The sequence below is a fragment of the Rhipicephalus microplus genome, unplaced genomic scaffold (assembly GCF_043290135.1).
Source record: "Rhipicephalus microplus isolate Deutch F79 unplaced genomic scaffold, USDA_Rmic scaffold_17, whole genome shotgun sequence".
NCBI lineage: Eukaryota > Metazoa > Arthropoda > Arachnida > Ixodida > Ixodidae > Rhipicephalus > Rhipicephalus microplus.
In genome coordinates this window covers 12,732,654-12,876,832 of record NW_027464590.1, presented here as the reverse complement: position 1 = coordinate 12,876,832, position 144,179 = coordinate 12,732,654, and the positions used below count along the sequence as shown (strand labels likewise).

The window sequence follows — 144,179 nt, the reverse complement described above, 5'->3', positions numbered from 1 at the left end:
CTCTGATTTCCCATTAGCAACCATTGGATTGTACATTTAGCGCTATTTTTTTTATTGCTCAACAACGCACAGAAGAAATCTCTCACTGGCACCACCTTGGAGGTCAAAATGTTATACTTGTTACAAACTACAGCGGCTACGAGGGACAAACGGGTATTGTTATAAAGAGCCCCTAAAACGTCCGCAATTTCATTGCAAGCATCCGCCATCCAGAAACATAGGTGGTGACCAGCGTATATCCCAGTGTTATGGCCATCATCGGCACGCTGGGGTGGATGTTGCCCTCACCTTCTTCCAGTGAGAGGAGAAGCTCGCATACTAAGAACTTGCCAAATTTGTGGAGAGTGGTATATTAACCTGTTACAGATTGCGCCATATATGGCGTTTCACCAGGCAACCAACCATCGGTAATTAAATGTTTCTAACAGACTAACAATATGCACGGTGAACGTCATTGCAAATCACTGGTATCATAATAGGCAAAGCTATACCTTTTGATATAAAATTGAGTTAAAAACTCTTAGAAGCAGTCGAAAATCTTAACTACGAAGGAATAACTCATCTGTATATGGTATGTGATGTTTAGGGTACGACAAGTTATTTTCTTTTAAATAAAATTTCATTTATTATTCTGTTCAGTGGCCGCTTTTGTACGGTTATTTCATGTGTTTTATTTTTTTCTTTTATGAACTATTTATTGAACGTTATTTATGTTTTTATTGTTGAGCTTTTTGGAAGTGTATAAAATGCCCTTTTTTCTTTGTTCTCCAACTAGCCCACAGGGCTATAGGTCCTCACAATGTCTTCATACATTGCAAAAGTCAGATGAGTAACATCTAATTCAGTTTGAAGACTAAAATAAGTATTCAGGACAAATATTTTCCCAAACATGCGACCAAGGAATCAAATTGGCGACACCTCGGTGCGCAGTGCGCGGAGTTAAACGACTGGGCCACGGCGCATATACCTACTTTAGTATGATCGAACTTCACAGAATTTAGAGGTATCTATCTATCTATCTATCTATCTATCTATCTATCTATCTATCTATCTATCTATCTATCTATCTATCTATCTATCTATCTATCCGCCTACGGCTTCTAGCTACCCTGGCCATTTCGTTATTGTTATCAATACCAAACTTGGTTTGGTATAACATGACTGTATGAAGAATTTATTTGACTAGTCGCAACATGAAAAACTTGACATTTATGTCATGAATGTCATGATTTATATTTTATTGTCCTTCAGCTCTTGCAGTAGTCTCAATCACATGGCCTGCTGTAAAACTGGTATCGTATTGCGTGATTGCATGGCAAACATAAGCGACAGACCCTAAGATGAGAATTATATCCGTGTATATGTTACAACATGACCGCATGCCGCGCTCATGATGCGCTTGCGGTCGTTTTGCTAGCGTCACAAATACCAAATTTGGTATTACAGTACGTGAATGGATGACGAAGGCATTTGACTGAAGCAAACATGGTAATCATCAGATACGTGTCATGTAACAACATGACTACATACCACTCTCATGATGCGCTAGCGGCCAATTCGCTAGCTTCACATATGCCTAATTTGGTATTACGTGGTGCCAATGGACGACGAAGGTATGTGACTGGTGCAAAAAGATAATCATAAGATGCATGTCATGTGAGAACATGGCTTCATGCCACTGTCAAGGCGCCAATACATTTCGACGGGACGCGGTGCACGTGCTCGCCGGCGTTCATTTCGTCGCGTCCCGCCAGCATTGCCAAGCCAGGTGCCGGTCCTGCCATATACTCACTGGCGCGCGCCGCGCTGCGTCGCTTTGACGCATGCGCGTTTCAGCGCGTCGGGCGTCCCTCCGTCATGAAATAAGGGAGACGCAGTGTTGTTTGATTAACGCATCGGTGCGAAACGCAGAATGTCGCATTTGCGCCGGTGGCCGTTGGGCTGTGCCAATAGACGCAAGTCGCGCCTGGCGTCAGGCTATAGAGTGCTCACGTTTTGATAACGTTGCGTCGCTGTGCCCAGCGTGCGTGCGCGTCAACGCTCCATTGGAGTACAGTGGGCCCATCATTATGCGCTCGCGGCCGTTTTTAAGTGTGAATACACTTTATAAGCGACCCCAAACCATCCACCGCCGTCGGCGGTGTCCGCAGTCTTCTCTCTATCTTTAAAAGAAAGAGGACTTGGCGGGCCGCAGCGGGATGCTCTACCGAATAAGGTGGTAGAAACATTTATTGCCACTGTGTAGCGTGGGGGCCGAGCCCCCTCATGGCACGTGGGTGCACCCTCGCAGTGAGGAGGCACCCTTACAAAGCAAAGGAAAGCCCTTGAAGTGCGATCCTCTTCATGGCGCACGAGATGATCCGGCGCTGATCGAACGCAGAAGTGCTGGTCATGATGGTCTCCCAGTATGACACTGCCACAGCCGGAGGTGGGGGATGTGGGAAGGTGGGACATGTGAGGAGGATGTGGAGGAAGTCTCCTGGTTTGTCGCAAAGTTTGCATGAAGAGGGGAAATGGTCTGGGTAACGGGCGTTTAGTAATACGGGGTATGGAGCAGTTCGAGTTTGTAGGCGTCGCCAATGTGTGGCCTGCGCTATGTTTAGGGATGGGGCTGGGGGTGCGTATATTCTTCGTTGTTCCCGGTAATACGATAGAATATCACGAAAAGAGAGCAAGCGCTCCTCGACCTGTGGAGGGGGCTCCATTTCTCCTGCCCGGAATGTGAGACCTCGGGCTAGAGAATGAGCCTCCTCGTTGCCAAGGAGGCCGGCATGTGCTGGCGTCCAGATCAGGGTTGTGGAGCACTGAGGCTGCCAGAAGCGTAGCAAGCGAGCAGCGCTACATGATATCAGGCCATTGGCGTAGTTAAGAATAGCTGATTTCGAGTCGCTAATGATAGTGGTGGCAGGTGTGGAGATGAGAGCAAGCGCGATGGCTGCCTCTTCTGCCTCTGTGGAGGAATTTGTGACAATTGAGCAAGAAGTTAGGAGATTTGCCTGATTGTCAGCCACCGCAAGGGCCATGCGGGATCTTGACGCATATTCCGCTGCGTCAACGTAGACTACATTCTGGTCCTCGCCATATTGTCTCTGGAGGGCCCGGGCCCTTGCCTTTCTGCGTTTCTCGTCGCGCACAGGATGCATGTTCTTGGGAATGGGCGGTACGTTTAGGTGAGAGCGGAGGTTAGAAGAAAGAGGGACCCTTCCAGGTGATTCTGTTATTGGGGATAAGTCTAATTGGGTCAAAAGAGCGCGGCCACTCACCGAATTAGACAGACGACATATTTGTGCCGTAAAGGTGGCTTCAGCGAGTTCCTCAAATGTATTATGTACACCAAGTTTGAAGAGTCTGTCATTGGATGTGCTTGGGGGAAGGCGTAGAGCTGTTTTTGTGCAACTTCGTAGAAGCGCGTTAATGCGGTCTCTCTCTTTTTGTCGGAGAGGTAGGTATGGGAGGGCATACGTGGTGCGGCTGACGATGTAAGCCTGGGTGAGGCGAAGCGTGTTTCGCTCGCGTAGGCCAGCCCGACGGTTCGCTATGCGACGAATCAGCCGAATGGTCTGCTGAGCATGTGTTTGGAGAGTCCTGATGACTTCTCCATGTGCGCCATGTGAGTAGAGTACTAGCCCTAGCACCCGAATTTTTGAGACAAGTGGGATGGGGTGGGCACCTAGCGTGAGAGAGATAGGGGGAATGGCTGAAGCATGCTGCTTCGGTCGGTAAAGAAAGAGCTCTGATTTGGAAGGGGAGCAGGTAAGGCCACGTTCTCGAACATATGTGTCGATGGTGGTTAGTGCCAACTGTAAGTGTTCTTCTATTTCGGCGTCACTACCACGGTTTGCCCAGACGGTGATGTCGTCGGCATAGAAGCTGAAGTGGATGTCGGGGATCTGACCCAGTTTTTGGGGCAGATGTAGAAGTGCTATGTTAAAAAGAATAGGTGAGAGGACTGCTCCCTGGGGCGTACCACGGGCTCCAAGCGTGATGCCTGGCAGGCTGTGATCGCCAAAGGTAAGTGTTGCTGTGCGGTGGCTGAGGAAGTCGCGGACGTAGTTGTACATCTTTACGCCGACTCCCAGGGTTATAAGGTTCTCTAGAATAGCTGAGTGCGCAACGTTGTCAAATGCCTTTGTTAGATCTACTCCTAAGATAGCTCTGGTATCGCAGGTTTGAGAGTCAAGAATGTGATGTTTTAGTTGTAGGAAAACGTCCTGTGTGGAAAGTCCAGGGCGAAATCCAAACATGCAAGCAGGCAAGAGATTCTTGCCTTCTAGGTACTGGCAGAGCCTGGTTTGGAGTACGTGCTCCATGAGTTTGCCGACACAAGAAGTGAGGGATATGGGCCTGAGGTTGGACGTAAGGAGAGGTTTCCCAGGTTTGGGTATAAAGACAACCTTGGCCTCTTTCCATTGTGGTGGGAGGATGCCCCTTAGCCAGCACTCATTAAAGTATTCAGTAAGCTCGGCAATTGATTGGTCGTCGAGATTACGGAGTGCTTTGTTGTGAATATTGTCCGGACCGGGGGCTGAGGAAGTGTTTAGTTTCTGTAGTTCGGCTTGAACTTCGGCTACTGTAATGGGTTGGTCGAGGAGCTCATTAGGAGGACCTGTATAATCGGGATACAATACGGCAGGGTATGTTGGGAAGTACTGATTTCGAAGTTCCTGTAGTAGTTCTGGTGGAGGTTTATCGCAAGTATGTAGGAGTTTGGTGAGGTTGTGTCTTTGGGTAGTCTTTGACTGAGTTGGGTCAATTAAGTGTCGGAACAAATTCCAAGTCTGAGGCATACTCATATTGCCATCTAATTTGTTGCAAAGCGATTCCCAGTTCTGTCGCGAAAGAGTGGCTGCATGGGTCTCTATCTCTTTGCTCAGGCGGGCCAGGCGACGTCTAAGAGTTCGGTTCCAACGCTGGCTTTGCCAGCGTCGTTCTAGGCTTGTTTTAGCGTCCCATAAATGTAGGAGACGAGAGTCAACTGTGTCGCTTGGGCAGTCCTCTCGTACTAGACGAGTTGCGGATCGGACATCACTCCGGAGTTGTTCTGACCATTCAGTGATGTCCGTGATAGAGGCGTGGGTGCGTGTTGCCCTATAAGTGCGGAAAAAATCCCAGTTGGTAAAAGTGGAACCTCTGAGAACCCTGCGGGGTAGTTGCATATTTAAGAGAATTTCGATAATGTAATGGTCACTACCCAAATTCTCTTGTGTGTTGCACCATGTGGCATGAGGGAGGCGATGTGCGAACGAGAGATCTGGTGTAGTGTCCTTGCAGACACTATTCCCTATGCGTGTCGGAAAGGCAGAATCGGTGAGCAGTGAGAGGCCGGCTTGCTGCGCTGCTAACCACACCCGACGTCCTTTTGGTGTGTCGCGCGGATAACCCCAGGCTGTATGTGGGGCATTGAAATCTCCCACGACGAGTAGGGGGCACTTATTGGCTATGCGTTTCGCGAGCGTAAAGAGGCGCTGGAAGTTGCCCTGTAAGCACTTAGGGCTGCTGTATACATTCAGGATGAAGAGGCTTTTAGCTCTGGCATGTTGCGGCACAAGCTCAATTAAGAGGTGATCAATGTCTTGGACTGCTAAACAGTGGGAGATGGTGGTGATTGAGCGATTAATTAGAAACGCCACCCGAGAGGGTGTAGGGGATGTGGGTGTAATAGAAGTATAGCCGGGTAAGGTTAGGGGGTTGGAGGGTTCTTGTAGGGCAAGGATATCGGGTCCCGCAGCGCAAGATAGCAGTTGGTGGACAACATGACGCTTCTGGCCAAAACCTCGGCAGTTCCACTGCCAGAGTGTCAGATTACGGTTTAGAGCTGCCATCATGAGAATTGAGAAGGGGCGTAGCCGCCGCGCAAGGTTGGGAGTCGTTAGTGACGTCAGGGAGTGGATTGTCTTGCCCTTCAGTTGCTTTGGGCTTCTTGCGTTTACTTGGGGTGAGATCCCGTTTTGCAAGGCATGTTGCGAACAAATTGAGCTGTGATTCAAGATTGTTGTAGCGGTCAGTTAATGTTTGAGCTAAAGCATCAAGACGATGATTAAGTGCTGCATTGTCTGTTGTTACACGGATTACCGCATCTTGGAGCGTTGTGCATTCCTGATTGATGCTGGTGATACCTTCCTGCAATTTTGCCTCAAAACGAGCAGTAAAAGACTCAAGCATGGTTGGAATATCGGCTAGTGAGCTGTGTGTTGAGGGACGCGGGGTAATGTCCTGATTTGTGTGCCGAGGAAATGCCGTGTCGATATCTAACTCAAGCGAATCAGAGCAGGATGTCGCGTTGACATGGCTGGGTGGGAAAGACATGCTAGAGGTGTTGGGTGGGTTGTGCGCAGGAGTTTGGGATGTAGTAGGAGTTGGGGTAGGTGGAGTGGCATGGCTTGTGGCGAGAGTACTTATCTGGGTCTCCAGCTTCGCGATGTGTTCTCGAAGGGCAGCGGCTTCAGCTCGGGCTGCTTGAGCTTCTGCTTTGGCTGCCGCTGCCTCCTCCCGAGACTTGGCCAGAGCGTCTTGCAGACTGGAAGTCACTGTTGATGATAGTGCGTTCTTGCAGGGCGAACGGGGAGGGCCCCAATCTTGTTTAAGCGGCTCGGTCCAGGCTTGCTTGGGTTGGCTGAGTTGGCTGGGCTGAGTGGGTCCCGCTGACAACTGGGGGAAGTTGTCCCCGTGTGGAACCGGTTCTTGTCGCTGCGTTTGAGGTTGCTTTGTCGTTTTGCGTGGCTGGTGAAGGTTGCGTCCTTTGCATGAACCAGTGCCGGTAAGATGAGGGCCCTCGCACAGAATGCACTTAGGCGTGCAAGGAGGTTCCTGGGGTGAGTGTTGGCTGCCACAGCGTGGGCAAAGATTAGTCTTGGGGCTTGGGCATACGTCGTGACGATGGCCCGGTAGTCTGCAGTTCGTACAAGCATCCGGACTTCCGCGGTATGGAGTACAGCGGTGAATGGCTCCCATGTATTTAATGGAATGTGGCACCTCATTGGCGTCGAAGGTGATGAGAATGGAGTGCGTCTTCCCCATTCGTCGGGCTGCGAGTATAGAGTATTCAGGATTCCGTTTGACCAGGTCTTCGTACAGCTGGGTTGGCGTCTCGTCGTCAAAGGCGTTTGAGATGACCCCTCTTGTAGCTCCTGGTGGGGGTGCCACGTAAGCCATGCAGGGGTAAGCATGGCCACCAATGGTGAGTGAAGTCAGCGTCTTTAGGAGCTCGGCTGCGGCGGAGTGTGTTGTAGCTGCCGTGAATGTATTATTAGTGGGGTGTATGCGCAGGCAGAAATCATCGGGCAGAGTGGTTTGAAGTGCGGCCTGCACTGCCTTCATGAGTCGAGGCGTTGGGACATCTAGGAGTCGCAGTTGACCTCGCGGACGAACAACGACGCGAATAGCGTTCGGTGGGAGTGGCGGCAGTTGCTTGCTGCGTTTTACAATGATGCGCGTCTCCTTGGTAGCAGGTGGTAGGTGGGTTGGCGTCTTGCCTCTTCCAGTTGCAGCTGCTTCGACGCGCATGGCGTTCGGGTTGGTCTCCTTGACGGTAGCGTTGGGTTGCGAAAGTGGTTTCTGTGAACAGGCTGGTCGAGACGCATAGGCTTTGTAGAGAACTGGTGTCCAATTGCCTGCCTGGAGCTCTTCAGCGGAGATGGTGTGGCCCTCAACCGTTACTTCCATAATAACGGGAGGCGTTGCTGCCAGTGTCGACGAAGGAGCGGAGTCTCAGAGAGGCTTAGCTCGGATGCTCAGCGTCTCGGTTCACTAATTGTTGCACACAGAACGTCGGAGCTTGCCCGGAATGGGCGTCGTCTCTGTCTTCCTCAGACCCTTATGTCGCTGTTCGAACAGGCTAGTGACCGCAGGAAAGGTTGGTAAAGAGTCTCTACCGAATAAGCCACGGACGCGACGCTGATATCGGTGTCAGTAACGCGCCTTATACCCCCTTCCCCTTCGCTCGCTCCTCCGCTCTCCTCGCTAGCTGCAGCTGCGCACGCACCCCTCTCTCTCGCGCGCCCGCCTTCTCTCTCAGTCTCCCGTCGAGAACGAGTCGTGAGGGGGAGTAAAGTTAAAATCCGTCGGCATTCGCCAGTGAGTTAACGTAAACTCCGCCGTGTGATCAAATTGCGATTCCCAGGAACCATTACACCATAAAGGCACCATAGTGGGATTAATAAATATATTAGTGCGAATTAATAAATACCCCTCATAGCATCACCCCGTGTATTCGCACTTAACCATGTTCACTCTCGGGGAAATGCTTGGGAGTTTTTTTCTTTCGTCATATCCAGCAACAGAGTACAAAGGGCACACTCGAAATAGGCATCCAATCTATTTGCACCAAAGTGCTAACTGTATACTTTTCCTTACAGGTTATGGTCACCCGTGCAAGGGTGCTTCTTTCGTTGGGGGGGGGGGGGGGGGCTGTTGGTCGTCTTCTGTTTTCACGACATAGTTTTGTGTTTAAATTACAGAGTGTGCTGGCTGCCACAACCGAATGTGCAAAAATAAAGAGCTGCTACGTTGAAAAACTACAAAAGGAGCAGCTGCTTCTTCATCGACGATACTTGCAGTGTGCTGCTCAAACAGAAAGTAACAACTGTGACAGTTTTATATATGATATTTTTTACGGGTACTTTGATGCGAAATTTTCTGTCTGTCTGTCTAGCTGTATATACATTTGCCTGTTTGCCCGCCGTAACGATACTTCAAACGGCTCAGAACGATACCACCTAAATGGCCAACGCGATCCACAACACCCATCAGTATGGCTCGAGTGTAAATCTTTATACTTGTATGATTGTCAAAAAAATATCAAATATTGCGCTTATTTTAGGCACGATATCTACACGTCAATATTCTGCACGTGTCTTTAGAGTGGGGAAGGCATATATAGGTAATTCTTAAGATCGTAGCGTTTATCACGTGGCGCTGACAATGCAACGCTATGTTAAAAAAGGCAGGTGTTTGCAACGCTTTGCTAAGACGACACGGTGGTGGCACCTGCCCGGCACTTTACGTTCTGCACCTTATCGCCTCTGAAACCGGTGTGCATGGCTTCCTTCGTTTTCGAAGATAACTACCAGATGGCGCTTGCGTCTTACATCCCTCGATGCGCTCGCTCGCCTTCGCTGCAGAGGCACTCTAATACAGCGCCTCCAGAATACCATTCACCAGTTTTTTTTTTCGCATGGATCATCAAACATACGTTTTGTTCACTCTCTACAGACGCAACACTATCTCCTTTCGACGGTATTTGCAGTGAAACACGCAAATACAGGGCCATTTCTTTTGAATTCACACTCGTAAAGCATATGCCTGTTCGTCCGTTTGTGCATGATGTTTAGGCTGCTATTAGTTCGCGTTCATCCTGTACGTGTTTTTTAACGTATTCTTTAAGCTTAGCCAGCAAGCTACAAGTTATGAATTGCTTGCTTTTCTTCGTTTGACATTTCATGTTCGTTCCTATATATATAGCTTCTATTGCTTCCTTCTCACGCCAAAACTGTGTTTTAAGAGCTGTATATTAAGGTTCTGCACGAGGTTTTTGTGCCTGATTTTAATTGCAACTTGCAATGTCACTTTCTTATGCTTCTTTATTTATCGCAGTTTTATATACAGCTAATTAACTTGCAGAATGGTTGAAAGTTTGTTATGTATTTATATAAATACTGCTTACATTTCTTCGCTTTAATTAACCCATGAATGAACATGCTTGGCACGAAAAGGGTAGATAAATAAACACTTCCCCATTGAAAATCCTGGGTTGGTGGATGATGAAATTGTTGGTAGATACGGTAAAAAGAATAGTGGATATGCTGGAAATCGTAGTGGACAAAATGGCTGATGACGCCTAGAGTTAAAAAAAGTGATGGCCGATGGTGGTGGTGGTGATGGTGAAAAATTCGGCTGATGATGACTAGAGTGGAAAAAATGTTGGCAGGCCATGGTTGTGGTGGCCAGCCAATGATTGTGATGGTGAAAAATGCCGGCTGATGGTAGTTAGGTAAAACGTGTTTTGTTGAAGGCTTGGTGAGCAAGGTGGATGACATTGGCGTGATGGAAGCTGGGTGGATAATGGTGGCATGAAGAAAAAGCATATGACAGTATGGGAAATCACTTATTTGTAGTGTTTCATTCTTGTATGCACAGAGATATATGTTCACAGTCGAAAGAAACCAACACTGCTCATTACGCTTTCTAGCACGTTCATTTTCTTATTTCTGCAGTGTTAACAACGCTTCATTTTTGTCGAGCGTAGAATATGCGGCCGTGAATATGTTTACGTTTCGCGCACGTATATACATCAGTTTGACATCCGCAATGTGTTTCTTCGTTGTGATGTTTAGAAGAGTAGAGATGCCACTGTAAACAGTGATAATAAATGTTTGAAGTCGGCGCGCAGTTGTCGGGAAATAAATGAGCTCCAGTTCGCAATTGCCCTTTTCAACGTTAGAGCAGATTACAGTGGTCACTTGATGTCCCCACGCTGGAAACGCAACTCTGGCAATTCTTGCACACTCTATTGATTAAGCTGTACATTTAAGTTAACAAAGTGCGTGCGAATATGCATAAACTTTCACTTTTGTCATGCGTCGTGACGAGTCCTAGCGAATTTGAATTTCACCCCTCTGTTCTACCACCATAATTTCGACCTAAGGTTCATCCTACCGACCAAGCCCGTACAAGTGTTATCGACGCTTCTGGGTTTCAGAATGCACAATTTTGACGAGTAAAAATGACAATACAGCACAGATGTGGTACCATTTAACCTAGATGAAGCTTTTTTTATTGTGTACGGTGTCCGCGCAAGAATGACAAACATGGATGCCACGCACTTGCAGCACTTCCACCAAATGTAGGCCTCCCCTCACTGAAAGCCGCCGATCGCACTCGCCGGCTCTTCACTGGCTCTTATGCGAGAACATAGACACTTCAATTCGTATGCTTACTGAACCAATATGATAGCATAATGTTTCTGGCGCACTGCGTTCGTTTTGGCCAAGCCGTTATGTAGTTGTTCCAAACGACCGAGCAACAGTGGTGCGCTGGCACGGCTGCGCTATGCGTTGCGCGAAAAAAATCACAATCAATTTTGTGAGCTTAGCTACCGGATGAGCATAGAAGCGTCATAAAGCCTGAACAGATATCGCCCTTTTGAAGGAGCGAGAAGCGTAAAATTAACTTGGCAGTAACTGCCGATAAACTCTACCTGCTCCTCAATCGCCTGAGTTGTTTTTTTTTCTTGTGGTTGTGAACTGTACCAAAAACTTTGCGCTGTTATCATTATCGCAGTGACAATCATTACAGGCAGCAGTTGTTCGTGTTTATAAAATTTGCAGATGTTAGTAGCAGATGCAGATCCCGTCCATCTCCAGAAAGCGACAAACAAAACTGAAGTTGACTGTGAGTTTGTGAGCTGACTATTTCTCTAACACCAAAGTTGCTATATGTCGGCATGGCGCAGTGGTTTGTGTGCTCAGTTTTGAATCCGAAGGTGGCAGGTTTCAATCCGTGCAATCGAACTTTTTTCTACGTGTGCTTTCCACATCGTTTTTGTACAGTTATTTTTATTATTTCTTTAGTGACAGCTTGTCGCGGTGGTTCTGACGCTACTTCGCGCTCCAGCATTGCTGGCTGGAGCGCGCCAACCACCGTCCGCTCCACCATGTGCCACCAAAATTTCCAGCACCATAATTCACCAAAATGGTGAATGTTTGAATTCACTACTCTTATGGTGGTCGTTTTTTCCATGGGGTTACTCTAAAGTAAATTACAATCTCTAAAGTTGACCTTGCCAGCTTCTAGTGAATTTCTTTCTCGCGCACGTTTTTGGCTAAAGACAGTAAACGAAAATGGCCGCAGCAATTATGCGCTCAAAATTAATGACCTACTTTATCATATGGTGAATATTTTGATTCATAACGCATCAATCACGAGTTTCGCAACCGGTTGAGAACTTCGAGTAAGTGACCCCGCTTTTTTTTTGATTTCTGCGTTATTGAGAGGCCCCGATAGGCATGAAAACTTTCACCTCGTCAACATTTGCAAGCGAATATTTATTTCCTCCAACATCAAAGTAGCCTTAGAGGGAAAGACGATACATGTCTTTAGCATGGCGATACGAAAATTCGACAATTTTCAAACCAATAGAACGCCAGCCCGATGATCGCTTCTTTTTGCGTTGTGCTTGTTTCAACGAAATGCACGAAGGTTGGAAAATATAACTGTGATATAGTGCAGTAATAAAGGAAGTGACACTTGAGACTACACTATACCTCAAAGCGTGTCACGTTCTGGAATCCAATTGTCCTGGGAGCTAATAACTTGGACGCGCTCAACTTGATCCCCAGGGGAAAACCCTGATCCCGTGGTTATGTGATAAATCTCGTACCATCGGACATAATGAATAGAGCAAACAATACATTAACGTAGCTATAGGTAAGTGAATTTATTACAATGCATTATAGAAGAATGGTACCAAAACAAAATCTGTAGTTTTCCGGCCAAAACACAGCAGTGTCGTCATGAATGCTGTTCTAGTGTATAATAATGTACATATAGCTAGAGTTGAAATATTTAAAATAATCGGTGTAATATTTTCGAAAACAATGTCTTGGGACGACCATGTTATTTACGTTGCACAAAAGTTATCTGGCATCGTAGCAATAATGTATCTAAACAGAGGAACTTTCTTGGCGTATGTTAATCTTCTTATTTATATTCGCTATTTTATTTAAACAAAATTTATTGTCATCTTGATGGGGATCAAAGACATCCATGAATTTACCAATATTATACGTACTACAAAAAATACACTTAAGCATATCAATCGTTCGTATATCTTATCTATTGCCTGAAGTTGGCAAAGACGACATCAATGCACGTTTCCTGATGGTTGCTGGTTTTTCGAGTCATGCAAAATGCTTCCTAGAGCGTATGGAGATGTCTTATACTGCACAAGCCAGTCGGCGTTGTCGTTGAGCCGCAACTTCTCGCGCCTTACGTTCGATTTCATCCATGTCAGGAGAAGAATGTTCCATCGTTGCCATCATCACCGGGTAGCTTACTTGTGCTACCACCCTTTTTCTTTTTCGTACGATGCGAACTGACAGAGATATGAAGTGAAAAGCTAGGAGTGTTTTTTCCAAGATGAGCTGATAACTGCTCCGGCTTTCCTGCGTATAGCCTGTGGCCTTTAGGTATTCCTGTGTCAATGGTAGATAAGCACTACAGCAAGCTGCCCTGAGGGTAAAAGGAAGTGATCTTTTCTAGCTTTCACCTCGGCACGGTGTACCCTCAGTAACCATATTTGATTGCTTCATAATACCTATACCGTTGTGCAATATAGTTCAACTGTCTGTGGCATAATTTCTTCTAACAGACTTTGGTGGCACACAAACGATGTGTAAACCTTTGTGTCTACAGAGACTAAATTAGAGAAAACTTACAAAAAAGAGTTGCTTTTATTTCACGCATTTGCACTATGACCATTCGAAAACAAGTGTCTCTAGAGAATACATTGCGATGCGGCCGTACAAGGAGGCGTGCTAAGACACTTGAGTTAGTTTCATACAAGGCGGTATGTGTAGTTTACACTTGAAGGTCCCCTAAACAACTCTGAGGTCGAAATGCATTCGGGGCGTTGCAGTTGTGCACGAGTCAACAGCAAACACCCGCGGAGTTACACGTCTTTGCTCGTGTCACTCTTTCCTTCACTGAGCTGCATTTGTCCGCTCGTTTGTCTACCTCTCCGAGTGCACTTCCTCAGAGTCCGAGCTTGAAGTTGTCTAAAGAGGTACTTTTTAATCATCACAGTATAGACGTTGATGATTGCGCACACAGCCGCTTTACGAGCCATCGCCTCCGCCACGCTCATGCCCAAGCGTTCATTCATACTGTAATGGGGAATTCGCAAGGCACTGACTAGTGGGACCATCTCTTTCGTAGTGCGAAGCGCGAGTGTGTGCACGAGCTGCAGACGCTGGACTGCTCGAGCATTTTTGTCTATACCGGCTGCCTGCCTACTACCTGGCGTCGCTATTAAACTCCCTTGCAAAGTGGTTGAAGTGTGCTGGGCACGCAAACCTGGAACATCGAAGCCGGAAGCTGCCCACTGCATCAGCAATGCTTGATCAGATGACCGAGCAAAGCACCGCCCTGCAGACAACGGCCCAATCTCAACTGGTCATCGTACCTACCACCCTGCGCCAACGGGATCCCTCCTTCTTCGGCGGCACCGAGGACTAAGAAGTGGAAGACTGATTACAGCTGTTTGAAAAGGTGAGCGCCGCCAACAAGTGAGACGACCCCTCGAAATTGGAGTACGTCCCATTTTATCTCAAAGACGTCGCCAGCCTGTGGTTCACAAACCACCGTACTGAATTTACCACTTGGGCCGCTTTCAAGACCAGCCTTGCAGCTGTGTTCGATCGCCCCGCAGTGCGCAAGCTGCATGCTGAATAGCGCCTACGCGGACGAGCGCAAAGGCAGGGCGAAAACTTCACTAGCTGCATTGAAGATATTATCGATTTATGCCGGCGCTTCAACCCTGAGATAACCGAACAAGACAAGATCAGGCATATTTTAAAAGGAATAGACGATGATGCCTTTCAAATGTTGCTGGCAAAGGGCCCAAGTACCGTATACGAACTTGTGACCTTGTGCCAGAACTTGGAAGAGATTCGCAAGCAACGTGCATTAGTTTGGAGGTCAACGACAGCAGACGACTCTCTCGCTTCCCTGGCCGTCGGTGGTGACAGCAGCCTGCTGGAGCAGATAAAAGTATATGTTCGTGAAGAGGTAGCACGACAGCTTTCGTGTCTCTCGTATCTGCCGACCACCGAAGCACCAACGAACCGTCTAACGCCGACAATCAGGCAGGCTATTCAGGAGCAGGTCTCCGAGGCGTTGCAATTACCTACGCCTGCCTCTCCATCAACACCTGTTGCCGCGCCACTGACTTATGCAGCCGTCGCGGCAATGCCTCCGCTTCGTCTGCCATTGCATACGCCACAACCTGTGCGACCTTCCACCGCGCCGTTTCCAGCTACACTGCAGCACGCTGGAAATCCTTGGCGCACTGCTGACAATCGGCCGATATGTTACTTTTGCAGGATTCCAGGTCACGTTGCGCGTCTATGTCGTCAGCGCTTCGCAGCTAATACACCAAGATACCCTGACTACTCGTTTCGGCCTCTATGCCAGGCGCCTCACGTGCCACCTGAAGTTCACGAACGCGATGCGCAAGCTGCTCCGGCACCCGAATCTCCGCTTTTCGACGTTCTACTTCCCGCTCGCCTTCCCCTTCACCAAGTCGTCGTTCCGTGTCGCCTATGCGTTGACGACCTACCTTCATTGAGACGGAAAACTAACGGCCGCAGCTCCGGAGACACGAGCTGCGTCATCGTCTAATCATTTAAGTCCTCGCCTGTCTCCCGCCAGTCTTATCGACGTAATCGTCGAAGGTGTACGAACACTTGCACTCATCGATACCGGTGTCGTGATATCTGTGATTAGTCAAAGACTCTGCCGCTCTCTTTGTAAAATGACGATGCTTTCTCCCGTAGTTTCTCTTAGCACTGCGAGCGCCCCACAAATTGAGACCATCGCGGCATGTACGGCAAAATTGGTTATTCGAGGCGTGTTGTACATCATTGAATTTCACGTGTTAGCTTCATGTTCCCACGATGTCATCCTAGGATGGGATTTCCTATCACGTCATCAGGCCGTCGTGGACTGCGCTCGGGCCGAAGTGGAGCTGTTACCGTTTCGTGATGCGCCTTCTGTTGATGCGGCCGTATCTAGTGTGGCTAACCTTGTCGTCGCGACGGACATAGACCTTCCTCCTTTCAGCGCCCAGTTTGTCCCTGCCTGCTGCACTTCACTTTCTGACGCTACCGTCCTATTCACGCCATCTCGCATCTTTAGTAGCCGCAATTACACACCGCTGCCATTCGCCGTTCTTGCGCTTTGGTTAAGACGCAAGCGGAATATTTATTTCCAATCCGAACTCGTGCCCCATCAGTTTGCGCCGCAACGAAACGCTCGGCCACATTCAGCTTATCGATGAAGGTACTATCGTGCCTGCCGATTTCTTTGACACCAAGCCGAATATGGAGCTGAACGCGTTGGTTCCTCACTTTGCCTCGAACAGTGCGTCGTCCGATGCTTTTCATCGTTCTATTGACTGCCATCTAGGCCAGGCTCAACGAGAGCCGCTTGTTACCCTGTTGCACGAATTCAGGCGCTCGTTCGACTTTCCCCAAGCGGTACTAGGAAGAACGAACGCCGTTGTACACGCAATTGACACAGGAAAGAGTACTCCTTTGCGCCAGCGCCCCTATCGTGTGTCTCCGGCGGAGCGTCGCGTAATTGCAGAACAAGTAGACGACATGCTACAGCGTGGAGTCATCAAGCCTTCTTGTAGTCCTTGGTCTTCACCAGTTGTACTCGTCAAAAAAAAGGATGGTTCGATCCGGTTCTGCATAGACTACAGGCGCCTAAACAACATTACGAGGAAAGATGTTTACCTCTTCCCCGCATAGACGACGCTCTCGATTGTCTTTAAGGTGCAGAATTCTTTTCCTCGCTTGACCTTCGCTCAGGTTATTGACAGGTCCCAATGGCTGAGTCTGATCGTCCAAAAACTGCGTTCGTCATACCAGATGGTCTCTATGCATTTACCGTAGTGCCATTCGGACTCTGCAATGCGCCGGCCACATTCGAGTGAATGATGGACAGCATTTTACGCGGTCTCAAATGGAACATCTGCTTGTGCTATCTTGATGACGTTGTGGTCTTTTCACCCGATTTCACTTCTCATCTCACTCGTCTGCGTAGAATTCTACGGTGCCTTACAAACGCCAGGCTTCAGCTCAACCTGAAGAAATGCCACTTCGGGGCTAAACAACTCACCATACTTGGTCATGTCGTCTCAAAACCCGGCATCCTTTCCGACCCTGACAAGCTTCGTGCTCTCGCCGAATTTCCTAAGCCTACTACAGTTAAAAAACTACGGAGCTTTGTGGGCCTGTGCTGCTATTTTCTTGGGTTTGTCCGGAACTTTGCTTCCATCATCGCTCCGCTCACCAAACTCCTTGCTGGCCCTGCAGATCTTTCGAGTTGGACAGAAGCCTGTGACGAATCCTTCACAACACTGCACCAACTCCTTACCTCACCACCCGTACTGCGTCATTACGACCCTACTGCGCCGACCGAAGTACACACGGATGCAAGTGGCGTCGGCCTTGGTGCAGTACTCGCGCAACGCAAACCAAATTTTACGGAGTATGTGGTCGCCTATGCCAACCGCGCCCTCACTAAGGCAGAAGCCAACTATTCTGTTACTGAAAAAGAGTGTCTGGCGATTGTGTGGGCGTTAAAGAAGTTTCGCCCCTATTTGTACGGTCAAACTTTTGAGGTGGTAACAGACCATCACGCACTCTGTTGGTTGGCTTCACTGAAAGATCGTTCTGGTCACCTCGGACGTTGGGCACTACGCCTCCAGGAATTCGACATACGCGTCGTCTACCGATCGGGGCGAAAGCACTCTGACGCAGATGCGCTTTCACGATCACCCGTCAAATCTGATTGATGTATCCGTGACGTCACGCCAGCCGAAGCCGCCGTTATCACCACTGCTTCTTCTCCTTCCCTTCCCCTTAACCCCTCTCGCACAACGCTACATTAACCCGCGCTATCGCAATAAAGCTTTTGTCTTGGCCCAGCCATTGCCCTGGCGTGTTCGTTTCAGTGGCGACGAGGATGGGATAAAAGCGGTGCGGCAACTCCGTCCGTCATGACCGCCGCACCCACGGGAGGATACGCCAGCCCGCCGCAGTTCGACGAGGCGAGCGACAAGTGGCCCGCGTACCAGGTTCGGCTGGAAGCCTTCTTTGAGGGAAATGGCATCACGGAAGACAACAAGAAGCGGGCCCTGCTGGTGACTGCACTGTCCACCCACACCGTCGACGTACTGAGCGGACGTTGTGCTCCGGATAAGGTGAATGAACTTTCGTACCCACAAGTGATAGCCTTGCTTAAGCAGCACTTTTCGCCGCAACCGAACGAGATAGCACAGTCTTATAAGTTCTTCACCCGCAATCAGCTGCCCGGCGAACCGGTCAAGGATTTTGTCGTGGCGATTCGACAGATAGCGGACACCTGCAATTTTGGTGCTTCGTTGGACAGAATGCTACGAGATCGCATCGTGTGTGGTGTGCACAACGTCGGAGTGCGTCGGCAGCTACTCGCGAAACCACAGCTGACGAGGAGCGAAGCGGAAGAAATTGCGATATCTACCAAAATGGCCGAGGCCAACGCGCAAGAGATAGTAAGCCCCACCACTGAGGCAAGTGTGCATGCGCTGGGAGGCCAGTCCTATCGCCCACGAAGCCGGCCACAGATTGTTGGGTGCTACCGCTGCGGAGCAAAAGGGCACGGACCCGAGGATTGCCGCTTCCGCTCGGCGTCATGCTTCAAGTGTAAACAACGAGGTCATATCGCTCGAGCCTGTTGGCGCTCGCCTCGGGCGCTCGCCTGTTGCCGCCGTGAGAGTGGGTTCGGGGTGGTACCACCAGAACGCCAAGTACACGCCTTGTCGCGGGAGGAAGACACTGGCACGGACGGTATGTTCGCGCTGGAGGCAGCGGACAGTCACATCGGCCACGTCGGCATTACGCAACCCATCGTGCGCACCTTGGATTGTGGTGGGGTTCCAGTGAACATGCAGGTCGACACAGGCTCGCCGGTTTCGGTCATCACGTGGCCCACATATGAGCGGAACAAAACAGTGTGGCCGAAGCTGCGTGGTTCGCCATTGAAACTCACCTGCTTCCTGGGACGGCTTCCAGTGCGGGGACAACTTCAGCTCAAGGTTTCGTGCGGAAACAAGTCGACGGCTGGATCTTTGCAAGTCCTTGGTTGCTCCGGCCCAAACCTCTGCGGACGCGACCTGATTCAAGCGTTCCACATGCTCGAGGCACCGGTAATGAACGTGAACACGTCAGGTGAGCAACTGCCGTTACTCGGTGCTGACGACGTTAACGTGGACCGGTTGCTAGCAGAATTCGCTGATGTGTTCGCGCCAGGTTTAGGGCTCATAAAAGGGCCACCGGTACACTTCGAGACGCGATAAAACGTGGTGCCGAAGTTTTGGAAAGCACGCGAAGTTCCGTATGCTTTTCGGCCAAAGGTCGACGCGGAACTGGACCGCCTTTCGGGCGCGGGTATTATTGTACCGGTGCCTCATGCGGAGTGGGCGGCGCCAGTGGTACCGGTAGTGAAACGGAATGGCTGCATCCGCCTTTGCGGCGATTTTAAGCTAACGGTCAACAAAGCCTGTCGCACTGAGCAATATCCGTTGCCACGGGTGGAGGATATCCTGGCTACATTAAATGGCGGTGAAGTTTTTACCACGATAGACTTGCGGGAGGCATACAACCAGCTTCCGTTGGATGAGGAAGCCATGCAACTCACGACCATAAACACGCATAAGGGACTGTTCAGCTTTACTCGCCGGCCTTTTGGAGTGGCGTCCGCGCCGGCCGTGTTCCAACGGCGTATGGAGACCATTTTGCAGGGACTTCCGGGTGTTCAGGTCTACCTAGACGACGTCATTGTGGCCGAGAAACGCAATGACTGCACCACCCTGCACGAAGTATTCAAGCGTTTCCGGGAATACGGCGTGCGCCTGAACGCAGACAAGTGCAAGTTCCGCCAACCAGAGGTGGATTTTTTGGGGCATCGAATCAGCGCTCGAGGTCTTCAACCAAAGACGGAAAACATAGACGCCATCCTTAAGGTTCAGGCACCACGGAATTCCGCAGAATTAAGGTCCTACCTCGGCATGGTAACGTACTACCACAAGTTTCTTCCCAATGCATCGACCGCCATGGCACCCCTATATCAACTACTCCGGAAGGAAGCTAAGTGGAAGTGGGATACCGCTCAACAGCAGTCATTCAGCAGTGTGAAAGACCTTCTGAAATCCGCAGACTTTCTGGCACATTTTGACCCACACAAGCCGCTAGTCCTGGAATGCGATGCCTCCCCGGACGGAATAGGCGCAGTGCTTTCACACGATGTCGGGGGCGGAGTACTTCGGCCCATAGGGTTCCGCTCTCGGTTATTGACTGGAGCTGAGAAAAATTACTCGCAGCTGGAGCGTGAAGCCTTGGCACTTGTGTTTGGTGCGTCGAAATTCCGACAATACTTGCTCGGCAATACTTTCACATTGATGACGGACCATAAGCCGCTTGTTGCACTTTTTCACCCAGACAGGCCAGTGCCCGTGATGGCCGCTGCGCGAATCCAGCGGTGGGCCCTGCTGCTGAGCGCCTACGATTACGTCATCAAACACCAGCCCGGGAAAGACAACATTCCAGCCGATGCCCTCAGCCGACTCCCCACGTCAGCAACTTCCCAGCCAGAGACGCAGGAAGAAACTGTGGACGGTGAGTATGTCCTGCTCACGGAGACCCTCAATGATGGTGTCATGTCTGCGAAGCAACTGGGCACTCTCACGGAGCTTGATGACGATTTAGCAAAGGTGCAAAAATGGGTGCAGGAGGGATGGCCAAGAAATTTGGGGCCTAAGGACCAGCACTTGATGCCATACTTCAACCGGAAAGCTGAGATAACGGGGAGTTATGGGCTTCTATACTGGGGTCATCGAGTGATCGTCCCTAAGAGTGCCCGAGCAGTGATGTTACGTCTGCTGCATGATACTCATCAAGGGATTTGCTCAATGAAGCGGCTAGGGCGCTCCTTGATGTGGTACCCCCGGATCGATAATGACATTGAGCACATGGTTAAGTCCTGCACCAGTTGCATCCAAGCTGCCCCTATGCCCCCAAAGAAACCCCCTGTTGCGTGGCCAGAAACGGATGAGCGTTGGTCGAGGCTGCATATCGATTTTGCGGGGCCGATCGATGGTCACATGCTACTGATTGTGGTGGATTCACATAGTAAGTGGATAGAAGCGATACCCATGAAGAGTTCCACCACACACGCCACCATAGAGGCTCTGCGCACCTTGTTCAGTACATTCGGGTTGCCCCGGACGCTGGTATCCGATAATGGCCCACAGTTTACGAGTTGGGAATTTAACACCTTCACGAAGCTGAATAACATAGTACACCTCCGAACAGCACCGTATCACCCCCAGTCCAATGGGCTCGCGGAGCGGGCGGTTCGTACGGTGAAGTATTCATTGAAGAAGAATGTACAAGGGTCACTGAAAACCCGCCTGGCTAGGATTTTGCACAGGTACCGCAGGACGCCGCAGGCCGGGGGCCGGACACCAGCGCAACTCCTAATGGGCTACGATCTTCGCTCCAGGCTGGACAACGCAGTGTCCATTCCGCCCTCACCAGTTGACCGTCCCCCCCTCGATGGGTGGCAGCCCGGGGAGCCAGTCTGGGTGAGGAACTTCGGGCGAGGCGAGCCGTGGACTCCAGCCAGCATTACATCGACAGACGGAGCCCGCCTGGTGAATGCCGATGGTCCGGAGGGGGAAACCATTAGGCGCCACAGTGACCAGGTGAAGCCACGGGAGTTGGAGCATGACCAGGGAGAAGTCGGTGACTCTCGGTGCCTCGAAACTGCCGGCGGGGCCCTAGCAGGAGGAACACCGAGGCGAGCGCCAACAAGGAGCGAGATCGCCGGGAGCCCCTCAACTCCGGTGTTGCGTCGCTCGGGCCGGCAACGCAAACCCCCAGACCGTTACTCACCGTAGGGGGAGCGGAATGATGTATCCGTGACGTCACGCCAGCCGAAGCCGCCGTTATCACCACTGCTTCTTCTCCTTCCCTTCCCCTTAACCCCTCTCGCACAACGCTACATTAACCCGCGCTATCGCAATAAAGCTTTTGTCTTGGCCCAGCCATTGCCCTGGCGTGTTCGTTTCACTGATGATACGGAAATATCGGCCCTTGACCTTCCCCTCTCTGCCGTCGGCGTCACAGACATGTCATCCGAACAGCGGAAAGACCCTTGGATTGTCTCGCTCTTGAATATGCTTTCTGACGCATCAACTTCCGGTAACCCGCGTGCTCTTCGCCGCCAAGCAACGCATTTCGCCACACGAGATGACTTGTTACACCGTCGCAACTATCAAGTGGTGGGCCGTAAATGGCTGGTAGTCATACCCAGCCATATGCGCTCTGATATCTGCGATTATTTTCATGCAGAGCCGCAACACGCACACGCCGGTACGCTAAAGACGAATGAACGGATCCGCCAACGTTACTACTGGCGGGGTATGTACACGTTTGTACGCAAACACATTCGCTCATGTTCCCTGTGTCAGCAGCGCAAGACATTCCCTCATTCACCCGGTCAACTGCAGCCTTTACCATGTCCTGCACGCCCATTTGACCGTGTTGAGATTGACCTATACGGCCCGCTACCGTGCTCTGTTGGTGGTAATTGATGGGTTATTGTGGCTGCCGGCCATCTAATAAGGTACGCCAAAGCGGCAGCGCTACCTTCGGCTGCTGCACGTGACGTTGCAACCTTCATCTTGCATCGGTTTGTTCATCATGGTGCACCACGGGAGCTCCTGAGTGACAGGGGCCGTGTGTTCTTGTCCGAAGTTCTGCAGCAGCTCTTACATTCATGCCGTACGGTACACCGCACATCAACAGCCTACTACCCTCAGACGAACGGCCTAACGGAACGTTTCAATAGAACCCTCGGAGACATGCCCGCTATGTATATTGATTCCGACCACTTCAATTGGGACGTTGTCCTTCTTTTCGTGACGTATGCCTACAATATGGCGACTGAATCAACAACAGGCTTTTCTCCATTTTTTTCTTTTATATGGTCGTGACCCATGCAGCACACTCGATACAATTCTGTCATACAATCCTTATGCCTCTAAGCTCAGCCCAGTTTATGAAATGGCAGAACATGCCGAAGAGTGTCGTCAGCTTGCACGATCCTTCACAGCCGATAATCAAGCCCTCCAAAAAGATCGCCACGACCGTGATCTTGTTCAGGACACTTTACCCGTCGGTTCTCTCGTGTGGCTCCGACTGCCTTTCCACTCTCCTGGACTGGCTCCCAAGTTTGCACCGAAGTATACGGGTCCTTACCGCGTCATACAGCACCCTTCTTCTGTCACCTATCTGATTGAACCGCTCAAGCCATCCACGGACAAGCGCCGCCTTGGTCATGAGAGGGTCCACGTCAGTCGCCTCAAGCCCTGCTACGACCCTCCTGTTCTCTCGTCACCTTGAGTCGCCAGGATGGCTCGTCTTCGTCGCCGGGGTATTGTAGTGGGGAATTCGCAAGGCACTGACTAGTGGGACCATCTCTCTCGTAGTGCGAAGCGCGAGTGTGTGCACGAGCTGTAGACGCTGGAGTGCTCGAGCATTTCTGTCCGTACCGGCTGCCTGCCTACTACCTGGCGTCGCTATTAAACTCCCTTGCAATACTACTACTCTATATGAGAGAGAGAAATGAATAAGCGCTTTCTATATGCAGAGCAGTGAAGCGTCAAAAGCAGTCTTCCATGCACACCAGAGCACATGCCGGAGTGGAACGAGTCCTCTACTGAAGAGCCATCTATTGAGCGGGCGTTCCGAGTACTAGCATTGCTTGGACAACAGACAAGAAAAAAGCCCCGATTATAAGCTGCTTTGCATAATAACGAGGTTTTGCTCATCCACTCATGGCGCCTTTTGCGCGTGACGTCATATACTTAGACAGGGGACGTCATGGCAGCCATTTCGTATGACGGCAACGTATTTAAACGAGGAAGCGAACGTATGTTGGTAATGAAAGGGCCCTTCAAAATGTGGTATGCATGCGAGATGAATCAAACAAACATTGAAGTGATCGATGAAACATGAAGGTGATCCTTATCAGTGAAATGGGTGCCCGGTAATGGTACTCATGTTTTGGTGTCCTCGTGACCAGGTCAATTAGTCCAGCTAACATTTTGTTTTGTTGGACGGCTGAAGGAGATCTCAAACGACAATGAAAAAAGTGCGCAGCTGAGATCTGCTTCGCAGGTACCGCGACGATCACAGCGGCTAACAATTTCTGAGTTAACTCAATCATTGCTTTTAGTACGCTGAGTGCAGAGAACTTTGAGCAATGCATTTCCCAGGGCTGAACTTTTTGAATGTTTTTTTTTGTTTCTAAAAGAATCTGCATTTTTTTGTTCCACTCCACCTAAGCAAATGTGTGAGTGAAGTGACCATAGCTTGGCAGAGCTAATTTGGATTTAGTTCCAACAACCAATAAAATTTTTTGAGAAAAATAAATTATTGGATGACAGGGGTTCATTCATTATGTGTTCGATTGTTCAAACAAAAACGAAATATCTCTAACGTTAATGCACAAATAAAAGTAGAAGGTATGCAAATGCGGCGAAATTGCTTCCGAGAAAGAAGAGCCTGCACTTATTTTGATGCACTGATCTCTTTTAGACGAGAAATGCGGTGTTCGGCGCGCGGCCAAGAAGGATACCTTCTTAAGACACCGCTCATTGTTCAATCACAGCACACTCGAACGCTGCGCTCGGGCAAAGATTCTACGATTGAATGCATTGATAAAGTCTTAAGCCGAGTGGTATCTGGAAAGGCAGTCGTTATCCGCTGAATTACGGTGTATACGTCTCCAACTAATTTCTCAATGAGACCTACTATAGAACTTAGGGTACGATCAATGCTGTGGCCAGACCGCCAGGCTTCCTATGTTGTTTTTAAGGGCCAAGCTCTTTATAGCGGCACCCGTTTGTCTCTCGTAGCCGTTGTAGTGTGTAACTAGTATAACATTTTGACCTCCAAGGTGGTGCCGGCGAGAGATTTCTTCTGTGCGTTATTGAAAAATAAAAGATTGTCCTCAAAGTACATGCCAATGGCTGCTAAGGCAGAATGAGAGACAGGAGCATTCGGCATTTAGTTAACGCGCACGCTGGAATCCCCATTAGCAGCCATTGGCCTGTACATTGAGCACTATCTGACAAGAAAGGTTTGCTACGTTATACTCGCTGGGTGTAACCTCCTTAGCTTTAGAAAGGTTAAGCGAGCGTTGAGCCGCAGTGCCATGAATACAATGAACTAGTATATACCATGAACTCGAGGTGGTTAAAGATGGGAAGTAGATATGAAGCGCCAGCCCTAAGAAAGTAAAATACATATTGTCTTTTCTCATTTCCGATTAGCAGCCATTGGCATGTACATTGAGCACTATCCTACAGGAAAATGTTGCTACGCTTTACTTGCTGGGCGTAACTTCCTCGGTCTTAGAAAGGTTTAGCGAGCGTTGGGCTGCCGTGCCATTAATACAGTGAACTAGTAAATACCATGAACTCGAGGTGGTTAGAGATGGGAAGTAGACCCAAAGCGCAAACCGTAAGAAAGTGTGCGTGTGCCATCTCTCGTTTAGTCCTTGAAACGTCCGCTGGATGACGGTGTATCTATATGGGGAATATATGAAGAAATGAAGCGAGATGGTGGTACTTGGAGCGTTGAATCGATGGACGAACGGACACACAGGGAGATGCATGGATGGACGCATGAACGGACGCAGAGGCGGATGCATGGATGAACGTAGGGACAGACGCACGAACAGACGCACGCATGAAAGGTGGGTGGACGCATGGACGGTCTGACAGACAGACGCATGGACGGACGGAAGCAAGAACGAATGAACGAACGAATGCTTCACCCCACTCTTAATCATTTACACCGTGGATATGCTACAACTTTTCCTTTTAAATTTGGAGCATTTTCTAGTGGATCGAACGCTTTTTCAGTGTTTTTATCAACGTATCGCCGCCTCGAACTGGGTGCGGCCGTAATGGCCTCTTTAACGCGGTGTAAACGAAAATTCCATGGGAGGGTTAGAGGGTTTCTTGAATAAGACAGCCTCATCATAACATGGGCAATGTGAGACTCCTGTCGCGTACGTCATCAAGCCCTCTCCTCCAGACAAGTGGCACATACCCTTGTACACGGGCCTTGGTATTAGAGTAGGTACCACAGGTGGCTGACAACTCCTATCTACCCAGCAGTGCGAAAACAAATATTGACCATGTTCATACAAAAGATTTAGGATAAACGTAATTTTGCAGCAATGATCTGACAAACTAAAAAACAAACAAAAAATACGGATAGAAATAGGAATTGGGCTAAAGCACTTTGCTACAAAGTAAAAGTATTCTACCAATTGATTGATTTGTGGGGTTTAGCGTCCCAAAACCACCATATGAATATGAGAGACGCCGTAGTGGAGGGCTCCGGAAATTTCGACCACCTGGGGTTCTTTAACGTGCACCCAAATCTGAGCACACGGGCCTACAACATTTTCGCCTCCATCGGAAATGCATTCGCCATAGCCGGGATATGATCCCGCGACCTGCGGGTCAGCAGCCGAGTACCTTAGCCACTAGACCACCGTGGTGGGGCAAGGTATTCTACCAAAGGGCAAGTTAGTTCTTGAAACGGTTTTGCAAAAGGTCACTGTGCATTTCTCATATCGTTGCCGCATAAATTATAGTTTCAGCGCTGGCTCCATAATTTTACCACAAAGCAACAAACATTTCATATGTACTCCCATATACACACGTCATGTCAAGTTGACGTCGATTGTGGCTCCAGCATTTGCTCCGCTTTTACAGCAGCCTAACATTTATTGCATTCTTAATTCTATGAATAAAGAAACAATAATCAAGCATGGCCAGCCTCGCAGAAACACGCTAACAAAAGTTTCGTATAATATTTTCATCATTGTCCCATAATGTGCACTTCGTTTCGGTAATACTGACACATGTCCTCTAATGTTAGTGCTGGCGTTACACCTGACTATTAGTTACCATTGGAAGGCTATAGTGCTATTGACGTTCCCAGTAAACCCACAATGTCCACTGAAAAACAGACCAATATAAAACGAAACATGTCGCTAGAAGCTAAAAATGGAACTCTGTGCTATTGGTGCCAAACCTGATGAAAGTGAGGAGGTGGAAAGCTGTACTTGTTTCTCTTCGGTTTTCTCATTGTGTTACCCTTTCTCTCTTTTTTTTTCTCTGTTACCCTGTTGTTTTACTTTTTTTTCTTTATTTAGACATATGTAGATATTACGTCCTTTTGAATGCGAAGCATTTCTTAGCGAACTTCGGTGACTGTGAGCGTATCTATCTAACTAGCCGCCTACGACTTTTCACTCTCCTGGGCGTTTTGATAATGGTATAACTACCAAACTTGGTGTGGCAAAACATGACTGTATGAAGAACATATTTGACTAGTCATAACACAAAAATCAAGACATGTATGTCATAAATGCCATCATATACATTTCAAGGTCCTGCAGCTCTTGCAGTGGTATTGTTCATATGGCATGTTGCAAAACTGCTATGGTATAGCATGGTTACATGGCGATACAAGTGACACCCCCTAACATCAAAACGATGACATGTGTGTCATGTAACAACATGGCTACATGCCGCGCTCATGTCGCTCGCGGCCGTTTCGCTAGCTTCACATATACTAAATTTGGCATCACGTGATGTGAATAGATGACGAAGGTAAACGACACATGCAAGCAAGAACATCAAGACATGGAAGTCACGTACGGCATCATTTACTTCGACATAGTAACGTTAATTGTTCTCATGTTAAAGTGACATATAAACATTCTTTATTCGTGCTTCGCATATTATCGATTCTCACTGATAGTGGGATGTGCCAATTTTTTTTTCAATTTTATTCCTAGCTTCATGTCATATGCTCCCCACTTGAAATCACTCCCATCATCAAGACGGTCTAGAACAAGGAGGAAGAAGGCTTCGATTTGGCGAAAAACGCGTGCTCAGTACGCTATAGCTCGCTTTGTTTTATAAAGTGCTGGTGGCGTTAAAATCAAGTTTCTCTCTGTGGCCCTATCACTGAAGTTCGTCAACGTATGTCACTGTCCAGGTCTTCTGCCCAGCTGCGCATACTTCACCAACGCACAAATTCACTACAGGTTCTAGCCTGTGGCTGGCTCTATCTACAGAAAATTGACACGCAGACATTCAGTGATAATGAAAGTTTCCAAAAAAAAAAAAACAACTGGAAAAGTTCTTGTTTGGCATGAATGCGCTCTTAGCAACGTACGCCGTCTGGATGAGCGTAGCAGACGGTGCTTGCAGTTCAGTGTGCTTTGTGAGCTTGTGCACTATCGGCATATCTGGTTACCTTTAGACGATGTTAAACACTACCAAATTCCACGCTCAGCATTCCAGGGATACTGATGAGAAATTTCAAGTGCCTACAAACACGACACCTGAAGAAGGCGCCACGTTGTTTCCTCAATCATGCGGAGAACGTAATTCTAGACTTCATTGGGAATATAGAATTTAGACCACACTGTCACGGACCACAAGAAGTGCGTGCTCGAACGTGGGTTCAACGTTGGTTCGCTTCCTCAGTCTGAATTGTTAATGTGTGTCAGGTGGCAGCTTTCCCTTCGTCTTGACTATGAGCCTCTGATATGACTACAAGCCTCGCGCATGTCATCTATCTATCTAATGTAGCGGTCCTAGGCTGAAGAAATAGCACCATCGAATAACTTATAACAGACGGCTAACATCCGCCATTTAATATTGTCCTCCAACTTCTTCCTCTTCTGCGTTTCATTTTTCTTCTTCACTTTTCGTGTTTAGACTGCTTTAACCAACCCGGCTTTTTTAGCTTAGACATCCGGGTGTGGTACTTAAACGCATTACCAATGAAAGCGCACTTAGTTTGGCCTGATGATCCTAGCTACCAAATTGTCTTGAGAACACTGTTCTGAGATGTCGTTTCAACTATGAAAAATTGTCCGTAAAAGTGATCATCGACCGTACAAATCCCTTATCGGATTAGAACAAAGTTTTCTACTTGTATATCCGGAATGTAAGTGTTGCGTTTATTATCAAGGTTCCTCTTCATGTGCTGTCCAGAGCAGTCGCCTTAGCTCTTACCTTTGTTGGCATCTTTGAGTAAAAGCCTTTCAAGGAGGCTGAGCTCGTAGTCAGCGGGGAAGCTAGGGGCCACTCCAGATCAGCAAACAGGACTACAAACTATTCCACTGGTGTACGAGCAGTTATGATGTCTGGTGGTAGCCTCGAGGCATCTCTTTCAGTCACCTTGAAATCTAGGGTATAGCTCTATATCTCGAATGGCACGGTCAAGCAAACGCCTCATTGATTAAGGTGCCAGAAGAATGGCTCGTGTTGCCAGCGGAGTCGTGCTGCCTTCAGTATTGAGCAAGTGCTGCGCAGTGACGCTGGAGACCGACACTATTTTCACGGCGTTTTTTACCTGTTGCCCCTAGGGGCGCGTCACTCGAGAGTTATTCGAGATTTACAACCATAGATAAATATTTCGAAGGCTATGAAAAATGTTGAGTTGTTGCACTCTTCGCCATAGGTAATGCTAAAGACCAAGAGTGATTGAAAATGAAGGAGGAAAAGGGTGCGCCAGCTCTTTTTGTTCTTACGCGGCAGGCATCTAAACAGAGGAGGCGCTGATTAGGCAAGCTATTGGCCGCAAGATGGTACGGCGAACACAATTTCGAAATCACGGCACGATCTTTTGTCCACCATTAGCCAGCTTTGCACTTCGAAAAACTGGGCCGTTGTTACAAACTATGGCCTTGTTGCACCTGAAGCATTCTGATCGAAAGAAAGAAGTAACGCTGTTGGCTTCTTCTCTTGTTGCATTAGTCATTACAATTTGTCTGCATTCGTCTATGCCAAGCAAAAATGCTTGTGTTTTCTTGGTACCCTAGCCCTTTTTTCTTCAAGGGCGAAGTTCCTTATAGCAGCACCCATTCGTCCCTCGTAGCCGTTGTAGTAGTGTGTAACATGTATAACAATTTTACCTCCAAGGTGGTGGCGGCGAGAGATTTCTTCTGTGCGTCGTTGAACAATAAAAGATGGTGCTCAATGTACATGCCAATCGCTGCTAAGGGGAATGAGAGACAGGATAATTTGGCATTTAGTCAACGCGCACGCTGCGAATTTTTATTGTTCAACAACGCACAGAAGACAAGAAAGGGTTGCTACGTTACACTAGTTGGGCGTAAGCTCCTGGGTTTTAAAAAGGTTTAGCGAGCGTTGGGCCGCAGTGCCATGAATACTGTGAACTAGTATATACCATGAACTCGAGGTGGTAAAAGGTGGGAAGTAGACACAAAGCGCAAGCCGTAACAAAGTGTGCGTGTGCCTCCTCTCGTTCATTCCTTGGAATGTCCGCTGGATGGCGGTGCTTATATATGAGGAATATATGATGAAAAGATGCGAGATGGTGGTACTTGGAGTGTTGAATAGGTGGATGAACGGACACACAGACAGATGCATGGACAGACGCATAGATGGCTGCACGGACGAATGGACGCATGGACGGACGCAGGAGCGGATGCGTAGATGAAAGCAGGGACGGATGAACGTGCGGACACATGAACAGACGCACGCACGGGCGGCCACACAGACGCACGCATGGATGGACGGAAGCAAGAACGAATGGATGGATGGATGCTTCGCCCCGCTATCCATCATTCACTCCGTGAATATGCTGCCATTTCTTCAATTCAGCGAAATCTCAGTGAATCACTTCAAAAGGAACGCTGGAAAATTTGGCGTTATCATAACATCTGTTGCCTGCTTAAGCTTCACTTAGTTTCATTTGGCATAGATAAAATGTTCGAATGTATTTTCTACGTCCTCCTTTATACTTGGGCAACAAAATTTTTTCAGGAGCTTGTAGGTAAGAGCGAAGTCGTCATCTCCCACCGAATCAGGGATATGATAGAAACAAAGTATTTTGAATCATTGTCGGTGGCACGTGATAATTCCCGTCAACAAATTTGATTTCCTCGGTTCCTTAGTGAAATTGATTTTTTCAGGTTGCTCGCTTGTCTTGTGAACAAGTAACCTGAACAATTCATCGGCAACTTTTAGCAGCGGGCCAGAGCGATGTGATATCTCAAAGTCGAATTGTTTTAGATAGTTCACCTATCGAGCTATTCAGCCCTTTGGCTGCGCCATGTTTAAGAGATGTGTTAAAGCTTGGTAATTAGTAAACAGGGTGATTTTGGCTTCTTCCAGGTAGGTAGAAAAATACTGGACAGCTTTTAAAAAACCCAACGCTTCTTTTTCAGTGGTGGTATAATAAACTTCAACAGACATTCAATTATAGCTGTAGAAACCGACTACGTGGTGCTTTTCATGATCAGGTAATTGTGACGGCTTCTGAAAAATAACTGCACCCGTTGCATAATGTGACGCGTCAGTATTGAGCACAAAAGGCATGGAGTAGTCAGGTTTACCAAGAATCGATTCTGTTGATATTAGTTTGACTAGTTCACTGTGAGCTTTTTTTCACTCTACGGCCTCCATGGAAAAGGGACGTCCTGTTGCTTCGAACGTGAGGCACCTGGTCTTCACAGTGTAATCTTTCATGGAAGACCTCGAAGTGTTGTGGAAGACCTTGAACCTTGAGTACTTGATGTGTTGAATAGCTGGACAAACGGACACGCAGACAGATGCACGGACGAACGCATGGATGGCTGCACAGATGGATGGACGCATGGACAGACTCATGGACGGACGCAGGGGCGTATGCATGGATGAACGCAGGGACGGACGCACAGATGGATGTGTGGATGCACGAACAGACGCACGCCCGGACGGGCGGCTGGACGCACGGACGGTAACACAGATGGACGCATGAACGGACGGATGCTTCGCCCCAATGTCCATCATTCACTCCGTGGATACGCTGCCATTTTTTATTTACCGCGCGCCAGAGAGTTCCTCGTCTTTCTCGTTGTTGCGTTCTGCATAAAAGCGTGTAGATTCACGTATGCACTGTCGCCTTCGTGTTTCTCGCAGGACGCACGTGACATTTGCCTCCCTTCAAAAATGGCATCGTCTGGTGCGCAGCCAAGGCGCCCCACTTATAAAAAATGGCAGCATATCCACGAGGTGAATGATGGAGAGTGTGCCGAAGCATTCATCCGTCTATTCGTTCTTGCTTTCGGCCGTCCATGGGTCTGTCTGTATGACCATCTATGCGTCTATCCACGCATCCGTGCGTGCGTCTGTTTGTGCGTCCATACGTCCATCCGTGCATCCGTCTCTGCGTTCGCCCATGCATGCGCCCCTGCGTGACAACATGACTACATTCATGACTACATTCCACACTCATGATGTGCTTGTGGCCGTTTTTCTAGCGTCACATATACCAAATTTGGTATTACAATACGTCAATGAATCACGATGTCATGTGACTGGTGCGAACATGATAATCAATAGAAGCGTGTCATGTAACAACATAACATGTATACATGCCACACTCATGATTCGCTGGCAGCCATTTCACTAGCTCTATTTTACCACATTTGGTATTACGGGACGTGAATGGATAAAGAATGTATGATACTGGTGCAAACATCATAAACATCAGAAGCGCGCGGACGGGCGCTGGTCGTTCCGGGCGTCAAACTATAGAGTGCTCACGTTTTGCTGACGTAACGTCGCCTTGCCCAGCGTGCACGCGCCTCAACGCTACATGGGAGTATATTTAGCTATTCATGATGCGCTCGCGGCCGTTTTGCTTGCTCCACATATACCAAATTCAGTTTTACGTGACGTCAATGGATGACGAATTATATAACTGGTGCAAACATGATAACCTTAAGACGCGTGTCATGTAAGAACATGGCAACATACCACGCTCATTGCGTGCTCGCGGCCATTTCGCTAGCTTCACATATAGCTAATTTGGTATCCCGTGACGTGAATAGATGACGAAGATAAACAACACATCCAAACAAGATATTCATGACACCGAAGTATTGTGCGGCATAACTTACCTCCACCTCGTAACGTTGTGCTGATTTTAAAGTGCTATATCAGCATTTCTCATTCGTGCTTCGAATGTCATCGATTCGCAGGGTACGTGAGATCTGCCAATGTCTTTATTTTGATGTTTCTGTTTCTTTGCCTATTACTTCTTACTGTTTCGCTGCTGTATTTTACTAATTTGATGTATATTCTTTCATGCAATGAGCCACAATGGTTTCGAGGGTCCCGTTGCAGTCTTGTACTTTGGGACCCTCTTCTGTATATTTTACTCCCTGTAACATCCTTTTATGACATGATAATAAACTGATTGATTGATTGATTGATTGATTGAACCCTGCCGCGGATCTTCGCCTGCGTCCTTTGTTATCAACACTGTAACCAAGAGTGGATCTTCACGTGGCAATGCGTAATATTAGATAAAAGAGGCTTTATTCCGCACAGTTGGCCAGCATTTTGTTTTCGGTAGCTGTAGTTGGTGGCTTGGAGAGTCTCTCGACTCAGCCACCATCGTCGGCCTGCCGGATGGCCAGGCTCTGCTTGTGCCGCAAAGAATTTGTGACTTGAATTTGCAGATACCATTTGCCGACCTTGAGGCATGTGTTTTAGGCGTGGTGCTTGAAATTCTGTGGAGAAAACACGAGAGGTCTAAGTAAACGTTGGTGGAAACTTTTCGGGTGACGCCTTACGTTGAACACTTCATCAAGCAGCGCACCGGTTCTTCAAATAAGATTGGGATGAGAGTCACACTAGAGCTCATAGGACATGATGGTCACTGGTTTAGGAAGACATTCATACATTAAATAATGGCATCCAGTACACAATAGGTTTTCATCGCATAAATCAGCTTTCTGCAAATATGGAGCACTAATTGGGCCTTTAAAGTAGATTAGCTGAGAGCCCCCGAACTTCAATGATCCTCATAACGCTCAAGTGTGACGTATAACCATTGAAAAAGACATTTTAAGTAGCGTAAATGCTGTGCAGTAAAATCTCGCTATGGTATAAGTTCATCTGAAAACAAATATAATAATGGTAAAACATAGAACGGTCAGTGATTGAAGCTTAGCAATCTATATGTAAACTAATCGTGTTGGCACGAGCAAGGACTGTTTAAAGCTGCGAAACGGGAAGTAATGACGGCTGGAAACGAAGGGTACTACAGAAGAGAGACCGCTGAATCGGTTGGCGATTCCATGAAAAATGAGCTTTGTCATAATATGACAAAAGCCAGAGGAAGAAAGACCCTTAAATTGCATGCGTTCGCAGTCACGAGACTAAGCATCAGTTTCATAAACGTGATGTGCAGCCGTGTTACATCTACATGAGACTAACAACGCCCACATCGATCCAGTACTGTGCTTGCTGCGACTGCGTTATCCCTGAAATTTCTAATTCTCATATTTCCACCTAAGTTCCTTCTTTCTCAACGCTCGACATACTCACCGCAAGCTGCGAATTTCTTTGTGCGCGCAAATTTCCCCCCATCTATGACATCGGTGGGTGCGCAGCTATCAGAAGCATATCACAAATTCTCCATTGAATTGCTATCTGGCAGTCTTGTCGTTCATCATATTTGCTAAATGTGTTATTTCATTCCCGAAAAGCTCCCTCCGTGTAAAAATACACACTTTGTATCCGCGTTTCAACGAAAACTTGAGCCTATTATGAGTATGCTTCCTACAGCCAAACGGCGATCAATAGACCAGGTAGATAAATAGTGAGTGTGGTGGTATGCATTGTTCCCAGCAATCGCGTGAGCGATGCGGTAAATCCGCGAGCTCGTTATGAAATGACACAAAGAGACGTTCGGAGGGGGATTAGGAAGAAAGGTACGTGGGATAAAAGGATAAACACTGCACAGATCCACCGTGCAAAGACGCCTGTGGCTGGTGGTCAGCGCTCATTAGTGCGCGCAGCTTTACACAGACATGAGCTCCTGAACAAACGCGTGGGCCTTTGAGCGGTCGGCTTTATTAAGAGTAGCTCAAGCAGACAAAAATGAGGCAGGGCTTTGGCATTGCGGGGCATGGCGGTGTACGAGACCCTCCTCACATTAGGAGTACATTGGGGGGAGGGGGTTCAAGTGCTATAGTCACAGCTCTTTCACTGCGGTCAGCGTGTTGTGTCAATGTAGCAACTAAATTCATAAAGTAATCGATTCGTAATACCAATTGGAGGGAACTGTACACGTTTACCAGAGGATGTTTGTTAGGTGTCTGCCATATAGGAACTTAATCGTACAAAATCTGGCCGTTTGGTGCAGCTTTTCTTCAGAAAGCGGTTGCCAGCCGCCATGCTACAGAGCAGACACACACGTTCTGGTGAACGGGCTCGAATGCCGCCGAATGCCCTGCTTCCAACTTTCCCATCCGCTCGAGTCTCACTCTCAAGTCTCGACCGTTTGTTGGCTGAGCGCCTCAAGAACATCCGAAAATGTGCGACCGAGACGGTGCTGTAAAACGCCAAAGCCGAGCCGAGAACGTTTGTTTTGTTCACTTCATAGTGCTTTTCAAATCATGCTCGCTAGATAATAAACCTGGAAAAGCATACCCCCTTTCTTGTTATAGAAAAAATGTCACTTGCCGTTAACGGTGTGATTGGTTGCACGATCTAAGAAAAAAAAATGAAACCATTATTCTTCTAACGCTGCGTTCTCACGGGCTGAACGCCATTATGGACGCTACACAATGTATTTGCATTTTATCACGATTCTCATTGGGGAGGTGGATGCATTTGATTTTCGATTTAGCTGAAGTTGCATTTCAGATGAACGTGGTAAACCATGCACACGCAGTATTCAACACATTTAGTCGCATTTGCCTTCTGGAACATGGTAGCATCGTCCATAAGGCCTCAGTCCCGGTGACTCTGATAAAAGAACAGAACGATGCATTTAGTACATCAAGTGATATGTTGGTGGATGAAAAGCTCGTCTGCTTCTGCATTAAGCACTTAAAGCCGTCCTTATCCTGTGGCTCAGACGGCATCCCTACTGCCATACTAAACCCTTATACTAGTATGAGTATATTTTTTCTCATACTGATTACAATATTTTATACCGATCTCAGTGCTTCCACATTCCCCAGCATGTAGAAAACTGCGCTTGTTTTTTTTTCAGTATTTGTGTTGGGCTGCAAAACTGATGTTTGTAATTATCACCCGATTTTTCTACGGTGACCATTTCATGGACATGCCAATTTGTTTCAACACTCTACCACTCAGGGAGTTCAAAGTCTATATATTGTTAACTTTCATGAACTTCGTTTTTTTCAAAGTCCATTAATAGTTTTTACCTCAAATCAGCCCTGTTCTCAGGTTTTCACAATGTACAGACCCTTCCTTTTACCTTTTATTACAACGAAAGCTGTTATGAGATCACAACTTATGTCACGCGCCACCGTAGTTGTCCGTCACCACCAGTGTACGTAACACATCGCACGAAATTAGAAAAAAAAAACTATTGCCAATGACACAGTGGGGCTCAAAACTGAGTCCACTGGGTGTCCGCCCAGCATTCTACCGCTGAGCTACGCCAGTGCGTGGGAGTTGTTCGTAAATTGCTTTAGGCGTGCATCTTGATGTCGGGACCGGAATCACGTTATTATCAGTAATAATGCTTTTCATAACAACAAAGGAACAACCAGACAGGACACAGTAAGAATAGCGTAACGAGTGGGTGGGTCGTCCACTGCTCCAACCCATTACAAAAGCTTTTAAATGCGAAGAATTCTTAGCAAACTTCGGCGACTTTGAGCATATCTATCTATCTATCTATCTATCTATCTATCTATCTATCTATCTATCTATCTATCTATCTATCTATCTATCTATCTATCTATCTATCTATCTATCTATCTATCTATCTATCTATCTATCTATCTATCTATCTATCTATCTATCTATCTATCTATCTATCTATCTATCTATCTATCTATCTATCTATCTATCTATCTATCTATCTATCTATCTATCTATCTATCTATCTATCTATCTATCTATCTATCTATCTATCTATCTATCTATCTATCTATCTATCTATCTATCTATCTATTTATCTATCTATCTATCTATCTATCTATCTATCTATCTATCTATCTATCTATCTATCTATCTATCTATCTAGCCACCTACGACTTTTAGCTCTCATGGTAGTTTGCATATTGAGATCTATACCTAAATTAGTATCACACAAGACTGTACGACAAGCAAAAGTGACTAGTCATAGCATTCAAATCAAGACATGTATGAAATGAATGTCATGTCTTACATGTCAGGGTCTTGCTGCTCGTTTGATGGTTGCATTGACATATCGCAAAGCTAACATGGTATGACAAAACTGAATGGTGAACATAAGTGGCAGACTGTCACGCGGAAATCATGATATGCGTGCCATCAAAAACATGATTACATGCCACGCTCATGATGCGCTCGCGGTCGTTTGTCTAGCTTCATATATATCAAATACGTGATTACGTGACGTGAATAGATGACGAAGGTATAGGACTGGTGCCAACAATTATATGCATGCCATGAAGAACATTACTATATGCAACGCTCATGCTGCGCTCGCAATCGTTTCGCTAGCTTCACATATTAAAAAATTTTGGATATTGCGTGATGTGAATGGATTTTGAAAGTATATTACTGATGGAAACATGGCAATCATGACATCCTTGTGATCGCAGAACGTGACTACATGCCACGCTAATAATGCGCTCGTGGTCATTTCGCTAGCTTCATCAATACCAAATTTGGTATTAATTGACGTGAATGAATGACGAAGCTATGACTTCTGCAAACATGAAAATCATGAAATGCGTGCCATGTAAGAACATGACTACATTCCGCGCACAAGATATGCTCGCAGTCGTTTCGCTAGCTTGATATATACCAAATTTGATATTACGTGACATGAATGAATAACGAAAGTATGTGACTGGTGCAAATGTGATAATCATGACATTCATGCAATGTAAAAGCATGACTACATGCCAAACTCATGATATACTTGTGGTCGTTTCACTGGCTTCATATAAAGCAAATCAGACAAAAGGTGACGTGAATAAATGACAAATATATGTGACTAAAGCAAACCTAATAATCATCTCTTGCGTGTAATGTGAGATAGATAGATATGTGGGGTTCAACGGCCCAAAACCACAATATGATTATGAAGGACGCCGTAGTGGAGGTTGCCGGAAATATTTACCACCTGAGGTTATATAATGTGCAACCAAATCTCAGCACACGGGACTACAGCATTTTCGCCTCCATCAAAAATGCAGCCGCCGCAGCCAGGCTTTGATCTCGCGACCTGCGGGTCACCATCCGAGTACCTTAGCCACTAGATCTTTGCGGCGGGGTCGTTTCATGTAAGAACAAAATTATGTGCCATGCTCATGATACGCTCGCGACCGTTTCTCTGACTTCACACACAGCAAATTGTTATTACGTTACGTGAATAGATGACGAAGGTACATGGTGGAAACATGATAATAATGAAATGCGTACTATTATGAAACTTGACTAGATGCCATGCTCATGTTGCGTTCGTGGCCACTTTGCTGGCTTCATATGCGCCTTATTTAGTATAACGTGACGCGAATAGATGACGCAGATCTGCGACTGGTGCAACTATGAAAATTGTGACATGCGTGACATGTAAAAACATGACTATGTACCATGTTTATGATGCGCCAACCACTATTTCGCTAGCTTCATTTTAGCAAGTTTTTTTATTAAATCACGTGAATGGACGAGGAAGGTAAAATGCCTTGTCGAATCCTATGAATCATGAGATACGTGTCAAGTAAATCATGTATACATGTTACGTTCATGGTGCGCTCACGGCTATTTTGCTAACTTCACATATATCAAATTTGACGTTAGGTGAAGTAAGTGGTCGGCTGCTGACCCGCAGGTCGTGGGTTCAAATCCCGGCTGCGGCGGCTGCATTTTCGATGGAGGCGGAAATGTTGTAGGCCCGTGGGCTCAGATTTGGTGCACGTTAAACAACCCCAGGTGGTCTAAATTTCCGTAGCCCTCCACTACGGCGTCTCTCATAATCATATGGTGGTTTTGGGACGTTAAACCCCACATATCAATCAGGTGAAGTAAGTGGATGACGAAAGTATAAGACAGGTGTAAACACGATAATCATGATATCCGTATCATATTAGATTATGACTACATATCACGCTCATGATGCGCTCGCGGCCGCTTTGCTAGCTTCCAATATACCGAATTTTGCCGTACATGACGTGAATAGACGACTAATAATATAGACACATCCAAACATGAGAATCATGACATGCGTGTCACGTTAAACATGACCTAATGGTATACAATTATAGCAAACTCGCGGCCATTTCGCTAGCTTCACATATACAAAATTTAGCATTACGTGACGTGAATGGACGGCTGAACACAAATACCAGACGAAATAATGACAATCACGATATGGAAGCCATGTACGACCGAATTTACGTCCGCCTCCTAACGTTGTAGTGATTTTAGTGTGAAAATTCAACCTTCCTCATTCGTTCTTCGCATGTCGTCGGTTCCCATTGTAGGTGGGATGTATCAATTTTTCTTTAGGGCATTTTCAGTCTTGTTATTAGATTACTTCTTTGTAGGACTGCATGTGCGTTTCTATTTATTGCTTTATACTTGCGCATGCCAGCTCTAAAACCTATGGTTGTTCCGCGCCACATTGAATAATTGATTGACAGATTATATATTTGTATGAATGCTCCTAAATATTTGCGCTTTCAATTTAAGAAAATATTGTTTTTATCTTTATTTAAGGTGTGCGGAAATTTGTTACATATACTGTAACAGTAAGTCCATGCCCCTCTAGCGCCTTGTAGTTAAGAGTTATTTCTACGTACATTACACGACGCACAGCAGTTCTTTTCTGAGAGACAGGCTTGCATGAGTAATATGCGTTGTAGCGTAAATTATAGAAAGAGGAACTGTACTTTGCTGCATATCATTTACAGATGTCAGCATTTAAAACGGTCCTACAGAAGCACGATTGAAACTACAATGTGGCGATTATTCTTTCTGACGTCTGTGCAAATAAGCTCTTTAAGAGAGTGACGATCATGTGAGCCAGGTTGGTGAATCAGTATGGCGAGGGCTGAATGCTTACGTTTCGGAATGGTTTTGAGTCTAACCTTTTTATTCATATTTGATCACGACATCCCGTCTTCAGCATATGCTAACCCTATGCAACGGCCTATGGTGCCGACCTCAATTGCATTCACACAGCAGCAACGTCGCACAGCAAGATTCATAGCAACACAACGCCGGGAAGAAGTAGTGCGACGAATGCTACAGGAGGCGCAACGAAAAGAGCAGCAACAACAACTAAACCGACGAAGACAGCTATACAAACAACATCAGCAGAGCAGGCAGATATGACGCACAAAAGAATTTGATAAGACGTTGAGATCTCACAAAGGTAAGTAAATGGCTTAATATATGTCCACATCGGCAATATGCAGATTTCTCGCACGCGCTAGAGCCGCTATGTATGTGCTGGCTGATGAAACTCTAAATGCGAAGCATTTTTTTGCGAACTTCATGAATTTTGAGCATCTATCTATCTATCTATCTATCTATCTATCTATCTATCTATCTATCTATCTATCTATCTATCTATCTATCTATCTATCTATCTATCTATCTATCTATCTATCTATCTATCTATCTATCTATCTATCTATCTATCTATCTATCTCTCTATCTATCTATTTATCTAACTATCTAGGTGTAGGTGCACTCGTGATCAACCACCTAACTTCGGGTAAATCAAAACTATTATACAGGGTAAGATGGTATCACGAATACGACTCACTAGTCATGTGATATGAATAATGTCACAGTCCAGTCGCGTACGCCATCGAAGAATTTCCGTGGTACAGTGGCATATACCGGCGGGTAAGGGGGGGGGGGATGTGTTCTACTGTTATGCGGTACGCATGTGTCACAGGTGTTGATAGTTTATATCTACACATGGAGAGCAAAAAAAGATTGATTTCAACGCTGGAGGGCTAAAAAAAAGCTGACATTAGCTGCATTAACCCGACAAATGCAAAATGTAAATGTCAGAGTCCCAGCAAGAATAGAAGCGCAGCAATCCACGTTGCAATCATGCATTCTACCACATAGTCAAGCGACATCTCTGAACAACTTAAAAAAACGCTATTGTTCGTGAAACATCATTTGTAGTTGTACTCTGGTTGTCCGTTTTTTAAAACATTACAAATATACTTATATGACACAGCCGTCATGTCAGGTTGATATCAATTCTTGTTACGCGCCATAAGCTGAAGATGATTCGTGTTGCGGTGCCAGAGCTGCTATTCTGGCGAGCACCATTGCTTCATACAAGCATACCTCTTCTGGTGTTGACAATGTTCATGTTGTTGTGGGCATCGTTACGTAAGTGTAAACAACTGGTTATAATAAACATATGTTGATAGTAAACATATGTCCGTGCGTGCATTTGTGTATATCTTTAGTGCCAATTGGTAACGTCTCATGGAATAAATAGATTACAACACAGTCTTCTATGCGTATGCTTCGCATAATGAACTTACTTACAGCGCAACACCAGAAAAAATACAGGACAGGGAAGGAGCAAAATAGAAATAAAAGATGGTGTTACGCTCGTGTTGCGCTCCTGTTGCGCTGTAAGTAAGTTCACGATGGATCCTAACCAACTGGCCCAACTTACCGTCTTACTACAATATGCTTCGCATAACATTGATTCTCAAAGTACGTGGGATCTGCTGTAGTTTGGTTCACGCTATCAGAAGTTCTGGCCCCCTTATTTGCCTCTGAATCTTGATTCGGATGTTTCGGACCTTCCTCGTCTCCTGTGGGCACCACACCTCGTTGATACGTATTAAAATTCCTCTTGTATTGCTGATGACGTTAGTGATTTCAACGTATTTCAATGCACAGTTGGCTGCATATAAACAATGGGGAGTGATAGCAAAAAACCCGGTGAGCAATGAATGCTTAACGCCCGTGTCATCACTCGAAAGGTGTTTACACGAAGTAACAAGTCTGAAATTGTCATATCTACTGAGCGTCGCAAACTCATTCTGGATCCCAGTGTGATCCCAATGAAGCTCATGTAATTAGCTTGCTGATTGCAGGTGACAGTGATATTTTTATTGTTGCTTCTCGTCTTGTCAAAATGGAAAACGAGTTGCGGAAACCATCCATCAACGTTGTTACGGTTACGCTCGGCATAAACTATCAAGGCTCTGCAACGCTCCGACTTTTTTTTTTCTTTAAGGGAGTTGTAATAATGACTGGGAAAATGTCATCATTTAGGCTTAACAGTCGCTTTGGCAGGGTCAAAGATTGCAGCGAGTGTAAAGATGCTTCAAGCACCTCGTCTTCAATTTTCGCGTCTCCTCGCCTGTTAAGCACTGCAGGCACAGATTTGTCTACGTCGTGAATCCCCTCGAGGTAGGTTTCAGTACACGTGAAGTTGTGAAAGAGTACGTTCACTTAGAACAGATAAGAACCACGTAGCCGAACATTAAGATGCAAGTAACCAGAAAAATAACAATGGGGTAGAGTACATTTGGCAAGCATTTTCAAGAAATTGATGAATCGTAAATTGCCAATGGGCGGAAATGTCGAGGCCCGTGTGCTCAGATTTGGGTGCACGTTAAAGAACCCCTGGTGGTCAAAATTTCCGGAGCCCTCCCCTACCGCGTCTCTCATAATCATGTGGTGGTTTTGGGACGTTAAACCCCACAAATCAATCAATTAAATTGCCAATATTCCTCAAGAGGAAGGTATATATAGTCGCATCCTACCAGTACTTAGCTGCATATGGTGCAGAAACCTTGAAAATTACAACTAGTGTTGATTGAAGTTGAGGAAGACGCAGGCAGCAATGGAAAAGAAAATAGGTGCAACACTAAAGCCAAGTTCACACTGAAACATCTGCTTTCTACAGCGACCGAAGTTCCCCTGCCGCCGAAACACAGCGTCGTTCGCACTGGACGCGCCCCGCGCCGCCGAATATGCCATCTACTACGGGGCGAACGCGGGATGGATGCGCTGTCACCCGAATGTTGTCGCGGCTTGCAAACGCCACCACGCTATCCGGTGGTGTATAATTTGACGATTCTCGTACGCAAGAAGCAAGAAAAGACAGTACTGCTTACTTTGCTGGCAAGTGGCTGTCTTTTAATGCACGAAGAGCAGAAAAACCACCGACGCCAGCGACGTTGGTGGGTTTGTTTTGCTCTGCAAGACCGCAGCAAGCTCGGTCACACCAACAGCAAGCTCGGTCACCTCTTTTACGAAATACGGAAGCGAAGTAGACACAGAGTAGGTTAAACTCCCGTTGGTTTCAACATTCAGTTACGTGCACTGCGGCATAACAAGTGAGTAGGGCTTGGCCTCCATTTTTCAAAATTCCTTGACTAGCGCTCCTATTGGTCCGCGGTGACCGATTTGGCGGCAGACGCCACAAAAATCGGTCCGAGAGCGATCGGCGCGGAGGGCCCTTTCGGCGCGGAGGGCCCTTTCGGCGGATCTCGCCGCCGCCGAACCGGATTCGGAGCACTTTCGTCGGCCGGAATGCTCAGTGTGAACGCGGCCTTACAGACGCAGAGGGGTAATAACGCTCGACTAAAAGTAAAGACAACAGAGGAAAAAAGATGCAATAAGCAATAAAAGAACTAAAACAAAACCCATATAAAACACGGGAGTGAAATGTGAACTTAGAATGAGTTTAGAAAAAGCCGCAGTATACCATATTAGCAGTGGAATTACGGTATACTGTTCACGATGATTAACGTTCAGAACATCCACGGGAGGGCCATGCAAATCACTAGAATTTCGAGGTAGACATAAATGATATAAGAGCGTAATATGGCATGAATTGAGTCTGACCTTATGACGATCGTCTGTGCGATGGCATACATAGGATGGCTCTGGGATGATGCGATATCGTAGTGCAACATGATGATACCTTTTATGAAACACGGCAATGCGTGACACTTTTCAGCGCAACGATAGTGATGGGAGGGAAGGGTCTAATTTTAATGATGTTATATTGGCGGTCTGGCTGTTACTAAAGTGAACGGGCAGACTTGTTCGGAACCGTTTCTAGAGCAGAAATTAGGTTATTTTGAATGGGATGCCAGACGGGTGTAGCATGCTCTAATTTTGCTAAAATGAGTGTTTTATAAAGTAGGAGTTTCAAGAAAGCAGAAACATGATATAAATTTGGCGAAGCTAAGCTAACATGCGATTTGCATTGTTAATGAAGAGCTTGATATCAGTAGACGAGCCCAGGCTTGCTGTAAAGTTTACGCAAAGATAATTATATGAAGTCACTGATTCTGAATTATTGTTATTGATGTAGCATGGTGGGTATCCAGGGACATTTTCTTAAAACGCGCATGACTTTACATTTATTATTTTTTGGCTGGAATATCCATTTGTTAACAATTAGCAACAGCGCTAAGATCCGATTTGAGAGAGGAATAGTCGTTAACATTCGTTACCACTCTGAAAATGTTACAATCCTTTGCACATAGAAGAATGTTAGCGTTTACAACAGAGGCAAGGTCATTATATTATAGAAAAAAATAACAAAACCAAGAGACTTGCGCCTGTACAGTGCCTGAATACAGATCTGTAAAGGCAGAGTTACTGCTAATGTAAATAAGCAAGTTGTGGGCAGCTCAGCAGAAAACACTACTATTATTTCAGTATATTGTCATGAATAACAGAATTGTTTGGTTTAGGCAGCATTTTTAATGACACACCTTGTCAAAAGTTTAAAAAAAATGGCAGCATATCAACGGAGTGAACGATAGAAATTGGGGTGAAGCATTCGTTCGTACATTCGTTCTTGCTTCCGTCCGTTTACGTGTCCATCCGCCCACCATGCGTGTGTCTGTTCATGCGTCCGCACGTCCATCTGTGCGTCGGTCCATGCGTTCATCCATCCATCTGCCTCGCGTCCGTCCATGCGTCCATCCGTCCGTGCAGCCATCCATGCATACGTTCGTACATCTGTTTGTGTGTCCGTTTGTCCATCTATTCTACACTCGAAGCACCAGCATCTCGAATCTTTTCATCATTTATTGCCCATACAGAAGCACCACCATCCAGAGGACATTCCAAGAAATAAACAAGGTGTGGCACTCGCACACTTTCTTACGGCTTGCACTTCGTGTCTACTTCTCACCTTTAACCACCTCGAGTTCATTGTATATACTAGTTCACTGTATTCATGGCACTGCGGCCCAACGCTCGCTAAACATTTATAAAACCAAGGAGGTTACGCCCAGCGAGTATAACGTAGCAACCCTTTCTTGTCAGATAATGCTCAATGTACATACCAATGGCTGAAAATGGGGAATGAGATACAGGAAAATTCGAATTTTACTTTTTTACGGCTTGTTCATCGTGTCTACTTCCCACCTTTAACCACCTCGAGTTCATGGTATATACTAGTTCACTGTATTCATGGCACTGTGGTCCAACATTCGCTTAAACTTTCTAATACCAAGGAGGTTACGCCCAGCGAGTATAACATAGCAACCCTTTCTTGTCAGATAGTGCTCAAAGTACCGGCCAATGGCTGCTAAAGGGAATGAGAGACAGAAGAATTCGGCTTTTACGTTGTTACGGTTTGCGCTTCGTATCTACTTCCCACCTTTAGGCACCTCGTGGTCGTGGTATATACTAGTTCACTGTACTCATGGCACTCGGCTCAAAGCTCACTAAACTTTTAAAAACCAAATAGGCTACGTCTAGTGAGTATAACGTAACAACCCTTTCTTGTCAGACAGTGCTCAATCTACATGCCGATAGTTGCTAATGGGAAATTAGAGACATGAGTATTGGGCCTTTAGTTAACGCACACGCTGCGAATTTTTTATTGTTCGACAACGCAAGGAAGAAACAATCCCAATGGCACCACCTTGCCGGTCAAACTTAAGATTGGTTACACACTAGGACTACGACTGCGACTACTACGAGGGACAAACGGGTGCCACTTCAAGGAGCTTCGTCCTTAATAAAAAAATCTGCCAACAATGATTGATGATCGGTTTGAAAGTTGATAAGGAGCATGAGTAAAGGACATGAGCTGAGTTTGATATGAGTACTGTTTCCTAAAGCCATGTTGTGCTTAAGAAAAGAAGGATAGATTCAAGGAAACTGACAAGGTCGGGGATTTTAACGTGCTCAAATATTTTACAACTTTTGCTGGTTTAAAAAATGAGTTGATAATTTAGACGAATGTTTTCCTGTCACACTTGTGCATTAAAATAGCCTTCCAGATCTTCCACACTTTTGGAAAAACAGAACGATCAAGCGGTTGTTAAAAATGTTTATACAAAATTAACGCAACATAGGCTGAATAACTTTCAGAAACTTCACACCAATATTCTCACATCCAGCTGCTGAATGAAGGCCACATGTATCGATGAGCTTAGGAACACCGAATATACAGATTAGTATAGGTGGCATGGCTTTAAAAAATGGCTGACAGGTGTCGGCGTTTGAACAGCCGAGATCGCTGAGTAGTTCTCAGCAAATGTCCGGTTAAAAATTGGGACGTAACACCTGACGAAAATGGGTAACCAAAGAAATTAGTCAGGGTGATAACACCATTGGTCTAGGTAATACTACTTCACCAGTAGTTTTTAACTTTAGTGGTGAACATAGATCAGGATGTTTGCGGGTATAAAGTGGCAGCAGCGAGCACAGGACTTAGCTGACTGGCTAAACAGACGAGAGGCCTTTGTCCTGCAGTAGACGTAGTCGTGCTATAGTGTACTATGGTATACTAGGTGGTGAGTTCAGGAGATTGATTGATTGAGTGATTGATTGATTGATGATTGATTGATTGACTGATATGAGGGGTTTAACATTCAAAAACCAACATATGAATATGAGAGACGCCGTAGTGGAGTGCTCCGGAAATTTTGACCGCCTAGGGTTCATTAAAGTGCACCCAAATCTGAGCACACAGGCCTACGACATTTTCGCCTCCATCGGAAATGCAGCCTCCACAGCCGGCATTCTATTCCGCGGCCGGCAGGTCAGCAGGTGAGCACCTTAGCCACTAGACCAACGCGGTGGGGCGTGGGTTCAGGAGAGGGAGCGCTCCATGCAGTCGCTTGAAGCGTAGAGTGTTTACAGGATCCGCAGGTGTGTGGTGGCGCTGCAGTAGCAAAGGCTGTAAGCAAGCTCGGTGTGCTCGTCACAAGGCATACATAAAATAATGGCAGCATATCCACGAGTTGAATGATGGAGAGTGGGGCGAACCATCCGTCCATCCATTCATTCTAGCTTCTATTCGTGTATACGTCCGTCTGTGTGACCGTCCATGCGTCCATCCGCCTGTCCGTGCATGCGCCTGTTCGTGCGTCCATACCAGCGTTCGTCCTTGCATCCACACCTGCGTTTGTCCATGCGTCCAACCATCCATGCAGCCGTCCGTGTGTCGTTCATGCATCTGTCTGTGTGTCTCTCCGTCCATCTATTCAACACTCCAAGTACCATCATCTCGCATCTTTTCATCATATATTCCGCATACAGAAGCACCGCCATCCAGCGGACATTCCAAGGAATAAACGAGAGGTGGTACGCGCACACTTTCTTACTGCTTACGCTTCGTGTCTACGTCCCACCTTTAACCACCTCGAGTTCATGGTGTATACTAGTTCACTATATTCATGGCACTGTGGCCCAACGCTCGCTAAACCTCTCTAAAACCAGGGAGGTTATGCTCAGCGAGTTTAACGTAGCAACCCTTTCTTGTCTCAATAATAGTGCTCAATGTACATGCCAATGGCTGCTAATGAGTAATGAGAGACAGAAAAATTCGGCTTTTAGTTAACGTGCCTGCGACTAAGTTTTTATTGTTCAACAACGCACAGGAGACATCTTCCAGCGGCACCACCTTGCAGGTCAAAGCATAAGACATGTTATGCACTAGTGCGAGGGACGAACGGGTGCCGCTTTAAGAAGCTTCGCGCTAAAATGAATAGGTGACCGGTAATATGGGCAATCGCAGGGAACAGTGGGATACGATGGCTTTCGGTTCGACGCACCGCGCGGGTTAGCAGTGGCGCGAATGGATTTTTGTACCGCTCAATTGAAAAAAGTGCCTCTCCGTGCAATGTCAGTGCTTTTGATGTTGGTTTTTTTTGCTAACCATGACTATCACGGTGACAAGCTTCGAAAGTCATGAACGGTAAGGAAACCTATTTATCGCTCTAAACTGATCACTGCTTTTATGCTGCTCGGGGGTACTGTCCATTTCGCTAGCAGATCAGTCAATACAGAAAACTGTTTTCATCTTATGATACGTAACTGCAGATAAAAGAAATCGCCTTTTAAATATCTCAGGGGATGGGGATGGTGATGGCAGTGTTCCAAGAGTTCGTTTCTGGATCGCTGCCTCGACCGATATCGTCGGTCGATTGGCATGAAGCGCTGATTGATTGATATGTGGGGTTTAACGTCCCAAAACCACTTCATGATTATGAGAGACGCCGTAGTGGAGGGCTCCGGAAATTTCGACCACCTGGGGTTCTTTAACGTGCACCATAATCTGAGCACACGGGCCTACAACATTTCCGCCTCCATCGGAAATGCAGCCGCCGCAGCCGGCATTCGAACCCGCGCCATGCGGGTCAGCAGCCGAGTACCTTAGCCACTAGACCACCGCGGCGGGGCGTGGAGCGCAACACTTATTGAGCGCGTTGAAATATCTTTTAGGGCCGAAGCTCCTTAAAGCGGTACCCATTCGTTCTTCGTTGTAGCGCGTGACATGTAGTAAGCTTTGAACTGCAAGGTGGTGCCTGTGGGAGATTTCTCCTGCGCATTGTTTAACAATAAAAAATTCGCAGTTATCTTCGATTGCTTGCGCGTGAAATCACGTTTTCACAATGGTGCCCACCAAGCAACGAGACGAATCGTCAACACCACCTCTCCTCTTTGATGGCTCTCCGCATGTCCACTGGACTCGACCGAAGAGAAGCCACCCTTATTCATCGCTTATGGCTAGGAGTGTCATTTACAAAATCTTATTCCTTTGTCATATAAATGGCTGGCAACGCTCTCTGCGATGCCTGTCATTGCGAAGAGACGCTACACCACATTCTGCGCGATTGTCCATTATATGACATCCAGAGACAGTCACTAGCATCCGTTCTTGCGCGCATCCGACAACAGCCAAATCTATGTGGACACTATTGTGTCAAGTGTCCGAGAGAAGACATCTCAACAGAATGCGACAAAAGCTCTGTTGAAATTCGCGCGCGACATGGACTTGAACAAGCGGCTGTAACAGCAATGTCAACACTGGGCTACAACTGAGTGTGCGAGCGTGTGCTGTGATTGTTCTGTGTTTATCTCTCTTCCCTCTCTGCTCTCTATCTTTTATCTGTCCCATCCTTCTGCCATGCGCAGGGTAGCAAACCGGCTGCTATAGGCTGGTTAACCTTCCTGCCGTTCTTTTTCTCCCATTTTCCTTCCTTGCTAGTTTATGAAAAAACAAATAAAGTACCAGCTTGCATGTGTGAAAGAGAGAGAACAGGAGAAGAGAGAGAAGATTAAAAGTCACAGCTTTGTCGCAAAGGCGAAGCAATGAACGTGATAGCAAGAAATTGAAAGGTCACGTGCAGAATGGCAGGCAGTTCGAAACGTGCCCCGCGTTTTTCACGCACAAATGACGTACGAAACGTACTCAGAGGTACACACGAACGCAAACAAGCGTCTCAGTTTTTATTGCTCGCTACGTCTGAAAAGCGCTGCCTTTTCGCAAACGGAGGCTGTGCAACGATTGCAGTAGCCTTTGTGCGTTCCGTAAGTACAACATAATCATTCCAGTGCAATTGCAGCTCGAGCCCAGACGTATGCTCCTCCCCACGGAAGATAAGAACGTGAAGAGATCATCCACTCCCCTTCTATCCGCGGGCAAAAGTACGCATGAGAGACGAAAGCTGCCGCGCACTTATTGTGCCATCTTGCTGATAATGCTGGAAAAACAACGATAGTCCCCCTCTCCTCCTCCCCGAAATGCTCGCCAACATCGGTAAGTGGTAGACGTAAACAGCTTGCCGATTGAACGTTGAAGGAGGTGCCCCTCGGTGGCTCAGTGGTTAACGCCACGCATTCACGACGCTGAGGTCGCACATTCGATTCCGCGTGCCGGAGTCTTTTTTCTAGAATTTTAGGGGCGATGTACCTTAAGGCGTGGGTCTGTCCATCCTCCGTCGGTGTCGTACATAGCTACCGGGATGTGAGATGGGAGATGGCGGTACTTGGAGTGTTTACCAGATAAATGCATAAATGGACGCATGGACGGACGGACACACCAGCAGACGGAATGACGCATGGAGTGGGTATGTGCCACAGGGGATGCGAGATGTGAGAAGGCGGTCTTTAGAACGTTCACTAGATGAACGCACGGACGGACACACAGACTACAAGATAAACAGACAGATGGACGGACGCGCGGAAGTACAGACGGATGGTCGCGCGGACAGACGGAAGTATGAATGAATGGGCGGACGGAAGCGCCGACGGGCTGACGAACGCTTCGCCCCACTCGTCATCATTCACTCCGTGGATATGCTGTGATTATTTTCTGTCTTGCGATTTATTCTACATGTACGTATATGCATATACGGCGCATGACGCTCACGCCGGTTTGAAATTCAGCCGAGAATGTGTATAAAATTATTGTCGCAATAAAACAGTTACTAGGTTATGCTTCTGATGTATTCAGAGAGACGTGTGGAAAGCAACGCAGCCATTAACTCAAGTCGTGGCAATGAAATTTACTTCGTTGGCGATATTCTTTTTGCAATAAGTATTGCAGTGTCTTTTGTCTTCTCGTATAAATTGATCAAATAAGCTGCCATTAAGTATCCATATGAAGTTGGGTCTGAAAACAAATGAACTTTCGTGTAAATAGGTTTTCTCTTTCGTCTTGCGTTAAATCATCATAGTAAACTGAACTTTCAAACAGATTCCAGCTTTTTGTTCCACTTTGCTCCACGTCTGTGTTTCATCATCTCGCAGCGAGTCGTTACAAGACGTTTTCTTGCTCCACATGTTTCGCATTTCTCGCTTGGCCGTTACCGTGACTTGAGTGAAGAGTCCCAGAAGATCGTATTGCGGGCGAGGACATGGAGTGGCATCATCTTCCGGAGTCCTTTTGTGACGTATAAAAGGACATCTCGGGGTACCAAATGTGCGAAGTGTTTGACAAATCTCGTGACTCTGGCTCTCTGCTGTGGCTCTTTTCGCTTTGCAAGTAAAAGTTGTAGCACTTAGCTGTGAAACAAGCTATAGTGTTAGTCTACAAAGATAATTACTGAATCATAAGCAAGAATTCCAGCCTGAAAAATCACAAAAATTCTTGGTATTCTAGCCAATTTCCTGTCTCCTTTATTAACTGTGTTTGTTATTTTATTGACAGGATTTTTTTATGTAATGCACCAACAACCCTACTTGGGGTGTTATTAGAATATTTAGCAAGCCAGTGTAGAATAATCACCACGTCATTCACTTTTGGTGAAGCGCGTGTGCATGGCGCTATCAATGCACAACGTGAAAACGCGTGGTGAAAGTTGAGCTGCTATGTAACTCATCAAAGTAATCTGTAAATCAAAGCATTTTCGCATTGTGCGAACGTTTATGATTATACTGAGGCAAGTGAGATGGCACGTACCAGTCTCTTACTTTTGCGCAGAAAGTGTGCGACCGAGAAGTAATGGGTTTAATAAGTGTGGACTGTCGCGCAGGGTTTTCGGCAACACCTCGAGCCACATTTCAGAGTGGTATCAAATGGCGGAGGGGAGGGATGCTTTTGTATCGAATAATAACTACGCTTGATCTTTCATAAGGGTATCAGACTTTTTCGCCACAACAGCATTACTCTTCTCAACAACCATGGTTTGTGCAGCCCACTACTTTCACCTGAATTATTGCTGGAGGATGATTTATAAGACGTATAAGTAAATAGGTGGAACTTCACCTGCATATAGTTTGTCTCCCTAGTGCTCGCTTTGCCTACACGCGTTCCTTTGCGGTGGGTTCATCGACTGACGTGATGTGATGCGTGAATGTTGCAAAAATACCTGCTCACGCGGTTAGCTTGACTATAATTTACATATACCTTATCTCATTTTCAGCGACTCGGCTGGCTCTGGATTCACCCCACTTGATTAACAGCAACTCAGCACACTATCGCTGCTAACAGAACAGACGTCCGACTATGCAACACAAAATGACAGCATCAGGACAAAACCATTCTCGCCAGCCTCAGCAGCAGACAGTTGGGAAAAGACCGTTTGGCATAGCCTGAATAATCATGAACAATTTCTATGTGTACATTTCCGGCAAGCCCCACGTCGTATTCACCAGATGTCAACCCCAACGCAATACAGAAAATATTTTGTGAACGTTTTTGCCACACACGTGATCATCAACGATCACACACGTGATCATCATCGAACATGCATCCCGCTGCTTCCTATTTTAGAGCATACTCGAAAACTCACACAGTTAGTATGAGGCAACCCTTAGCGGCGGTGTGTGGGCAGCGCAATTAAGACGGGTAATTTGAATCATGGAGCCAGTTCCCAACCCGTAACCTAACGAAGTTGTTCGGTTCCGCGAAGGGAAACGTGGAAGACCCGCGCACAAGAAAGAAAAGAGGCTCCTTCGTTCACGCGGTTCACGAGCGGAGCCATCAAGGTCACCCCTGTTTGAGACTAGAAGAGGAAAGCCTACTCGGACGTGCATCTTGCAAGAATCACGTCAAGTGCTGTCGTCTGAGATTAGGTCATTGTTGGCGTGCACGTGTGCCATTGTCAATGCCGCAGGAACGTGACCACTGGGCTGACCAAGACATGGTACAGCACTGAGACTAGCATATCCTGCCCCGCTATACGTCATTACCGAGTGTTGTTAGGATGGCGGGGCGCCTCGCTGTCGCGTGCACGCCTGGTCAATGCGTAGGGCCTGACAGTGTACTCTCCCCGCTTAAGGAGGCTTCTACAAAGCGACGTTTATTGAGAAGCTCATGGAGCTTGAGCGAATAGCTACCGACGGAGGTCAGCCGATACACGGCCTGGCTTGGGAGAGGTTGTGACATGCAGAGAACCTATCACTTTGCGTGTTGTATTCGCTAACGTCGTTTCTACTTATGCAGTGCCTATTATAAAAGAGTTTATGTGATTGGTTGTGATCATGGGAGCCCCAACATTTGATTATCTTGTGTGTTGACCCTTTCTTCATCCGAGGGTTGAAAAGAGGGTGTTTGAATGTGAAATAGAGAGCGGAGGTTCGGGCTTGGACTCGGGCAGGCACCTGAGGCTGCAATGAAGCGTCTCTTCACCAGGCTACGGCTCCTCCTTCACGCCGCCACCGAGCCCTCGAGCCATCGAGAGGCAGCCATTCCGAACCTCAAACACCTTCTATCCTTAGCTAGTGTAGAAGCTAGCCCACGAGCTGGAAATTGACCATTTGTGGGAAAACCACTGCGCATGAGCAGTAACCGCACAGGTAGCGTTCCTGTACAGGCGTTTTGGTTTTGGTTGGAAAACATCAGCCTGGCGTTCCATCAATATGACCCGTAGTAACGGCGAACACTGCCGTTTTCACGCAAACACCGTACCTCACAGACGGTGCACAAGCCGTCCTCACTGAACCTATAGTTAATCGACAGACATTTCAAGGTTCAACTTCAAGTGTATAACATAATGTTCTTCTTAAAAGAGCAGGCGTAATGAGCCTGGCGAACCGTCGAGGTAGCGGAGTGCAGGTATCACCTCACTTGGTTATTTCTCAGGCTGAAACGCGTAAAATTCTTGTTTTACACCGTGTATACAAACGTCAACAGAATGTTTTTCTCCTTTACCTTCTTGTTTCAGTAACGAGCATGCGTTTTTGGTCCTAAAGCAACAAAACAAGCGCATTTAAACCGCTAAACACTGCATTGAGCGTGTTAGTTGACGAAGATGTTTTCCAACCAAAAGCGAAGCTTTCCTGTTTACACGACAGGGGGCGCTCACTTTTCCGGGGGCTAAGGCAGGGGTGCCCCCTGTCACCCTTATTATTCATGATGTACCTACAAGGATTAGAGGCAAAATTAGAGGGAAGTGGACTGGGCTTCAACCTCTCTTTAGTCAAACAAGGAAAACTTATTGATCAGGCATTACCAGCATTAATGTACGCAGATGATATAGTGCTAATGGCCAACAACAAGGAAGATTTGCAGAGATTGATGGACATCTGCGGTAATGAGGGAGATAGGTTAGATTTTAGATTCAGTAAGGAAAAATCACCAGTCATGATTTTCAATGACAACGAAGGTAGTGAGCTTAAAATACAGGAGGTCACGCTAGAGATAACAGATAAATACAAATATCTGGGCGTATGGATAAGCAATGGGACCGAGTATCTGAGGGAACACGAAATATACGTGACGACTAAAGGTAACAGGAATGCAGCAGTCATGAAAAATAGGGCACTGTGGAATTACAATATGTATGATGTTGTGAGAGGAATATGGAAAGGGGTCATGGTTCCTGGGCTGACGTTCGGCAATGCGGTCTTGTGCATGAGATCAGAAGTTCAAGCAAGATTAGAAATTAAGCAACGTGGAATAGGTAGGCTTGCTTTAGGAGCTCACGGGAATACACCAAATCAGGGAGTACAAGGTGATATGGGATGGACATCATTTGAGGGCAGGGAAGCTAGCAGCAAGATAAAATTTGAGAAACGATTGAGAGAAATGGGGGAAGAGCGTTGGGCTAGGAAGGTTTTCAGCTACTTGTACATGAAAAATGTCGATACAAAATGGAGGAAGCGAACCAGGAAGTTGACTGGTAAATACTTAGAAAACAGCAGGTGGCCAAACCAAAAAGAACTATCGGTTAAGAAGAAAGTGAAGGAAACGGAGACTGACATGTGGAGAATGGGCATGATTAAGAAGTCCGCACTAGAGATCTATCGAACTTTTAAGCAGGAAATTGCCAAGGAAAGGATCTATGATAATACTCGGGGTAGTTCTCTACTGTTTGAGGCCAGGACGGGAGTACTGCGAACCAAGACATATTGGGCCAAATACGAAGGGGTAGACACAGTATGCAGTGCGTGTGGAGAGGAAGAAGAAACTGCCGAACACTTGATAATGTTCTGTAAAGGGCTTCACCCTATAGTTCAGGATGATGGCGCAGAGTTTTTCAAAGCACTGGGGTTTAGGGACCGGGAGGGCAAAATAAACTTTAAGCGGGTAGACTTAATCAGAAGGAGGTTATCTGATTGGTGGCTAAAGTCAAGACACGAGTGAAAATTAAACTCTTCACTGCAAAGTACGAATCCTCAAACTCACTTTTTAAGAAAAAAAAATATAGTTTTTGGTTCATTAGGTGTTACGGCTTGGTGGCGCTAGCCACCGCCCGATCTAAAGGGTACAGCCATATCCATCCATCCATCCATCCATCCATCCATCCATCCAGGGTCAATTTAGTCACACCGAGACAGAAGTAGATACTACATCACCGCGTTCCTTTAACCACAGAAGGGACAAACGAATGGTTTCTCAAATTTCACGCTTCGGCAATCCTTCTTTTCCGTTTGGTGCAAAGAAAGGCATTAAATTCTTATGCCTACAGATCACAAAGTACACCGTCATACACACCGTACATTTTATCTCCCATACCGGACGCAAACTCTTTGTTGAACCACAGACGCTTTAAAATAATGGCCGCTGAGTGAGCTGCATACTTGAGATTGTATACTGAGTTTTTTTGCCAATTTCAGTTTCATTAGCCAAGTGCATCGGTGCCGCGACGTTTTAGAAGGGCTCATTCACAATTAGGCTCACTCTACTGCGTCTGCTACTGAGACAACGAGCGTATCAACAATCCTGTAAGTGATAAAAAAGAACTGACTTGTGGTCAAAAATAAGTGCGCTGCACTGAAGATTGCATGAGCGAGTCACGTGATGTCGTTATATATGTCACAGCGACAGCAGCGCTGGCCTCTCCAATACTCGCCCTTGCCACCAATACTCATGCTGTGAGGTGCAAAATTTGTATCTTCGTTATATACTGCTAGTATAATGTCTTTTATCCCATCTGATGGTAAGCCAGCAGATCTTTAAGGCAAAATCAGAATCTGCCTCAACCTCAAAAAGGTAGTCTTAGATTTTCATGAAATACTTGGAAAAATCAAGTGTAACGCAAAGACAAAGTAATGACAGCAGAACTGAGATGATGAAGATGATGATGATGATGATGAACAAACTTTGTGTATTTAGCAGAAAGGTCCTCTTCCCCATTCAGGTGCGAGAGGAAAAGGGAAGACCAAACCTAGACGACGGCCATGATCCCATGGGCTCTGGCGGCGTCTTCGACCTGCCGTATTAAGCGCGCTTGTAATTGAGAGTCAGAACTGAGGAGCGCGGCATCCCATCCACTCCCGTCTGGAAATTCGCCTCTCATGGAGGCCTGCGGGCATGCCCATAAAATGTGGCTCAAGTCCGCCCTGTTGAGGCAAAATTTACACTTGTCCGAATGAAGTTCCGGCACGCAGCGGTTCATTGTTACCGGACTAGAAAACGTGTGGGTCTGGAGTAGGCGCCACGCCACCGCCTGTCCTTTGTTCAACGACGAGTGTGAGGGAGGGTAAATTTTCCTGCTTAGCCTGTAATACTGCGTAATATCTCTGTAAGTGGTCATCCGCTAAAATCTCTCATCGTCTTCCCCGTTCAACCAGGGCAATCCCGAGGCTCGGTCTGTAAGTCGTCGAGCTGCCTGGTGTGCAGCCTCATTGCCGGGCAAGGAGTAGTGAGCGGGTGCCCAGACTGTTTCTATTGTTCGTTGGTCTTTGCATCCAGCCAATATTCTTAAAGCTATTTGGGATATTCGCCCTCGTGCAAAAATTCTCACAGGCGTCTGCGAGTCACTAACAATTGGTGAAGTCGAGGTGGATGCTATGGCCGTTGCAATAGCTGCTTCCTCCGCCTCTTCTGCAAAGCTCGTTCTCACCGAGCCGCCGACCTTATGATTTCCTTTGTAGTCCACTACTGCTATAGTAATGTTGTCATTTCCTTTGTATTTGGCCGCGTCAACCTATGTTGTTTCCGGTAAATCTTTTACGTTGTTATGTATATTTTTCGCTCTTTCAGCAGAACTGAGAGTCACACATAAAAAAAATATGGTTTGTTTGTTAGGTGCACTTGCACAAATTCGCGTATTTTGTGAGACAACCGCTTATTACATTGATGACTGTAGGAAAGCTATGCCCTATTAAGAGAAAAAAACTAGGCCCAAAGAATCAGATCATTGTGTTCGCTGCACAAGGCCTCGCCACTTTGCTAAAATATGTAGAGCAAGCTTGAGATCCACGATATGTTGGAAAGGGCATGCGCCATCCTTGTGTCGGCAAAAAAAAAACTTTCAGAAATTTTTATAGTGACTGTTCTAGGTGAAAGTGAAGAGAAGAAAGAGCAAAATGGTACCTGCCAAACTGCGAAAATTTCATCAAGCGATTTTCTAAAGGCATTGCCCAAAGACCGAAAGAAGTCATGTTAATGTCGTGTTCTATTGGATACTGGCAGCCAAAGATATTTTAAACGAAAAGGGTTGCCTGAGCAACTTGTTCACTAGTGAGAAGAAAAGGAAGGCTCACGATAAACTCGTTTGGAGGAAATGATATTGAAAGTGTCATAAGGTGTATTAATGTTAAACTAATTTACTTGTAGGGGTGAAAAAGTGTTTTTATAATTTATGGAGTATAACATCCTTTGAAAAGCAAGAGTACCGTTCCTACCTATCAAAGAGCAAAAAGAAGTATGAAGCGAATGAATTGAAGCTGGCTGACGACTTAAGTAGAAACGCAGAGTGCACTGAAATCGGCATGACTGTTGGCTCAGACCAGTATTGGCAAGTGATAAAAGGTGTCATCCGAAAGCTAGAAGAGAAGTTCACCGCAACAAAAATTTCAATCGGGTGTACTGTACAAGGACAAGCTAAGGTGTACAACAATGAAGCAGAAATTGAAAGTAATGGTGCTTCACTATGATGTAGAGAAAAATCACATAACGACCGAACCAGAAGAGGTCACAAAGAGCAGGATAATTCGCGTGAAGGAAACGAGGATGTTTGCTCACGACGCAAGTTTCTGAAGGAGACCCATCTTTGATAAAACACAAAGACAGGTACCTTGGTTGTGGACACAGTAAAGTTATTTCACCTAGTCGCATCAGCAGGGAAAAGGGTGACGTGACGACCGAACAGCGACACACTCCAGAAGATGTCGTACATAATTGCACAATTACAGTGAAGACACGAGGTTTCTCTGCAATTATGCAAACGCTTCTGAGGAAGACAGAGCTTGGATAAAACACGAAGGCAACATGACGCAAAGTGGACAAACATACAGCGATAGCCAGCCTGATGTGCAACCAAGTGCGACGATGAAAGTTATAGCGAACGAAGTCTCATCAGAGCAAGGAACTCAGACAACCACAGTGCAAGTTAAAGCATGACACGTCAGCAAGTCGTCGGTCACTGATGCGCAGAGAGGACCAAATAACCTTGTATCGATTGCGATGGCAACATAATACTGAAGAAAGTTCGCTGAAAGGGCTAACTGAAATTCGGAGAAGTCAGTGTAAAAGAAAATTGGCAGATCACACGTACAGTGGGAATCGATGATATGCGAAGCAAGAATGAGGAAGGGAGATATGGCACTTTCGGATCACCACAACGGTACGTGGTGGAGGTTATTTATGCCGCACACGACCTCCATGTCATGATTGTAATGTTTGAATGTGTCGTTCACCTTCGTAATCTATTCACCTCACGTGATGCCACATTTAGTATGTGTGGAGCTAGCGAAACGGATGCCCCGCCACGGTGGTCTAGTGGCTAAGGTGCTCGGCTGCTGATCCGCAGGTCGCGGGTTCGATTCGCGGCTGCGGCGGCTGCATTTCCGATGGAGGCGGAAATGTTGTAGGCCCGGGTGCTCAGATTTGGGTGCACGTTAAAGAACCCCCAGGTGGTCAAAATCTCCGGAGCCCTCCACTACAGCGTCTTTAATAATCAAATGGTGGTTTTGGGACGTTAAACCCCACATATCATCATAATCATCATTAGCGAAACGGATGCGAGCACGCTAGGAGCTTGGCATGTTGTCGTGTTCTTAGATGACACGCGTCAAATGATTATCATGTTTGCGCCTTCGTCATCCATTGACGTCGCGTGACACCGAATTTGGTATATGTGGCGCTGGCAAACCGGCCCTGAGTGCATCATGATGGGCCAACTATACTCCAACGTAAAGTTGACGCATGCGCATGCTGGGCACAGCGACGCTACGTTAGAAAAACGCGAGCACTGTATAGTTTGACACAAAGCGCGACCGGCGTGACCAGCGTCCGTCGGCGCGGCCCGATGGCAACCAGTGAGAATGGCGACATGCTGCATTTGGCGCCGATGCATTACCCAGACAGCACTGCGTCTGCCTCTTTTGGAGATGTAGAGACGCCGGACGAATTGAAACGCGCATGCGTCAAAGCAACGCAGCACGGCGCCGCCTGCTAGAATATGATAGGACCGGAGGCTGGCGTGGAAACGCTGGAGTGACGCGACGAAACGGACGCTGGCGCGCATGCTCACTGGGTTTCGTCGAAGTGAATTGGCGCCATGACTGTGGCATGTAGCGATGTACCAAACATGACACGCATCTCATGATTATCAAGTTTGTACCAATCACACAACTTCGTCTTCTATTGACGTCACGTAATACAAAATTTGGCTTATGTGAAGCTGGCGCAACGGCCGTGAGCACATCATCAGTGTGGCATGTGGTCATGTTGTTACATGACACGCATGTCGTGAATACCATGTGTAGATGTGTCATTTACCTATGTTGTACGGTCGCGTCACATTGATTGATTGATTGATATGTGGGATTTAACGTCCCAAAACCACTATATGATTATGAGAGACGCCGTAGTGGAGGGCTCCGGAAATTTAGACCACCAGGGGTTCTTTAACATGCACCCAAATCTGAGCACACGGGCCTACAACAATTTCCCCTCCACCGGAAATGCAGCCGCCGTAGCCGGGATCTGAACCCGCGACCTGCGGGTCAGCAGCCGAGTACCTAGTCACTAGACTACCGCGGCGGGGCAAGGTCGCGTCATGTATTACCGAATGTGGTATATGGGAAGCTAGCGAAACGGCCACGAGCGCATCTAGAGCATAGCAAGTAGTCATGTTGTTACATAACACGCATCTCATGTTTATCATGTTTACAACACTGAAATAATTTCGTCATCAATTCACGTCCCGTTATACCAAATTTCGTATAAGTGAAGCTAGCGAAACGGCCGCCAGAGCATCATGAGTGTGGCATGTAGTCATATCATTACATGATACGCATGTCATAATTTTCATGTTAGCGTCTGTCGCTTGTGTTCTTCATGCAATCATGTCATAATATACCAGTTTTGCAACATGTCATATGAACGAAACCACCGCAAGAGGAGCAAGACCAAGATGTGTAAATCATGGCATTCATGACATACATATCAGGATGTTTTATGTTAATCATAGTCGAATGTGCTTGTCATACAGTCATGTTGTGCCATACCAAGTTTGATATTGATACCATTGTTCAAATGGCCAGGAGAAGTAAATGTCATAGGCGGCTAGATAGATAGATACGCTCAAAGTCACTGAAGTTCGCAAAGAAATGCTTCGCATTTAAAACTTGAGAATTAAACAAAGAAAACTGAAGGACTCTTCTAAACGATGTAACTTGAAATATTGGAAAGAATCAACACAGCAATGTTACGCCAACAGACAAGCTGCATCAGTGTAAAGATGTTAAAGAAGTAATCAAAAACTTTTTCATTGCGTGTATGGAGCAGGAGCATGGTCCCATCGGCTCCCGACTACGCTTTCATAATCTTACCAAGGTTTATGAATAATCCAACAGGGTGTGACAAACCAAGGTGAGATGTGCTCAGTGCACTGGTGTAGCTTGTATATTCGTGCGATATTGGTTTCTTGATTATTCATAATATTCATTGTTACATAATTTGCAAGATTGCGTCATTCTTTGTTTATTTCTGCAGTATGTATCAACGATGGCTTTTTTCTCCCATACGGTATGGCCTTTCGGTCAACGCTCTTCACCCGTTCTTCGCCCGAGAGCGCTGAATTTAAACTTGACCGCCCTCGTGCAGGCCCTCGGGACAGCCAGAATTGGAGAGGTGAAGTAATGGGCCTTAAGAAGCTTGTTAATTTTCTTTTCTAGGAAATGGGGACCGGCAAAGGCACAGCCCCATAGGATGTTATGAAGCACAGAAAATGACTTTTTACATCTGCTTTGTTGCACACATGTTGCCTTGACCATCCATCCGAATATAGTTTTTCTTGCTGTCAACTTCTCACCTAGCTTTAGGATACCACCCTTCGCTACTTTCCAATACTCGTCTGAGCCAATAATTAAGTCAATTTCACTGCAATTTGCGTTTCTTGCGCTGACGTCGGCCAGCTTCAATTCATCCTCTTCATACTTCTTTTGCAGTTCGATAGGTAGGCACAATACTATTTCTTTTGAAATGATGTTCACCTCCAGTGCTTTCAAAAGCACTTCTTCACCACTATAGGCACTTTTCAGTTTTACTTCCACAAACTTCATGAGTCCTGCAGTTTCACCTTCTCCCGACGAGCCCATCGTGAGTCGCTCTTCTTTTTTACCTTAACGGGCAAATATCTTATTCAATCTTCTCAGAACTAAAGATCTTTAGCTCCCCGTATTCATTAAAACATTACAATAACACGACTGACTTCTACCTTCTGCCAATACAACTGCAGTCTGTAGAAAAACTCTTGAACTCTACATACATTGGCAAGTGGACGCTTGATTTTTCTTATCTTGGAACCTTAACATACACTTCAGACTGGGCTGCTATGCTTTTTTTGCTCCGGCACACAAACATTGCATGATCTTTGCAAGTCATGTTGCACATTATGCTTGCCTTACTTATTTTGGCACTATGGTGAAGCCTCGCATTTAAATAAATGTTAATTGTTCCCACGCTATTTAAGGGTGCCCTTCTCGACGAAGGTACGCATTGATGTTATGTATATTGCTAATCATCTTAAGTTCGGATTGAGTGGTCCTCGCAAAGTCGCATTCAATGGTTTCCAGCGTCATAAACTGCTCCGTCTGTTCGTCAACTTTCTTCAACATCTCTGCGATGTCTGATCTGGATGTCTAGCAAGAAGCATATTGCTGTAGGATATTTATTCTACTGAAACTTGTTTCTGCTTCGCTCACTAGATTGGTTATCTGCGCCCTGAGCGTCATTTATAAAAATGACTTTCCTCTTCATTTTCAATAATCAGTAAAACTATTGGTCGCTTACAGATTGCAGCAGCGCGTCGTCATCCGTGGCTGTGTCATCCTTTGTGTCTGTTGGCCTTCTCTTCATCTGTGTTTTGTGGCCAGTCTGTCGTCTCGTTATTCTGTGACCAGCCTAATAAGCATATACCGTTGGCTATCCAGTATAGAAAAAGTAAATGTAGAATAAAATGAAAGAAAGTGGAGACTGAGGACGAGCAGTGCATGAGGCATAACTTTTGCAGCATAGTGACACATTTAAAGTTTTAGCCACAAAGAACACAGGACCCCGAAGAAAGTACGGAACAAGGCGCAACATACACATATCATTTATATCGTTGAAAAAGTCATGAAATATGTAAAATTTCGCAATAACAAAAGAAAGAACAACAACAGAACAAATAAAATAAAATGAGCATATATTTGTCAAATATAATATTGATCTTCATGGCCTTTTTTGTTGCCTTTTGTTTGCTCGCTTTTTGTTGTGGTATTTTGCTTGTTTGTGTATACTTTTGCACGTAATGAGTTCCAGTGGTACAGTGCGCCTTGTCTTGCTCGTTCGTCTGCGACCATTGTTATTAGCGCTGTAACCAAGAGTGGAGCTACCCATGGAACTATATATTCATAGAGAGAAAAAGAGTGTTCCACACAGTGGGCCGGCAGTTTTGTCTTGGTTCCTTCGGGTAGTGGCTTGGAGTCACTGGACTCAGAGGAGGAGGAGAAGGAAGGCAAGAAATGAAAGGCAGGGAGGCCAACCAGACGCACGTCTGGTTGGCTACCCTGCACTGGGGGAAGGTATGAGGGGAAAAAAGGATTAGAGAGAGTTGTGAAGGGTAACGTGTGTGTAGATGTGACCTTGTCCGTTTCACGCTTATAAGCTGTCGCGTAGTCCGGTCGTCTTTAGAAAACTTAGCAATACCCGCGTCGCTTTGCTGGCCTGTGACGCGTAGAGCTATGAACCAAGCATCTTCTCTTCGGAAAAAGGTCTACTGTGTAGTGTCTTTAACGTTTCGCATAGCAAGTTGCGTTCACTCACAAAACGTTCACATGAACACAGTAAGTGTTCTATTGTTTCGTCATTGTCGCACTATTCACATCGGGAGCTATCCGCCATTCCTATGCGAAAGGAGTACGCCTTTGTAAAAGCTACTCCTAACCACAGGCGGCACAGTAAAGTTGCATCCTGGCGGGAGAGGTGTGATGGAACTTGAAGCTTTCTCGATGGGTCCAATTCGTGTAGGCGGTGGTTCCTGACAGTGGGGTCACTCAGCCAAGTTTCCTACATGGTGTTAGCGAACGAGTGAAGACCCCTTGCGGCGTCGGTTCTCCACAATGGAATTGGGGTTGTCATGGCGTCTGCGTGGGCGGATCGGGCAGCATTATCAGCAAGGTCGTTACCGACAATACCACAATGTCCCGGTAACCATTGGAACACCACGTCAATTCCTTTCGATAAAACTTCGTGAATCACTTCTCTTATTTCATTCACTAGTTGTTGATGCTCCTTTTGTCGTAAAGCAGATTGCAAGCACAGAAGTGATGCTTGGAGTCACAGACCACAGCCCGTTTTTGAGGTCGGGCTTCCGCGATATAATGTATAGAAGCCCGTAAGGCGGCAAGCTCTGCTGCTGTGGATGTTGTCCTATGCGACAGTTTGAATTTTATAGTGACCTGGTACATCGGGATGACAACAGTTCCTGTGGAGCTGTCAGCCGAGACCAATCCATCAGTGTAACTGTGAGTCCTCTGGCCCTATTTTTCGTTGAGTAGCGAAAATGTCACCTATCGTAGGACCACTGTTGAATGACGGCTCTTGTTCCTTATTTCCGGAACAAGGAGGCACACCTGTGGTTGTTGTAGGCACCACGGAGGTGACGCTGGTATTGTTGATGGAGTGAAGCTAAATGGAAGGCATTCTCAATGGGCAGAAATAATCTTTGAAAATATCACTTGCGGTCTTTAAAGTGGCAACACTGCAACATGGTGACCAGGAACTCGGCAGAGGTGTCTTATGTGGGCTCTAAAATTGTCAGTGGTGATGTATGTTTAAATTGGATGCTCTCTTGCGATCATAATTGCCCCGAAGATTGAAGTGCGTCGCGGCAATGCTGATCACATGCGTAGTGCTTGGTCTTGCAGAATTTCGAGGGTGCGGATGTTCGTCTTGCACGTACTTGCCAGTAACGGCAAGCTGTAGCGAAAAAATCCCAGAAACAGTGCCCTGTATAGCTGCATTATTGACCACATCGATGCGCCCCAAGATTGCATGCGGAGGAACCGCATTATATTGCCACATTCCATTTCACAAGTTTTTGTTATCGTTCCTAAACACCACACGATTCTCGGCGCAAACCGCGCCTGCAGGTTTCGAGAAGGTTCCGGACTGTAGTAGATCATTTCGATAAGATCACGCCCACTGTGCGAACGGTACAGATTGTTCTGGAACCTACGCCACCGCCAGCGATAACGCTAGAACATTCGACGACAAGGGTATAAATGCCGACGCGCTTCGCCGCTTGTCAGTTGTTGATCGAAGGCCGACGCTGTGTTCGCCGCTATCAGTCCGAGACTGCTATCTGTGCAAGACTGCTGCTGTAATTAGACTTTCCCTTTACCGGGCACAGGTTCGCCCAAATAAAGAGTTAAATCCCAACACGAAGTTTTCTGTCTTTGGCCACGTCACGACCCCGTGACATCTTGTGGAGGTGCTGCTTCGTTCATGTACCGGACGCCCCCGTCAAGCCGTGAACCCAGCCCCCTTCGCGGAGAAGACACCGACGCCAACCAAGAGCAGCGAACGAGCCGCCGACAGCAAGGTCTCCCACCGGAGTACGGCCTGCTACAAGACAAGGCGCGGAAGACCAAGACCATGACCTCGACTGCAGCGACAATGACAACCGGAGCGTCCCAGCCCGTGATCGTCATTCATCAACCCAGGGAAGCACCAACGTTCCATGGCTCATCGTTTGAAGACCCGGCAACCTGGCTAGAAACATACGACCGTGTGGCCGCCCTCAACCACTGGGACAACGAAGAAAGACTCCGTCGTGTGTACTTCTACCTGGAAGACACCGCAAGGACCTGGCTAGAGAATCGGGAGTCCACGCTCCGAACGTGGGATGTCTTCTGCGGCGCATTTCTTCAAACGTTCGCAAGCGTCGCTCGCAAAGAGAGGGCCGCTGCTCTACTCGAGACCCGGGTTCAGCTACCAAACGAAAAGGTTGGAATTTTCACAGAGGAGATGACCCGCCTATTCCGTCACGCTGACCCAGGCATGCCTGAGGAAAAGAAAGTTCGTTTCCTCATGCGAGGGATCAAACAGGAGCTCTTCGCGGGACTAATGAGGAATCCACCGAACACCGTCCAAGAATTTGTATCCGAGGCGACCACCATCGAAAAAACACTGGACATGCGCACCAGACAGTATAATCGTCGCCTGACTCCAGAATGCGCTGCTGCTCAAGCCAGTGACTCCGACGACCTGCGTGAAACGATCCGAGCGATCGTGCGGGAAGAGCTGCGCAAACTGTTGCCTTCGGCGCAGCCTCAAGTGGATTCGATCGCCGACATTGTGCGAGAAGAAGTCCGGCATTGCTTCGAATTCCCGAAACACCGCCGCCCGAGCCAGAAACTATGAGCTACGCCACTGCAGTGCGCCACAACGCTCCTCCCCGTCCACGCCAAAATGCCGCCCCGTCACACTTCCGTCGCCAGACGCCACCGCTGCCACCACCCCAACCGACGTTCTACCGTTCCCCAGCGGGCCAGCGCAGTGCACCGAGAAAAACGGACGTTTGGCGTGCACCTGACAACCGCCCGCTCTGCTACCACTGCGGCGAGGCCGGGCACACATACCGCCGTTGCCAGTACCGACAGATGCGACTGCGTGGCTTCGCCGTCAATGCACAGCGTCCGCCGCCAGGAGATCGGCCACGTGACATCGCCGACTACCTGGCAGGAACTTTAATGGACACCACGAAGTCCTTCCCGATCGCCGTCGCCCAGCCGCCGCATGTCACCGCACCCCCGGCAGTACTCTGGCCCAACGCGGGGCCAGTATCCTAGCCCGTATCCGGGAAACTAAGGGCAGCAACCAATGGAGGTGCGGTTGCTGTGCGACGAACTACCGAAGATCCTCCGACGACGACGCCGACGCGATGGAGCTTTTTGAACACAATCCCAACCAGGAAAAGCCCTGAAGGCAAAATCTCACTTACCGAAGGTGGCCGGACGACGCAACATGGAAGCAGCGGAACAAGGCGACGCAGCCGTGACCCGACGCCACGCCCTAACTGTAATGCGAGACGGCGAACTAGCGACCTCGACGTTCTTATCGACGGCCACAGTGTGACTGCTCTCGTCTATACTGGAGCCGACTATTCTGTCATCAGTGGGTCGTTCGCCGCAAAGTTAAAGAAAGTTAGGACAGCTTGGAAAGGCCCAGAAATCCGCACAGCCGGAGGTCATCTCGTAACGCCTGCAGGAATCTGCACAGCGAGAGTCACCATTAACGGACGCATTTATCCTACAGACTTCGTAGTCCTACAGCGTTGCTCGAGAGATGTCATCCTTGGCATGGACTTCTTATGCCTCCATGGTGCTGTCATCAACCTAAAAACAAGGTCGATAACGTTATCTACAGAAGAAGCTTTACCACCGCGCACGCCGTCAGGACACCATGCCTTGAATGTGCTGGAAGAACAAGTCACCATTCCGCCTCGCTCAAGCGTCATTATTTCAGTCGGCGCTCCTAAATCGCCTGACTTGGAAGGCGTCGTTGAAGGCAGTCAGCATCTGTTGGTCACCCGAAATATTTGCGTCGCAAGAAGAATTGCAGAGCTGCGGGGAGGCAAAGCAACGGTTATGCTCACGAATTTCAGCAATGAGTACAAACAAGTGAACAAAGGAACAACGGTCGCATACATCGAAGAAATTGTTGAAGCCACCAGTGCTTTCGCCCTCGCCGATTCTGCGGAACCTGCTCAGAGGAACCAAGCCCCTCCCATAGCTCTCGACGTCAATCCCAGACTTACGAACGGTAAGCAAGAACAGCTCAAGGCCCTGCTCCTGCAATACGAAGATTCCTTTTCGTCGTCATCGAAAATTCGGCAGACCCCAATCATGAAACATCGAATCATAACCGAAGAAAATGCCAGACCACTCCGTCAGAGTCCGTACAGGGTTTCGACGCAAGAACGTGATGCAATAAAGAGACAAGTTGATGAAATGCTGCGAGATGACATTATCCAGCCGTCCAAGAGCCCGTGGGCATCCCCCGTGGTGATAGTGAAGAAAAAGGATGGGACCCTACGTTTCTGCGTCGACTATCGCGGCCTGAACAAAATCACAAGAAAGGACGTGTATCCTCTCGCACGAATAGACGACGCCCTTGATCGGCTCCATAACGCCAAGTACTTCTCGTCAATGGACCTCAAGACTGGCTATTGGCAAATCGAAGTCGACGAAAGAGACCGAGAGAAGACGGCGTTTATAACACCGGACGGCCTCTTCGAGTTTAAGGTGATGCCCTTCGGCCTTTTCTCAGCGCCTGCAACTTTTCAACGCGTTATGGATACAGTACTGGCAGGATTGAAGTGGCAGACTTGCCTTGTGTACTTGGACGACGTCGTCGTGTTTTCCTCGAGTTTTGACGAGCATCTTCGGCGCCTTGAAGCTGTACTTCAAGCCATCAAGACATCCGGACTCACACTGAAGCCAGAAAAGTGCAGATTTGCGTATGAGGAGCTCTTGTTTCTGGGGCACGTTATCAGCAAGTCTGGAGTTCGTCCCGATCCACGGAAAACAGCCGCCATCGCCGATTCCCCGCCGCCCACTGACAAGAAGGCCGTGCGTCGATTTCTGGGCCTGTGCGCCTATTATAGGCGGTTCGTGAAAAACTTCGCCCGCATCGCCGATCCTCTCACTAACCTTACCAAGGCCGACTCGGAGTTCAAGTGGGAAACGCCACAGGAACACGCTTTCTAGGAGCTTAAACATCGACTCCAGACGCCTCCGTTACTTGCCCATTTCGACAAATTCGCCGAGACAGAAATACATACTGACGCAAGCAGCGTAGGTCTTGGCGCCGTTATTGTGCAGAGGGCTGACGGACTTGAAAGGGTTATTAGTTACGCCAGCCGATCGCTATCCAAAGCAGAAGCAAATTATTCCACAACAGAAAAGGAGTGCCTCGCCATCATCTGGGCTACGTCAAAATTTCACCGCTACCTCTACGGCAGGCCCTTCAAAGTTGTGAGCGACCACCACGCCTTGTGTTGGCTAGCCACCTTGAAGGACCCTTCAGGTCGCCTCGCACGATGGAGCCTGAGACTTCAAGAATATGACATTACTGTCATTTACAAGTCCGGCGAAAAACACTCCGACGCTGACTGTCTCTCTCGTGCGCCTGTCGACCAACCGCTACCCGACGACTCGGATGACGACTACTTCTTGGGAACGATAACTACCGACGACTTCGCTGAACGACAGCGGGCTGACCCGGAACTTAAAGCCCTAATAGAATACCTCGAAGGCAGGACCACCGAAGTCCCGAAGGTATTCAAGCGCGCACTTGCGTCGTTCTTTCTACGAAACGGTCTTCTACAAAAGAAAAACTTTTCACCGCTTCGAGCTAAGTACCTCCTTGTGGTGCCTTCAGCTCTTCGACCGGAACTCCTGCAGGCCCTGCACGGCGATCCGACGGCAGGGCACCTCGGTGTTTCCCGCACGCTCGCGAGGATACAAGAAAGGTACTACAGGCCACGTCTTACCACCGACGTCACTCGTTATGTGAGGACATGCCGGGACTGTCAGCGACGCAAGACACCGCCGACAAGGCCAGCGGGACTTCTGCAGCCAATTGATCCACCTTGCCGACCTTTCCAGCAGATAGGTATGGACCTATTGGGGCCGTTCCCGACGTTGGCTTTCGGAAACAAGTGGATCGTGGTAGCTACCGACTACCTCACCCGCTACGCCGAGACAAAAGCCCTGCCAAAAGGCAGTGCATCCGAGGTAGCTAAGTTTTTCGTCGAAAATATCGTCCTACGTCACGGCACCCCAGAGGTCCTTATCACCGACAGAGGAACGGCATTCACTGCCGACTTAACTCAAGCGATCTTGGCATACAGCCAAACAAACCACCGCCGGACGATAGCGTACCACCCACAGACCAACGGCCTCACCGAGCGGCTTAACAAGATGATCGCCGACATGCTGTCAATGTACGTCGATGTCGAACAGAAGACGTGGGACACCATTCTTCCGTATGTGACCTTCGCATACAACACGGCGGTGCAGGAGACGACGCAGATATCTCCATACAAATTAGTCTACGGAAGGAGCCCAGCAACGGTGCTCGATGCCATGTTACCCAACATCACCGACGAAGAAAACCTCGATGTGAGCGAGTACCTTCAACGCGCGGAAGAAGCCCAACAACTTGCGCGTCTCCGTATCAAGAATCAACAGACGACCGACAGCCACCGTTACAACCTTCGACGACGCTTCGTGGAATACCAGCCCGGTGAACGTGTTTGGGTGTGGGCGCCGATACGCCGACGTGGACTAAGTGAAAATCTTCTGCGACGGTACTTCGGACCGTACAAGGTGGTTCGACGTCTTGGCCCACTTGATTACGAGGTTGTCCCCGACGGCATCACGAACTCTCAACGACGCCGATCACGTCCTGAAGTCGTCCATGTCGCGCGCCTCAAGCCGTATTATGCACGTTAACAAATTGAAACAGTGTTTTTGTATTATTGTTGTATTGTAATTTATTCATTGTACTTTCTTGCATTATTATTGTACCTTCATCTTTAGTTAAAGCATCGGGACGGTGCCTTTTTTCAGAGGGGGGCAATGCCACATTCCATTTCACAAGTTTTTGTTATCGTTCCGAAACACCACACGATTCTCGGCGCAAACCGCGCCTGCAGGTTTCGAGAAGGTTCCGGACTGTAGCAGATCATTTCGATAAGATCACGCCCACTGTGCGAACGGTACAGATTGTTCTGGAGCCTACGCCACCGCCATCGATAACGCTGGAACATTCGACGACAAGGGTATAAATGCCGACGCGCTTCGCCGCTTGTCAGTTGTTGATCGAAGGCCGACGCTGTGTTCGCCGCTATCAGTCCGAGACTGCTATCTGTGCAAGACTGCTGCTGTAATTAGACTTTCCCTTTACCGGGCACAGGTTCGCCCAAATAAACAGTTAAATCCCAACACGAAGTTTTGTCTTTGGCCACGTCACGAACCCGTGACAATATGGACGATGGAAGTTTGCCTTCCCTTCAGGTAATTGCAGTGGGCACTTCACGAAAGGTCCCTGTCAATAATCACACCCAGGAAGCAATGGTTCTTCTGGTATGGAATATTTTGTTCATTGATGGTAACGGGGTATTGTGTCATGGCTCTGTGAGTAAACGCAATTAATGCACATTTCTCCGTTGAGACGGAAAGACCTTGCTTGAGGAGATATGAGCATGTCATGGTGGCAGCCTGCTGAACTTTTACTACGTTCTTGTAGAAAAGTTACAGCTGAAGTCCGTAGACAAATATCGTCAGCATATATGGATATGAGGACAGTACTTGGCAAAATTTCACGACGTCCTACCATCACGAGGGTAAATAAAGTGGGACTTAATACGGCGCCCTGAGGGACACCACAGGAGGTATAGTAATTGGTGGTAGGTTCATCTGATGTTTGTACAGAAAAGGACCTTCTCGTAAAATAATCCTGGATCCATTGGAACACCTGACCACCAATGCCGACAGCTTCCAACGAGTCTAGGATGGCTTTATGTGTTACGTTATCATAAGCCCCTTTGACGTCGAGGAAGAGTGCCAGTGGTATGCGCTTGATGCTCTTCTGTTGCTGGATAAATGTTGTGAGATCAATCACGTTGTCCAGAGATGACCTACCTCGCCGAAAACCAGTCTTGTAGTTGGCTATACGTTGTAGCGCTCGAGGTACCATTCTAGGCGTGTAAGTATCATCCTTTCCATGACTTTTCCTACGCAACTTGCGAGGGCTACAGGGCGAAATTATGTCAAATCAAATGGTGACTTTCCTGCTTTGAGTAGTGGCACAAGTCGACTTATTTTCCATTCCTGGGGAACAATGCCCGCCTGCCATGAGTAGTTGTAATAGCATAACAACTGTCCCTTTGCCTCCTGTTGAAGGTTGTCTAGAGCGCCATAGGTGATGCCATCGGGTCCTGGTGAAGATGATCGTCGGGAAGCCGCCAAAGATACGTCAAGTTCTTCTATAGTGAAAAGATTGTCCAGTTCGGAGTTGCCGGGTTCAGGGATAGCACTCCTAATGGTGCCAGCAGACAAGGTGGACACACCAGCGATTCGCGTACAAGACTCATTTGCCAGTTCCAGTTGAGTGTGGCGTTATTGTAGGGCTAAAGCCATTAAAGGATGTCTTTATTGGGGAGCTGAGCGCAGGCCACGAATAGCGCTCCAGATGCGTGACAACGGCTTTCGGGATCCAATGATTCGCTGAATGATTTCCAGCGTTCCTGTTCAAGTTTTTCTAAACGTCGTTGGACTTTTTCCTGTATGCGTTGTGCCAGCCTCAAGTCGCGTATTGATTTCGTCCGCCTGTATCTCCTTTCCGCCCTTCGGTGAAGCGCGCACAGTTTTTTCAGTCCAACGTCTAAATCTGAACGCTTGCCGGTGAACGGGAGGAGACAAGATGCTTCCCTCATTGCCTATTTGGTGACATCCTCCAAGTTCTGGTCAGGGTCTTCACGGCATGCATTTTCCATGAGTCGCTGAAATTTGGATTAATCAATTCTTCGTATTGTGGTCCTAGGAGAGGAGTTAGTAAGACCTCTTATTCGCATATAAGTTGGAATGTGGTCACTCCCATGTGTTTCAATGTCTGAAAACCAGTGCTTTTGCGACCAGAACCTTCTGGATACCAGAGTCAAATGGAGGCAACTGCTGTACGTAAGGCCCCGCAGGTATGTAGGACTGCTATTATTTAAAAAAAAACATAGGTCGTGCTTGGAGGCGAATGACACGAAGTTTCTTCCTTTGGAGTTGATTGTCGAACTACCCCAGATTAAGTGATAAAGTCTCCACTTAACCCACGGGCCCGTAGTTGTTGTCAATATATCTCGTAGTCGGTCTTGCTCAAATCGTCCGGATGGTGATGTGTAGACACCAATGAGTGTGAATGACACTTTTTCATTTTAACACATAAGCAGACATTGATTGTCATCATGCGGTTGAACTGAGTGATGCACATATGTAAAATCGATGTGAATGTAAACAACCACCTTGCTACGTTCCTCGCACGTTAAAGAAACGAAAGATTCATACCTTGATAGTTTAGGAGGTTGTTGCACGTTTGGTTCACATATAACTATTATAGGAATACGATTCATGAAAATATATTGACGGAATGAAGAGATGCGGAATCTCAGGCCTCTCGCGTTCCACTGCATTATCGACGCTTGTCGGACCTCGTTGTGGAAGGAGATAATTGGTCGAGCCATGGTTGCTACTGGAGACTTGCAAATTCTGGACTTAGAGCATCGAGTACATGTAGTGCACTCTGAGCGATTGGAGATTTCAGGCTGCTGCACAGCTTTCGCACGGCATCCAGCAGTGTTCAGAACATTCTGATCACTTCTGTGTCCTCCTCAGGCAGCTTGTCAGCGGATGGCTGGAGTGATGTGGTTGTGGATGTGCGCATAGAATTTTCAGGTGGCTGTGATTTCGGCAATGAAGGGCAAACTGATTCATGTGCAAGAGTGCTGCTCGTTGGTTTGTTGACCGCACTGGCCGACGACGACGAAGTGTCTATTTCATAGAACCCTTGTACTGTTGTCTCAAATTTTCTATTTGTTTTACCGCAAATTCTGGGAGCTGCCGCTCCCTCCTTGCGAAAATAGATGAAGAAGCCTCTCAGGATTTTCGAGGTGGACAACCGCTACGTCTAGCAGCGGCTAGAAAACGTGGGACCACCTCAAGTGGCACAGACAGCGAGGCAACGGAGCTATATTCCGGCGGTTTCGAATCATCGGATGACGACTACACGGTCGTCATGAGCCGCAATGCAAAAAGAAGACTGCTACGAACATCGTGGACGACGAGTATATCCACCGTGAAGGCTACCGCGCTGCGTTGGCCTCACAATATACTCTTCATGGCTGTGGACCCTTCAGCCAATCTACGGCGGCTTAACAGGCAAGCGCTCTCTGCATATCTCGAAGGACTCGCTCCAAATGAGATTAAAGACGTCAGGATCAACTCACGGAAGAATGTTCTAGCAGTTGATGTTCTACACCGTAGTGCGCTGCAAAGCCTACAGAACATCTCGGAAATCGACAGAGTCAGAGTTAAATCAGTGATCCCCACTGACTGTAAGGGCAGTGTTAGCGTCATTTATGACGTGGACATTTCCATTCCCTCTGATGATTTCCCAATCTTGATAAAGCCAACTACAGACGACATCCTCATCAAGCACATCACAAGGCTTTGTCAGTCACGATGCCTGATGATTGTTTTTGAGGGAGACAGTCTTCCCCCACACGTCAAAGTTGGCTACGTTCGCCATCAGGTCCATCCATACATACCGAAGCCCCTACAATGCTTCAGATGCTTCAAGATCGGACATGTCAAAGGAGTATGTACCAGCAATGTCGTGTGCCCCCGGTGTGCCAAACCTCATTCAGAAGACACCTGCCATGCAACTGGGTTCAAATGCTCGAATTGCCACGGCGCTCATAAAGCGTCGTCTAAATATTGCCCACAAGTGAGAAATGAACGCGCGGTGCTGAAACGCCTAGTGCGCGACAATTCAACGCACAGGGAAGCCGCTGCTACTGTCAGGTGACGTCGGCGTCACCACAGAATGTCATCACGCAACGTGACATCTGCTGATAGAGAACCGTCATCTCAAGCAAGAACAACTGGCCCCCCATCGTCAAGCTCTGTGAAGACGAATACACCGAAAACAGAATCAGGGTCAAGACTCCCACCTCGTGAAGAGTGGCCATCACTTCCACGAACACAGCCTGTTTCAGAGGTGCATCGATCCCCGCCAACCTCGATGCCATCACGAACCACTGATGAAAAGACAACTGAGGATCGCCAGGTCATCAACATGTTGCAGACCCTTATGAGCGCAATGCGCATGCTCCTAAGAAACATGAACAACCCCTCAGCGCAGAGCGCACTCCAAGTGCTGGACACTTTGAGTCCGGTGTTTGCAGCTCTAAGGTAAAACAATGACCCGCAACATGTTATCCTTTCGAGAGGAGGTCAAGAACGCATCTGTCCTTCAGTGGAATGCCAGAGGACTTAGGGCGCGTATGTCCGAGTTCCGGCTATATGTATTCACGAACCCGTTCTCCATAATTGTGCTTTGTGAACCGAACCTGTCAGCTCAGATGAGACTGTCTGGATATGAGTGATTTATGTCTTCTACCCACGGAGAGCGCAGCAAGGTCGTTGTGTTCATACGGCACGACTTAACTTATGTTCATCACCCTGTACCCCCTGACGAAGAAAACCAGTACGTTTGCCTAACAGTAAAAAACAAGACGACCACATTCACCATCATCGGAGCCTACTTACATCCATCAAGTCGTCTAGACCGTGAAAGCTTGCGCGGAATTTTGAATTCAACTTTCCAGCCATGGGTGATAGCTGGTGACTTCAATGCCCACCATTACTTATGGGGAAGTTCAACGGTCAACACTAGAGGTAGACAGTTAGTGTCTTTCGCTTCTGAATGGGAACTTATCCTCGTGAATGACGGCAGCCCTACTTATCTGCGCGGATCGGCTTAGAGCAGTTGCCTGGACCTCACTTTCGTCTCACGCTCGTTCACACGTAGAGTGCACTGGTTTTCGGATTAGGAAACAAGGGCTAGTGACCACATCCCAACATACCTGAAGATTGACGGCTTTCCAAGTCTCAAGTCCTCCAGAGCCGTCCAGTGCACCGATTGGCAAAAATACAAGTCAATCATGGAAGACTATGTTGGCGCCTCACCTTTCAACCTAGAGGACGCAGTAAAGAGTGCCCTACAGTCAACGACGCGTTCGCTTCCGATGAGCTCATCTCGCACTGATAGGGACATTGATCTCGAGAAACTCTGAGCGATTCGTCGTCGTGCAGAACGACGTTATAGACGCACGAGGTCACTAGATGATCTGAAAGTGGCCGGAGGCACACAAAAGAATATACAGCATCACATGGACAGGCTGGATAAGCAACGATGGGTATCTTTCTGCGAGTCTTTGGATCCCGGAAAGCCTCTGTCACCAATCTGTAGAACTGTCCGGAGTCTTCGTACAACCATTACTCAGCGCTACCCATTAAAATCTCTGGCACTTCACTTACGCTGCGAAGAGATTGAGGTCGCAGATTCTTTCTGTCGAAGGATTGCCTGCGGCTCAAATTCAACTGCGACAAAAACGCCCGACTTTTCTGTATCCTCACGTGAACCCCGAATGGAGATTTCGTTTTCAATGGACGAACTAAAGGCTGCGCTTGCTTTGTGTAGACGTTCTTCAGCGCCAGTACCTGACGGCATCACTTACCGCCCTCTGTGTCACCTAGCAGATCAAGCTCGGTAGGCACTTTTGCAGCTGTACAATGACTCCTGGCAAACTGGCATGGTTCCACAGAAATGGAAGTCAAGTCGCCTGATTCCACTTCTCAAAGCCGGCAAGTCACCATTGGACATTTCCTCTTACCGCCCGATTGCGCTCGCGAGCTGTGTGGGAAACGTTATGGAAAGGATGATTTTAACGCGTCTGGAATGGTACTTAGAGTTCTGCGAAATATATCCAGATGCCATGTCCGGGTTCCGACGAGGCCGCTCGTCAATTGACACTGTAGTTGACTTGGTGACACATGTAGAACACCAGAAGGCCTGCAAACGGTTATCTGCTGCTCTGTTTCTTGACGTTAAAGGGGCATACGACAATGTCACCCACGAAGGCATTCTCAGTGCACTAGAAGGAGTGGGACTCGGGAGCAGGCTATATACGTGGGTTCAGAGCTACCTACAGAATAGATCATTTCACGTGCAGACAGAGAATGGCCCGACACCCGAGTATTACTGCAGCCGAGGAGTCCCGCAAGGCGGAGTGCTAAGCCCGACGCTAATCAACCTAACACTCAATGAACTAGTTGGCAAGCAACCAAGCAGTGTACGTCGTTCCATTTATGCTGTTGACATCTGTGTGTGGACATCAGGTGTGACTCGACTTCAACTTCGCGCTCGACTTCAGAAGGCAGCATCAGTGACATCGTACCACTTACGCAAACAAGGGCTTGAAATCGCAAGTGAGAAGTGTGCAGTCGTGGCTTTCACCAGAAAACCAATGTCCGCTTACGGCATATCAATTAACGGGCAGTTGGTGTCATGCAGCCGGAGTCACAGGTTCTTGGGAGTCGTAATCGACCGAAACCTGTCTTGGACACCCCACGTAAACTACGTGAAAAAACGGCTAACTGCCATTTGTCACTTATTCAGGTTTCTTGCTAGGAAAAGTTGGGGAATGTCTGTCGAGTCTATGTTGCAGCTGTACAAGGTATTATTTACTGGATTCCTGCGGTATAGCCTACCTGTTATATCTAACACGTGCAAAACGAACCTGCGCACAATCCAAATATTCAAGCCCAAGCGCTTAGGATATGCCTTGGTTTACCCCGCTGCGCATCGACAGCTGAAACAATTGCCATTGCACAGGACTACTCGATCATGACGCACATCACCATTGAAACGATGCGTACGTCCCTCAGGCAACATGCCAGGAATCCTTCCCACCACTTGGCAATCCTCGCTACTGAGAGGCCCCGCACGAAATTTAGTGCAATTGTCTGTGCTCATCGTGCGTCGTTTACGTCAGGGTTTATGCCTGCTGAGAAACTGGTGTATCCTTCGCGGTGCCTGACACTTCCACAAGTACGTGTTTCAGTTCCAGGAATACAGAAAAAATCAAATTTGCCTTCATCAGCCCTAAAACAATTGAGCTTGAGCCATCTGCACGAAATGTACAACAACCACGTGCACATATACACCGATGGTTCAACCACAGCGTCTGGTTCTGGTGGTGCGGTGGTGATTCCAGCTAGAGGAATTACTCTGCGAATCAAACTGTCACATGTCACTACGTCCACAGCGGCAGAACTTGCGGCTTTGCGTGGCGCCCTAGGGTACATCAAATCTCAAAGACCGAGTAAATGGGCTGTGTTTTCCGACTCAAAACCAGCCCTACAGAGCATGCAGTCAGTCCTTCGACGAGGTTGCCATGAACAATTAACTTACGAAGTTGTCAAGCTTGTTCACCATGTCACAGAAACAGGCCACGAGGTCAAGTTTCAGTGGCTTCCTGGCCATTGTGGGATCAGTGGCAATGATTCCGCAGACAACGTGGCTCCCACATCGCACCAAGAAGAACACACCCTTCCGATTCCTTTGTCAAGGACCGACGCTGCAAAGCAACTTCGTCACCTGGCGAGTAGTCTGAGTCTGCAGGAGTGGAACGCCCCAAGCATAAGACATACGAGACTACACCAAATAAATTCTCGACTGGATCTTCGACCTCCATCCGGACTTCATCGACGTGAAGCTTCACTTCTTTGTCGCCTTTGGTTGGGGGTTGCCTTTACAAAAGCATATAGAGCCCTCATCGGATTGACCGACAATGCGGAATGCGACGTCTGCTGCACCAATGAAGACATCGACCATCTGATATGCCATTGCCCTCGATTTGCCTCTGAAAGACAGAAGCTTTCGGACGCATTGCGACAATTGGATGATCGGCCACTCTCTGTGCAGATGGTACTGGAACACCGTCATCGGCTTTCGTCGGCTCAAAAAGCAGTCAAAGCTGTCTTGTGCTTTTTGAGGACTACAGGCCTCTGTGACCACCTTTAACTTTTGTGTAGTGCACCGCTGCATGCGCGCCAGCCGATTGACTGACAATCCACCTTTTTTTCTCTCTCTTTCTCTTCTCTTTTTTCTCTCTCTCATCTTTATGCCCCCTTCCTATTCCCCCAGCGTAGGGTAGCAAACCGGGCATGTGCCTGGTTAACCTCCCTGCCTTCCCTCTTGTTGTTTATCCCCCCCCCCCCCCCTGGAAGCCTTCAGTCTGGGACGCAAGGGCGGTGGTGGAAGAGAAAGGTGGTGGAGTGGCGCTTTCGATGCAGCGTCTGCGGCATTCTTTGATGAACTGCGGCGACGATGACGCCTTTTTCGGACGGTCCTGGCAGCCTCTCGATGCGACAAATTTTCACTGACAATTTGTTTCAATACCGCTATTTCTCTTTTAATTGTGGGCATTCTTTTGACGAAGCTGCATGTGACTCACGACAATTCGAGCATTTGAGGGTAGTTGCTTCGCAGTCATCTGCAGAATGGGCTTCTGCGCAACAAGGACACACCGTCCTATTTTCGCATGCGCTTCTCACATGGCCCATCTTCATGCACTCATGACACTGTAAGGGCTTCGGTACGAAAGGTCGCACAGAATGCCAAAAAAGGCCCACCTTTACGTCTGAAGAAAGACAGTCGCCTTTGAACATGATCTTCAAGCAGCGTGAGTTTCCCAAACGGACAACTTTTGCGATGACGCTGGCTTCATTTGTCGGTTTGACCAGAACATTTGACCAGTCGGAGCTGGGAATGGCAGTATCCACATCGTAGATGACTCCAGTGACGACGTTAGAGCTCACAGGAATGTAGGAGCGAATTTCATTCCCCCCAGCTCATTGACTTTGCGCAATATATTAAGGGCCAAAGTATGTAAAACGTTCACGGCCAATACGGTGTTACGCGTGTCCACTCTGATGTCTGTGATCTCATTTGGCACGTGTCCTTCCAGCATCACCGAAACAGATTGCCTGTTGAGGCGCTTCATGTTACCGTCCGGTACCGCAGGTACAAAAAGGATAGTGTTTGTCACGGGTCTCCTTGGCACTCTGTCGTTCAACGTACTTGATGACGAAGATGTTCTGACGTTCCGCATCTTCACTTTACGGCTCAGTACCAACTTAAAATTGTCGTCGTCAGAAGGCTCCTTGCCGCTCATTGAGTAAACAAGAGTGCCCTCGCTGTCGTAGTCGCTGTAGAGTCCCGTAAGCCTCCTGGAGGCGGCCACTGCCAACGCCGCCGTATCTGGCAGACGTCCGTGGGAGTCCACGTCCATCACCAATCGACACGGATGTAATATTCGTGAAGTTCACTTATAATTAGGTGAAAAAAGAGGGCACCTACTGAAACAGCGATCTGCTAAGCAATCACTTCGTCGTCGTCTCCACTGGAACCGGGCAGCATCCGCGGCCTGCCGGATGGCCCACAGCTAGTTATTCTTCACAGCACTTGCAGTGAAAATTCGCAAATATCACTTGCCGATCTTGAGGTGTGTGCTCGTGGCATACTGCTTGCATTTCTGCGGAGAATGCACGAGAATTCGAAGAAGACGTACATGTACACGTTATGGTGGGCACCTCGCGTTGAATACTTCATTGAGCAGCGCACTAGCTCTTTGATGCACGAGGGAATTCAGGAAGACATATGGAATTGACATTCAAGATTCTTGAAGTAACTGAACGCGCTAGGGCGACTAAAACATAACAAAATTTGAGAAGCAAATCACGAATGTAATTATTTAAACCCACTTTTATTGTGCGTGTGCTGAAGGTTGGTAATGTAGGAAATATATTTATATTAATCATTGTTTTTCACATGACACACAAAATGTATGTATTTATATTTATGTTAACAATGCTGATACTACCTTTGCATTTATTGATAAGGAACAGCTTTGTGTGAATGTTTAACCAGTATTTTTTGCTTGTTGTAGTGTTCCTCACTTATCTATTATTTGCATGTGTAAAGTTGAATAATAATTTCTATGTACTGCTTTGCTGTATCTGCTCGAGGTGCCTCACGAAGTGTGGGCCAAGTCAGGAGACACTCCTTTTGCCCCTTCATTGGCATCATGCGAAAATGTACAAATAAATAAATAAATAAACTGAAATACGGCATCAATAATAAAGCGTATTTTCGTCACCCAAGACCGCTTTTTTCAAATTTACAGCACTAGTTTAGAATGACAAGCAGATTCGCTGGGAGCCCCCATCCTTCATTGATCTGCTTAATTAATTTTAACGTATATTCAGTGAAAGACAAGCTTAGAATGGCGTAAATACCATGAACTGAATTGTCGCTGTAGTTTACGTTCACGCGATTATAAAGATTACAACGGTAATGCAACGTTAGTGATATAGAATGGCAATAAATAAACAAACAAATCGTGTTGGCATCAGCAATAACTAATATAAACTGCGAAATGGCAATGTCGATAGGATATGAATGGAAGTTCGTAAGAGATCCGACTGACGGTCGTGGTGATTCCTTGAAAAGGACGCTTTGCCATATTACGACCAAACCCTGAGAAGAACGTGTTGGTGGTGGAAAAAACTTTATTGCTTATTCACAGGAAGGAATAGAAGGGGAAAGAGCGAGTAGGTGGGCCTCTATTCCAGGTCTTCAGTCATCCGCGTTACATGCTCCATCTGGTCCCCACGGCTCCCACGGGTCTCCCACGGCTCCCGAAAGTAAGCTCGTAACCCTGGCAAGTTTGCTTCATGTGATCTTGGCGCGCATTCTCATGCCTCAAGCGACAGTAATAGCCATGCACCACATCATAGACAAGCGCTGCCATATGAAAATGCCTATGCGTTTACAGTCACAACGCTTCACACACTTTCAAGAACGTTATGTGCAGCCGTACTACAGCACCGTCAGCCTGATCACGCCCACTGCATTGTGAAGACATCTTCTTTGTTCCGCCATTCAATCCGGTACTGTGCTTGCTGCAACCTCGTTATCTCTGTAAATTTCTAATCGTAATGTTTCTACCTAAAATCTGCCTTTCTCAACACCCGGCCTACTCATCACAAGATGCAAATTTATTGTGTGTGCGAACTTCCCCAAATCGATAGCATTGGTATGCACATCAACTATCAAAACCTTAGCGGAAAGTCGGCATTGAATTACGATCCAGTAGCTCTATCGTGCAACAAATTTGCTAGATGTCTTCATTCATTCGCTATAAGCACCCTCTGTGTAACGATTCGCAGTGTGCATGCCCACATTCAAAAGCTCAATGTAGGTCTCCTTGCTACAGCCAAACGGCACTCAGATGAAGTAGATCAGGCAGAGAAAGAGTTTGGTGGTATGCATGGCTCACTACAATCACGTGAAGGTTGTAGAGCATCGAGAACTATTTATCCAGTTGCACAAGGAGATGTCGGAGGCAGATTAGGAAAAAGGGATGCGCAGGATGAAAGGGTAAGCAGTGAACACATCTCCCTCATGCAAAGACGCCTGTGGCTGACGCTTCGCGCTCGTTAGTGTGCGCATTTCTATCCAGACTTGAGCTCGCAGACAAACGCACAAATGTGTAGGCCTTTCAGCAGTCGGCAAAATTAGGTATGGCTTAGGCAGAAAACAGAGGGAGGGTTTTGGCAATCTGGATTTATAATGGTGCATGCGACTCTCCTCACTACTCAGGTACATTTCGTTGGAGCGTTGCGAGTGCAACAGTCGCCGCTTTTTCTCTCCGGCTAGATTGGTGTCGAAATGTAGCAACTACAATCATAAGATATTCGATCGATACTACAAAAATTGGGGATCATTAGGACCGATTGCAACAGAATGGTACTCTTTGTATGGCTGTCATAAGAAGTCAACCTTACCCGGTAGTTTCGGTAAAGCACTTCTTTGAAAAGCGGTTCAAGCCGCCATGGTACAAAGCAAAACAGTTCAGGTTCAGATGAACGGGCTCTAGAGCCATGTTTCCGTCGAAGAGTAGCACATCATGCCCATCAGACTGGCACGTATCTTTGCTTCATTTGCTTCCTCTGTGGAAGCGGGCCATTCTCGTGGCTTAAGATGGTTGATGTCATAGTAGGCTAATCTATCGAATAAGTGTTTCAGTCTCAGTCTCGAGCAATGGCTGAAATATTTGCCATGAACCATAATACTACTTAATGTGTAAACAACTTTTTCGAGCTCACGCCGAAATTCAAATACCACAGGTGTTTCTAAAAAATTGAAACGATGACTAATTGAAATGATGACCAGAAACAGTTGGTGCCTTTTTAATGGCAACTGCTATTCCTTTTCGCTTTAAACAGAAAGTATGAAGTTACAGTAATAATTCTAAGGCAAAAAAATTGTCATACGCTAGAACATAAAATGCGTCAGTGCATATCCACTAGAACAAAACAGTAATGCTCGAATAGATAAATTACGTACGTACTTACAAAAGTACAGACGTTTCAATTGCTCGAGAGGGGGAGAATGCCCCAGTCAGAAACATGCCCAGACTGCTCCCTTCAGGAAACAAATCAGCATGTTCTGAGGCATAGTGTCATTACTCGTGCCGCTTTTCTGGAGAGTCACACATGCTGGATTCCAAAGCCTCACAGTAATTCCCTTCGTTTCTTTTAGGCGTTGTTCTCGCGGCTACTTTGTTTGTCTTCTCATTGTTGCTGGTTATTCTGTTTTCTGCGCAACCACTTCAAGACAGTTGCAGCGAGCCGCCACCACCGCCACGCGCTCTTCCCGATTCTAACGTGATTTTACTCGGAGCTGCTATAAGTTTTATCGGAGGAGCTCTTCTTCCGTGGTGAAGGGAAATTCCTTCGGCACTGGTCTTGTCTTTTTGCGTCGGTCTGTGATGAACGAGTAAAACTTGTCTTTCGGTCGGCCTAGTATTGGTAGGCTAATGTACTGATGCTTGGGCAGAAATGACATTCCAGCATGTAAATACGCGAATTGTACATATTGATGTTTTATTTGTGCCTCTTGTTTGCCTTGCAATAAGCATATGTGTATCTCTCGTTTTCTAATACATATTTGTGTTTCTGTCGAAATTGTGGTATATACTATTAAAAAGTTTGGCGTAGCATTAGGAGCTCTTTTAAATGCCTCTAAAAGTCTAGGACTGTGGTTTGGCTTGTTGGGTAGCACACTCAACCAATTTGCAGGGATTAATTGGACAAGAATTCCTCCAACATACCTCGGTGTACCATTGCATGCATATAGATTCAGTGCGCATTACTGAAAGGAATCCGCCCCTAAGCTTGAACGACAGGCCCAGGCATTTGTTTTCTATAGAATATCAATCTTTGGGAGAGCTGAAGCTTGCAGCACTTTTTTAGCAACAAAGCTCTACTATGTATTGCAACCTATTCATTGCGCAAGATTCTTTATACAACACTTTCACTGAATTTTCGCTACTTTTATATGGTCTTCGACTTTTGCGCCCATGCTTCGTGGTAATATATTCAAGCCAGTCAGTGAGGGTGGGTTAGGATTAAAACGCCTTTATTTATGACAAACAGTGTCACGATTCTTCTTTTTTCGAGACAATTCTCATCCTGTAAGCCATTCCTTCTTGCAGGTTACGCTTGTTCATTACTTACCAGAATTAATTGTTCCATCAAACTTCTCTGAACGCCCATGCTTGTGGGGATTCATGAAGGAAGTTTACCTCGCAGTTTAGTTACTTAAAGCTCGCTTTTCTGTAGAATGCCTGTACACATTATCGCGCTAGGTGCTGTATAAGGATTTACTGAGTACACTCTTACAACCTCTATTGCACCGCTCAATGTACTCTAATCTTCCAGGCCACAATGTGTTGAAGCGAGTGCGCAAAATGTGAATTCCACCGAATTCAAAAACATTCTTCTATAAACTTCACTCTGAAATATTGGCGCCAAACACATGGTTAAAAATAAAGAGTATTTCCATTTTGTCTGTTAACTGCCGTCTATGTGATGTGCCGGAAACGATTGAACATTCTTTTCTTAGCTGCAAAAATGCCATACTGTTTTGGGATGTCCTACTGCGAGCTCTAAAACAACGTTTCGTCATTAATTCGCGCACGATACGTTATCTTCTACCAGCAGCGCTTGATGAAGTACCTTATGGCATGTTTTTCCTCATGGGTATGCGCAGCTCGTGGAAGACACGAATGCAAGACCGCAATGCAGAGCCCACCACCTCTTCAAGCACACACTTCATTCAAATGACTATCCACCTCAAAAACAATAACGACGAGCTAGACTTTAGACAGACTGGTACTCCACCTCAGAGAACTGTTTGAACTCACCCCTTTTTTGTTTGCATAACACGGTGTGAAGAACTCTTCATGTGAGGAACTCACACTGTGTTAGCCATTGAGTGTTTATGAGTAACGCTTGAGCACTTATTTTCGCGATTTGATTGTACTTTTGTACGCTAGATTTGTCTTTATTGCGCAAATACTTTATTAAATACCATGAAAAAAAACAGCGCAGCTCAGTGGTAGAACACGGGGCTTTCACCCAGTCGACCCGAGTTCGAGCTTCACTGTGTCATTGATTCTAGATTTTTTTTCTATTTCGAACGATATGGCTGCACACACCAGTGGCAGCGGAAGCGGGCTATCACACGTGACCCCAGTTGTGACCTCATAACAGCTTTTGCATCAAAAACAAAAAGGCTGGAAGGTATAGAGCATTGTTTATTTCACTATGTGGGAGCAGTCAGTCGAACCTGAAACTTATAAGCTCAGTAGTTTTCTGATACCAACCTTACCGGAGTGAAACTCATGAACATTATTCATGATCGCAGGATCGCAGTTCGTGATCCAAACAGCTAGATGAACTGAAGCTCCTGTTTCGAAAAGTCTAATTGAGGGCATTTACAAGTTTACCTAGTAATTCACAAATGTTTATTTCGCAAGGTACTGCGTATTTTTTTACCCGCATGGCGCTTTATGAGAGTAGTGAGTAACAAATCTGGAATAATCCTTAAACATTGAACGTACCATCTTAGTTTTAGGCGTTGTCCTACAAAACGTTTTCATTCCAATATTTCACCACTCTCACCATTGCCTTTAGTAGCAGGGTTTGACCATTATCATGTGCAGAGGCGCCATGAGACGCTAGCAAAATGTTCAAGCAACACAGCGCTAAGGAATTTGTAAAAAAAAAAATTGGCAGATCCATTGTACCTGGGAATGGATGTTATGCGAAGCATGCGGAGGGAAGGTGACCGTGTTGTAGTTTTTTTTATTAAGCGACACGTCACGAAATATGACTCTAAATACTTGTACAAATGTTTCATGCACACGCATAAGTTGAATAGTTACAAATGTTTAGTAAACAGTTGTTTTTACTTGCTGAGTGATGCTTACTGGAACATGCGTATTAGCAACTTCAGAAGCTGATATGAAGCGCTCATTCTCGCGAGGATGCTGGCCGTGGACAGTGCTACATAAATCAACTTCAGCGCATGACAACTAACCACAATTGACGTTAACCTGGCGTGACAGCTCTATCAAAAGAGTGCATAATGTTTATAAAATTCGGTAGGCAGCACAGCAACTAAGAAGGTTTTACGAAGATTAGCGTCTGTTTGAAAAGTAGTTCCTAGAACTGGCGTAACTCTGGGGTAATGCTTCATTGCCACTCAGAATGCTAAGCTTCGATTCGAGCTAGGACCATGACATTTATTTTTTGCATTCATCGGGTCGATGCTACTCATATCGGGTATTTCTTTACGCTCGCGGCTTAAAATTACCCAAGCAGGTTCTCATCGTTCCTGGGTAGACACCAAGTGTCAATCACCTGTGGCACATTGCCCCATACCAGCGGCACATACCTGCCCATGGGTATGTGCCACCGTGTGGCGGGAAGTGTTTGACAACTTACGCGACGAGATCGTGACATTAATCATGTCTTGACAAGAGCGCCATATTCGTCAAATCATCTAACCCTCCCATTTGGTTCACGCCAAATTAAGGGGGTGACTAGGACTGCACCTTAACGTAAGCGGCTGGATAGATAGATAAGAATATACGCTGAAAATCGCCGAAGTTCGCTAAAAGATGCTTCGCATTTAAAAACTAAATCCGCCCAGGCTACTATTATTAAAAATTCGGGGTTCTTAATTGATTTGTCTAACACAATTTGAAGGCGACGAACATTTTTTTTTTGAGTCGATGCTGACCATCTCCACCCTCCCCCATTTCCCGCAGCCACATCTAACTCAAATTTAGTGCAATGTCCTCGCATTAAAACCTACCCTGGAGCTCATAGAGTTTTGAGCTGCCTTCGTTATAAGCCCACTTTGATGAAGTGATGCCATGTGACGTCGTATGCATTTTCTATCACTGCCCTCATAATGGCGTCGTGTGGGTTACTTTACATGTGATTGGTGTTCGCGTCGCATATATCGCCGTTAAGAGTCAGTGTTCGCATTTTATGAGGCAACTCAGGCTTCCTCCTCAGTAACAGGTCTTTGCGTAGTGCCATAAAGCGTGCGCCCATTCCTCGGCAGATTTTTCCATAAATTCCTTGGTATGAGTTGCTGGACGCCGCAACACCTTGAATTGATTAGTTCTGGCAATCCCGAAACACTACAAAAGAGAGGAGATGGTGAATTTGCTTTCTCGTCAAAACGTTACTAGGAAAACAGTGTGCAACATGAGCATTCAAACTGCATTTGGGCCTCAAGATGAATTTTCTTTAGGCGGATTGATACCCTATTGTTTGCTGAAAGTCTCAATCACGAAAAGTACATCAAATTCTAAGCGGGCTTTCAAAACTTCTCGCAAAATAGAAAGAGGCTTGTCGTGAAAATTACGCATCCTGTGCGGTATTCATTTGAGCTCCACTTCATGACAGCAAAAGGGCCCGTCCTGTGAACAGAAGATCTGGGAAAAATTGCAAACTGCTTAATTATCTCCGTAAAAGAGAACGTCCCCCTTTTTTTCTCTTGTAACGAGTGAGAGTGCCACCTGGCATCACCAAGCCTCCGCGTACCTTGGCGTGCCGCGAGGATTAAGGAGAATGGCATGCGCACTGGTGTGCTAAATGAGTTGTTTCGTTCACGTGATTGGAGCCCTAATGAGGCTGTGATAAACTTTAATTAGGGAGAAAAAGAAAGGAGGTGCTTCAGTAATTCCCTAAGGCTAAGTAAGTTAAAGCAGCTTGGTGTTTTACTGCTCACGCTATGCTCATCACCGGTGCCTTGTCCCGGAATGAGCTTCCTTGTCTTGGCAGTTCCTGAATAACCGAATGAATGACAATACAAAAAATTTGGTTGGAGAGAAGCTTGGTGTGCAACTAGCAATAAACATCTTATGCAATAATTACCGGTAATGCAACAACATTTCTTGTCAACAAATGCTCCAACGTGGTATCTAGACGCACCCAGTGTAGACGCCTTGAAAATATTTGACGTCTCATCAAGGCGGCATCTCCCCCCGCAATTGTTTTTCGCGCAGTTTCTCTCTCACCAATCGTCGCATCGTGCTACGAGTTGTGTTCATGCACTTGTTATTAAAGTGTAGTTTACTAATAGGCGAAAAAACGTTTTCATCTTCAGTGTCACTTCAACGGCACCCACTTTGCAACTCATTGGTGTATACTTCATGATTTGTTGAGTTCAAAAGAAAGAATCGTTTTTTTTAGTGCGAAGCATTTCTTTGCGAAATTCGGAGACCTTAGGCATATCTATCTATCTATCTATCTATCTATCTATCTATCTATCTATCTATCTATCTATCTATCTATCTATCTATCTATCTATCTATCTATCTATCTATCTATCTATCTATCTATCTAGCCGCCTACGACTTTTAGCTCTCCTGGCCATTTTGAGAATGGTACAAATACGAAAATTGGTATGGCATAACATGACTGTATGCAGAACATATTCAGCTAGTCGTAACATGAAAATCATGACATGCACTTCATTAATGTCATTATTTACATTTCATGTTCCTGCAGCTTTTACGGTGGTTTCGTTCACATGGCATGTTGCAAAATTGGTATGGTACGTCATAATTTCATGGCGAACACAACTGACAAAACCTAACATGAAAATCATGACATGCGTGTCATGTAACATCAAGACTACATGCCACGCTCATGATGCACTTGCGGTTGTTTCACTAGCGTCACATATACCAAATTTGGTATTACGGGACGTGAATGGAAGACTAAGGCTTGATACTGGTTCAAACATGATAAACATGAGATGCATGTCATGTAACAAGTCTACATGCTACGCTCATGATGCGCTCACGGCCGTTTCGCTAGCTTCACATGTACCAAGCTCAGTATTACGTAACGCGAACGGACGAAATACGTAAATGACACATCCAAACATGATAATCACGGCATGCATGTTATGTAACAACATGGCTACATTACACACTCATAATGCGCTCGCGGCCGTTTTGCTATAGCTTCACATATACCAAATTTGGTAGTATGTGACGTGAATGAATGACGAAGGTATGTGACTGGTTGAAACATGATAATCATGAGATGCGTGTCATGTGAGAACATGACTACATGCCACAATCAAAGCGCCGATAAATTTCGACGTGACGCGGGGCGCGTGTTCGCCGTTGTTCATTTCGTCGCGCCACGCCGGCGTTGCCACTCCAGGCGCCAGTTCTGTCAGGCACGCGCCGCGCTGCGTTGCTTTGACGCATGCGCATTTCAGCACGTCCGGCGTCTCGCTGTTCCGAAAAAAGCGAGACACAGTGTTGTATAAGTAACGCAGCAGCGCGAAATGCAGCATGTCGTATTTCGCACCAGTTGCCGTCGGGCCGCGCCGGTCGCGTCGAGCGCCAGACTATAGAAAGCTCGCATTTTGCTAACGCTTCATTGGAGTATATTGGGCTCTTCATGATATGCTCGCGGCTGTTTTGCTAGCTCCACCTATATAAAATTTGGTGTTACGTGACACCGATCAATGAAGAAGTATATGTCTGCTGGAAACATGATAATATTGACACGCGTGTCATGTAAGAACATGACAAGATACCACGCTCATAGCGTGCTCGCGGGCATTTCTCTAGCTTCACATATGCTAACTTTGGTATCACGTGGCGTAAATAGATCACGAAGGCAAACGACATATCCAAACATGATAATACTGACACGGAAGTCATGTAGGTCATTATTTACCTCCAGCTCGTAACGCTGTGCTCATCCTAAAGTGACATATATCAACCTTTCTTACTCGCGTTTCGCATATTATCGTTTCTCACGCTATTTGGGACCTGCCATTTTTTTTTTCATTAGCTAGAAAACAGACTAATTTGTTACTTTTATAGCGTCATGCAAAAAAAGAATCGCTTGTTTATATGAAGCAAAAAGAAAGTGCATTTATTACTTATCTAGAAAAATAATTGATTGATATATTGGGTTTATTGTCCAAAAACCACCATATGATTATGTGAGACGCTATAGTGGAAGGCTCCGAAAGTATCTACCACCCGGATTTTTTTATATTGTACCCAAATCTGAGCACATTGGCTCACAGCATTTTGGCCTCCATTGAGAATGCAGCCGTTGCAGCCCACCTATCTAGTGTATATTCTGGCGGCAGTCCTAAACTCCGCAGTGCAAAATAAACATCCGGCTCCAAGAAGCACGAACGTGCTTTTCTCTCTGTTTCCATTTCTCGCTAATTTACGTTTTGTACAGTGCAAATAGAAACCACGTAAACTTCGTCTAATAATTTCGTTCGCATCATAAGTCGATGTTTGTGAAAAACGTGCCCCTCATTATTCTGTTGTTTAGTGATAACAACTACTAGGTATATTAAGCACACGCACACACGTATACGCACACGGACACACGCCCACGCACGTATACATTCCAAGTGACACACACGCGCACGCACAAAAAAAAACCTAAAGCGGATTTTTCTCCAATAGTAATGAACCCATGAAAGTATAACATTTCGGCATTAGTGTTCTCATGGTGTAATTTTTTCACTCTAAAGCATGAAGTTGTTGCTTTGTAGGGCCCCTTTAAGCTCAACACAAGCCAAAACTAGGCGCAAGTGGAACGTCTGCATTGCTTGGCTCATCGAGCCACGGTGTCTAAGATGGCAGCTGCCGCACAACGTCTGTAAGTGCCAGACCAACCTATCCAACTAACCCGTTGTGTAAGAACGCAACGACAGTGTAAAAGCACCTAATCGTTATTGCGCATTACCGCACATGACGTGACATTTAAACCACCTGATTCTATATTGTCCACATTGCAATAACAGAACTCGTATATAGATTCAATAACAAACACAGTGAGACGAAGAACGCTCGGCGCCTGCGCTAGGCGCTTCCTCAAATTTCACAATACTTGGGCTGCTAATTTGTTTTAGTGTAGCTGACATACGGAAAGCACACCACAGGTTTAATAACAAATGGGCGAGTCAGAGAAGGCGGCACACGTGTTTTATGCATGCTTAGGACCAAATATATAAAATGTTCCTAAATTATATCTGTGTATCACTGACAGCTTTACACTTCTTTTTACCAGCGGTCTGTCACCTGTGAGGGTATCTGAGTCTTATAATCGACTGGTAACGCCTGCCTAATGATCTCAACCAATTGTTTAATCTTCCAGTTACTTCAGAAGTGAATGTAACGTTGGTTACTCCAGTGTCTGTCTGTCGTTCTTTCATCATCCCACGTCGAGCACTATTTGTTCTCGTCCTATATTTACTCTGTTTCATGGTTCGCATCCTCAGTCACTAACTGCCCTAGTAACGTATAAGTATAGTCAGCAGTACCAAGCTGTGTTCGGGCAAAATATTCACAGTCGGGAAATGTTAATATGAATCTACATACCTGCTACAGTAACCCAAAGCAGCAGGCTTTGTAACCACTTGGGCTTCCCAGCTCATTGGTGAGATGGACAGCGAGGATATCGAAACCCGCTGGTTTCCTGCATACATTGGGTCTGTTGATTCATTTCTGACAAACTTAAACAACTTTACTATACACAGCTGCACGAGGGCTTACTATCCGTGCACTACGTGAACACAATCCCAATAACATGCAGCAGGAGAACACAGAATGATTGCTTACGTCCAACGCAACGCAGTTCCAAAGCATTGCTACAAGAACAGAAGGGAATTCCGAGTGCCACAAGCTAAGCTCAACAGATCTCAAGTGGTGACGTTAGAATCCTTAAAAACAATAACGTACCCGATTCCAAACTTCATTAACAAGATAAATTCAGACATAGAGGTCCAAATCCATTGCAACAAGTTAATTGCATAAATTACTCTGGGTCATATGCTTTGGCAGTGTCCTATGGCTTTCACTGACTGCGACAAGGAAAGAGACTTGTGGCGTAGAGTCCTTCACAGTAGATATATTTGAGATCCAGTACAGGCCATCCGGAGAGCCCAAGGTATGGCAGTAATGTTGAAAATTATTGTTCTCTCGTGGGAGACATCTTCGTCAACCTAAGCTTTGATCTTCACGGCCTAAATACAACTGAACATGCCATACCATACCGAAGTATCCTGGCACTTCCATTCTTCTGCATTTCCGTCTTTTCTGAAGTCACATTCTAATATCGAACTTCCGCCATGGATACGTCTTTCCATAGTCTTGACATCCGGAAAAATGGGTTTCCTTGCTCTTATCCTGGCACTATCAGATAAATAAAGATACACATCAATTGCGAGTTCGACAGCTGCACACATGAAAAATGAAAACTAAGAACCACGCCAGCAGTTTTTTTTTTATTGGCGCAAGACCAACAGCTGCTTTCGCTTCATACAGGGCGAGTAGCGCAGAACCCTCTCTGTTACGTTGCATGAAGCTATAATGTTCGGTCAAGCGTCACAATTTTCACTCGCCGTCCACATTGAAGGTAGTTGCAATAGCAGCGATAAATAATCCGCCGGTTGATATGAGACCACTCAGTGCCGCCTGCTGTGTTGTCAACAGCCTATGCCACGAGTCGTGAAAGAGAGGTGGATTCGCAATGGCATTAGCCACACTTGGTAAACTGGGTAAAAGAAAGCCCAAGCAATTTTCAATGAAAACCTGTGACATGTTATTTGACGTATGTTGTTCCCGTTTTCTGGTTGCAATAAAGCTGACATTTTTATTGTTTCTACCAGTGCCACTACTATACACTGCAGTACAAAGTAACAAGAACATCGCGGCTTCTTGCTCGGCGCCCTTGCCGATGACGACTGCAACAAATTTTGTTAAAGAGGGTTGGAAGCTGTGTGAGACGTTCTTTTGTTACGTCATAGTAGTATGAATGATTCACTTGACAACGTCTGGAAATGTTGCCAAAGACGGTAGCGGAGGACGATTAAGTAAAAGTCGCAATGTGCGCTGCACCTGAGTGAAAGTATTTCCAGCCGCCGACAAGTGAAAGGAGCGATGTTGTGCTCAGATATTCTCTTTAACTATCGTGTAAATCAATATATTTTACTGTAATCATTTCCTGACAATATCTTTGCAGTATGTTGTCACCAGTGGAAGGCTTTCTTCAACACAAGAAACGTCATTTCACAACGCTAACTGATTAAGCAAAGCGCAAAACGATTGCAGTCATCCTGAATACACAGCTATTGCAAAAGTAGGTTCTGGAGTTTACCGTCCTAAAATCAATATATGATTAAAAGAGACCTTGTAGTGGAGGGCTCCAGCCATTTCATCGACCTGTGGTTAAGCACTCGAGCACCATAATTACTAAACTATGGGGGAATTCGACAGATTCAGTCGGGCATCCGCTACAGCTCTGCAGGCACAGGCGCACATTGGGAATGATCGGTTCCTGCGTCTGTACAGCTGCCGCGGCGGATGCCCAAATAAATCTGCACTATTAGCGGGACTCATGAGCACCTCTCAGCGTACAATTATAGAAATTTGCGTTTAGCTTTTCAGCAAGTCGTGGTCAGGTTATTGCTCGGATAAACGTGGAGCAGTGGAGCTCTGGTACGTAAGATCACAAGTCTCGCGGTGGTATAACAGCTGTATAAATCATGCCATTTCTTTTGTGGTTCTGTAACGTAATAAAAATTGTTCGAACTGTAAGCATGTAAGTTAACTGGAATACAGCATTTTTTTTAGTTATGCAATCGAATAAAACATTCATTTGTAGGTGTGCAACGTTTTGACCTAAATTAATGCTTTTTTTAATAATAAAAATACTGGATATCGCTTCTCCTTCTCTCATCAAGGCTTATTATTTGCTGAAGGAGTTGTTCGACGGATATTTATCTAGTGTATTATCAGCGTCAAATGAACCTTGAACTGTGACAAGCCTTCGCAATGATATAGTGCTCGCCAACTTCCTATTTATTATTGTATTTATTATATAAGTATTTCAAAATACTGCAGGCCAAATTAGCCCTAGCAAGAGGGACAGTACACATACAAGAACAAAATACAAGGGTGGCCTAATACATAAAAATGGTACAATTTGAAGCTAATTTGTGAATATAACAATAGAAGCAACAATGAGGAACGCTCATACATAGAGAATTAAAACAACATCAGCACTAAGGAAACAAAAATTCTCAGAAAACATATGCTCTTTCAGAGCTTTGACGAAGTTTGGCGACGTAATTAAAGAATCTGGAAGTATGTTCCAATTCTCTATTGTTTTAGGAAATAAGTTATTTTGAAATGACTTATCACGACGCACAGGCCTACATATATGTGCAGAGCTGCCTATTAGGACAGCTAGACGGTGCGCCCTACGTCACCGTGAAATATTGCTGCGGTTCAGTTTTGATTTCACACTGATAATGCATCATAATTTATTAAGCCAGACAGTAACTCACGTGAAATTGATATAATAATATGCATATTGTGGAGCTTGTGGGAAATATTTGGAAGCTTTTATTGGAGTAATGCAGCCACACTGCAGCTTCACATCGCGCATATCATTTTTATTTGCTTGTGGCAGCGTTAAATTGCATAAAGCTTTGCGGCGGTTAAACGTGAATAAATGAAGTTTGTCGAGCAAGATGTCATTGTTGCTTGGTTTCGCAAAAGACAAGACCATTAGTTTGCACAGATTGAAGTTTATTTTATGTCTTTCTTAAGGCAATCAAAACACTTAAAACACTTCCATTGCATGCCGTGACAAGGAAGCCTGCATGTGGGAATAACACGCAATATAAAGACGCTTCTCGGCGCTCTCTGCGCTCTCGGCATGAACTCGCAGTCAATGTCGACATAGTAATTGCCTCTGGTGGTGGCAGCAGCTTGAGCCACTGTTCGTTCTCGCAAACACGCTGCACTACAGAGCGTAGAGTATGCACTGGGATGACTGCAGTCTTCGCTAAGAAATTGAAGTGGTATTTGAAACAAAAATGTTGGTAATTTATTTGACTAAGAAATGTGGTATTAATAGACTTTCTTCCAGACTCAAAATTATTTACTACAGGCAGGGAATTCTCGGGAAACGTCAGCAGGATCGTAACTGCATCTTTCCGTAGTTACAATACAATTTTCTTGCGGAAATAAAGTAGTATCTTTCGCCTACAGCACTGTTATTGATCTTTGTATAAAGCATCGGGCTTAATTCATATAAAAAAAAGAGAAATAAAATGCCTAATTGTAAACACTGCGTCACCAGTAGTTCTATTTTTTTAGAATGACCTAATGAGGCCAACTATTTTCAACACATCGATCGATAACAGAAAATACAATCAATTTAACTGGTAATCCTTAAGTATGCATTAATTCAAGACAGCCTGGAATGACTTATGCCATTGAAGACCTTTCTAATTTCTCCAAATGCTACGTCTACTATGTTGTTTCACTTAGAGTGTAATTAAACTACTACGAAATCATCTAAAAAGCAGTATGACTGGAGCAGTCGCAAATACCACGTAAGCGGGCCCACGACGCTGGCAGAGGCAGGCGCCGCCATCGTTTTCGCCTGCTCACACCTTCATTTTAGCCCCAACTTCCAGTACCATTACTCTCTCATGGCCTTATGGCCAGATGTGTTTACAAAAAAACATAAAACGAAAGACCCTTGTCTCTTCTTTCTCCGCACTCTCAGAAGCCGATGCTGTGACTGGTTGCTATCAAAGTGTTTCCAAATAAACGAACTATCATGAACTCGAGCAAACGAGGTCTGCAGCTGTGATTAATGGGCTATTACCTTTTAATTGCAACATGAACGACGAAAGCAAAAATTTCTGTCAGAATGTCGTTAACGTATACACCTCTTCAGGTAAGCAGTTCACAACTTTTTTGCTCTTACTGTCAATTATCCACCATGGTTAGCCAAACGCAGTTAGAGCCAACTTCGTGGGCATGAGAAGGAATGCTGCGCAATTCATTCATTCTGCCAATATATTATATTCAAGTGATGATCTAGTACATTGGCTTCTGAGCATTGTTGTTTAACAAAAACGGGGACAATTAAAAATTCAGTGCGTTCTACTCTGGCTGTAAGACCACGAGCTCTGATTTCGGTGCATGTTAAAGAACACCAGGTAGTGAAAATTTCTGGAACCCTCTACTGTGGCAGTTTTTCTGACGCCAAAGTCCACATATAAAACAATCAATCATTCTACTATATCATATTCTACTACGGCACAGTTGAACCTGGGGTACGAGTGACGCCATGAAGCCGAATTTCATCTATCAGTGTCGGAGCTCAAAAGAAATTGACACGATGTGTGTAATTTACCACAAGACAGAGGTAAGCGGGTTGGCTATGAAGGTGTCCAAACTATAAAATATGACATAAATCAATATATATCTATAAATATTTATGATTTTTTATTCCTTTATTAGCTTTTATTTTGTTTTAGTTTACAATACTGCAGACGAAAATTCCACGCAGGGGGAGCAATAAAACGCGTTATTTTTTCCCAAGTCTATTGACCGTGATGGCCGTAACAGGGCGGGTACAGTATAACGTAACATAAAACAAAAGCCAGTCAAACATATTTTATTGAAACAAAACTAAAATACATATATTCAGAACAGATAATAAAGATTTTAAACGCTACAATAACCGTACATACACATATTGGTAAGATGCGCTATTATGCAAAATAAAATACATTAAGGACGAGTTTTTGAATAACATGGTAATGTACGTACAACACGGCCAACACTGAATATTAGAATTTAATTCAACGCATTTTTCAAAGCTATCATGCTCTTCAAATTCATTGCATATACTGGCAACTCATTCCAATATTTCATTGTTCGTTGAAAAAGAGTTTAGGCGTAGACATTAGTATTGAATTTAGGAACAAAAAACAGAACTTAATTGCGTGATTTGACATTGCTGGCGGTCAGCCTGGGAACAGGGTAAGGTTTAGTGTCAATATAGGTGCCCTTTTGAGAATAAAAAATTTAAGTCAACCCACTGTCCGGCCTTAAGCCAGCATAGGCAGTCCAAACAACCGAAGCATTTTTTTGTACAGAGTCACTTCGAGAATACCATGATAAAATTAACTTTGCTGCTTTTCACTGCATTTTTTGAATCGATATATCTACCCCTAGCATGAACGGATTCCTTACTACACTGTAGTATTCTAACGTTAGCTTTATGTAGGTCAAATGTGCAAGCAGCTTAATGAATGGTGTTGCTAGTTCTAGCTTGCGGCGAAGGAGCAATGGCTTCTTTCTGCAGCTGCACAAATGCGGTTCAAGTGTAGTTTCCAGCTTAATTATTTTGAAAAAATTAGTAATTTTGTCGAGGCAGCTTTGTTTGATAAAAGTGGGGTTTAACGTCCAAAAACCGCCATATGATTACAAGAGACGCCGTAGTGGAGGGCTCCGGAAATTTCCACCACCTATGGTTCTTTAACCTGCACCTAAATCTGAGCACATGGGTCTACAACGTTTCCGTCTCCATCAGAAATGCAGCCGCCGCAGCCGAGATTCGATTTCGCAACCTGCTGGTCACCAGCCGAGTACCTTAGCCATTATAGCACCGCGGCGGGGCAGGATAAGCAGGAGGAGGGCGAAATGTAGATGATAAATAGTGCAAAGGCCAGCCAAGCCAAGACGACAAAACGAAAGACAAGGCGCCGGGAGAATCAATAAAACGTGAGAAATTACTTAGGCAATTATCTGTGAAAAACCTGACGGTTATGTAATATCTTATGTCAATATCAATATTGTTTACGTGAACTAAAGGAAGCAGCGTTTTTGAGATGAACCCCTGCAGTACGCCTGAGGTTATGTTTAGCAGATTCCATTTGCTACCGTTTGTTTTGGCGTATTGTATCCGACCTATGAAGTACGAGTGAATACACGCAAGAAATTTATAATTTGTATTCGTTTTCATAAGCTTATTTATTACATTGGTGTGCGCAACCTGATCAAAAGCCGTCGATGAATCTAAATATATAGCGTCAATCTTTTTTTTGTTACGCAGTGCAGTTGAAAAGCCATTATTTGTTCCTACCAATAGTGTAATAGGGGATAGGTTCCGTCGAATTCCTTGCTGACTATGAAAAAAGCATTGTCTTCAAGGTAATCACAAGCTGATTTTTATTATATGAGCTCACGAAGCTTAATGACATGCTTTGGCCGCAAATAACACACACACAAAGTAAAGAAACCCTTAATGACAAGCACAAGTTGAGTATTCTTTTACTTTGTGTGCGTGTAATTTGCGGCCGAACCAAGTCGCTAAGCAAGTACCAACTAGGCCAACAATCAGTATTGTTACAATATATCTCATGGAACTTGCAGAACACACACGTCAATGAAATGACCAAGTTGTTTCACATGTTTTGATTGCCACTTGATCTGTGTACTAGAACAACTTCTCCACGCAACCAATCATATGGGATCCGATTCAGTGTTTGTGATGCCTTAATCATAGTCTTAAGGTTGCGGCCTACCTATTGTGCGTAAAAACGCATATGCTGTGGTATGGTGTAGTATAGCGACTTGATGGGTTTCGGTAAGTGTGGTGCCGCTGTGGTGTTGTGTAAAACGTGCTTGGAGGTGACAGCAGTGGTTCTTTTTAAATGAGCCGTGTAGAGACAAAAGTAACGTTGGTGCAAATTCTCACGCGTGAAACTACGGCCCACAAAAAGGAAAAAAAAGTTTGCTCGAAATTTTGCGTGACAAAGACTCTTATGCATACGAACGGCAAAAAACGCAGGAGTGAAGGCTCGTTCACACCGAAGGCGGGGCGGCCAAAGCGGTGACGCGGCAACACGGAAAGCGGGAAAAGCCTCTTCTTCAGGCGTGGAAAGCAGGAGAAAAACCAGGCTTGAAGGGCGATCGCTCTCGAAGCAATTTTTGGCCGCCTTCCGAGACTCACCACTTTGCCGCAGCCAATCAGAACGCCAAACAGCGGAGGTGCGGGGGTGGCGCGGGTGTACGTTTGGGAGAAGCACTGACACGTCATAGCGACACGTGCGCGAAATCGCGAGATGCCCGCTCTGCTACCGCACGTCCAGGTGAAGGGGGCTTGCGGTCTGAACAGGTTCACGTACTCACCATCTCACCACTTCGGAAATCCCGCTTCGTCGCTTTGTCGTGCCGCCTTCGGTGTGTTCAGCCCTAATAAAAATAATAGGATTGTCGACGGCAGCACGGTATCGGGCAGGCTGGAGAGAAGACCCCGGCCGTCATGCGTCTGCGGTGTCGAGTTCCAGATCCAAATCCGTAAAGTCCTACAAGGCCAGGATTGTTAGGCTACCAAGGTGTACTCGAAGATACGCGGCATTCCAAAGTTCCCGCCGTGGCTGTTCAAGGTCACGTCCCAGGTGTCTTGGCCTCGACTACGGTCCCTAAACACCCGTGGAGGGCAGAGACTTCCCGGTGGCATTCACCTTCTCGGAGCGAGCCAGCGTCGTAAAGCAGCCGCAGTTCATGCGAGGGCAAGGACTACTTCGTATTTTGCCAAGCGTCGACCAGCACGTCAGCACGTGGCTCCAGCGGCTGAAACATCACCATCGTCCAGCGCTTCCATCCACCAAGCCACCGCCGCCACCAATACCAGTCAGTGACTGCTTATTTCCACGAACAATACACCAGGACAACGTATGAGACACGTTTTAGTTTTCAGCTTAGGTTAAGTTTGTACGCTGTAAGTTCATTTTTTTCTTAATTATGCTTAATGTTCCTACTTTTCTTGTTTTTAAACAGCTGCAAGCGAATCATGATTATAGTAGCTAGTCATGTTCCTATGCGTGACACGCATGTCCAGATTATCTTGTTTGCACCAGTGATATACTTTTGTCATCCATTCATGATCGACGCCTCCATTTCCAATGGAGGTGGTAATGCTGTAGACACGTGGCATAAGATTTGGGCGCATGGTAAAGAACTCCAGGCTATTCTAATTTCTGGAGCCTTCCACTGCGGCGTTTCTCACAATCATTTGGTGGTTTTGGGACGTTAAAATCTACATATGATTCTATCAATCATTCATTCACAATTTTTCGTCACATAATACCAAATTTAGTGTATGTGAACCTAGCGAAAGGGCCATGAGCACATCATGAGCATAGTATGTAGTCATTTTCATATACATAACACGCATTTCATGATTTTCACGTTAGGACCTGTTACTTTTGTTGGCCATGCAGTCATACCATGCCATACCAGGTTTGAATTATTGTCACGGGGTCAGGACTTCGATGAATGGAGCACACTGGTCGTTCAGATTAAACTATTATTTGGCTGAACTAGTGGCCTGGTAAAACAATAGCCAGATTACAGCATGGCACTAATAGCGGCGCGACCAACGTCGTCTGTTGATCGAAAAACTCACAAGCGGTGATACCCGTCGGCATTTACACGCCTGCTGTCGAATATTCTAGCGTTATCGCTAGCGAGCACGTTGGTTCTAGAATAATCCGTAATGTACACGAAGTGGGCCTAATCATATTAAAATGATCAACGACATTCACTAAGCATCTCGAACAATTCAGGCGCGGCTTGCGCTGAGAAGCACGTACAGTGTAACGGGGTGGGAAGAAAACTTGAGGATGAACGTGGCGTTGCCCCCATGTAAAAAAGCATCCTCTCGTGGAATTGAAACAACATTGGATACAATAATATAGCAAGAAAGTACAATTTACAAAGTACTAGCTCTACAGAAATATTGATACAAAACAGCCCCCGCAGCCTTCCTGCATGAAAGAGAAAGACGATGACGGCTTCTGGTAGTTGATGACCCAGTGTAAATACAGTAGTAGCAACCATCACTGACTCATCATCTGTGTGCTCCTCTCTCTCAGCATCTGGTGAAACGCCTCTTCTAAAGCTTTTCAGAATACTAGCTCCGGCGCACCTACAATGTCTGCACTTGATTTGGGTACCAGGACACAAGGGTTTGCTTTTAAACGAAAGCGCTGATTCGTTAGCAAAGGCAGCGGTTTTGATGCCAATTTCTGGTTTCCCCACAGACAACATACATTACGGTTGCACGATTCCGCACCATAACATAGAAAAATGCTTATCAGACCCCGTCTTGAGAGCCTCTCCGGAATATAGGCACCTATTATTTCCCTAGAAAAGTGAATTATCGTGGTCGAGAATAATGAAAGTGGCCATAACCAAACTTCGCTGCCGGGTTACCTCCCTCAACGTTTATCTGCATAGACCATGTCAAGCGTTGTCTCCTCTGTGTATCTTCTGTAAGGAGGAGGAAACCATCAGTCATTACTTTCGATCTTGTCGCCGCTATATGTCATTGAGAAGAAAATACAAAGCACCACATCTTCGAAACATGGATCTGAAAATATCCGAATCAGTTGTTCTATCGTTCGGCACCTATACTCTGGGTTACAGTCACAGCGATGTTTACTACGCAATAGAGGAATTTATCGGTCAGACTAAAAGAACATAAAGCTGAATCCTTCATTCTTTTAAACGTTTAAACATTATTACTGACTATTTATTTTTTTAAAACCTATCCCTAGCATGAACGAGTAGTATTGCGAAGAAACGAAAAAAAAGAAATTCTCCTGACACTCGGCCAATTACCTGCATTAGGTAAAGCCATGAGATGACGAGAAAAAGAAGAATAACTGGCACCAGTTCATCAACAACCAGCAACCGTCGTCGTCTTTCTCTTCCATGCAGTAAGGCTGTGGTGGCTGTTTTGTATCATAACCCCCCGGCAGTAGAAACACTGTCTCGGTGCTTGAGCTACTGGCATGTGGAGTAAGGAGGGTGATAAGACCTCTCTCGAGCTATGTGCATGATGCTCTCGAAGCTGACGATGATGACGTTGGATAGGCACGAACGATCTCGTATGTAACGTCATTCACCTTCAAAAGACGCGGTATGGTCGTGTTTAGCGAGACAGCAGTTTTTTTTAAAAAGATCTACACGCCAAGTGGGGAACCAGAGAAGGACAAGGGAGCCCGGTGAAACGGGTGTGTTTCGATGATGGGAACCGTAGAGTTGTGTTTGGTGCTCCTGTGAGGCCTGCAGACCGCTGCGGGCAAGTGGACGTGCGCGGTCGTGTGCGATGGATTTGCCGGCTAATACAGTGACCGAGGGCAGCATGGTGTGAAAGGGAAGGGCGGGTACTCGGCCGTATAGAATATAGTATGGTGAATTGCCGGCAGCGTAGTGACGCGACAAACTATATGCGAACGTCCCAATTGGCAAATGAATGTCCCAGTCCTGGTGGTCGGCCGCTACATATTTAAAAAGCATGTCAGTTACGATCCGGTTGACGCGTTCCGTAGAGCCGTTCGTTTGCGGATGGTACGAAGTGGCGAACTTCTGCTTGGCAGAGCAAGAGCGCAAGATTTCTTCAATGACCGCTGACAGGAAGGTCCGGCCCCAGTCGGTGAGGAGTTAGCGTGCAGCTTTCTGTACTAAAATAATATCGTATACAAGAAAGTACGCCAGATAGGTTCCGCAAATCATCGGAATTGCTGGTGCGAAAGCGCACCGTGTCGCGTAGTAAGTGTCGACTGCAATTCATTTGTTGCCTGAGCTGGATATCACGTATGGGCCAAGCAGTTCGAGGCCAACTCAAACAAAGGTTCAGTGGGAGTGTCGATCGGTTAAAAGAAGCAGCTGGTAGGGATTATGGCTTTTTCCAGCACTGGCAGGGCTCACAAGCGGTGATGTAGCGTTGAACAGCGCGGGAATACCAGGCCAAAAAAACGATGACGTACATAGTCGTTTGTGCAAGAAACGCCCAAGTGGCCCAGTTGCACGAAGTTGTGCTGGTATGACAGTCGCAGCAATATGGATCGAGGTTACGACGATACAGGATCCCGTCTTTGATCAGGAACATTTGTAGAGATGTGTCGTGAGGCATTATCTGAAGCTTCTCATTGACGGCTTGCAGAGAAGCACCCCGGCGTTGTTCGTGGCCAAGGTTGAGTAGCTTCATCACACACAGAAGTTCTGGAAAGGTGTCAGTATAGGCAGCTTCTTTCACAGGGAAGCGTTATAAACAATCCACATCTTGATGGAACCACCCTGTTTTGCACGTAACGGAGAATGTGTATTCTTGTAAGCGTAGGGCCCAATGAGCAAGGCGTCCTGCAGGATCCTTGAGAAAGGCCAGCCAGCAGAGCGCGTGGTGATCGGTGAGAACGAAGAATGGACGCCCGTATAAGTATGGGCGAAACTTGGCGACTACCCACAGAAGAGCGAGGCACTCACGCTCCGTGATTGAATAGTTGCGCTCGGCGGTATACAGCAGTCGGCTTGCTTGTGCTATACCATGGTTATGTCCGCGTTCGCGCTGCAATAGCATTGCTCCCATGCCGTCTCCACTAGCGTCAGGCAAACCTCGGTTGAAAACGTTTAATCGAAATGAGCTAAATTCGGTGGTATTGTATGAAGGGTCCTGAGCTGGGAAAAAGATGAGGCTCGATCGGTGGCCTAGAAAAACGGAATGTCCTTCTTGAGGAGGTTTGTGGGTAGGCATGCAATGATTGCGAAGTCGTTAACAAAGCGTCGGAAATAGGAGCACAACTCAACACATCTGCGAACGTTCTTTTTGGACTTCGGAACCGGAAAGTCCGTGACGGCGCGAATTTTCTCGGGATCTGGGAGGACCCCTGCTGTATCGACGAGATGGCCAAGTATGGTTATTTGACGACGAGCGAAATGGCATTTCGAAGAGTTCAATGGAAGTTGGGCTTGACAAAAGACTTCAAGAATCGCCGATAAACGATCGAGATGAGAGTCTAATGTTAGCGAGAAAACGATAACTTCATCTAAATACCATAAGCGGACTGACTATTTGCCTTGAAGCCATGAGTTCATAATTCCTTCAAATGTGGCCGGCGCAACACAGAGACCGAAGGGCAAAAATGATAAAGACCGTCAGGAGTGACGAAATGATAAAGACCGTCAGGAGTGACGAATGCGGTCTTCTCATGGTCCATCTCGTCGACAGCGGTCAGCCAATAGCCAGATCGAAGGTTGATAGTGGAAAAATCTGTAGCACCGTAAAAACATTCTAAGGCATCATCGATCCTAGGCAATGGGTGAACATCTTTCTTAATAATTTTGTTGAGATGCCAATAATCTATACAAAATCGCCAAGTTCCATCCTTATTTCTTATCAGAACGACCGGAGAAGCCAAAGGGCTACAGGAGGGCCTGACTGCATCTTCTGCGAGTATCTTTTCGACTTCCTGCTGTATGACTACACGCTCGGATGCGGAAACATGGAATGGACGTCGGCGAAAGGGACTCGCGTCACCAGTATAGAGGCGATTAGCAACAACACTACTTTGGCTCAAGGATGTGCTGGCAAAGTCGAAAATGTCATGATAGGACTCCAGGACGTGATAGAGGGCTTCCGCTTGATGAGGAGTGAGGTTTGATGTTACCATGCGGTCAACGTTGGCATCCGATGAACGTGATAGAGTGTGATCACTGTCTGAGCGCAGCAATCATCCCCTCTGAAGGGCTCAGCCGTATAGGGCAGTAATTTTGGCCAGGGAGGTACCTTGGTGAAGAATTTGGGCAGTAAGGGCAAAATTGACAACAGGAAGGCATCTGCGGTTTCCAACAATTGTCGAAATTGTGTGCGGAACAGCGGCGGCACGCGTAAGAATCGCGGCATGAATTGGTGCTACCACGTGATCACCATCCGGTACCGGTGGTGTAGAGGTGAGGTCGATGGGTGTAACACAGTTAGGTGGAAGTCGTACGAAATCGATGCAGCAAAGACGGCTTTAGGGTGGGTCGGTCGTATGGAAAAGTAGAGACATCTCAAGGTCAAGACAGTCGGCAGAACAGTCTGTGAGGGCAGAGTGAGTGGTTAGAAAGTCAATACCTACAATTAGAACAAGAGAAAAATCTTCGATAACGGTGAACAGAACATCAGTGCTTCTATCGGCAATATCCCCATAGGCAGAGCACATGCCAATAATGGCGGCAGTTCCCCCGTTGGTGAAACGAATGGCTCAGTTCAAGGCGGGTGTGACTACTTTCTTGAGTCGGCGACAAAGAGCAGCACTCATGACGGACACATGCACGCCGGTATCATCTAACGCGCGCACAGGTACATTGTCTAAAGTAATGTTCAAAGGATTCCGGGTGGCCGGTAATGTTAAATGAGGATTTCTTGCAGAAGTCGTCGTCAATGCAACTCCACATCCAGAAGTTGCCCTGCCTAGTTTTCCAGTTGGGGGCGCTGCGAATAGGCCGGCGAGGCAGGACGTCATTGCGGGGGTGAACGAGATAGACGGCGAGCAGGGGATGGTGAGTGGGCATAGCGAGGTCTCGTCAGAGGTGCGGCAGAATCAGAATATGTGGTTGGCATTGGAGAATCAAAATCAAATGCTGAGGATGACTGATGGACAGAATTTACCTGAGGGGGAGGCCCATAGTGTGCCGGTGAAGCCAAATGATTACGGCAGTGGCGAGTGATATGACCAACGCGTCGGCAGTTTAAGCATATATAGGCTTGTCGTCCAGGGTACGCCATTCGGCCAAATTTCGTTGTCGAGAGTAGTTGGAACCAAAGCGAGCAGCGGAGGGACGGCTATAAAGAGGCTCGGCAGAGAATACTGCTTGAACAGGATGTAGGCCAACGTTCGATAATTCTTGACGAATGACAGCTTGTATCAATGAGATCATTGTGGGTGAAAGATCAGGCATTGGAAATGGAGTAACGACTGGTTTGGCTGCCTCGGCCTCACGATAAATGATGCGGGTGAGGTTGTGACATTGGAGAACTTGTTGACTAACGTCATCGCATGAGGAAGTAACTGCAGTGTTTGGCAGGCGCGTGATGCTGTGGATGACGCAGCGGGCTTTAGCCTGTTCTAGACGGTGGCACTCTGCCAGGATCGTATGAATGGACGTGACATTATCGAAAACCAGTGGGTTGAAGGCATCGTCAGCAATTCCTTTGAGGATTAACTTTCTCGTCTTCCGACATGCGCTGGTCGACCTTGCTAAGAAGCGCCATGACGTCAAGAATGCATGAGGCGCACGATTCAGTAGACATATGGGCGCGAGTGGCGAGAGTCCTCTTGGCAGCGAGCTGACGACCATATCATTGACCAAAAAGATCACGGATTTTTGTTTTGAAGAGATCCCAACTCGTGATTTCGGCTTGACTTCTTTCGAACCATGTTCTCGGCGTGCCCCGCTGCGGTGCTCTAGTGGCTAAGGTACTCGGCTGCGGACCCGCAGGTCGCGAGATCGAACTCCGGCTGTGGCGGCTACATTTCTGATGGAGGCGGAAATGTTGTAGGCCCGTGTGCCCAGATTTGGCCGCACGTTAGAGAACCCCAGGTGGTCGAAATTTCCGCATTCCTCCACTACGGAGTGTCTCATATACATATGGTAGTTTTGGGACGTGAAACCCCACATATCAATCAATCATGTCCGCGGCATGCCGTCGAGGTAGAACAGAACATTCACAAGCATGAGCGTGCGTACCCAGCGATGGACAGCACTGACGCGCTCGTGCCGCTGCAGCCAGGAGTCAACGTCGATGGTACCGTCAGCGGAGAAAGTGTCAGGATCCCCAAAGGGCGGCAGGGTGACGTAGGTTGTCCACTCGGCTGGAGGCGGGTTGTGATGAGGTACTGGCAGATGAAGTAGCCGAAGAATTTCCGATGTGGCGACTGCTGTGCGTCTCTATCGAGGTACGGGAGTCGTCCACCTCCACCCTTATAATTACGAGTAACTTATATATTCACAAGCTATGTACAAAGCTCAGCGAAAAAAATGGCGCCAGTTCATCAACAACCAGCACCTTCGTCATCTTTCTCTTTCACGCAGAAAGGCTGCAGCGGCTGTTCTGTGCCAATATAAACAACAACAAGAAAATACACTTTTTTCTTCGTTAACTCACATGAAACGGCTTGAAACGCATGTCATAGACGACTTCATGTGATGATCGGCACCGTTGAGAGTTCGTAATGCCGTCGGGGACAACCTAGTAGTCAAGTGGGTCAAGACGTCGTAGTACACGGTAGGGTGCGAAGTACCGTCGCAGATGTGGCTTACTGAGTCCGCGTCGGCTTATCGGCACCTGTACCCATAAATGATCACCGGGCTGGTAATCTAGGAAGCACCACCAAAGATTGCAACGATGGCGGTCTGTCGTATGCTGATTTGTGATTCACTGATGGGCGAGCTTACGAGCTTCCTCAGCGCGCTGAAGGTAGACAGTCACGTCGAGGTTTTCTTCGTCAACGACGTTAGGCAGCATTGCGTCAAGCGTCGTTGGCACGTTCCTTCCGTAGACCAACTTGTACGACGGCTTTTGCGTCGTCTACTGCACGGCCGTGTTGTATGCAAAGGTCACGTACGGAAGGATGGCATTCCGCGTCTTGGGTTGGAGGTTGACGTACGTGGCCAGCATGTCGGCGATTGTCTTGTTTACTGTCTAGGTGAGACCATTTGTCTGTGTGTGGTAGGCGGTTTTGTGGTGGTGGCTTGTCTGGCTATGTGTCAATATTACCTGAGTAAAATCAGCTGCAAAAGCCGTATCTCTATCGGTGATGAGGACATCTGGGGCACCATCACGAAGGACAGTATTCGCAATGAAGAACTCGGCTACCTCTTTGGTACTACCTTTGAGTGGGGCCTTTGTTTTGTCGTAGGTGGTAAAGTAGTAAGCAGCTATAATAATAAATTTGCAGAATTAGACATCAAAAACGGCTCCAGTTGGTCCATCTCAACTTGTTGGAACGGTTGGCGGGGTAGTTAGATTGTGTGAAGAGAGCCTGTTGGCCTTGTCGGCGGTGCTTGCGTCACTGACAGTCTATGCTGAATTCTGCATACCGGGTTACGTCGTTTGTCAAGTGGGGCCAGTAGTACATTTTTTAAATCTCGTCTGTGGACAGGAAAACCCAAGGTGTCCAGCCGTCGGGTAATTATGCAGTTCATCCAGAACTTATGAATTCAACGCTGAAGGTACTACTAAGAGATAGTTGGCCCGATGTGGCGAGAAGTTTTTTTGATGCGCATGCCGTGTAGTGAGAAACGGACGACAGTCCTACCATGAATACTTGTGGAAGAACGGCAGCTTTTCCTTCGAGGTATTACACCGGTCTTTTGATATCAGGGTTGGCTCTCTGTCGTCCGGCAAAGTCATCAACGCCCAAGGTTCCTAAGAAGTAGCCAGTGTCTGCGGTGGTGGGTCAATGGCGGCATGGGAGAGGCAGTCCGCATAAAGGTGCTTTCGTCCGGACTTGTAAATTACGGTGACGTCCAATTCCTGAGTTCGCAGACTCCATCGTGTGAGGCGACCTGAAGGGTCCCTCAAGTTAGCTAGCCAACAGAGCTGGGGTGTTGGTCGCTCACAACTTTTAATGGCCTGCCATAGTGGTAAGGGTAAAACTTGGAGGTAGGCAAGATAATGGCAAGGCACACTTTATCTGTTGTGGAATAGTTGCCTTCTGCCTTCGATGGTGATCAGCTAGCATAGCTGATAACCGTTTCTTCTCTGTTAGTCTTCAACACAAAAAAGGCACCGAGCTTGCGTCGGTGTGGATTTTTGTACCGGCACATTCGTCGAAGTGCGCAAGTATCGAAGGGGTCTGCAGGCGTAGTTTCAATTTCTGAAATGCTTCAACTTGTACCATTCCCCACTTGAAACTAACGTTGATCTTCATGAACTGCGTTTGTGGCTCGGCGATCTGTGAGAAGTCATTTACTAAGTGGCTGTATTAGGTGCACAAGCCAGAAAACCAGCGCACAGTCTTCTTGTCTACGGATGGCGGGAGTTCTGCGATGGATTTTGTCCTCAGCTGGTTGAGGCGTACTCCGGACTTGCTTATAACGTGTCCTAAGAACAAAAGCTCCTCATATGCAAATTGGCCCTTCTCTGGCTTCAGAACGAGACGGCAAATCTTGATTGCTTGACGTGCATTTTCAAGGCGCCTGAGATGCTCGTCGAAGTTGCAGGAAAAAACGACATCGTTCAAGCACACGACGCTAGTCTACCACATTAATCCAGTTAGCACGGTGTTCATAACACGCTAGAACGTTGCAGCTGGTGATCGAATACCAAAGGGCATGACCTATAACTCGAAGAGCCCATCCGTTTTTATGGAGGTAGTCTTTTCTCGGTCTCTCTCGACATTGATTTGTTCATAGGTGGTCTTAAGGTCCATTGAAGAAAAAAACCTCGCATTATGCAGTCGATCGAGAGCATCGTGTATCCTTAGGAGTGGGTACACTTATTTCTTTGTAATTTTGTTCAGGTGGCAATAGTCAACGCAAAAGCGTAGAGTTCCCTCCTTCTTCTTCACCAACATCATCAGTGACGCCCACGCACTTCTTTGATGGCTGGACGATGTCGTCGCGTAGCATTCCATCTACTTTTTTCCTTATGACCTCTTTTCTCGCGTAGGATTTTCTACGGTCTGTCACACAGTGGCATTGCACTTTCTTCTTTACGATTCGATATTTCGCGGCAGGAGTCTGTTGAATTCTTGACGATGACGATAAGCAGTTCTTGTATTTCAGAATAGAATTCTGACCGGTTCTTGTTTAGGCTTTGGAAGGCCCGTATTAACAAAGAGAGCTGTTTGAATGGCTTTGGTTGTCGCAGAATGTTCAGCAGGCTCAGCAAAGATGAAAGTGCTGCTGGCTTCTAGTATTTCTTCGATGTAAGCAATAGTCATGCCGTTGATCACGTGCTTGTACTCGTTGTTGCTGTTCGTGAGCATCACTCTTGTTCCCTACTCGCAGCTCAGCTATTCTTTTAGCGACACAAATTTCATGGTTATTCAGCAAATGCTGGTCACCTTCAACAATGTCTTGTGTGTATCTTGACTCTTGAGTGCCGATGAAAATGGCGATGCTTGAGCGAGAAAGAACAATGACGTGGTGTTCCAGTACATTCAAGGCGTGCCTTCTTGACGGCGCGTGTGACTGAAAGACGTTTTCTGTGGATATCGTTATTGACTCATACCTCAAGTCAATATTAGCACTTCGGTGACTCAGGAAGTCCCTCCCAAGAATCAAATTCCTTGAACAATGTTATAAAACTGCAAAGCTCGCAGGATATGTTCGGTTATTGAGGGTGACCCTTGCTGTGCAAACTCCAAACAGCGTTATCAGGTGGCCTGCAGCTGTGTGGATTTTGGATCCATTCCAAGCAGCTTGGTGGCAAATGGCCCACTTATGACGGAATAGTCGGCCCCAGTGTCGATGACAGTGGTGACGATCTGGCCGTCGATCAGAACGTTAAGGTCGCTGGTTTATCGCCTTGCTTGTGGTTAGGTCATGGCGTCAGCTCTCGGCTACGTCTGTTTGCTGCGTTGTTTTCACTCGGCGCCATTAGATTTTCCGCTGGCCCTGACGTTTCGACGTCACGGCAAAGTTCCGGCTGCGGCGGGTTATCGATGTTTTGTTGCGGCACCGTGGCAGGCGTCGGAGGATCATCGGTAGTTCGTCGTGAAGCAACTGCACTTTCATTGGTTGCTGCCCTTTGGGTTTCGAGTATGGGTTCGGGAATCAGCTCCAAGCTAGGCTGGCGTTTTTGCGATATAGTGAGGCGTACGGCCAGGTGACGGCGAAAAGTAATGTCGTCGGCTTGGCTGCTGTGTCTCTGTGAAGTAGTCGACAATGTCATTTGGTCGTTCACCCCGTTGTAGACACGTCGCGTGGACGCCGAGACCCCGTAGACCGATCTGTGCGTAATGGCGACGACAATAGGTGTCGCCAGCCTCGCCGCAGTGATAGCATAGTGGTCATGGGTGCGCCGAATGTTCTTTTTGTGGTGAGTAGCGCTGCCGAATGGGAGGGTGATATGACGTCAATGATGGCGGCATTAGCGTCGGCTATGTCCGATTGTGGAACTCTGATGGGGCAGCGCCCTGAGGTTGGTGGGTGGGAGCATCGCGGCGCACTGCAGCGGTGTAGCTCATAGTTTCTGGCTCTGGCAGCCGTGCTTGGGGAATTCGAAGCGTTTGCCGAACTTCTTCTTGCCCAGTGTCGGCGATCGAATCCACTTGAGGCTTCGCCGAAGGTAACAGCTTGCAGAGCTCTTCCCGCATGAGCGCTCGGATGGTTTCGCGCAGGTCGTCAGAGTATAGTGACTGAGCTTATGCGTACTCTGGCGTCGAGCGGTGATTCAATTGTCGGGTGTGCATATCCAGCGTCTTTTCAATCGCCGTGGCTTCAGAGATGAATTATTGGACAATTCTGGGTCGGTTGCGCAATCTTCTTTACTCCTCACATCAGTAAATAACTTTTCTTGTATTTCGGGCATCTCGGGATCGGCGTCGCGGAATAGTTAACTCATCTCTTTTGTGAAGAGCGTCATGTTTTTGTTTGGAAGCTGCGAACGGGTTTCAAGCATTACCTCGGATTTCTCCTTGAGAATAACGCTCGTGATTGGAGCGAGAAACCTAGTCAGAAATATGTCCCACGTTGTTAGGGTGCACTTTTACTTGTCCAATCAGGTGCAAGCAGTGTTCTGCAAGACAAAATACACGTATGAAGCTTGTTTTCACTGGTTAATGTATGGATAACAATGACTCGGTCGTATGCTTTCAGCCAGCTTTCCGGGCTTTCTAGTGCTGAACCGTGGAAGGTCGGTGGCTCTTTGAGTTGTCCATGCAGGATCAGTGGTGGTGCCACAAAGGCTACCATCTTTGCTGTGGTTGGTGTCAGGGTCTTAGTCTTCCGGGTGAGTTCAGGTGGATGCATGTGTTCTGGTGGGAGCCATTGCTGACAGTGGCTAACTCAGTGCTTAGCGTCGATGTTCCCTCAATGGTGTGGGCTCGGCTCATGATTGGAGGGTGGCGTACGGTTTATGGGCCGGGAAGCATCTCCACCACAACTCACGGGGTCGTGACGCGGAAGAAGGGAGCACATTAGTCATTCAGGTGGAACCTTTATTTGGCGAAACCTGCCGCCTCGTAAAAAAAACGTCAGATTACAGCAAGGTACAGATAGCAGTGAGCAGAACGTCGGCCTTTGATTGAAAACGGACAAGCGGTTATGCGCGTCAACAATTATACAAGAGTCGTCAAATATTCTAGCGTTATTGCTAGCAACCACATAGGCTTCAGAACAATCTGTAATGTTTGCGAAGTGTGCGTAATCTTATTTGAAATATCCACTACATTCACAAAGGTTCTTGAAAAGTGCAGGCGCACATGGCGCTGTGCATTGCGAGCAGTGCAACTGGGTGGTGAGCAAACTTCAGGGAGGAACTTGGCAATATATCATTTGAATGAAACCACCGCAGAGGCAGCAAGACCAAGGCATGTAAATCATGACAATCATGACATGTATATCTTGATTTTTATGTTATGACTAGTCACCTATGCTTATCATGCAGTCATGTTATGTCATACCAATTTCACTGTACATCCACCGGCCAGGAGAGTTACAATTTGTTCATGGCTAAATATATGTATAGATGGACAGGTATGGCCAAAGCGACCGAGGTTTGCTGAAAAATGCTACTAAATAAAAATTATTTGCAGAACTATCAGTAAAGACAGATTATAAAAAAATCATTGAAATAGTTTCAAATACGATTGCATTTCATCACCAGTCCAGTATGAACAACAATGACCCGGGTACCTTCGTTATTCAGTGACAGATGGCACCAAAGACGGTATGGGGCGTCCTTCATAAAACCAGTCAATGTCACATCACGTAAGGTTTTTTTAGCAGCAGTGCGCTTCATGTGCAATTCAGTGTTTAGTGCCAAAATTTATTGTTACCTTGTTAACTTTTCGTTCAAAAATATGTTTACGTCTCAAATGTATGATCCGACGAGTTATCGATGGATTCTGTTCATTTTTTCTTGTTTCTCATCGGTACAAACCTACTGGTATAGTGAAATTCAATATCTTTATATTAAGCCGTACAGCATTGTCGTCATTAGTTTTGCTGAAGCTATGCAAACATAGCGAAAGGTGGTCAATATAGCTTCGGTCATCAACTTCGACAAAATATATGACATGCGTATTTGTGCTCTCAGTCCTTGGGCACAAGGTGCTATGCTTTACCTCCAAATATACTAACTTAAGACTCGAAATGTCAGCATCTACCAATAAATCTTGTTGTTCAAATGGCTCGCCCAGGAACACTAGATGAATGAATGACTGAATGAATGAATTAATTATTTTATTCAAGTGAAAAAAGAAAATTACACTTCAGAAACAGGGGAATAAAGGCATTCACGCCTGACCAGTTCCTCTCCCCATAAACAACAACAAGTTGCACATAAGCAATGACAACAAGTAAAGGGAAACAACTGAAAAACTTACACAAAAAAGTAGTATTTCACGAACAACTTTGAATACAGTAGAAAAATAGAATAACATTTTCAGAAGTAAATGTATAATCAAACGTTTCACTGTTGATTAAGAAAACACCGAACGCTGAATTTTCTTTTCATTCTTCATTCTACTTCACTTTTCGGGGGTCCTATAGGAATGCTGTACGGTGGCCTTCTCAATAGACGACTTCCCTAGAACAGAGTACTTCCGCCTTTTTGACTCGATTGTGTCTTTCGGGAGCACGTGCCTTCCTTTTTCTAAAGTGGTTATAATATGAAAAAAAGAGAGAAGTGAGCCCCGTAAATGTCTGCATCATGGTGCGACACCTCAACAGTAGCTCACAGGAAATGGGGGTGAGGAGGGATTAACAGGATAGAATTAAAGATATAGAGAGATAGAGGGAGATGCGCTTAGCCAGCGAGCGAGGACATATCGAGGAGATAGGAGAGATAGGAAAGGTGGAAACCTGGTCACAGGAGTCCGAGGACGGGGCACCATTTGCGAAAGGTCTTGTCGGCGTCAGGAGGTGGCGTAGAGCAAGTCCAGTCGGTCATTGCTACGCTGTCGTCGGAGGTTGGCGTCAGGAAATGACGTAGGGCCCGCCCAGTCGGCCAGAGCTACGCTGACGTCAGAGATCGCGAGGGCACAACTGGTCGGCACGGAATCCAGCGAGCGAGTCCTTCCTTTTTCTTAAAGCATCTGTGTTACACTGCGCCGCTTTCCTCGTGGTTTTTAGTCCAGCTTTCTTTGGAGCAAAATATTTTCGTATGACATCGAACACACAGATCATCGTCATATCTGTCCCACTTTTCACTTTTTGATTCAGAAGCACTGGTAATTTTGTCGGACTTTCAACATCGGTACCATTAGTGGAATGGCTAATAACCTGATTTTGTGTGCAAAATCGTTAGTTGTAGTTAACCATGCCATTTTCAGCTTCCGACAGCAACTGCACAAAAATAATTTCAATGAGGTCATTCTAGTTGCACGAACAATACCCTTGTTCAAAACAAGGCTCTTCAGATCAAATTTTTTCACCGAATCGATGAGGACACTTCCGCCTTTCATAGATTGGCACGAATGGGGATCAATCGATGGGAAAAACTACTCCGCGGCATCAAGTGGACGAAGGCACCGGCAACTTGCAGACAGGCGTGTTTTGCAAGGAAAGTAAACAAACAACACCACACAGTAAAACCTTTTTTACACAAAAAGGTGTAAAAAAGGTGCTTTCACGGAAAATCACCCTTTCCAACACCCTTAACACCCATAAATGGTCGATTGAAAAAAAAGCACCTCTTTTTTGGGTGCTTGCCTCGATAGTACCCTAAAATAGGCTCTAAGGGTGTTTTTGTGCCTGAAAAGGGTGAAGGTGAAGATTCGTCAGATGGAACATGCAGCAAAAGAAGAACACATAACTATATTATTTAGGATTTGACGTCTCGAAAACCTCAATTTGATTATGAGGGTCGTTTTAGTGGAAAGCTTCAGAGATTTTGACCATTTGTTGTTCTTCATTGAGCGCTGATATCGCACAGTGCACAGGCTTCTACCTTTTCGTCTCCGTCTTAATTCGACTGCCACGGCCAGCATCGAACCCGCGACCTTCGGATTGGCGGCCGAGCAGCGTAGCTACTGCACGAATATGTGGACCTTACGTTAAATGACGGCCTAGACTTTAATTGTGTGAAGGTGCTCTCCGAATTCAGCAGAATGCCAGCGGAAGCAAAACGCGTTTCATCTATAACGGCAATTAACTGCAATCCATGTTACGAAAGCTTTCCTTAGCGTTGGTTATAAGCTACATGTTTGCTGTGGATTATATACAGGAACATAATGTTCGCCCGAGTGTGCGTGAGCCTGCGCATGTGTTCGTATGTAAGCGCGATTGTGTGTACACCCGTGCATGTGTGCATGCGCGTGTATGTGCGAGTTCGTGCTTGTGTTAAGCTGTCTGTGCACATGTGTACGCCCATGCATGCGTGCGTTTACGGTCACGCGTGTGTTTGGCCGTATGTGTGTATACGTGTATGTATGTGCACCTGTCAAGAATTATGTGTGTGTGCCCCGCCGCGGTGGTCTAGTGACTAAGGTACTCGGCTGCTGACCCGCAGTTCACGGGTTCGAATCCCGGCTTCGGCGGCTGCATTTCCGATAGAGGCGGAAATGAAGGAGGCCCGTGTGCTCAGATTTGGGTGCACGTTAAAGAACCCCAGGTGGTCTAAATTTCCAGAGCCCTCCACTACGGCGTCTCTCATAATCATATGGTGGTTTTGGGACGTTACACCCCACATATCAATCAATCAAATATGTGTGTGTGTCAGCCCGTGCGCCCTCGAATTTCGCGTGTGTGTGTAGGGGGGGGGCACTGCTTCTTAGTGTTTAAGGTCCCACACCTGTAGAAACTGGGAGTCTATATAGGAGGTGGCTTAAGTAATGGCGGTGGTCAACGCACTCTACACGGACTATTCCGTACATGGAAAACAGCTGCATTTCTCGTACATCATCATTGCTTACAAACTTGCTGTGGTAGCTGATCAGGTACGCTTAGGCGCTTCTACGCTCAAAAACGTGAGTAATGACCAATTCACACGGAAAGCTGTCACTGCACTTATGCACAATCATCGTTTATATTAACAACATTTAACAAGAACGTGCCCTGCCTTTGCTACAGGTGCTTAGCTAGCTCATTTCGCAATCATATGAAAGTATGTGCTGATCATGTAGTCAGTAAGAAGTTTGTTAGAACAACCTCGGCTCGTTTCGTGGTGCGTTACAAGCCTTTTAAACACCCGCGACTGTGGATTAATTTGTTCCAGCTTCGACTACGCATTCAGTGTTTGCGGCACCATATTCGGGATTGCCAGAAACAGACAATGCGAAAAAAAATTCCTCTGAAAAAAGGTGCAGCGATGCTCTCCCGCTAATGCCACCGAGGAAGAAATAATTATTTTTTCTGGCCATTCCAGGGTGCACTTTGTTTTCCGTAAGTTTTGCTTCACTATTTTTCGCCCACTGCAGTCGCATTCCATGAAAATACTCAAAAAACCCGAGGCTAGTAAATAACCTGCGCCGCTGTGCGGCTGGGTGGAAGGAGGGTTGCCATATACAAGGAGTCATTCTTGAAGCGCAATTCGATTGCCTTCCTTGTCGAACCGCCGCCCGCTGTATGCGCCATAGCGTTTACCTTTCGGTGCCCTTTTGGCGGGTTTCCCGCTCACCCCGCTCACCTGGGCCAGCGTTGCCCCCACCACAGCGGTGTAGATAAGCGAATAGTTGCGCCACCGAACACCTGCGTCGACAGCTGCGGCGCCGCCGCCAGTGCCTCCTCCTTCTCTCTCTCAACGTTGCTCTCTCTGTCTCATCCGTCTTTTAAATGCGTTGGGTTGGTCTGGGGTCTTGGTCGCTGTATGAGTTCTAGCGAACAGGCGCATCTTCAATGGTGGTCACACGTGACACCGTGTTTGAAATAACGCTCGGATTAAGAAATATTCATGGAGCGGCGGACACGGACAACGTAAGCCTGTTAACGGTTAGTGTACTGTTTTCGTTGGTAGCAATCATACAGCGCTAGCTGGGCGCGTGCTGCAGCTCTGCCGTAGTAGGCCGCCAGCCATTTACAACAGCATGCGTTCGCGGGCCTGTGTCAGATGCGCGATTAAGCGTGTCACTTAACGAGTTCACACTGCTATGCGCGATGTTGTGTAAGTGCCTGCATCAATCATAAAGTGAGTGATGTGATCGCTTAACAAGGGCGCGATTAGTTGCTGATCGCACATAGTCTCTACACTGCTCGAAGTGATTGATATTGTTTCAAGATGCGCTTTAGGCTACATCGTAATAACATTTTTAATAATACTCAAATGTGCAACGTGTTTTTGTAGGTGTAAGCGTAAAAAAAAGAAAGAAAAAAGTATGTACAGAGGCGCACTGTACGAAATGGCCTTTTTTGCTAAAAGACAGTATAGTTTGAGGTGCTGATATGCCGCAATGCTCCCAGCACGTGCGCCTCAGTCTTTTAAGCCATTTAGTACACGTGTCACCAGCCACAGGAAAAGATCTAGCAGACTTCCAAAGGCGCGTTTTTTTGGCCATCGCCGTGCGTTGTTTCCCCTTGTTTCTGTTTGCTGTTTTCGTGCTTTGCTTTCATCTGCGATAACGTTCGGCGTTATAACAGAATCGAGAGAGTATAAGTGAGTGTGGGAGCTATGTGCGGTAGCTCTAGCATAAGCCATGGCTGCTGCAACGTAGACGGCATCCGCGCGCTTGGTGTCGTTCGAGCACTCGTGCTTGCTTGATTGTGTTTAACAGAGTATTTATGTACGGGTTACGTTTGTAAATCGCGTGGTCAATAATTGCTAATAGCGTGCCCCTGATTGCCATCAGAGTATGGTCTTGGTTGTCGAAATATGCCAGACGCTTTTTCTGAAAGCAACCTTTGAAGAAATTTTTTAAAAAAGAAATACTTTCGTGCTAGGCAGTGCCCATTGCAGGCCCGCAACTCTTTAAAAACTGGACGAGCTATCACATCTTTTAATATATTACAATAAATTAAGATGGACGAGATATAGATGACGAATTTCTTGGCTAGATTAGGTGCACAAAATACATTTTCGCAGCCCTACGTCTAGAAAGCAGGCAAATAGGAAGCACAGCGTCAAATTTGCATTAGATGCCATGGACGGAGCTTCTTGTGAGGGTAGAAAGAATGAGAAAATTGTTCATTTTTGATGCCCTTATAAGGCAGTCAGAATCGCACTGATTGCTGAATTGTCACAATACCTCAAATTGTTAGAGGTGTGATTGAAATCAGTAAATCTTTTACTTTTTTGCAGACCCCCTCGCTATTGCCACGCCCAAGATCATTTGTTCTCATGTAAAATGGAAAGCAGAGATGCCTTCACTGTTTGTACATGAATAGCTAAGTTTCTTGTAAGTTTTGGTTAATGCTACATGTTCTGAACGTTGTACTTTAAGAATCGTTTTTCACACTGGCTCATTACCATATAAGTAATTTGATTCTTAGGTGAGTTCAGGCTTTCGTAAGTGCCATTGTTGAGCTGTAGTCTTACACTTCACCTCAATTCGGCAATTTGCTGTATGCTGGAAAACTATCTTATCTTTATCATACGAAATTATTGGAATGTATGGGTTGTATGCATCGAGTTCAGTGTAACGTCAATTACACGCCATTTCAAAGGATACACACTACACATTCTTCATATATGGTGCTGCCGGAACAGCACAAACATCAGTTTATGAGAAATCATATTTGCTCTTATTACAAGAGGAGAGGGTGCCACTGACGCCCTTCGTAGTCTATCCCGACCACAGCCTAGAGCAAGCCTAGTTCCTGAACCTCCGCGTGGATGACCGAAAAAATTTCTGTGTCAGTAATGACGAAGAAGGAGTGACAGCACTGATGAGTTGATTTTTTTTTATTTTAAACATTTTCTACGGCTGCAAGGCCTGTAACAACCACCGTGATAGAGCGGCTTTTTCTCTTCGTGAGTTTGGAGTTTGTCAAAGAAGTTGTTCAGGCAGTACGACGCTGAAAAATTTAGGGTCACAATGCCTGAACAACTTTTTCTAGTGTGGTGATGGTAGATAAATAAATATTTTTATTTGTGTAAGTTATTTTACTTAAATATAGCTGGACCATTCCATGCCAAACATCCCAGCCACTTTGGCGACCACCTGAAATGTATTTGAAAAAACACGTGCTGACTTACTGCGTTGAAAACAGTGAACTGCTAGAATATTTCAGTGAGAAAAAAAGTTTTGTTCATGTGGCTGGCTTCTGAACTTCTTGGCGTAATGCCATCTGGGTGCTGTTTGTGGAAAACTTAATTTTAAAATTACCGCTTATTTTTTCTAAAGCAAATTTTGTTTACATGTTAAGTAAATGTGCTTGTGTGAAGTATTTGAAGCTCAGTAATAATAATGCAATTTTTTTGCCACATTCGCTTCCAAGAATCAAGCCAAATTGTGTTATTTTTGCAATTTTATTGCAATATTGCACTTAATATGAATATCTTTGCAGTGAATACTTACTCCACAGAAAGTATATGCGGAGGAAAACAATCTTGATACCTCTCAAGCTGCTGAAATATACGAGAAAATGTCACGAATTTAACAAAATCCTAATTTTTCTTTGTATTGAGATGCAATTTGCTCTATGTTGTGATACAATGAAAACTCATCAATATACTTAGATTGTAAGAAAATAAAATTATTTTTATAATAAAAATTATATCTCAAGAAGGACAGGAAAGAGTGCCATCAACTGAATTTTATTGAATGTGCTTCGAGCGTTTTTATACTGAGCACAAGAACAGGGCTCATCTGCAACAACACATGTGTGACCATGACAAAATAATGTTAACCGAGAAAAGACTGCTCTCTTGAGGAAAAGATAAGTGAAGGTGTACTTATGCATTGATCTTGGCCTTCCTGATAAAAAGTTCTAAATTCTCTCGTTTTTTCTGCTTGCTTTTTTTCAAAAACCGTGTTTTATGAAACCTAGGACTGCACTTACATTCTTTACGATGTCCGGCCATGAGACTACTATAGTCCTTCTTAACATTTAAAGCATGCTGTCTTGTTCGATCATTGAAGCATTGCCCAGTTTGTCCTATGTTTATTTTTCCACATGTTGGCGGTATCTCATACACATTAGATTGGAATTCAGTAAACCTATTCTAGTAACGAATGGTGCAAGATTGACTATTCCTGTTGCTGTAAGTGCATGCACTTTTGAAAGCTTGCAAAGGGTGGATAACAACATCATCATATCTGCTGGCTCCTTTGCTAAAATTATGAGACACCTTATGTACGTGAGACACCTTATACTTGTGAGACACCTTATACATGCAAAGGTCATTGGTCATTCTGTTTTTCTTTAGGTCCTGTTTCCATTAACTTTACTTTCTGCAGGAGGGTTTCGCAAACAAGTGTGATGATGCTGTTGGGGTATTGGCTGGTGCTGTCAGCCCAGGAGTGCTAAGGATGTTCTGCTTTTTGATAGTGGGCATTCAAAATAGGTAAAAAGAGGAATTGACAACACATGTATTCAGGCCACCCTTTAGAAGTCATGTTAGGACAAGGGTGAAGTCAGGCTTGAAAACCAGATTAAAAGATTAAAAGATGCTGAATGTCCCAACACAATCATCAAACCCGTCTGCGAAACCCTCCTGCCGAAGGTAAAGTTAAAGAAGACAGGACCAACAAAAAAATATATTGACCAAATCCTTTGCCTGTTATACCACATAACCTGTCTCACAATTTAAAAAAATAGCCAGCAGATATGCTATAACGTGTTGTTTTCCACCTCTTGCAAGCTTTGAAAAGTGTGTGTACTAAACAGGAACAGAAATGGTCAATCTTGCACGATTCGTCACGAGAACAGGTTTACATAATTCCAATTTAAAGTTTGTAGAAGTATTTTTTATCAGTGACACCAATGATCAGTGCATCGCTGCACGTTCACTTATCCTTTCCGAGAGGGAGTATTCTTTTCTCAGTTAAGATTAATTTGTAGAGGTCACACGTGTCAACGCGCATGAGCACTGTTCTTGTACTTGGTATAAAAGCGCTCGTAGCGCATTCATTAAATTCAGTTGATAGTCGGTGCTCTTTCCTGTCCTTTTTGTCTGTTCCTTAAGTTGTCGCGCTGTTACTAGCACACAACCACGATGAACCAACTCACCCAAATTAAACTCTTGTTACATAACACGCCGACCGAGTTTCATATAGAAAGTAAGAGCGGGGCTTTTAAAATAAAATTTTTCACATACAACACCTCGACGGCATTTCAGGAAGTTAAGAAGGCAGCCACGTCACCAAATATTTTTCCTCTCCTAAATATTCCAGAAGCTCACTATTTTCAATGCAGCACGAGTTTTTCGAATACACTTGAGATGGTCGCCAAAATGGCTGGGACATTTGGCATAAAATGACCCAACTGTGTCAATAGCCATGGTTATGCATTACGTCTTTTGTTTTTTGTGTGTCCCGACTCAGTTTCGTGTTCGTTTTTAGCTTATTGTGTTTGTGATCATTGTATTGGTTTTTTAAGTATTCGCTAAAGCTATATGTGCGAAAACCCATATATGTTTGCATGTACATCATTTCTCATAACCAATTGTTATACATCCTGGAATACAAAGCTTAAACACTGTGATTGTATACATTGGAAAACACCATCGGTACTGAAGAAGTGACGCACACAATCGTGTGCATCACTTTTTGGGAACGATTGTGTACATGAAGGCGTATATAGTGAAATCATGGTGATTGTATATATTTTAAAGAATTATAAGTATATATTTGCCTGTATTTCATTCCTATTAATCGATTGTGTACTTGAAGGAGTATTAAACTGGAAACCACTGGTATTGTAGATACGTAAAAGAATTATAGGAATATATTAGCGTGTATTTCATTTGTAGTCTCTATGTACCTGAAGCAGTATACTAAACTGAAACCAGTGTAATGGTATGTTTCAAACAGTTGTAAATAAAGTGAAACTGAAAAAAGTATTATAAACATCTGAGGTGTTGCGTGTGTAGTGTACGTATATGTGAACATGTTACGCATCTGGTGACAAAGTTGTGTGGCAGAAAAAAGTTTATAAGTTTTATTTGCCTATCAAATAAATGCAATATGCAAGGGCAGCAAGGCTTAATTTTCTGTAACACGCATTATGCATATACTGTGAAGTATACATAGATGCGGCAGAAGTTCATACACGATTGTACGTGTTTATATTTTCGCCCACACGCAATGAATGGAGCTGGACAGGTGGCACACCATTGATGATCAGGAGCACTTTCTTCAAGTAGTGTGTAATCAGTGCATGCTGAGATCTATTAGTGCAGTCTAAAAGAATACTGGCACCCCTGCCATGGTCACTCAACACTCTTGTGCACCCTTCTCGCACCCTCCTCCGTGGGTGTTAAAGAAGTGATGGGTATTGAAGGCAGCCTTCTTTAAGGGTGTTTTTGTAACACCCTACAGTTTTTTTATATGTACACCCTATTCTAAGTGTGCATGGAAACGCACCCTTTTTGGAAGGTGCGGAATTAACACCCTCGGGGTGTCGTCCATAGGACAAGCTCATTTGCACCCTTCTGGGTGTAAACATTTTTACTGTGCACCTATTACTGCGTCGACAAAGTTCGCAACCAGTGGCATATGTCGAGCTCTATAATAAAATCATGCTGTTTTTCCGCAATTTGCGTAGGGTATAACGGCTTCGGATAATATGACTGCATATAGCGACGCTGCATGCGTTGTGTGGTGCGTTCAGAGGTGTTCGGCGATCGCCGATTATATCTATCCTAATCATTCCAGTAGTCGCCAATATAAATGACTGCTTGAGTACCCTCTGTCCGAGATTTCCTCTTCCGAGCATGAACAGCCTTGTTTTCATACGCAAACACGAGCTCATGCAGCACTCTTACAACGCTTGCGGTAAATACACTGCACGGGTACTCTATATAATTTTTTTCATCTGCACGTCTTTGTAACACGCTTTGCAGCTAAGTCAAACTCACGTTCCCATTTCTAATTATAAAATAAGGCTTGGTATATTTCGTAGCCAAACTTCGCTGAAACTATTCTGCTATTTCTATATGTCCCGTGGTCTGGGTATACTGTACGCGATGAGAGCGCGTTTAGTGAATTTCTATAGGTGCTAACCGTCGCTTTATATGAATACGCTGTTTCCATTAACAGAATAACAATGTCAAACCTATATTCGAGCACGCACACACACACACACACAAACACACACACGCGCGCACGCACGCACACGCACGCACGCACATCTAAGCACACACACACTCACGCACACAGACACACTCACACACATGCACACACACACACACAAAAACACAAACACACAGGACATGTCACGGTGCTCCAGTGGCTCGGGTACGCGGGTGCTGACCCGCAGGTCGCGGGATGAAATGTTGGGGTTGGCGGCTTCATTATCGAAGTAGACGGAAATGCTAAAGGCCCATGTGGACAAATTTTGGTGAAACTTTCTGACGTAGTATCAGGTTTCCGGCCCAGGACCGCTAGCCAAGAAACAATCGAGCCACAAATGCACACACACACACACACAAAATATATTTACATGGGAAAATCAACTATAATGGAGCATTTCTAAACATGGTCTGTCACATGCAGTTCTATGAGAAATATCTCACAAATTAAAAGTCTCTCGCCGTTTTTGCTTGGGCTTGGACACTGATCGCTCGGGGTGACGTGCAGTCTGTCTCATTCGCGTCTTCATCGTGAGTTGGCCAACGCCATCACATGGCCTTCTGTTGCAGTAGCAGTTGGGGGGTAGCAGTCGCTCGGAAGCTTCACCCTGGAGCAACAGCTGTCAGCCGCCGCTTTCGTCCCAGTAGCACACCTGGGTCGTTCCAGCCAATCGAAACGGCAGCAGGACCAGCGGTCTACAGCAAACGGGAACTCGTAACCACTCGGGACAGCAGCCGGAACAGTGGAACCTCGCATGGTCCGTGGGCCCGTCCTTGAACCGGAGTCGAGGCCTCGTTCACCGGTTGTCCAGCTGTCAGCAACGGCAGCTGGAACAGCAGCGGATCGCCTGGTCCCTGGGCCAGTCACCCAGCCGGAGTCCAGCACAGTACAGCGCCTAGAGGACGTCTCCTAGATCCCCGGACCGGTTGACCAGCCAAGAACCGTCTGTTCTTGCCCGCTTCGCTGCTTCGAACGCTCTCACATGCTTCCCGATCCCGTGCGCTCTTCTTTGTTGTCTTTACTCTTCTTCCCATGTTATCACAACGTTAAATAACCCCACCTAGGTGGTTGAAATTTCCGGAGACCTCCTCTACGACGTCTCTCATAATCATGTGGCAGTTTTGGGATGTTAAACTACACAATGATCAAATATTACATACATACATACATACATACATACATACATACATACATACATACATACATACATACATACATACATACGTACATACATACATACACAATCACCCTGTGCATGAGAATGTGTCTTTAGCAATAATGTGTCTTCAGAATGTGTCTTTAGCATCGCAGTGAAGAATCAGGATAAGCCCATATTTGTCAATGATCACCTAACACCACCAAACAAGCGGCTCTTTCCTCAGGCATTGGCACCTAAGAAAGAAAAGCAGTGGCAGTTCCTTTGGGTTGACAACTGCCGCATCAAAGCAAGAAAGTCCACGGACAGCCTAGCGTACCGCATCTCTGGTGTTAGTGATCTGGCCGTTTTTTCCAAATGGCATTTAAGCATTTAAGCATGATGATTCTGAACCACCCGAAGCTTACCAAAAAACTTTGATGACAAGGTTAATATCCTCTCTTTAACCGATCATCACTTTTCGCTCATATGTCTATCAGAAACATGGCTATCTGCTGCTGATGATAACATGTTTTTCATTCCGGGATATCGTGCTGAATTTTTTCATCGCCTCGGTGACTATCATGGGGGATCAGCCATGTTTATTTCTAACGCATTGTCATATAAACGGCGTACTGATATCGCGTTTTCTGTGTCGAAATGTGAATCAGTCTGGCTCGAATTTGACCGTGATTTCCTTCCGTCTAACAAAAGAACTATCATTGGTTCAATTTATCGGTCCCCATCATCATCTTACGGTGAATTTTGTGTTGAGCTTGATAATATACTAAGCTCGTTTATTTTCTAAAATTATAACGCGATCATTTTAGGCGACATTAACATTGACATTACAAATATTAACGACGGTTCTTGTGCTCAATACGCTGATTGCTTCATGGGTCATGGTTGACATCTCTGCTGGCTTCTGCGACCCGATGTGCTCCTTCTGGTCGGAACACGCTTATTGACCATACACTCAGTAACGTTATGTCAGTTCAGGAGGTCGATGTGGTCAATTTTGATCTAACAGATCATTATCTAAATTTTCTGTTATTAAAAACGCAAACTAATTGTAAAAGTAAAATGGTCAATAGGTGTCGTTTCGATTCTGCGAAATTCGTTGATTTGGTATCCCGCTTTGACTGGGAGGTACTCAGCTGCTGACCCGCAGGTCGCGGGTTCAAATCCCGGCTGCGGCGGCTGCATTTCCGATGGAGGCGGAAATGTCGAGGCCCGTGTGCTCAGATTTGGGCGCACGTTAAAGAACCCCAGGTGGTCAAAATTTCCGGAGCCCTCCACTACGGCGTCTCTCATAATCATATGGTGGTTTTGGGACGTTAAACACCACAAATCAATCAAATCGCTTTGACTGGGGGCAACTATCGCAAGAACCTTGTGTTAATATAGCGTTTAGTACCTTGACTGAGAAACTAACAGGTATCAAAAACTCGTCTACATCTGTATCCACCATATCGCGTTGGTACTCAGCCCCTAGAAACCGGTGGATTACTAGAGGACTGCTGCGTAGCATAAATAAAAAGATAACCTTTGCAAAAAAGTAAACCTTCAGTCGTTCAACCTGTCCCTAGGGACCCGCTTTAAACTCTATTCACAAACTCTTACTGTCCTACTCAAAAAAGCCAAACGAACCTACTATCAAAATAAAGTGCTCGAAAACGGGAATGACGGTAGGAAAAACTGGAACGTAATGAAAGAATTCTTACATCTTGATCAGCCAGATGCACTTGAGACCGAATTTTCGGATGGCACCAGCGTTCTAACTTGCCCTTTCACTATCGCCAATTCTTCTAACGAATCATTTTTCAGCATCTCAGTATCGACTGTCACTAACTTACCTTCGTTGTCTCGCTTGCCTCACTCTTTTTTCTTAAAACCCACGTCACCTGCTGAGGTTCTTTGCACTAGAACAAGTTTGAAGACGATAGGATGTGTCCTGAATTTATTTATCCAACTAAAATCAAACTTGTTGCTCGTGAGTTATCTTCTGTGCTCTCAGAGCTTATTAACACCGCATTTCATTCAGGCATTTTTCCTACAATCCTCAAACAAGAAAAAGTTTTACCTGTGTTCAAAAAGGGAACCGAAAAGTTTTTTTTAATTATCGCCTTATATCGCCTTATAACAATCCTCCCATTCTTTAGTAAGGTAATTGAGAAGCTCATTGTGGATCGCCTAATGGAGTACCTCAAAAAATTTAACCTTTTGTCACATAAGCAGTTTGGTTTTCATGCTAAGTTTTCTACCGAATTAGCACTGAATAAACTAACAGATAGCATAAAACAGTCCATCGATAAGGGGCTCTGGGCAGGGGCGTTATTTATAGATTTATAGATTTAAAGCCTTCGACACTATAAACCACTCTATTTTGTATGCTAAAGTTAATTCCTTGGGAATTTGTGGGCCTACTTAAGCCCTTTTACAATGCTACCACGCTAACAGAACCCAGGTTGTCAATTATGGCGGTGTTTTATCCTCACCAATAATAACTAACCAGGGAGTCCCACAAGGCTCAATTCTGGAACCTCTCATGTAGAATTCTTATCTACATTAACGACTTACCATCATCACTTAACTCATCTGACTTCATCCTTTATGCTGACGATACCACAATATTTTCTAGTGATAAACATCTTGACTATCTACTAGCAAAATTAAACACTGATGTCGCGAAACTTGTTTCATGGTGCAAAAATAACTTGTTGAAAATCAACCCAGTTAAAACAACTTTTATGCTATTTCACTCGTCCCAAAAAAGCGTTATGATTTCACCCGAAATATACACTGATAACTGCGTCATCACCCTGTCACTGAACGAGCGCTAAAAATGAGCGCGCCGCCAAATTCTTGCGATAACGCGCGGAAGAGACGCCGGGAGGTCGAAAGAAAAAAAAAGAAAACAAACATCCAAGGCGCGCGCGCTCCTCTCGGAAGCGTGGCTTCGCCGACGAACCTCCTCACCCCACATCGGCGGCCGAGCAAGCCCGCGAAATTTCTAGAACGAAAGAGGCGTGGTCATGCCGAGTTGAGTCATCCGACGCGGAGGGCATTCGAACCGTCTCGCCCTCTCCCCAGGCTTCGCTGCGTATCGCGCCGACGAAATGACGAGAACCTTCTGGAATCTCGCGCGGAAGGTATTTATACGAGCAGCCGAGACGAGAGATCAGGAGAAGACGGAAGTTAGCGCCAGAGCGCGTAGGGATTCCGCCGTGTAGTCGGCGAAGGTTTTGTCCGTAGCGACAAAGCAGGAGAAGACGGAAGTTAGCGCCAGAGCGCGTAGGGATTCCGCCGTGTAGTCGGCGAAGGTTTTGTCCGTAGCGACAAAGCAGGAGAAGAAGAGGATTTCCACCTGAGGGGTGAAGGCTCGAGCTACAGGCAAGAGCGTGTGTTTACCGCTATCGAGCGAAGACGCGTGGCAACAGCTGCCTGTGTGAAGCCGACGTGTTTCCGGCGAAGAAGTTGAAGCTTGAAGAGTGGCCAATTGAAGACGCGAGGTTTCCTGGAAGAGAAACTTCAGGGGGCAGCGGAACGACAACAACGCTGGACTTTGAGTGAGCGATTCTCGGATAAGTATCATTCAGACTTTTGTTCCAAGGACATTGGACTGGATAGGTTTTCTATCTCTTTAGTCTTTAAGTGTCTTGGTTGTTAAATGCATGCGACTGCGTTGTACTGTGAATTGTTGTCTGTGTTCGTTGTTTGGAGTGTGGCTGATTGTACTGTGTAGTACGTTGTTTGGTGGTTGACATATTGTGTTCAACTATTGTGGAGTGTGCATACTTGTGTATTGTTTTTGATCTGCCATTATTGAGAATGTAATTCTGTTTTGTTTATCAACTCTCGGCTCTGACTTGTTCTTTGGGCCACAGCTGGCGTCTGCTGGCGCGCCAAAAAGGACCACTTCTAAATTGTCCACGCTTTCGTGGTGCGGTTCGGGGGCCGGTACTTCGGCCCTTGGAATTAGCCCAGCGATCGCCTCCCTAATAAACGGGACCCGTGACAATTATTCTGGCGTCCACGACACAGGACCTTTTGGTGCACAGTGTGTCCAAAGTAGTGATAAAGAGCCTCGAGTTGTTGATAGTGCTATCGGAACGATTTTGTGTGTTGTTCAGTGTTCTCGTTAACGATTGCAGGAGAGTGTTTCGATAGACTGATTTAGGCAGATACTTTTTGCACGCGGCAAGGTTTTATTTGCGAGTTGCGAGACACAATGGATCTCGAAAAGTTAGTCGCTCTTGGTGAGAAGATGGGTCTTTCTGGCGCCGAACTACGGAAGTGGGTCACCCAGAAGGAAAAAAAAGAAAAGGAGAGGGCCAAAGAAGAAAAGGCCGCTGAGCTGGAAAAAGAAAGGCTGGCAGTCGAAAGAGACAAAGCGGAAAAAGAAGCTGAGTTGGAACGAGAGAAGTTGGAGCTGGAGAGAGAAAAGCTGACCGCCAAAAGGGCGAGTGAAGAAAGAGAGCAGCAATTGAAGTTGGAGCTGGAGAGAGAAAGACTGGCAGCTGAGAAGGCGAAAGAAGAAGGAGAGGAAAGGGAACGGCAGCGACAGCACGAGATAGAACTCGAGCGGCTCCGTTTGCAACAGCGAAGTGAAACTCCGGTCCAAGCTAGAGTTGAAAGCAGCGAACGGGAGGACCACGGATTCCGCTTGAACCTAAGCAAGCTGCTCGTAGCGTTTGATGAAAGGATGGATGACCTTGACGTGTACCTTCACAGATTCGAGACGATTGCAAGGAACCAGAATTGGCCGGAACATCAATCGGCAACTGCTTTGAGTACTTGCTGGAGTGGTGAAGCGCTCAGTGTGTACGGTAGACTGACGCCGACCGATGCAGCCAACTATGCCAAGGTGAAAGCTGCTTTGCTGAAGCGATTTAGATTTACTGTGAAAGGATTCCGGGACAGATTTTGGACAGGAAAACCAGCTGATGGTGAGACGGCTACGCAGTATGCCACCCGACTTTGCCATTATTTCGACAGATGGATTGAACTTTCAGGGGCATCGCAGGAGTACGATGAGCTTAGAGAGCTCCTAATTAGAGAACAATTTCTTACTAGTTGCCACCCAAGCCTGTCGCTGTACTTGAAAGAGAGGAAGGCTGAGTCACTTGAAGGAATGCTTGAATTGGCTGATCAATTCTTGGAAGCGCAAGGTGGAACTAATTTGGCCAAGGTCAAGAAGGATTGTCCCGATGATTCGAAGAAATTGGCTCCCGAAGAAAAGAAGCGTGCACCAGAGAGCATTCCGCGATGTTTTCTGTGCAACCGAGTGGGTCATCGCGCGAAAAACTGTCGAACGATCTTTACGAGCCCTACGGCAGTAAAATGTTTTAAGTGTGGTCAGACTGGGCACAAAGCAGACGCATGTCGAAACGGAGCGAGTCAAACTCACCAGGTATCCTGTGTGCTAGCAGCACTGAAATCCGACGATAATGCCGTCACCAACGGATTTGTAGAGTTGAAAAATGGGGAGAAAATTCCTATTGTGGGAGCTGTAATGTCAAAACAGCCAACCGGTGTTATGAAGGGAATGCCAATGCTGCCTTGAAAGGTTGCGGGCAAGAAGATTACGGTTCTAAGAGATACCGGTAGCTCCACGGTTATCGTGCGGAGAAATTTGGTACGGGAAAGTGAGTTGACATGCAGAACGAAACCGGTTTGCCTAATTGACCGTACGGCTCGGATGCTTCCCGAAGCAGAGATTGAGGTTGACACCCCGTACTTCAGCGGGAAGGTTACTGCTTTATGCATGACGTCCCCCCTTTACGACCTGGTCATCGAAAACATCGCCGGGGCGCGAGGACCGAATGATCCGGAAGGTTTGGGAGAAGACCCTAAGATAGAGCCCTCGCCAACCCAGCGACCGCGAGATACAGTGGAGAAGCATCCCGTGACGGATCTCCTCCAGCGACCGCGAGATACAGTGGAGCCCAAGGTGAAGCCGCGGCGCAAGAGACAGCGAAGAAGACGATCGTGTCGAATAAGTTCACGTGCTGGGCAGCTGGACGTACGTCGGCACGACCCCAACCGACCGACAGTGTAATGGTGACGGAGTTGGCCAGCCAAGCCCAATGCCATGACATGAACGAGCTGGTAAATAAACAGATAGGACCCGTTGAACGTTATGACCCGTTAACGGTGTCGGAAGTGACAACGATGGCTGAGACGCTGCCTCAGATATCGTCGTTGGAAAGGGCTCGCCGAAAAAGAACGTGGAAACACAAGAAGAGATCGAGCGAGCACCGCATGAAAGGGCGCAAGCGCCGCTCAATGTACACAGGATAAGTGCTGAAGTCGAATCAGAATGTGTTTGGCAGTGCTGAGTGCCATATGTTGTGTTAATGCTGTGTTATCCTGTGTCACAAGTGTCGAAGTGTCTGTGCTGTGATGTGATGTAAAGTGTTGTATAATTGTTGTAATGAGAGAACTTTATACGTTTGTATTGTTTGGAATGTGTGATGAAGTGTTGTAGTCATGTACCTGTGGCTATATTTCATGTGTTGTGGAATTGAACTACAATGTACGATTGTATTGAGCGATCTATTGCGAATGTGAAGTGTCATGAGCGACGGTTTGTGTTACAGTCTTTCAGAGTGTGGTGACTGTTCGCGCTCGTTTGTGTGGTTTTGAATATTATGAGATAATATTCTGAAAGTGGGGGGCAGTGTCACAGAACGAGCGCTAAAAATAAGCGCAATATATATATATATATATATATATATATATATATATATATATATATATATATATATATATATATATATATGTGTGTGTGTGTGTGTATGTGTGTGTGTGTGTGTGTGTGCGTGTGTTTAAATACGGTTGCGTGCATTTATGTGTATGTGTATAGGTTTTGAAGTGACACTGTATTAGTTAGTGATATGTATGTGTTATGTTATATTCATTTAATCCAATTAGTTATCTCCTGTTTTATCACTTACATGTCAATACTTTGAACTACCTTAAGTTTCAATTTAATTTTCATTACGTTCATTTTGTTTTATTCGCTTGCTGTTATTTCCTTAGTTGCCAATCTTTGTTCTATATTTTTATACATGAATTCACAGGAGGTCCCCCTGACAGTTTTTACTTTGGGACCTCCTTCTGTATTATATCAACTTTTTACTTGCACTTTATTGTACTGAATAAAGAGCTTAAACCGGAACGTAGCAAAAAACGCAGTTTATGAAAAAGCAGCACAGCGCCTCACTGTCGACAAACGTCGCTTCCAGTGAGAAGGTTAATATTATTTCACGAGGATGTCTGGACGAACGCGACTGCTGCGCATTTGCGCATATAAGATGTCCTTATTTCGACAGTAATCGTATGATCGCAAAAGAAAAACAACGAACAAAAAGCTCCGGGGCAAGTCCATTTGCTGTGTTGAGGCAGGTGCATCAACTTCTCAGAATGCTGGTTTACCAGTATCGTAAGCTTGCGCCAAGCGGGGGCATGTGTCATTGTTATTTTTTTATAATTTTTTAAGAATAAGGGGGGTGTCATTGTGTGTTTTTCAAATATATTTCTGCCTAGCTGCAAACACAACGTACGCAATGAAGCGGCGCAGCTTGTAATGAATTGGACTGGTCAACAGTTCGTCGTCATTGGATTTGAATACGAAACAACTCTCCGCTGGTTCTATGGCTATGACGCTAACCTACAGAGCACAGATAGTGCGTTTTGTAGAAGCAAATAGACAAGAAACTTATTACTTACCACTTTCTACCTATTTCTTACATTTTTTTCCTGAAGTAAATTCAACGCTCCTTTAAAAAAAACTAAATAAATATAAAGCATTCTTGAGTACCATCATGCGCTTATCTCTGCCACTTGAGCTAAAGGCACGGTGTGCGTGCACGCCTGCTATGTTACCGATCGACAAAAAAATGAAGCCACGGTGACCAGTGCGTGCTGCTGAAGAAGGGTGGCGCTTGTTTTTTTTTTGTTTTTTTTCTCCTACTCACGACGTTGTATCAGTCGTTGTTAGTTGTTTTCCTGTTTATTTCACGTTGCCGCGCATTCTTTTACTGATAAAATTGACAATGGCTGTTACTGAAGATGTAATATTGTTGTCTATGATCTTATAAACGAATTTTGCGCTTTACGTAGTTTTTATTTACGATAAAATGCTTTTGGTGCTTGACTCACGACGAGCGCCAACAGCATAGAGACGTCATAATGCTTCCGAGTGAGACCATCAACACTTTACGCCTCTTATCATAAACATTTCTGAGTTTACGGCCGTTGCGAAAAAAGGAGCATCTGAAGAGGACTCAATTTTTGTCGCGTTGTGAACGCAAGCCGCGGTGCTCTATAAGAGCGGACTGTCAGTCATTACCAGGCGCATCCGTTACCAGAGGTGTCATTTCCTTACGTATACCTGAACAAAAGTTTCCGGCTATTGCAATGCAAAGATAATCCCCGACTCTTGCGTGTGCGCCCAACCAAAGTTTTCTCCACTCTGTAGATAAAATAGTCGTCAACAGATGTCGTATACCCTTCTCTTCTATATCCCATAAAACGCAGAGATAGATGCACATCAATTTTGCCTCCCAACTTTATGAAGCTCCAAAAGCGACACTCCTGACAAAAGTCGCAAGCAGGCACAGCCGGACTTCTGCTGTAGGAGAACCGCTACGATATTATACCGACGCCGTTACTGCGCTGTCGCATAAAGCACACCTCGTATGATGCAGGCGTGAAAAGCTCATACTGCAGATTAATATCGATTATCGCGAACACTAAGATTTTCTAGTCTTCTTACACTATGCAAAAAGGTTTGGTTGTTAGATTGTGTTTCGAAGATGGCTGCGCACATTGTCCTAACAGGAAAATCTTCTTTTGAGGAGGGATCAAAGAAAAACAAGTGACGCTACAACATCACTCTGCGACCGTGAGTTAACTATAATGAAAGAGAGAGAAAGAGGTAGAGTGAGACAGAGAAGCAAGCAAAGAGGAGAAGGCTAACTTAACGGTCACCTGGTTTCGTTACCCTAAATTAGGGAAAAGAAAGAATGATTAGAACAAGAAGCCAGACAGAAGAAGCGAGATAGATGAAGGAAGAGATGCTAAGAACGCGCAGGGTTCTTCATACACTTACTTAAGGCCACTGTAAGTCGAAAGCATTCTGTTTCTTATCGGTCTCCTGAAATCTCCCTACATTTCGCTGTACTTTTTCCCGCGTCTTTGTTTCTCTTGCGATAAAGTGTCACTAACTTGCTTAAGGTCAGCAACTTACACCTTGGCTGAAACTCATGAACCCAACTAAACTGAGCTGTTTAACTTTTGATCGGGTTTAACAGCCTTTCCTTAAATTGTGTGTGGGTGGATTATAGAGCCTCCTGTTTAATTGCGCAATCAGTTTCCCCACATTGCATGAAACATATTTATGTGCCATATTTTGGAATTTTCTTATTGCGCACTGTATATTTGGGCACAACGCAACACATGCGCTAGTTCATTGTGGAAACGCCCATGTTGTGATAGTATCATCTTTTCCATTTTATGTATGGTATTTAAGCACGTTGTGTACTATCATTTCATATTATAGACAGATTTTGCGCTACTCGAGGGGGCCGTGTACTTAAACTGTTGTTTTCGAAGTTGAAAGACTCATTATGCGCAATAAGTGACTGTGGGCGTCCACACAAGTCATACAGAAATGAATAAATTGAATGCGTACTTTGCAAAGAAGATATCTTTCAAGCGATACTTCAACGCAAAAATTGTCATCTGCCTGTCTATCTGTGTGTTTTGTCTTTCTGCTTCTGTGCCCCGCTTTAGTAGAATGGTGAGAGTTGATTGATATGAGGGGTTTAACGTCCCATAACCACCAAATGATTATTAGAGGCGCCGTAGTGAAGGGCTCCCGAAATTTCGACCAGCTGGGTTTTTTTAACGTGCACCCAAGTCTGAACACACGGGCCTACAACATTTTCGCCTCCATTGGAAATGCAGCCGCCTAAGCCAGGATTCGATCCCGTGACCTGCGGGTCAGCAGCCCAGTACCTTAGCCACTAGACCACCGCGGCGGGGCAGATTGTTGGAAGTTTGACCTTTTCCTAAGCGACCAGCCATCGAGTCATGTATATCTGATTTTTGCGCTCATAGGTGTTGGCAGTAAGAGTTAAAACAAAAAAACAAACAAATATTGCGCATATTTTGGCTCAATATCAGTACAGGGTCATGGGGTAGTAATTTTAAAAATGCATAAATACGTAATAACAAAGACGGCCAAACTTAATACGCAGCGCTGGCTATGCGACGCTATGACGACGGCGTAAGATTATGCAGGTGCTTACACTCTCCCTACAAGGCGTTGAACAGCCCAATCCCAGCGCGTCCAGATAATGTTCGAGTCGTTATCAGTTGTCTAGTAGCTTCATCGGTGCCTTCTTAAATGACACTGGGACGAGCGGGGTGAGCTGTCTCGGCAGCGCACTCGGCAGAGATGCGCATGCTGCCGATCTTATTGTTGGCATTTGTGACCGCGCATTTTCGAAGCCAGGTCCCCTTTTTGTTTGCTTCTGTTTAATGTTAATTTATCGATGAAGCTGACGTCAAACTGCAGAGAAGTTCCCGAAATGGGTGGAAGGTGTGTTTCACAGAACTGCCATTCTGGTTATCGGACTAGTGTGTAGCGTGTGCCTCTCTTCAAAGTGCCGTCTGAAAGTGATCGTTGGCATAAATATGTTAATTATCATAGTAACATCTAGCCTCATATGAACAACCGCTTTCCATCATTATGCTGTTTATAACATACTTCCGTGGTTCAATTATTTATTTATTTCGAGGAACAACTGCATTGTTCGTGTGTGGTTGATATGGAATCATTGCGCGTTTAAAGCATTTATTTGTATCGCGCGTTCACATGAATTGAGTGCAACAATGGTGCAATAGTTTCCCGTGTAAATAAAAGCAGCAATACGCGTGAGATACGGTTCTGGTGCCCTAACTATCCTCTATTCATTGAGGGGTTAAAGTTGTTATGGGGGTTGGCGTGTCAGATTCACGATTTGATAATGAGTGACGCCGTCGGGGAGAGCTCCTGACTAATTTTGTCCATCCAGGGCTGCTTGACATGCACCTGCTTCGAAGAACATGGTAGTTCCTTGCGTTTTTCCCCAACAGAGCAAATATATTCATGAAGGAATAGTCCGGTGGCTAACGTTATTTTTTTAATTGTTTTTTTTTTGTGAATTGAGAAATGCTGTGAAGAGAGAAAAATACAAGTCCAAGCGAGCGGAACTTAGTTTTGAGTACTCCCGATCGATTCGTGTTGACGATGTTCACAGCCTGCACAGGCACTTTCATGTTAATAAATCCTTAAACATGGGCAGCTTTATCTTTTATTTGGAAGTGACGAATTTCCTTCGTGTTTTGAGTGTTAGTCACGCCACCAGGAGCGATAACGTTGGGCACGCAGAGGAGCTTTAATGCGCCGGCACCACTTCGCGGGGTACGTTGGCCGCGGCACCGTCTGACAGCTAATAGCAGAGTACACCCGCGAGACCAAACATTATCTAGCCCCTCGGGCACGCTCAGTGTCAACATTTGATTATTCTTACATCATGGTTATTACCAAAAAACGGGTGCTTCACCCTTCAGTGAAACTACGCGATGCAGCCACGTATACCAGTGACTGAGTTCTAAAAATAACTTCTGTTCTCCAAATTACTGCTACATGGCGTCCATATCTCACGCATGCAGTCCCTGTTCAACGATTTTTGTCGCGCAGAACGTCAAATAAACGTCTTGTTCTCTCGCTCTAAAAAAACAATTCCAGTATTGTCTATCGATGACCTTTGCCAGCAAAGCAAGCCGATAAGCCACCAATTTTTTTTATCAAAAATTATACGCCTAAGAGACCACAACAGAAAAAACTAACATCAATGGCACCTTTCAATATGATGTCTTGAAGGCATCGTAAATTGCTGAAGTTATTTTTTTCTTAGTGACTGTAATATGACGTCACTGTGACATCACGTAACGTTACGTTACACAATTACATCAACGCGTGACGTCATTCCTTTGTCACAGGTAAGGTGATTCATTGATTTATGGGGTTTAACGTCTCAAAACGACCTTGTGATTGTGAGAGACGCCGTAGTGGAGCGCTCCGGGAATTTCGACCACCTGTGGTTCTTCAACGTGCACCCAAATCTGAGCACACGGGGCTACAACATTTCCACCTTCATCGGAAATGCAGCCGCTGCAGTCGGGATTCGATCCCGTGACGTTCGGGTCAGCAGCCGAGTACATTAGCCACTAGACCACTAAGGCGGGGCACAGGTAAGGTTCTCAGACGCACAAAAAAAGCACCATGAGGTGCCGAAAGCTTTCAATGCTTACGATGCCAGGCGCAGTGCAAAACAACGTCTAGAACTGAAATGGTTTGACTGGGGTGGGTGATGTGTGAACTCAATTCAGTAGGTGAATAAAAAGACGTCTGCCCCTTACCGTTGACTTGTATAACGCATAAGTAATCATTCAAGGTTTTCGGGGTTCTTAGTGTTCTGAAAAAAATTTACAGGCTCTGCTTTTTAACCACTATTGGACTTGAAACGCTGCAAGAAACGATTGCACATATATGGGATACTTCTTCTCCTTCGTCGCCACGCGATCAAGAGGAGTTTATCGTGAAGCATCCTCGACAGATTGATACATTCTTGAAACAGAGCCCCCTGACTTATTCAGCGTCTCCAGACACATCATCGTAACATGCAAACATGTTTCAGTTGTTCGCAGAACAATATCCCTATTGGGTAAGTTAAACAATATGGCAGAAAGCACACAACTTCTGTCAACATGCGCCGCCCTATAGTTATTTAGCGCCATAAGTCGAATTATTTCTCTCACCGTAACGATATTTAGAGTAAACAGAGCTAGAGTGGACAGCCTGAACAAGCACAAGTGTATTGAAACCCAACACATTCGAATAGACACGTTTAGGGAGCGCCCTCACTTTCTTCCCGCATGCTCTCTTTCATTATCAACGTGCGTTTTAGTTCGCGTCATTTCAATTTACGAGTCACGTATACCATTTTACCGCATAGACTAAACTTCGCAACGCTTTAAAAGAAAGTGTGTTTGCGTTTAGCATTCGCGACACGTTCTCTTCAGCCGTGTAGATGTGCACGCTACAACAGCGCGGCGCGGGCATTGCAGCTCGTATGCACGCGCACCCTTTATTGGTCTTACCGGATGCGGCATCCTTGCATTTCTGTGTCGCTTCTAATGGTGAAATGTACGGGGCTCAATTCGTAACTCCTGCCACGGCACGGGCCTTTTTCTGCTCCTTGAACGCGTTGACTTTGCTGTTCCACGCCCGGACTTCTCTCAGCGAGGAGCAATCAAGTGTGGAAGGAGAGCAATTCGACCCAGGAAAATAACATCAGAATTATAATATGCTTCATTATAGTTAGTAATTAAATTATAGTTCAAATGCTATAACACGCGTTTAGAAGTGTTAGGTAATAAGATGGTTTATTTAAATGTGATATTTATTTGAAATACGCAGGGTTACATGCACGGGCTGGTGCGTAAAGACAAAGAATATTGCGATGTGCGGAACCAGGTTAGAAAAACCTGAACTGTCACAAAACGCTTGCAGTTGACGATTACACTTCATCTAGATTTTAGAGTTTTTCAGCTAGCATTGCCTCTTTACCGCGCTTGATCTTCAGAAATTTCGTACCCACTTAAAAGTGCACATGCGTGAATTTTATGGTAATGTGGTACACAAATGCTCTAAAACACGTAGAGGTCGCATCACAACCTGGTCTAACACGCCGTGCGAGAAGCGACTCGTACTTCTCCTATATAAAAGTACTAAGGCCCAGTTTACGCTATTTTAGGCGCCGGTATTTCCAAACTCATGCTCTCTTCCCGTAGGAAGTCACAGAAATAACTGTTGTAATGGGGCCACCTTGTTAATGAACGTCTGCTTTTCGCAGACGTTCAGGAACGCCTTGTACGATTTCCGCTTTTTGCCAAATTCTACGTTATGCGAAGACCCTCTGCTTGGGTTTCGGGTGTGTGATTTTTTATTATTTACAATTACCACTACCGTATCGCAGTGCTAGATCATCGGGCACCGTATGGAGGTTCAGAACATGCCAGCAGCAAGTTATCTTTTCGTGCACTTTTTTTCTTCCTATTTACACTACTACGTAGTTATGCCTAGCTCCGCGGCCCACAAGGAAAACTCCTGAATATAGAAGTTGTTTCTCTCTTTTTTAGGCTAACGAAGAACAAGTACTAATGCAGCAAACAAGTGCTTATTTTCGCACAATGCAAAAGGAGAGGGCAATCATGAAGCCTGATGACACCTCCGAACCACTTTCAAATAAAATTATTTTGAACTGTATCCACCTCCCTTGTTCAATGAGAGGAGGACTCTCTCTGAAGTGTTGTAGGTCAAGCCTTCACTATAAACCCCGTCATTGTTCGTCAGAAGTGCCCGCGGGTTCAACGATGCCCTCGACGTTTATATCTACACCATCTCTGGAAGCATCTTTGCTCTTTTTTCTCGTTACCCACTACTTCGGTTTGCGAGATGTAGGCTTTTAAACACCAGAGATCCCGGGCTTCCGCAAAAAGGGGAAGATTAGGGATGTTAGCACGACATGAGAAGCCTGCTTCAGTTGAGATATTTCAAGAGAAAGTGGAGATTGAAGAAAGAAACAGTAACATAGGCTGCAGGAGTAAGCTTTAAATAAAGGTCTAAGGTAGTAGTATTCTTGCCATGTTTTTTATTGTTATACACATTAATCAGGCAATAATCATTAACAGGTAGAAACTCCTCAACTTCTTGGTCAATGATGTGTTTGCGAGAAAAGCAGCTGTAACAATGCACATTAATGATTCCAAGTGAGTTTCACTGAACACTAGTTGCTTAGATGAAAGCTAGTTCAACTTTTAAATTTTTTTCCTTTTTATTTTTGTTTATCGATGCGTGAAATTAACTGAACGTTTCAGTTCGGTAAGTCAGGAATGAAGTAGGTATAAAAACGCATACGTTATGAATTGACATTATGTCAAGAATAGCATTTGCTTATTATAATTTTCAAAATACATCAGCAATCATGAGTCGGGCAATGCCAGACCTTGATCACGTATGTTTAATGGCGATACCAGTAATTTATGCGCAAAAGAACGAACGAAAATTTGTGAGGAAACAGCTCTCACTTGAATACATTTTTATCGTTTCGAATAGTATTTGCCGTATCTTCCCATTAAAGGACTGTATACTTTGTACCAAGTACTTATTACTTTGTGTGCATTAGTAATAAAAATGAACAGATCCCATCTACCTTGAAAATCGATGTTTCACGAAGCATAGGGGGAGAATGTGACTCTGTTATTGCTTTTGATTGAGCGAAACGTTACGAATGGGCACTAAAGATATGTACAAAGGCACGAACAGACCGACATTAGGCAGCCGCATGAGATAACCAGTTCTTAACAGTTCTGCAACAATGTCAACAAAAACACGGATATTAACAACACCAGAAGTGGCAAGCTTAATGAAGCGCTTGTCTTCGTGAGTGTGGCAGCGCTAGACACTGCTGCGTAAATGACTTTCCATTGATGGCTCCTCACTCCACCTTATGTTAATACCGAAGTGATGGCTGACCATTAGAGTACATGCTAACTAATAGCCAACGCTGGAACCACAATTTATGCTTAGCGAACATTCATGTCTTGTTTATTTCAAAAGTACTTTCGAGGTCTGTCAGGCTTCTGTGGTAGAGCATTTTATCGCCACGCAGAATGCTATTGTTGCCTTCCTGTTTGGACCCTGACATTCATTTGCATTAATTGGGTTAACGCTGCCCATCTCCGCTTTTTCTCAACGCTCACGCGTTAAAACCACCAATGCATGTTTTTTTTCCATTCCTCCATGAGTAGATGTCAACTCTCATTAATCTGTAGAACATATACCCGCAGTTCTGTGGTAAGTGCCCTCTCAAAGGTATGTGCCACACGTCTGGCGAAAGAGATTTAAGGACGTACGCGACCGGATTACGACATTATTCATGTCTCAACCAGCAAGCCATGTCGGTCAAATCATCTTACTCTCCCATACTATTTTTGGCTTACCCGAAATTAGGCTGGTATCACGAGATAGATAGATAGATAGATTGATTGATTGATAGATAGATAGATAGATATATAGATAAATAGATAGATAGATAGATAGATAGAAAGATAGATAGATAGATAGATAGATATATAGATAGATAAATAGATAGATAGATAGATAGATAGATAGATAGATAGATAAATAGATAGATAGATAGATAGATAGATAGATAGATAGATAGATAGATAGATAGATAGATAGATAGATAGATAGATAGATAGATAGATAGATAGATAGATAGATGCATGCCAGGCTGTTTGCGTGGCAAGCCGGTTTTTTACCACACAGCCACGAGTCTGCTGCTCCAAATTGAAGTTGAAATATTGTCCTTTGCTTCTAAATGTAGGACAATAATGTGTATACTTTACAAACACAGTGCCTATGCAGGATTTTTGATACAACATGTAACGTCACAGTGAAGTAGAACTAAACTAACTTGTTTGGGAACGAGAAAACCCGCTTAGACCCTCCCCTCCCCCCCGTAGCAAGTGCGCAATAGTTGCTGGCCGCGGCAATATTGCATAGTATAAGCGTATATTGTCAGCGAGTGTGAAACATGTGAATATCGTAAAAATTTTGCGATTCAAAGCCTACCACCAATTGAAAAAGGCCCACACGTTACTGCGTCTATTCTCTTAAGATCCCGTAGTCGGTGCATAGTAACTTCGAAAAGATGTCACGAGCATTCCACGTGGTTTAAAAAAGGCTACCACTAAAAAAGAATACAGCCATATGTGAAAATTTAACTGTCTAGAAGCCAGTTTTAACCTTATCGATACCATTGCTGTTACACAAATAAAACACCATCAGTAACATTGTGCAATAAAAAATGAGAGCCTATTCACGGAGTGAATGATGATGAGTGCGGTGAAGCTTCGAAGTGTTTTTTCGGCAAACCATGAATCAATCATCTGTTGTCCGCGTCTGTCTCTCTGTCCGCCAGTTCGTCGTTCCGTCTGTCTGCCTGTCTGTCTGGCTGCCTGTTCGCATGTCCATCCGTCCATCAGGATGTCTGTCTGTCTGTTCATTCATATATCTCTGTGTCTAGGCGTCTCTCCGTATGTATGTATGTATGTATGTATGTATGTATGTATGTATGTATGTATGTATGTATGTATGTATGTATGTATGTATGTATGTATGTATGTATGTATGTATGTATGTATGCATGCATGTATGTATGTATGTATGAATGTATGTATGTATGTATGTATGTATGTATGTATGTATGTATGTATGTATGTATGTATGTATGTATGTCCGTGGGCTTGTATTTCGGTCTGTCTGTCTTTCTGTTTGAGTACAACCATCTCGCATCTTTGCTTCATATCTTCATTTTATGCAAGTACGGCCATCCAGCGGACATTCCAAGGACTAAAATGAGAGGTGACTACTACGCACATAAGACGCATGACCCACGACTAAGGAGTTTCACCTTTAAAAATATGCACTCAGTAGTTAAAGTATGCCCTTGGCATGAAATATCGCTTCGCGATTACGCATTGATCCGTTAAACGCGAAGCTGAATCGTCAACTGATAATTGCATATCTGATGTTGTTATTTCTGAGAATTTCATGTGTAAGTTTGCTTCTAAACCTTGAAATTAAATCCTCAGTGGGACCCGATAGCGTACCAAATGCGTTTTCGAAGCACTATGCAGAATGGCGTGCTTAGTACTTGTATGTTGTGTTCACCAGATCGTTAAGCAATAGTGTCTTACAGGATGGCTAGAAGACAGCCGAAATCAAATTTTTGCACCAATTAGCCAAAAAATTACTAATCGAGAACTACCAACACCGAATCACTAACTCCTACGTCATGCAAAATTTTAGAAGATATAATTGATAAGCACATGGTAGGTTTCTTGGAAGAGCACAAAATACTCGTAAATATACATCATGGCTTTAGGCGCAGATTTTCTACATGTACTCAAATAGTTCAAACTATGCAGGATTTCGCACTGTTGATTAATGAAGCAAAACAAATAGACGGAATATTCATGGGTTTCTGCAAGGCATTTGGCGAAGTGTCACAAAGTAAATAATTTACAACTTAAGTTATTACATAAAAAACGATCAGATACTTGCTTGTATCACGGCCTACCTACCTGACAGACACCAATTCGTCACCGTAAACAATAGTTCTTCTGAAAGTGTCGAGGTTGACTCTGCTATCCCTCAAGGGGCAGTTCAAGGAGCACTCTTATTTTTTTATGTGTTAACAACATTGTGGTAGACGTTTCTGTTTGTGTAGGCTATATGCAGAAGACTGTATTTCATATGGTAAGGTATGTTCCGTTGATGATCAGGTGCGCCTAAATACTGACCTGGTAAAGGTCATTGAATGGTGCCAATAATGAAAATGGTAATTATTTTGATAAAATTGTTTATGTGAGAATTACCAACAAAAAGACCTCTTTGTTAAAAATAGGGTCGGAACGGTGTATCGCTATTAGAAGTAACACAGTATAAATATTTGGACCCATGGATAAACATTAGGCTTTCTTGGAATAAGCACATTTATACTATTTTTCTTAGTTCCTTGCGCAAACTTTTTTCTGTGACGCATATTCAAGTTATCTACACCTACTGTTAAGCTCTTTACGTACTATTCATACATTCGAATATTGGTGGAATATGCAGTAACTACCTGAGACCCATTAACTTCATCAAGTGTTAAAACACTTGAACGTGTTCAGCATAAAGGTGTCGACTTATTTTTGATTCCATGATCACACATCTGTGAGTGAGCTTGTTAAACGCAGTGGACTACCCCGGTGACAGAGCACAACCTTGTCGGCCGAATAAAACTTTCATATCATCTCGTAAATGGTCAATATAACATCAACACACGGAATTATGTTTTGCCCTGAACAGGTTATGAAAAAAAGGAGAATGCATACTTAAATCATAGTTCCCTTTACCACAAGAAATAACTGTTTTAAATATTCTTTTTTTCGCTGGACTATAACGGACTGGAATAATCTTACTACCAATGTAGTTTCTCAAAAGTCTTCAGCCCTGCTTAAAAAACATCTGAATATATTATGAATCCTTTCGGTTTATTTGGTTCGTTTAATACCAGTATTTTTGTTTTTGAATTGTTACAAATATTTGAGGAAGCCTGCACTTTATGTGTTCTAGATTGTTTGTATTTTTTATGTATAACCACCCTAAGATCTGGAAACAGACCGCAGTACCTACAAATAAATAAATAAATAAATACATTAAATAAAACAGTCTTCACTTGATTTTTTTTTCTTTTCCATACTATCTAGTCAACGCCAAGTTGAAAGGGTGATCACGACAGCATAAAGACGTGAGCGGGTAGATAAAATACATACTATTGCAAATGAGTTTTGCAGAAACCCGCAATGGGATGGAAGCGTTAAATAAACAAAAGAAGACTGCCACCGGTTGGCTGCACGAAGCGGCAAAGAAGCTCATACGGGTTTCGCTGAAAGAAAAGCTCCTTAGTTGCCAAAAAATTTGTCCTGGTCAACGTTTTAAACCTAAGATTGATTGATTTATGTATCGTAATAATATATTTATTGACTCGAAGTCAACTGCACTGAAGAAATGCGCTTTGGAAGTTCATTGATTGATTGATATGTGGAGTTCAACGTTTCAAAACAACAATATGAATATTTGAGACGCCGTAGTGGAGGTCTTTGGAAATTCTGACCACATTAGGTTATTTAGTGTACACCCAAGTCTGAACACACGGGCCTGCAGCCATTTCACCTGCACCGATAATGCAGCCGCGGACATCGCGATTTCATCCCGAGACCTGTGGGCAAGCAGCCGAGTACCATAGCCGCTATGCCGACGAGGTGAGGCGGCTTTGGAGAAAGTCGTAAATAGATGCTCTCTAAAGCAGTACGAGTGTTGCTGATCGTTGATAGAAGCTTGGGTATCTGCCAGATCCCCCAAGGAATTCTGCACAGCGGCGTACTTACGCACGTGTGGATACAACGTTGAAACAGTTCGAGAATTCCAAGTCAAGCATACAGATGAAAAAAAAAACTGTTCTTTCAGACATGTAATACAGTACGTTTCATAGTGGTGCTCTGCGAGCTCGTTCACACAGCGTCATTACAATATGCAAAACGTTTGTGTAGGAAAATAAGAGAGAGTATGTAATGTATAAGCAAGTAATAAACCCCTCTAAATCGAGCATATTTCGGGTAAAACATGAAAAGTGATGGTTATTTCCTGAATTAGCGGACTTTTACCTTTTTCCTTCGACGCACACCGTGAAGCTTTTTTTTCTGCTCTCAGCGCTTTCTGG

At 45.8% G+C, this 144,179-nt stretch overlaps 1 protein-coding gene and 1 long non-coding RNA gene across 3 annotated transcripts; both read left to right on the top strand.

Annotated features, from left to right (window-relative positions):
- Nucleotides 1-17,578: 17,578 nt before the first annotated feature.
- LOC119168635 (uncharacterized) lies at nucleotides 17,579-19,125 on the top strand. Its single transcript, XM_037420029.2, has one exon. It carries the CDS (start codon nucleotides 17,783-17,785, stop codon nucleotides 19,118-19,120), a length of 1,338 nt encoding a protein of 445 aa, XP_037275926.2. The 5' UTR covers nucleotides 17,579-17,782; the 3' UTR covers nucleotides 19,121-19,125.
- Nucleotides 19,126-39,912: 20,787 nt separating this feature from the next.
- Nucleotides 39,913-138,109, top strand: LOC142785050 (uncharacterized). Of its 2 annotated transcripts, XR_012888837.1 has the most exons (3): nucleotides 39,913-40,295; nucleotides 95,186-95,359; nucleotides 137,983-138,109. It is a non-coding gene; the product is annotated as an uncharacterized LOC142785050 (long non-coding RNA). The 2 variants fall into 2 exon arrangements; XR_012888836.1 differs by lacking the exons at nucleotides 95,186-95,359; nucleotides 137,983-138,109 and adding an exon at nucleotides 52,042-52,324.
- Nucleotides 138,110-144,179: the final 6,070 nt, after the last annotated feature.

Coding starts and splice junctions, on each gene's coding strand:
- LOC119168635 (XM_037420029.2), top strand. CDS start 17,783: ATGACCGCCGCACCCACGGGAGGATACGCCAGCCCGCCGCAGTTCGAC.